General features: G+C 44.0%; 3 protein-coding genes across 4 annotated transcripts in view; all 3 read right to left on the bottom strand.

Moving 5' to 3' along the window:
- Positions 1–47,217: 47,217 nt before the first annotated feature.
- LOC112238422 (L-threonine 3-dehydrogenase, mitochondrial-like) lies at positions 47,218–63,374 on the bottom strand. Of its 2 annotated transcripts, XM_024407008.2 has the most exons (10): positions 63,211–63,374; positions 58,660–58,746; positions 56,444–56,639; positions 55,808–55,850; positions 55,429–55,499; positions 53,616–53,765; positions 53,324–53,496; positions 53,011–53,101; positions 49,614–49,883; positions 47,218–48,732 (listed from the first exon to the last, which is right to left on the bottom strand). In XM_024407008.2, the coding sequence occupies exons 2-10, from the start codon at positions 58,696–58,698 to the stop codon at positions 48,593–48,595; spliced, it is 1,173 nt and encodes a 390-aa protein (XP_024262776.2). In that variant the 5' UTR covers positions 58,699–58,746; positions 63,211–63,374; the 3' UTR covers positions 47,218–48,592. The 2 variants fall into 2 exon arrangements, with proteins under 2 accessions (XP_024262776.2, XP_042177284.1); XM_042321350.1 differs by lacking the exon at positions 58,660–58,746 and having other exon boundaries at positions 63,211–63,373.
- Positions 63,375–74,581: 11,207 nt separating this feature from the next.
- mtmr9 (myotubularin related protein 9) lies at positions 74,582–116,942 on the bottom strand. Its single transcript, XM_042321349.1, has 11 exons — positions 116,790–116,942; positions 115,487–115,671; positions 114,910–115,018; positions 114,233–114,358; positions 110,767–110,940; positions 109,971–110,188; positions 103,456–103,617; positions 103,222–103,363; positions 100,551–100,771; positions 90,205–90,356; positions 74,582–74,753 (listed from the first exon to the last, which is right to left on the bottom strand). Exons 1-11 carry the CDS (start codon positions 116,859–116,861, stop codon positions 74,587–74,589), a joined length of 1,728 nt encoding a protein of 575 aa, XP_042177283.1. The 5' UTR covers positions 116,862–116,942; the 3' UTR covers positions 74,582–74,586.
- A 25,918-nt stretch (positions 116,943–142,860) lies between these two features.
- The window catches only part of LOC112249815 (XK-related protein 6-like), a 160,063-nt gene continuing 158,744 nt past the window's right edge, over positions 142,861–144,179 (bottom strand). Inside the window, exon 3 of the mRNA XM_042321348.1 lies at positions 142,861–144,179. This exon is cut by the window's right edge and continues 1,366 nt beyond it. The gene's annotated coding sequence lies outside the window, so the exon portion shown is untranslated.

Raw genomic sequence — 144,179 nt, 5'->3', positions numbered from 1 at the left:
GATGAATGGCACGACAATGGGCCTCAGGATTTCGTCACGGTATCTCTGTGCATTCAAATTGCCATCGATACAATGCAATTGTGTTCGTTATCGGTAGTTTATGCCTGCCCATACCATAACCCCACTGCCACCATGGGGCACTCTGTTCACAACGTTGACATCAGCAAACCGTTCGTCCACACAGCACCATACACGTGGTCTGCAGTTGTGAGGCCGGTTGGACGTACTGCCAAATTCTCTAAAACAACTTTGGAGGCGGCTTATGGTGGAGAAATTAATATCAATTCTCTGGCAACAGCTTTGGTGGACATCCCTGCAGTCAGCGTGCAAATTGCACGCACCCTCAAAACTTGAGATATATGTGACATTGTGTTGTGTGACCAAACTGCACATTTTAGAGTGGCCTTTTATTGTTCCCAGCACAAAGTGCACCTGTGTAATGATCATGCTGTTTAATCAGCTTCTTGATATGCCACACCTGTCAGGTGGCGGGAGGAGAAATGCTTACTAACAGGGATGTAAACGAATGTGTGCACAAAATATGAGAGAGATAATCGTAATGTGTGTAAGGAACATTTCTGGGATCTTTTTATTTCAGATCATGAAACATGGGACCAACACTTTACATGTTGTGTTTATATCTTTGTTCAGTATGTTGTGTTAAGCAGATTTGCACTCTTTAAAAACCCGTTAATCATGTTAAACTCTATTATTGCACACAGAGTGAGTCCATGCAACTTATTAGGTGACTTGTTAGGTGACTTAAGCAATGTTTTATTTACTCCAAATCTTATTTCAGCTTGCAGTTACAAAGGGGTTGAATATTTTTTGACTCAAGACACTTCAGCTTTTCATTTTTTTATTAATTTGTCATAAAAAAAAAAGATAACTTCACATTGATATTATGGGGTATTGTGTGTAGGCCAGTGACTACACACAATTTAATCCATTTTAAAATCAGGCTGTACCACAACACATTTTGGATAAAGTTAAGGGGTGTGAATACTTTCTGTAAGTAGAATCTGACAGGGAGGCAGCAGCAACCTTTTTAACATCACAGATAAACAGCTTAACTCTACCTAATCCATAAACTAGCCTTAACATAAACATGGCTCCCAGCCACGTACAAGTTGAGGCCTCTGACACGACAGGACGCAGGGAGCATGCAGAGGCGTGGCTCGTTGGCCGATTCACAGGTTACCATGCAACTTTTGGTTGGTCTTAGTTGTCGTGGCAATCCAGACCAGACCGCATCAGACCGCTGACTAAGTGTGAATTCCAATTGGCACTCTATTCCTTATGGCCCAGGTTAAAAGCAGTGCACTATGAAGGGAACAGTGGTCTGTTTGGGACGGAGGACTGTAAGAGGGGTGATGAGGAGATAAGAAGGGGAAGGTGACAGCTGTCGTCCAGTCCCTAACACCTAGTAGTCATAACAACAGTCCAGTCCCTAACCTCTAGTAGTCAGAACAACAGTCCTGTTCCTAACCTCTAGTAGTCATAACAACAGTCCTGTCCCTAACCTCTAGTAGTCATAACAACAGTCCTGTCCCTAACACCTAGTAGTCATAACAACAGTCCAGTCCCTAACCTCTAGTAGTCAGAACAACAGTCCTGTTCCTAACCTCTAGTAGTCATAACAACAGTCCTGTCCCTAACCCCTAGTAGTCAGAACAACAGTCCGGTTCCTAACCCCTAGTAGTCATAACAACAGTCCAGTCCCTAACCCCTAGTATTCATAACAACAGTCCGGTTCCTAACCCCTAGTAGTCAGAACAACAGTCCAGTCCCTAACCCCTAGTATTCATAACAACAGTCCTGTCCCTAACCCCTAGTAGTCATAACAACAGTCCGGTCCCTAACCCCTAGTATTCATAACAACAGTCCGGTTCCTAACCCCTAGTAGTCAGAACAACAGTCCAGTCCCTAACCCCTAGTATTCATAACAACAGTCCTGTCCCTAACCCCTAGTATTCATAACAACAGTCTATAGTGAGACAGCTTGATGTACAGGACACCCCCTGGACAGGACACTAGTCTATCTCCTGTTTCTATAGTGAGGCAGCATGATGTACCAGGACACCCCTTGAACAGGACACTAGTCTATCTCCTGTTTCTATAGTGAGGCAGCTTGATGTACCAGGACACCCCTTGAACAGGACACTAGTCTATCTCCTGTTTCTGTAGTGAGGCAGCCTGATGTACCAGGACATCCCCTGAACAGGACACTAGTCTATTACAGGGCCTACCCCCTTTACAATGACTTTGATAAGCAGCCTAGTCTCTCTCTCTGTCTCTCTCTCGTGGTTGCTGCCCCACTTTCACCTCCCCACGGTGATCTGGCCTAACACTGTTGTGTCATCAGCAAACTTAATGATGGTGTTGGGGTCGTGTTTGGCCACACAGTCGTGGGTGATCAGAGAGTACAGGAGAGAACTAGGCACACACCCCTGGGGGGCCCCATTGTTGAGGATCAGCTTGGCAGATGTGTTGTTGCCTACCCTCACCACCTGGGGGCGGCCCGTCAGGAAGTCCAGGATCCAGTTGCAGAGGGAGGTGTTCAGTCCCAGGGTCCTTAGCTTAGCGATGAGCTTGGAGGGCACTATGGTGTTGAACGCTGAGCTGTAGTCAATGAGCAGCATTCTCACGTAAGTGTTCATTCTTGTCCAGGTGGCGAAGGGCCGTGTAGAGTGCGATTGAGATTGCATCGTCTGTCGATCTGTCGGGGCGGTATGTGAATTGGAATGGGTCTCGGGTTTCTGGCATGATGCGGTTGATGTGATCAACCCCAAGCAGGCAGGAACATTATGGACCTATCAAGTATCAGACATGGGTATGCTATTACGAGGAGCATGTTGTTGAACTAGTCCATCAGGCAACGAGCGACAGGAACGTCACTGAGGTGGCCATGGCAACTCACTCAGGTCAACAATCCTGCTGCTCATTCTCGCTGCTTTTATACTTAGGCTGTCCATCACAATGTGTGTGTGTGTGTGTGTGTGTGTGTGTGTGTGTGTGTGTGTGTGTGTGTGTGTGTGTGTGTGTGTGTGTGTGTGTGTGTGTGTGTGTGTGTGTGTGTGTGGCACTCAATGTATGAGCAAACTAGTAAAGGGAGTGTGGGGCAGAGTGAATCGTTACGGTTAGGTACTTAGGTAACATGGCCTCAATTCTTAATTACTTAAACAGTTCAATTAAATTACATTGTTAATGAAGTTGTTCCACACTTTGTTGTTCCACACTTTGCAAATGGCTCATCAGACAGACAGACAGACAGACAGACAGACAGACAGACAGACAGACAGACAGACAGACAGACAGACAGACAGACAGACAGACAGACAGACAGACAGAGTAATGTGAAGATAAGAAAGGTGAGGAAGAGGAGGAATAGAACATCTCTGACAGTTCATCTGGGGTCAATTAAGTTGTCCTGAGGATTGGATGGAAGGGCAACAACAAATCATGTTGTCCATTTGGAGGAGGAGGTAGAGGAGGAAGAGGGCGAGAAAAAGAGGAAGGGCAGGGAGAGGAAGTGGAGGAAGAGGGCGAGGGAGAAGAGGAAGGGGAGGGAGAGGAAGTGGAGGAAGAGGGCGAGGATGAAGAGGAAGGGGAGGGAGAGGAAGTGGAGGAAGAGGGCTAGGATGAAGAGGAAGGGGAGGGAGAGGAAGTGGAGGAAGAGGGCGAGGATGAAGAGGAAGGGGAGGGAGAGGAAGTGGAGGAAGAGTGCGAGGGAGAAGAGGAAGGGGAGGGAGAGGAAGAAGAAGGAGAGGAAGATGAGGAAGAGGGCAAGGAAGAAGAGGAATAGGAGAGAGAGAAAGAGGAAGGGGAGGGGAGGAAGATGATGAAGAGGAGGAAGAAAAGGAGGAATTCTGTGATAGTTCATCTCAGGTCTCTCCCGTGTCTGAGGGTCAATGAGATTGTTCCAAGTATCGGGGTGGTAACAACAACTAAAAGCTGTTAATAACCCACTACAGTCTGAGGGCCTGGGACTGGGTTGTTACTAAACTAACAGTCTGAGGGACTGGGACTGGGTTGTTACTAAACTAACAGTCTGAGGGCCTGGGACTGGGTTGTTACTAAACTAACAGGCTGAGGGCCTGGGACAGTCTGAGGGCCTGGGTTGTTACTAAACTAACAGTCTGAGGGACTTGGACTGGGTTGTTACTAAACTAACAGTCTGAGACCCTGGGACTGAGTTGTTACTAAACTAACAGTCTGAGGATCTTGGACTGGGTTGTTACTAAACTAACAGTCTGAGGGCCTGGGACTGGGTTGTTACTAAACTAACAGTCTGAGGACCTGAGACAGTCTGAGGGACTGGGACTGGGGTTGTTAATAAACTAACAGTCTGAGGGCCTGGGACAACAACTAATTTTAGAGCAAGATGAGCTAAACTCTAATGAGAGAACATTAGTTCTATTTGGATGTCAAATTTGCACCGATAAACGATGGGGAATATTCGCCTGGTCCTTCTGCAGCTTGCCTGCCAATGTATGCTTGTCCCAACCAAAGACATATTGTCAAGGCTGTTGAAGGATGAGGACCAAGGTGCAGCGTGGTGAGCGTACATTTTCTTTATTTTAAGCAAAATGACGCCAGACAAAACAATAAACACTGCAAAAACAAACCGTGAAGCTCACAAGCAAAGTGCTCTAAACAGAGACCACTTCCCACACACACAGGTGGGAAAAGGGCACCTAAGTATGGTTCCCAATGAGAGACAAAGATAGACAGCTGTCCCTGATTGAGAACCATACCCGGCCAAGCACAAAGAAATAGAAAACATAGAACACAAAACATAGAATTCCCACCCCAACTCACGCCCTGACCAAACCAAAACATAGAACACAAAACATAGAATTCCCACCCCAACTCACGCCCTGACCAAACCAAAACATAGAACACAAAACATAGAATTCCCACCCCAACTCACGCCCTGACCAAACCAAAACATAGAACACAAAACATAGAATTCCCACCCCAACTCACGCCCTGACCAAACCAAAACATAGAACACAAAACATAGAATTCCCATCCCAACTCACACCCTGACCAAACCAAAACATAGAACACAAAACATAGAATTCCCACCCCAACTCACACCCTGACCAAACCAAAACATAGAACACAAAACATAGAATTCCCACCCCAACTCACGCCCTGACCAAACCAAACAGAGACATAAAACATAGAATTCCCACCCCAACTCACACCCTGACCAAACCAAAACATAGAACACAAAACATAGAATTCCCACCCCAACTCACGCCCTGACCAAACCAAAACATAGAACACAAAACATAGAATTCCCACCCCAACTCACGCCCTGACCAAACCAAACAGAGACATAAAACGGATCTCTAAGGTCAGGGCGTGACACGTATATAACCATGGATTGCTGCGACTATGTATTGGCCATTGAAAGGCTTCGGAGTCTGGACAGTAACATTAGTACCCTCTAACAGTAATACTGAGGAAAATATATTTGTTAAGCTCACATAATTGAATTTAAAGGTATGCATGGTGTATGCAATGGAATATGCATGTAAATATATGCTATAGCTTCCAAAATGTTTTTTACAATTTAGAAGTAGTGCCATGATGGCTATGTGGTTGCTTCTATACAGTGCCCCCTGTCAGTCATCCAGGGTTTATATACATCCTGGAGGAGAGCCAAGATGTCTGCCTAGTGGCTTTAATGCAGTGCCCCCTGTCAGTTACCCAGGGTTCATATACATCCTGGAGGAGAGCCAAGATGTCTGCCTAGTGGCTTTAATACAGTGCCCCCTGTCAGTCATCCAGGGTTTATATACATCCTGGAGGAGAGCCAAGATGTCTGCCCAGTGGCTTTAATACAGTGCCCCCTGTCAGTCATCCAGGGTTTATATACATCCTGGAGGAGAGCCAAGATGTCTGCCCAGTGGCTTTAATGCAGTGCCCCCTGTCAGTCATCCAGCATGAATCGGTGTAGATAGCCAAAGTTAATTTACAAACACAAGAGATAAACTCAGAGAAAAAAGAAACGTCCCTTTTTCAGGACCCTGTCTTTCAAAGAGAATTAGAAAAAATCCAAATGACTTCACAGATCTTCATTGTAAAGGGTTTAAACACTGTTTTTCATGCTTGTTCAATGAACCATAAACAATTAATGAACATGCACCTGTGGAACGGTCATTAAGACACTAACAGCTTACAGACAGTAGGCAATTAAGGTCACAGTTATGAAAACCTAAGACACTAAAGAGGCCTTTCTACTGACTCTGAAAAACACTAAAAGAAAGATGCCCAGGATCCCTACTCATCTGCATGAATGTGCCTTAGGCATGCTGCAAGGAGGCATGAGGACTGCAGATGTGGCCAGGGCAATAAATTGCAATGTCCGTACTGTGAGATGCCTAAGACAGAGCTACAGGGAGACAGGACGGACAGCTGATCGTCCTCGCAGTGGCAGACCACGTGTAACAAAACCTGCACAGGATCGGTACATTCGAACATCACATCTGCGGGACAGGTACAGGATGGCAACAACAACTGCCCGAGTTACACCAGGAATGCACAATCCCTCCATCAGCGCTCAGACTGTCCACAATAGGCTGAGAGAGGCTGGACTGAGGGCTTGTAGGCCTGTTGTAAGGCAGGTCCTCACCAGACATCACTGGCAACAACTTCGCCTATGGGCATGTTCAATTTATGTCTCAGTTGTTGAATCTTGTTATGCTCATACAAATATTTACAGATGTTACATTTTCTGAAAATAAACGCAGTTGACAGTGAGAGGATGTTTTCTTTTTTTGCTGAGTTTATGGATAAAAGTCATTCAAGTTAGCTAGCTAGCTAGCAAAGTGATTACATTGCTTGCTAGCTAACCAACTGATGCCTGCATCTCTAGCTTTAGCCACCAAAAATGATATGAGGTCACTGACCTGAGATGGTTTCTGACACTGGCCACTGAAGGTGAGCATTTGCCCACTGAAGTAGGTTACGACGCCGAACTGCAGTCATATCAAGGATGACAAGCACGCAGATGAGCTTCCCTGAGACGGTTTCTGACAGTTTGTGCAGAAATTCTTCAGTTTTACAAACCCACAATTTCATCAGCTGTCCGTCCGATGGCTGGTCTCAGACGATCCCACTGGTGAAGAAGCTGGTTATGGAGGTCCTGGGCTGGCATGGTTACACGTGGTCTGAGGTTGTGAGGCCGGTTGGACGGACTGACAATTTCTCTAAAAAATGAACATTAAATTATCTGGCAAAAGCTCTGGTGGACATTGCTGCAGTCAGCATGCCAATTGCACGCTCCCTCAAAACTTAAGACATCAGTGGCATTGTGTTGTGACACAAAACAGCACATTTTAGAGTGGCCTTTTATTGTCCCCAGTACAAGGTGCACCTGTGTGATCATGCTGTTTAATCAATTTCTTGATTTGCCACACCTTTCAGGTCTTGGCAATGGAGAAATGCTCACTAACAGGGATGTTAACAAATTTGCCCACAAAAATTGAGAGAAATAAGCTTTTTATGCATGTGTAACATTTCTGGGATATTTTATTTCAGCTCATGAAATATTGGGACAACACTTTACATATTGTGTTTATATTTTTGTAGATTGTTCAAATGCAGGGAGACATTTTATAGTTACTTCGGAAAGTATTCAGACCCCTTAACATTTTGTTAAGTTACAGACTTATTCTAAAATGAATACCTTATTTACATAACTATTCAGACCCTTTGCTATGTAGCTCAGGTGCATCCTGTGTCCATTGATCATCTTTGAGATGTTTCTACAACTTGATTGGAGTCTACCTGTGTTAAATTCAAATTGAATGGACATGATCTGGAAAGGCACACACCTGTCTATATAAGATCCCACAGTTTTCGTGAGAAGACCGATTTGAAGGATATCTCCAGGCCTGGAGTCCAAATATCTGAAAAGCCTAAAGACAGCCAAGACTGGAAGGAACTCCCATCACTCAGAGTGACTGCTCTGTATGGTGGTTCCCAACCAGGGCGACTAGGATCTAACCACAGGGGGTACTTGGGAAGACTCAGGAGACCATGGGCCTACCGACAAAATGCACAAGTGGGGGTACTTCAGGGGTACTCCAGGCAAAGCAAAATTCCCTTGGTGGTACAAAAGGAGCCACTGGTCTAGAGAGGCCAGTCAACCATATGCTGGCTACTGCATGGTTCTTCATATCTCATCTCCACTGATCCTGAACTGTACCTTGTTCCCTTTTGACCAGGGCCAATACGGCACCATGTAGGGAACACATTGGGTGTTATTTGGGATGCATGTCTACTGATCCTGAACGGTACTGTGGGCAGTACCAGTCCTCCTTTCCCTCCTACTGCCAGCGTCCCATAAAGCACCCTGTTCCCTATATCGTACACTTAACGCGGGCCCTACCAAGGGAATAGGGTGCGATTGGGGAGGCACACCTGACTTTGACCTGATGGTTGCCTTGGGGCTCTCTGACTGACTGACAGACTGACTGACTGATTGGCTGGTTGGCTGGGTGACTGAGGAGTCATGGAAGTGGATGGCTGGTTTAGTAACAACCACCTCGCTCCCTCCCTCCCCTCTCTCACTCCCTCTCCATCACTCATCTCCTCTCCCTCCCTCCCTCCCTCACTCCCTCTCCATCCCTCCCCTCTCTCACTCCCTCTCCATCCCTCCCCTCTCTCACTCCCTCTCCATCCCTCACCTCCTCTCTCTCCTTACCTCCCTCCCCCTCTCTCACTCCCTCTCCATCCCTCACCTCTCTCACTCCCTCTCCATCCCTCCCCTCTCTCACTCCCTCTCCATCCCTCACCTCCTCTCTCTCCTTACCTCCCTCCCCCTCTCTCTCACTCCCTCTCCATCCCTCACCTCCTCTCTCTCTTTACCTCCCTCCCCTCTCTCACTCCCTCTCCATCCCTCACCTCCTCTCTCTCCTTACCTCCCTCCCCTCTCTCCTCAATTGCACCATCTCTTTCCTTTACCTTGTCACTCCGTCTCTCTCCCTACCTCCCTCTCTCTCTCTTTCCCCTCCCCTTCACCTCCCTTTCCCTCGCTCAGTGTCCAGCTGCTCTGGTTAAGTTGACCGGACCGATCCAACCAACCCAGCACTAGCTGATGGAGTGCTGCTCTGACCACAGTCACGTGTCTGCAGTCTAAACACAGCCAAGGTAGGGCTCAGGTCTTCTGAGCCACAGGACAGTCGACCGTAGGGCTCAGGTCTCCTGAGCCACAGGACAGTCGACCGTAGGGCTCAGGTCTCCTGAGCCACAGCACAGTCGACCGTAGGGCTCAGGTCTCCTGAGCCACAGGACAGTCGACCGTAGGGCTCAGGTCTCCTGAACCACAGGACAGTCAACCATAGGGCTCAGGTCTCATGAGCCACAGGACAGTCGGCCGTAGGGCTCAGGTCTCATGAGCCACAGGACAGTCGGCCGTAGGGCCAGGTCTCATGAGCCACAAGACAGTCGACCGTAGGGCTCAGGTCTCCTGAGTCACAGGACAGTCGACCGTAGGGCCAGGTCTCATGAGCCACAAGACAGTCGACCGTAGGGCTCAGGTCTCCTGAGTCACAGGACAGTCGACCGTAGGGCTCAAGTCAAAGGTAGTGTACTCTAAAAGGAATAGGGTCCATCTGGCAGGAAAACAATGGTGTCCGAAATGGCACCCTATTAGTTCACTGCAGGCTTGGGCGGTATCCACATTTCCATCTCATCCAGGGATTTACGGTATTTCTGGCATAACACACAACGGGGCGCTTCTGGTATTAAAGCCAATTTGGCCTCTATTACCAGAATGCTAACAAAAGTGGCACAAACGAAGAGCGAAATAACATAGACGTTGTTAGCTAAATGCTAACGAGCAAAAACTAACATAAACGAATTGCAAAGCCAGGAAATTACAGTTATACAAGTATAGCTAATTTTCAATGAGTGTGGACATTTAGAAGCAAAAGTGAATGAGAGAAAATTGTGCAAATGAAGTAAGTTGTGATGCATGCTTTTCTGAAAACTCAGAACTTCATGAACATCTTCTTGGACATCTTTGACTTCTTCTCCAGGCTGAAGGACTTCTCCTGCTGTTTCTCCACTGATGGGGCTTCCAAAACAAACACAAAAACTATCCAAACCATTATAGTAGCTTGTCGAACCAACTAGTGGAGCGACAGGTAGCCTCGTAGATAGAGCATTGGGCCAATAACTGAAAAGTTGCTAGATCGAATCCCCGAGCTGACAAGGTAAAAAATATGTTGTTCTGCCTCCAGAACAAGGTAGTTAACCCATTGTTCCCAGGCCGTCATTGTAAATAAGAATTTGTTCTTAACTGACTTGCATAGTTAAATAAAGTTTAAAAAAATAACTATACTCCTGTAAGTTGCTTTGGATAAACATGTCTGCTAAATGTGGATTACATTATTTATGTTATGACTGGTCTCAACATGTGCCAAGACATCTGAATCTCTCTTTTTCATCAAACTCTGCATAGATTGGATTTCTAATTTACTTCAATTTAAAGTGGATTGATAACCAATAACCATACTAGCTAATAACCACGTGTCACGGCCTGACCTTAGTTGCTTTTTTATGTCTCTATTTTGGTTTGGTCGGGGCGTGAGTCCATCAGCCTAAGATTCCTGCCTGTCTCAGTGGACTAATCCATTGTGGAGGCCACAGGGATGCCACAGTCCATCAGCCTAAGATTCCTGCCTGTCTCAGTGGACTAATCCATTGTGGAGGCCACAGGGATGCCACAGTCCATCAGCCTAAGATTCCCGCCTGTCTCAGTGGACTAATCCATTGTGGAGGCCACAGGGATGGCGCAGTCCATCAGCAACTTAAATCACACGTGACGTGAGAGTATGCCTAGTTAATTTAAATAAAGGTTCAATATATAAAATATACAAATAAAAAAAATGTTCCTTGGCACACCAAGCAATTAGATCCAATTGAGAAAATAAGGGGAATTACATTATTTTTCCCGAAAATGGCTACTGCTTGTAGAACCCTATCAGTCCCTAGAGCCCAGCAAAAAATCCGGCTTTTCATTTATCTGGCATGTCCAGCCATGACATTTAGCCTCACGATGAAGGGTTTTTACCATGTTCTGTTCAGGATAACCAGGACTACAGGTAGAAAACAAAACTATTTGACATAAACAGTTGCATTTAATTAGTAATTAGTTAAACAGTTGCATTTAAAAACCTGATTAAAAAAATCAATTTACAGTCATATTTATTTTAGCATTTATATAAATGCTGTAAGTACATAAATTGTTTGCACACAGGGAAATGAATATCCAACTAGTCAGTGACAACTGTGTGGAGTTTGTGACGGCAACTATGACATTATTACAGTATTATAGAGACTATGTCCTGGGATTTACTATGGTCTACTATGTAGAAGAATCCCTTACAGTATTATAGACACTATGACCTGGGATTTACTATGGTCTACTATGTAGAAGAACCCCTTACAGTATTATAGACACTATGTCCTGGGATTTACTATGGTCTACTATGTAGAAGAACCCCTTACAGTATTATAGAGACTATGTCCTGGGATTTACTATGGTCTACTATGTAGAAGAACCCCTTACAGTATTATAGACACTATGTCCTGGGATTTACTATGGTCTACTATGTAGAAGAACCCCTTACAGTATTATAGAGACTATGTCCTGGGATTTACTATGGTCTACTATGTAGAAGAATCCCTTACAGTATTATAGACACTATGACCTGGGATTTACTATGGTCTACTATGTAGAAGAACCCCTTACAGTATTATAGACACTATGTCCTGGGATTTACTATGGTCTACTATGTAGAAGAACCCCTTACAGTATTATAGACACTATGACCTGGGATTTACTATGGTCTACTATGTAGAAGAACCCCTTACAGTATTATAGACACTATGTCCTGGGATTTACTATGGTCTACTATGTAGAAGAACCCCTTACAGTATTATAGACACTATGACCTGGGATCTACTATGGTCTACTATGTAGAAGAACCCCTTACAGTATTATAGACATTATGACCTGGGATTTACTATGGTCTACTATGTAGAAGAACCCCTTACAGTATTATAGACACTATGTCCTGGGATTTACTATGATCTTCTAGATTAACCCCTTACAGTATTATAGAGTCTATGTATTAAGTATTTTATCTCCCTCACCAACTTCAAACATCTGCTGTCTGAGCAGTTAACCGATCGCTGCAGCTGTACATAGTCTATCGGTAAATAACCCACCCATTTTTACCTACCTCATCCCCATACTGTTTTTATTTATTTACTTATCTGCTCTTTTGCACACCAATATCTCTACCTGTACATGACCATCTGATCATTTATCACTCCAGTGTTATTAATCTGCAAAATTGTAATTATTTGCCTACCTCCTCATGCCTTTTGCACACAATGTCTATAGACTCCCCCTTTTTTTTCCTACTGTGTTATTGACTTGTTAATTGTTTTACTCCATGTGTAACTCTGTGTTGTCTGTTCACACTGCTATGCTTTATCTTGGCCAGGTCGCAGTTGTAAATGAGAACTTGTTCTCAACTAGCCTACCTGGTTAAATAAAGGTGAAATAAAAATTTTAATTAAAATTATAGACACTATGACCTGGGATTTACTATGGTCTTCTAGATTAACCCCTTACAGTATTATAGACACTATTTCCTGGGATTTACTATAATCTATGTAGAAGAACCCCTTACAGTATTATAGACACTATGACCTGGGATTTACTATGGTCTTCTAGGTAGAATAACCCTTACAGTATTATAGAGTCTATGTCCTGGGATTTACTATGGTCTTCTAGATTAACCCCTTACAGTATTATAGACACTATGTCCTGGGATTTACTATAATCTATGTAGAAGAACCCCTTACAGTATTATAGACACTATGTCCTGGGATTTACTATGATCTTCTATGTAGATATTCTATGATCTTCTATGTAGCTTCTAATGACTATTGTGTACCTTGTGACTATTCGGGGTCCTTGTGAGCATCATAGATCCAAAAACAGCTTTTCATAGACAGCTTTTAATAGTTTGTAGCTCAAACCATCCATCATTTGGATGATAGTCTGATAGTATTTCTGATTGTCTTAACTCACCACCACTAATGAAATGTGATATTTCTTCTATTTTTGTAAAAAATATATATATATATATATATACAAATATTGTTTTTGCTTTGGGGGAAAAAGTGATTTAATCCATTTTAGAATAAGGCTGTAACGTAAAACAAAATGTGGAAAAAGTAAATGGGTTTGAGTGCTTTCCGAATGCCCTGTATATCTGCCATGTCCATTACACATGTCATAATGCTTCATTAGTGACGTTGCTTAAACGGACCTGGGTCAATGGAAACCTTCCTATTGTTTAACAGTGGAATTTAGCCTTAACTGCCTTCCCCTGAATGTTACAATAGCACCCCCTAGTGGACCTTCCCCTGAATGTTACAATAGCACCCCCTAGTGGTGTTATACCTTCACCCTGAATGTTACAATAGCACCCCCTAGTGGACCTTCCCCTGAATGTTACAATAGCACCCCCTAGTGGTCTACTACCTTCCCTGAATGTTACAATAGCACCCCTAGTGGTCTACTACCTTCCCCTGAATGTTACAATTGCACCCCCTAGTGGTCTACTACATTCCCTGAATGTTACAATAGCACCCCTAGTGGTCTACTACCTTCCCTGAATGTTACAATAGCACCCCCTAGTGGACCTTCCCTGAATGTTACAATAGCACCCCTAGTGGTCTACTACCTTCCCCTGAATGTTACAATAGCACCCCCTAGTGGTCTACTACCTTCCCCTGAATGTTACAACAGCACCCACTATTGGTCTACTACCTTCCCTGAATGTTACAATAGCACCCCTAGTGGACCTTCCCTGAATGTTACAATAGCACCCCCTAGTGGTCTACTACCTTCCCTGAATGTTACAATAGCACCCCTAGTGGTCTACTACCTTCCCTGAATGTTACAACAGCACCCACTATTGGTCTACTACCTTCCCTGAATGTTACAATAGCACCCCTAGTGGACCTTCCCTGAATGTTACAATAGCACCCCTAGTGGTCTACTACTTTCCCCTGAATGTTACAATAGCACCCCTAGTGGTCTACTACCTTCCCCTGAATGTTACAATAGCACCCCCTAGTGGTCTACTACCTTCCCCCGAATGTTACAATAGCACTCCGTAGTGGTCTACTGCCTTCCCCTGAATGTTACAATAGCACCCCCTAGTGGTCTACTACCTTCCCCTGAATGTTACAATAGCACCCCCTAGTGGTCTACTACCTTCCCCTGAATGTTACAATAGCACCCCCTAGTGGTGTACTACCTTCCCCTGAATGTTACAATCGCACCCCCTAGTGGACCTTCCCTGAATGTTACAATAGCACCCGCTAGTGGTCTACTACCTTCCCTGAATGTTACAATAGCACCCCTAGTGGTCTACTACCTTCCCTGAATGTTACAATAGCACCCCTTAGTGGTTTACTACCTTCCCTGAATGTTACAATAGCACCCCCTAGTGGTCTACTACCTTCCCTGAATGTTACAATAGCACCCCCTAGTGGACCTTCCCCTGAATGTTACAATAGCACTCCCTAGTGGTCTACTACCTTCCCCTGAATGTTACAATAGCACCCCCTAGTGGTCTACTACCTTCCCCTGAATGTTACAATAGCACCCCCTAGTGGTCTACTACCTTCCCCTGAATGTTACAATAGCACCCCCTAGTGGTCTACTACCTTCCCCTGAATGTTACAATAGCACCCCCTAGTGGTCTACTACCTTCCCTGAATGTTACAATAGCACCCCCTAGTGGTCTACTACCTTCCCTGAATGTTACAATAGCACCCCTAGTGGACCTTCCCTGAATGTTACAATAGCACTCCCTAGAGGTCTACTACCTTCCCTGAATGTTACAATAGCACCCCTAGTGGTCTACTACCTTCCCCTGAATGTTACAATAGCACCCCTAGTGGTTTACTACCTTCCCCTGAATGTTACAATAGCACCCCCTAGTGGTCTACTACCTTCCCTGAATGTTACAATAGCACCCCCTAGTGGTGACCTTCACCCTGAATGTTACAATAGCACCCCTAGTGGTCTACTACCTTCCCTGAATGTTACAATAGCACCCCCTAGTGGTGTTATACCTTCCCCTGAATGTTACAATAGCACTCCCTAGTGGTCTACTGCCCTCCCTGAATGTTACAATAGCACCCCTAGTGGGTCAAGCGTGCATATCTGATGAGAGTGTTTATGCACAATCTATTGTGCATTGTATTTTATGCCCTCTGTGTGTGTGTGTGTGTGTGTGTGTGTGTGTGTGTGTGTGTGTGTGTGTGTGTGTGTGTGTGTGTGTGTGTGTGTGTGTGTGTTGTGTGTGTGTGTGTGTGTGTGTGTGTGTGTGTGTGTGTGTGTGTGTGTGTGTGTGTGTGTGTGTGTGTGTGTGTGTGTGTGTGTGTGTGTGTGTGTGTGTGTGTGTGTGTGTGTGTGTTTCCTGACAGAAGTGTTTTGACCATGGCAGTTATTGAGGTTATCTTGTTTGGCAATCTAGCTGCCCTGGAAACAGAACACTTGAACATCAAAACTAGGAAATAGCTTGTAAAGAAGGATAAATACCAGGCACCTCGTGATCTTATCATGATACTGAGGTAGTTGAAACAATATGTACTGTGATTCTATACTGTATGTATCACGATTCATCAGGATTCTTACTGCGATTTTATTGCAATTCAATTGTTACGTTACAGCCTTATTCTAAAATTGAATAAATAAATAACTAAAAATAATCAGCAATCTACACACAATACCTCATAAAGGCAAAGCAAAAAAATGTTTTTTTAGAGATTTTTGCAAATGTATTCAAACTAAAAAAACAGAAATAACTTATTTACATAAGTATTCAGACCCTTTGCTATGAGACTCAACATTGAGCTCACGTGCGTCCTGTTTCCATTGATCATCCATCAGAAGTTTCTACAATTTGATTGGAGTCCACCTGTGGTAAATTCAATTGATTGGACATGATTTGGAAAGGAACACATGTCTATATAAGGTCCCCCAGTCGACAGTGCATGTCAGAGCAAAAACCAAGCCATGATGAGGTCGAAGGGATTGTCTGTAGAGCTCAGAGACAGGATTGTGTCGAGGCACAGATCTGGGGAAGGGTACCAAAACAATTCTGCAGCATTGAATGTCCCCAAGAACACAGTGGCCTCCATCATTCTTAAATGGAAGATGTTTGGAACCACCAAGACCCTTCCTAGAGCTGGCGCTCCATCCAAACTGTCGGGGGAGGAAGCGACCAAGGACCTGATGGTCACTCTGACAGAGCTCTAGAGCTCCTCTGTGGAGATGGTAGAAACTTCCAGAATGACAACTATCTCTGCAGAACTGCACCAATCAGGCCTTTATGGTAGAATGGTCAGAATGACAACTATCTCTGCATAACCAATCAGGCCTTTATGATAGAGTGGCCAGAATGACAACTATCTCTGGAGAACTGCACCAATCAGGCCTTTATGGTAGAGTGGCCAGAAGGACAACTATCTCTGCAGAACTGCACCAATCAGGCCTTTATGGTAGAGTGGCCAGAAGGACAACTATCTCTGCAGAACTGCACCAATTAGGCCTTTATGGTAGAGTGGCCAGAATGACAACTATCTCTGCAGAACTGCACCAATCAGGCCTTTATGATAGAGTGGCCAGATGGAAATCACTCCTCAGTAAAAGGCACATGACAGCCCGCTTGGAGTTTGCCAAAAGGCACCCAAAGACTCTCAGATCAGGAGAAACAAAATATCTCTGGTCTGATGAAACCAAGATTGAACTATTTGACCTGGATGCCAAGCGACACGTCTGTAGGAAACCTGGCACCATCCCTACGGTGAAGCGTGGTGGTGTTAGCATCATGTTGTGGGGATGTTTTTCAGTGGCAGGGACTGAGAGACTAGTCAGGATTAAGGAAAGATTAACAGAGCAAAGTACAGAGAGATCCTGATGAAAACCTGCTCCAGTGCGCTCAGGACCTCAGTCTAGGGCGAAGGTTCACCTTCCAACAGGACAATGACTCTAAGCACACAGCCAAGACAATGCAGGATTGGCTTCTGGACAAGTCTCAGAATGTCCTTGAGTGGCCCAGCCAGAGCCTGGACTTGAACCTGATTGATCATCTCTGGAGAAACCTGAAAATAGCTGTGCAGCAACACTCCTCATCCAACCTGATAGAGCTTTGGAGGATCTGCAGAGAAGAATGGGAGAAACTCCCCAAATACAGGTGTGCCAAGCTGGTAGCGTCATACCCAAGAAGAATCGAGTCTGTAATCGCTGCCAAAGGTGCTTCAGCAAAGTACTGAGTAAAGGGTCTGACCACTTACGTGAATGTAATATTCATTTTTTCATTTCATAAATAAGCAAAAAAAATATTAATAATTGCTTTGTCATTATGGGGTATTGTGTGTAAATTGATGAGCAAATACAAATTATTTAATCAATTTTAGGTTAAGGCTGTAACGTAACAAAATGTGGAAAATGTTAAGGGGTCTGAAAACTTTCCGAAAGCCCTGTATGTTTCAGCTTCAGAGAGCCAAGAGGGAGCATGAGAATATTGGTTTTGATCAGTCATGGAAATAAAAGTGCTGAAAACATATTGGCTCACCATTTCAAAAGATGATTTGGGGGGCAGATAATGAAGAAATGGCAGAGTTTTGGCGCAGGTACAGCCGACTAGCGCTAGCTAACGTTAACTAGTACTCATACTGTAGAATCAACATAATATTGTGATAGTCACCGTAGCGATTCCATCCCTACTAGAGGAGACACTACTTGGCGAAACACTGTACGTCACACTTCCTCTAGTTCCCTGAACACCTACCTCTTCCCCTGTATACTCTGCTCTTGGGAAGAGACAGGCGGCAGATATCAGGTGATCAGATAACTGCATAATTAATACAACAGACCTTCACTGATTGACCATCAGTAATATCTAACTCACCTGGTGGCTGGCAGTGGTTACCAGCCCCAGTTGGTTGTTCTTCACTCCACTTTGATGTGTTCTGTTCTCCCTGATAGAGACAGATGAACATGTCATTCCTGCTGTCTCCAGAACAGACTGGGATAAGGTAAGATACAGGCTCTTTCCTGATTCTTCTCTCATACCTTCTTCTCTGAGGAATCACAGAAAGACTAGTTGACGTAGAGCTAGACTGTTAGTTTATCAGTGGTTTGGGCTGGCACAATTACTGTATAACCAGGTGTCATGTTAATGCAGACATGACACCTGGTTATATCAAATGCATAATAAATATCTTTTGAAAATGCTGAGCTGTTTCTAATGGTAATTTCTGTACTAATTTTGTCCTTCAGTTGCCCTCCTCCGCTCGGATGAGAAATCTTTGCTCTCACCAGACCAATCAAATTCCCGCATTTTACTAACGAGCGTTCTATCAGCAGACTGCGTTCTGATTTACGTGTAGCTACTTTTTCCGGTAGTTTCCGCTGCGTATTATTCTCCAGGACAATGAAAAATGAACTTCAAGCAAAAACATTAGGACATATAGCTGGCTACATTCTTTCTGTGTAACTCGGTGTTGTTATACTGCGCGCCTTGCACAGTCTGTTCTGGACTTGGGGACTGTGAAGAGACCTCTGGTGGCATGTCTTGTTGGGTATGTATGGGTGTCTGAGCTGTGTGCTAGTAGTTTAAACAGACAGCTCGGTGCATTCAATACCTCTCATAAATACAAGCAGTGATGAAGTCAATCTGTCCTCCACTTTCAGCCAGGAGAAATTGACATGCATATTATTAATATTACCTCTCTGTGTACATCCAAGGGCCAGCCTTGCTGCCCTGTTCTGAGCCAATTGCAGTTTTCCTAAGTTATTTTTTGTGGCACCTGACCACACGAACAGTAGTCCAGGTGCGACAAAACTAGGGCCTGAAGGACCTGCCTGTTAAGAAGGTAGAAACTAGGACCTGTAGGACCTGCCTTGTTGATAGTGCTTTTACGGAGGTAGAAACTAGGGCCTAGGGCCTGTAGGACCTGCCTTGTTGACAGTGCTGTTAAGAAGGTAGAAACTAGGGCCTGTAGGACCTGCCTTGTTGATAGTGTTGTTAAGAAGGAAGTAACTAGGGCCTGTAGGATCTGCCTTGTTGACAGTGCTGTTAAGAAGGTAGAAACTAGGGCCTGTAGGACCTGCCTTGTTGATAGTGCTGTTAGGAAGGTAGAAACTAGAGAGTGTAGGACCTGCCTTGTTGATAGTGCTTTTACGGAGGTAGAAACTAGGGCCTAGGGCCTGTGGACCTGCCTTGTTGACAGTGCTGTTAAGAAGGTAGAAACTAGGGCCTGTAGGACCTGCCTTGTTGATAGTGCTGTTAGGAAGGTAGAACCTAGGGCCTAGGGCCTGTAGGACCTGCCTTGTTGATAGTGCAGTTAAGAAGGTAGAAACTAGGGCCTGTAGGACCTGCCTTGTTGATAGTGTTCTTAAGAAGGTAGAAACTAGGGCCTGCAGGACCTGCCTTGTTGACAGTGCTGTTAAGAAGGTAGAAACTAGGGCCTGTAGGACCTGCCTTGTTGATAGTGCTGTTAGGAAGGTAGAACCTAGGGCCTAGGGCCTGCCTTGTTGATAGTGTTGATAAGAAGGTAGAAACTAGGGCCTGTAGGACCTGCCTTGTTGATAGTGCTGTTAAGAAGGTAGAAACTAGGGCGTGTAGGACCTGCCTTGTTGATAGTGCTTTTACGGAGGTAGAAACTAGGGCCTAGGGCCTGTAGGACCTGCCTTGTTGATAGTGCTGTTAAGAAGGTAGAAACTAGGGCCTAGGACCTGTAGGACCTGCCTTGTTGACAGTGCTGTTAAGAAGGTAGAAACTAGGGCCTGTAGGACCTGCCTTGTTGATAGTGCTGTTAAGAAGGAAGAAACTATGGCCTGTAGGACCTGCCTTGTTGGCAGTGCTGTTAAGAAGGTAGAAACTAGGGCCTGTAGGACCTGCCTTGTTGATAGTGCTGTTAAGAAGGTAGAAACTAGGGCCTGTAGGACCTGCCTTGTTGATAGTGTTGTTAAGAAGGTAGAAACTAGGGCCTGTAGGACCTGCCTTGTTGATAGTGCTGTTAAGAAGGTAGAAACTATGGCCTGTAGGACCTGCCTTGTTGGCAGTGCTGTTAAGAAGGTAGAAACTAGGGCCTGTAGGACCTGCCTTGTTGATAGTGCTGTTAAGAAGGTAGAAACTAGGGCCTGTAGGACCTGCCTTGTTGATAGTGTTGTTAAGAAGGTAGAAACTAGGGCCTGTAGGACCTGCCTTGTTGATAGTGCTGTTAAGAAGGTAGAAACTAGGGCCTGTAGGACCTGCCTTGTTGATAGTGCTGTGAGGAAGGTAGAACCTAGGGCCTAGGGCCTGTAGGACCTCCCTTGTTGATAGTGCTGTTAAGGTAGAAGGTAGAAACTAGGGCCTGTAGGACCTCCCTTGTTGATAGTGTTGTTAAGAAGGTAGAAACTAGGGCCTGTAGGACCTGCCTTGTTGACAGTGCGGTCTTGGAAGGTAGAGCAGCACCTTGTCATGGAGAGACTTGTCCCCATCTTAGCTACTGTTGTATCAGTATGTTTTGATCATGACAGTTTACAATTCAGGGTTACCCCAAGCAGTTTAGTCACCTCAACTTGCTCAATTATTTATTACAAGTTTTAGTTGAGGTTTAGGGTTTAGTGAGTGTTTTGTTCCAAATACAATGCTTTTAGTTTGAAATATTTAGGACTAACTTATTCCTTGCCACCCATTCTGAAACTAACTACTGGTCTTTGTTAAATGTTGCAGTCATCTGTGGCCTTCTTGGAAGGGCACTTGTAATATAACTCTATGGAAGGCCCCAAAGGGCTGACATTTTGGATGTCTACCCTTACTCAGAACTGAAGCTGAAGGTCCCCATGAGAGACAGAATACTGAGCCAATCACGGCGCAATGCTCCTATTATTTTCTGGCCCTCCCCACCACCACAGAAAGCACTGAGCACCTGCATTTTGGAGCTGCCTTACTCAAGAAAATAAAAAAAGAGACCATGTTTTTATGCAGCTTTATTAACTCAATTATATATTTATTTTTTTACATTGTTTGCAAACTGATATCTGACACGTATTAATGCCAAAATTACATGCAAGCCCCCCCCTAAGTTTTTTTTATATATATATTTTATTTTTTGCCAAAAATGTGGGTCTCAAAACTGATGTGGATACCTGCTTGTCGAACATCTCGTTCGAAAATCATGGACATTAATATGTAATTGGTTCCCCCCTTTGCTGCTTTAACAGCCTCCATGTATTCTGGGAAGGCTTTCTACTAGATGTTGGAACATTGCTGCTATAACAGCCTCCACTCTTCTGGGAAGGCTTTCCACTAGATGTTGGAACATTGCTGCTATAACAGCCTCCATGTATTCTGGGAAGGCTTTCCACTAGATGTTGGAACATTGCTGCTATAACAGCCTCCACTCTTCTGGGAAGGCTTTCCACTAGATGTAGGAACATTGCTGCTATAACAGCCTCCACTCTTCTGGGAAGGCTTTCCACTAGATGTTGGAACATTGCTGCTATAACAGCCTCCACTCTTCTGGGAAGGCTTTCCACTAGATGTTGGAACATTGCTGCTATAACAGCCTCCACTCTTCTGGGAAGGCTTTCCACTAGATGTTGGAACATTGATGCGGGGACTTGCTTCCATTCAGCCACAAGAGACTGTGTGCTCGATTTTATACACTTGTCAGCAACGGGTGTGGCTGAAATAGCCAAATCCACTCATTTGAAGTGGTGTCCACACACTTTTGGCCATGTAGCATATCACTTGCCGTGTTCATAACAACTTGGAACTGGGCACTCGGAAAACTCCGACCTCCAACTTCAGTCTATTCAAGATAACTGGGAATAACGTTTTAAACTGTCTTCCAACTTGGGAACTCGAGCCTCTTTCTAGAGCTCTGACTCTCTGACATGAAATTCACCGATGTTATGACCTCGGATATTTCTGAGTTTCCAGTTGTTTTTTGAACGAAGCAACTTTATCAGAAGTAGCCTACGTCATCAATGATTTCGACGTGATTGCGGGAGTTTTCTTCTATTCCAAGCTACTTTCAAACACTGCCATCTACTGGCCACTGTATTTATATAGTTCGGACGTTATCCTAAAAGTTTTACCTGACCGGCAGTTTAGCAGGTACTTTAGGGACGGATATAACATTCAGAGACGTGAGGGTGTGAAGTTCAAAGTAAAACTACTTTGAACATTGTTTTGTGAAACCAAACTTTCTGCACTGTTCAACTAATTCGTTTTATTTAGTGTAGTATGAGCTTCTGTCTGGTATCCTAAATAATACCATAGATTCCGTTTTTCCCCCCTAGTAAACTAGGCATAAGTGAGGCATGATGCAAGATGCGAACATTGTTGGTAATTACAACTGATTAATGGCTCAAATGATATCTTTTGTAATGACCACCCAGAAACAGTTTTGCATCTTTTTTTTTGCATTGTATTCATGTAAGGAAACTGTTGCAATACATCAGTAGATGTTTAATTGAACGCATTTATGAAGATCTTACACGATTGTGGAGAAATGTACTGCTTGAATTCTTTACCTACGATATAAGTTTAAACAATTTTATGTAATTCATTTCGTTATTCTTTTGGCCAAATTTCATATTCACAAATGTAAATTTACAAACAAAACACCACATGTCCTTACATTACAAAAAGAGATTGAACTATATTTAAAATATAATTAAATTAATTATAAATATAAATACAATTAAATCCTCTAATAACAAAAAAGCTGTTACAATTATTAAGTGTATGTATGTCCTTTAAGGTCCTTATGTAATGTGATATTGCCCCTGTCCCCCTAGCCCAATTGTCCTTTGTATATTATTCATATATACTTGTGTTCCCCCATGTACTTGATTTGTTAATTAACAACAACAACAACAAGATGAATGGCTACTTAAACCAACAATTTACCGCTGCGCACGAAAGTTTGACGAAAACAATGGAGAAAAACATCTCTACGTGATAATGACACGCTGCTGTTTCTTCTTCTCTGGTTCAGATATGATTCACGTGCGCTGTTGAACGGAAAATGAAGCTCCAATTAACCTTTTTTTTCCGGCACAATTTGGTGAAAACGCCGAAGCCTGCACTCGAGCCATTTTTTAAAGACACGAGTTAAACTAAATCGATGTTGACTTGTTCAGACAGCACGACATAACACGCACCATTATTTATGTAATGTACGAACCACAAAATATTACTAAAAACATTAGAAGAAGCCCTTTCTGCACGAACGGACATCCTTCGGTCTTTAAATACGTTGACGGAAGCCCGTGTGTGTGTGCCCTAAAAAGTGCCTGTAAAAAATGTGACTTACGTTTTGTCAATTTCGATAACTAGATGCAAAAACTCTTGATTCCTTTCATTTTAATGTAATTTAGTTATCTCCTTAACTAAAAATCGATTGTTAATTTCTCTTCTACTGACATATTTCTATGTTTCCTACCCGAGTGAAGTGTAGGTTATGTTTTTTAACACGAGGGGGTGCCAATTCACCGTCATACAAATAAAGGTAGACGTCACGTTTATCAAGACTGTCATAACGTGCTTGAGACTGGCATCATTTTCTATCTAAAATGTAACATAGACAACGGCAGCGAAAGCTACGAACAAGCGCACCGATACATACATTAAATGATACAAAATGTTCAGTAACAGCATTGAACAACTGCCACATGTACCGTGAATCATTCAAGTCTCTGAAGTTTAAAACTGCTGCAAACGTTGTAGGCTAGGAGGCCACATTCAACATGGGTTCAATGGGTTGATTCAACCCACAACAATAGTTTACAGTGACTGGTTGTAGTCTACTGTAATATATGTGCTGCAGGATTGAGCGTTTAGCTCAGTGTGCCTTATGGGAAGGAAGTGACTATTGGCTACCATGTGAATGAATATGAATGTTCCGTTATGTTAAGTGTGCCAGCAGATGTCATCAAAATACTATCACATTTACCACCAGTGCCCTTGAAGGCAGCTCAGCCAGGGGCGGGGAGTAATAGAATACATTGTAATCTCATAACAAAATAACTGTAATCACTTACATTACCAGCCAAAAAATATATATATATATATATTGTAATCAGATTAATTTCAGTTACTTTTGGATTACTATCCCTATCTAAGAAGACAACATGGAACGGTCAAAGGCATTTGGTGATTTAGTGGTCTCTGACATCATAGTGGTCTCTGACATCATAGTGGTCTCTGACATCATAGTGGTCTCTGACATCATAGCGGTGTCTGACATCATAGTGGTGTCTGACATCATAGTGGTCTTTAACATCACAGTGGTCTCTGACATCAAAGTGGTCTCTGACATCATAGTGGTCTCTGACATCATAGTGGTCAGACTCGCTCAGCTGGAACAAACTTAATCTTGTGCCTTTTTTCAATGCTGTATTGAATGTCATTGAGAAAACAGAAAGGAGTCATAATATATTTTATTTTGCAAAAATCCTTTCTGAATTTTAAAGTAACCCAATAAATTGTCATCTAGTTTTTCCAAAAAAAGATACCGATTTTGGGTAATCCAAAAGAACCGTTACTGATTACAATGTTGGACCGGTAACTAGTAACTAACGGAACACATTTAGAAATGGACCTAGCCAATCGGACCGGTAACTAGTAACTAACGGAACACATTTAGAAATGGACCTAGCCAATCGGACCGGTAACTAGTAACTAACGGAACACATTTAGAAATGGACCTAGCCAATCGGACCGGAAACTAGTAACTAACGGAACACATTTAGAAATGGACCTAGCCAATCGGACCGGTAACTAGTAACTAAAGGAACACATTTAGAAATGGACCTAGCCAATCGGACCGGTAACTAGTAACTAACGGAACACATTTAGAAATGGACCTAGCCAATCGGACCGGTAACTAGTAACTAACGGAACACATTTAGAAATGGACCTAGCCAATCGTGAGCTCTATTCAGTCTATTAGCTGAGTCCCAAATAGCACCATATATCCTATATTGTATAGTGTAGTGAGCTCTATTCAGTCTATTGACTAGTGTACAGCCCTAGTCTGTAGTGTGCAGCCCTAGTCTGTAGTGTGCAGCCCTAGTTTTGTAGTGTGTAGCCCTAGTTTTGTAGTGTGTAGCCCTAGTTTTGTAGTGTGTAGCCCTAGTTTTGTAGTGTTTAGCCCTAGTTTTGTAGTGTGTAGCCCTAGTCTGTAGTGTACAGCCCTAGTTTGTAGTGTGCAGCCCTAGTCTGTAGTGTAAAACCCTAGTTTGTAGTCTGTAGTGTGTAGCCCTAGTTTTGTAGTGTGTAGCCCTAGTTTTGTAGTGTGCAGCCCTAGTCTGTAGTGTACAGCCCTAGTGTGTAGTGTACAGCCCTAGTGTGTAGTGTACAGCCCTAGTGTGTAGTGTGCAGCCCTAGTCTATAGTGTACAGCCCTAGTCTGTAGTGTACAGCCCTAGTCTATAGTGTACAGCCCTAGTGTGTAGTGTGCAGCCCTAGTCTGTAGTGTACAGCCCTAGTTTGTAGTCTGTAGTGTGTAGCCCTAGTTTGGTAGTGTGCAGCCCTAGTCTATAGTGTACAGCCCGAGTCTATAGTGTACAGCCCTAGTCTATAGTGTACAGCACTAGTGTGTAGTGTACAGCCCTAGTCTATAGTGTACAGCCCTAGTCTATAGTGTACAGCCCGAGTCTATAGTGTACAGCCCTAGTCTATAGTGTACAGCACTAGTGTGTAGTGTACAGCCCTAGTCTATAGTGTACAGCCCGAGTCTATAGTGTACAGCCCTAGTCTATAGTGTACAGCACTAGTGTGTAGTGTACAGCCCTAGTCTATAGTGTACAGCCCTAGTCTATAGTGTACAGTCCTAGTCTGTAGTGTACAGTCCTAGTCTGTAGTGTACAGCCCTAGTCTGTAGTGTACAGTCCTAGTCTGTAGTGTACAGTCCTAGTCTGTAGTGTACAGCCCTAGTCTGTAGTGTACAGCACTAGTCTGTAGTGTACAGCACTAGTCTGTAGTGTACAGCTCCTCTCTGTCTGTGGTCCAGCAGGAAAGAGTTTATTGATGTTTCCCAGAAGCCTATTATTCAATGAATTAGCCTAATCCAGTGGTGAGTGATGGGAAAAGGTAGTGTGGAGAAAAGCTGCCAGGCAGTAGTGTGGAGAAAAGCTGCCAGGCAGTAGTGTGGAGAAAAGCTGTCAGGCAGTAGTGTGGAGAAAAGCTGTCAGGCAGTAGTGTGGAGAAAAGCTGTCAGGCAGTAGTGTGGAGAAAAGCTGTCAGGCAGTAGTGTGGAGAAAAGCTGTCAGGCAGTAGTGTGGAGAAAAGCTGTCAGGCAGTAGTGTGGAGAAAAGCTGTCAGGCAGTAGTGTGGAGAAAAGCTGTCAGGCAGTAGTGTGGAGAAAAGCTGTCAGGCAGTAGTGTGGAGAAAAGCTGTCAGGCAGTAGTGTGGAGAAAAGCTGTCAGGCAGTAGTGTGGAGAAAAGCTGTCAGGCAGTAGTGTGGAGAAAAGCTGTCAGGCAGTAGTGTGGAGAAAAGCTGTCAGGCAGTAGTGTGGAGAAAAGCTGTCAGGCAGTAGTGTGGAGAAAAGCTGTCAGGCAGTAGTGTGGAGAAAAGCTGTCAGGCAGTAGTGTGGAGAAAAGCTGTCAGGCAGTAGTGTGGAGAAAAGCTGTCAGGCAGTAGTGTGGAGAAAAGCTGTCAGGCAGCCTATGTGCTGGTTGATGCTCAGAATGCTGAACAATGAACAGTTGACCCTGGGCCAGGTAGGGTTTTATGCAAGCTTTAGGAAAAGGAAAATGTGCCTGTCAACTAGATATCTGTATCAAGACAAAATGTGCCTGTCAACTAGATATGATCTGTATTAAAACAAGGTGCCCTCTGTGTAGAAGAAAGGACTATAAACGTCTCTATCAGCTCACTAAGCGGGACGCGAATGCTTCCGGAATGGCACCCTATTGGCTCTGGTCCAAATGAGTGCACTATAGAGAGGATACCCACTGGGTACAGACGTCATTTCAACGTCTATTCCACGTTGGTTCGACGTAATTTCCTTGAAATTATATGGAAACAACATCGATTCAACCAGTGTGTGCCCAGAGGGCCGGGTTTAAAGGACCCTACCATCTCTATCACAGGGCACATTGTTCTTGATACAGTACGGACCTTACCATCTCTATCACAGGGCACATTGTTCTTGATACAGTACGGACCTTACCATCTCTATCACAGGGCACATTGTTCTTGATACAGTACGGACCTTACCATCTCTATCACAGGGCACATTGTTCTTGATACAGTACGGGCCTTACCATCTCTATCACAGGGCACATTGTTCTTGATACAGTACGGGCCTTACCATCTCTATCACAAGGCACATTGTTTTTGATAGAGTACGGACCTTACCATCTCTATCACAGGGCACATTGTTCTTGATACAGTACGGGCCTTACCATCTCTATCACAGGGCACATTGTTCTTGATACAGTACGGACCTTACCATCTCTATCACAGGGCACATTGTTCTTGATACAGTACGGGCCTTACCATCTCTATCACAGGGCACATTGTTCTTGATACAGTACGGACCTTACCATCTCTATCACAGGGCACATTGTTCTTGATACAGTACGGACCTTACCATCTCTATCACAGGGCACATTGTTTTTGATAGAGTACGGACCTTACCATCTCTATCACAGGGCACATTGTTCTTGATACAGTACGGACCTTACCATCTCTATCACAGGGCACATTGTTTTTGATAGAGTACGGACCTTACCATCTCTATCACAGGGCACATTGTTTTTGATACAGTACGGACCTTACCATCTCTATCACAGGGCACATTGTTTTTGATAGAGTACGGACCTTACCATCTCTATCACAGGGCACATTGTTTTTGATACAGTACGGACCTTACCATCTCTATCACAGGGCACATTGTTCTTGATACAGTACGGACCTTATCTATCTCACACTCACTGTTTACACTTCTCTCTCCACCATGTGTGTTAAAGGAGCAGGTATTTGCTTGCCTGGCCTGTCTGATTACTAGTTATCTAGAGGCTGGAGCTCTTGAAAGGTTTGGGTCTTTATTAAACAAATCTGTCCCCTGGTCTGGCATGGTTGGTTGGTTGGGTAAGAAAACATGTGCCTCAGTCTCCCAAGTGTATTGTGTTTTAATCTCAGAGAGAGTAATCTTCTTGGGGAAATGCAGCCTGACTCGGTGTAACCTTGAAGAGTGCTACGTAATGTACACACTGTGGTTCACCTTCTAACGAGCTGCCTCTTGTCTGCCAGGGGTTCTGTGTTAGAGGGAAATGTTTGGAGTGTTTCCGGGAGCATTCTAATTCTCTATAGAGTACAATACTTTGGATCAGGGCTCTGGTAGTGCACTATGGGTAATATGTTGGACATGTTTCTGTTTCCAGATTCCAGTTCCCATAATGACAAAGCAAAAACAGATTTTTATTATTTTTTACAAATGTATTAAATGTATTAAAACGTAAAACAGAAATACCTTATTTACATAAGCATTCAAATAATTTGTTATGAGACTCGAAATTGAGCTCAGGTGCATCCTGTTTCCATTGATCATCCTTGAGATGTTTCCAAAACTTGATTTGAGTCCACCTGTGGTAAATTATTTTGATTGGACATACCTGTCTATATAAGGTCCCACAGTTGACAGTGCATGTCAGAGCAAAAACCAAGCCATGAGGTGGAAGGAATTGTCTGTAGAACTCAGAGACAGGATTGTGTCAAGGAACAGATCTAGGGAAAGGTACCAAAACATTTCTCCAGCCTTGAAGGTCCCCAAGAACACAGTGGCCTCCATCATTCTAAAATGGAAGAAGTTTAGAACCACAAACTCTTCCTAGAGCTGGCCGCCCGGCGAAACTGAGCAATCTGGGGAGAAGGGCCTTGGTCAGGGAGGTGAACAAGAATTCGATGGTCACTCTGACAGAGCTCTAAAGTTCATCTGTGGTGATGGGAAAACCTTCCAGAAGGACAAGCATCTCTGCAGCATTCTACCAATCAGGCCTTTATGGTAGAGTGGCAAGACCGAAGCCTCTTCAGTAAAAGGCACATGATGGGCCGCTTGGACTCTCAGACCATGAGAAACAAGATTCTCTGGTCTGATGAAACCAATATTGAACTCTTTGGCCTGAATGCCAAGCGTCATGTCTGGGGGAAACCTGGCACCATCCGTAAAATGAAGTATGGGGGTGACAGCATCATTCTGTGGGGATTCTTTTCAGCAGCAAGGACTGGGAGACTAGTCATGATTGAGGAAAAGATGAACGAAGCAAAGTGAAGAGAGATCCTTGATGAATACCTGCTTCAGTGCACTCAGGACCTCAGACTGTGGCGAATGTTTACCTTCCAACATGACAATGACTCTAAGCACACAGCCAAGACAATGCAGGAGTGGCTTTCGAGACAAGTCTCTGAATGTCCTTGAGTGGCCCAGCCAGAGACCAGACTTGAACCCGATCTCACAACTCTGGAGAGACCTGAAAATAGCTGTGCAGCGACGCTCCCCATCCAACCTGACAGAGCTTGATAGGATCTGCAGAGAAGAATGGGAGAAACTCCCCAAATACAGGTGTGCCAAACTTATAGCTGTCACGCCCCGACCTTAGAGAGCCTTTAATTCTCTAATTTGGTTAGGTCGGGGTGTGACTAGGGTGGGTACTCTAGTTTTTGTATTTCTATGTTGGCCTGGTTTGGTTCCCAATCAGAGGCAGCTGTTTATCGTTGTCTCTAATTGGGGATCATATTTAGGCCGCCTTTTTTCCACTGGGTTTTTGTGGGATTTTGTTTGTGTATAGTTGCCTTGAGCACTGCATAGCTTCACGTTCATTTTGCTACTCTTTAGTGTTTTTGTTTTAATAAACATGAGGAACTCTACGTACGCTGCACCTTATTAATTCTACAAACAATCGTGACAATAGTATCATACTCATAATCTATTTAAAACATGTTAGAAAAATACTGTAACGTAACAAAATGTGGAAAAAGTCAAGGGGACTGACTACTTTCCGAATACACCGTATCCCCATCTTCATAATAACTTTGTCAATGTGATTTTACAAGACTGACCACCCAATGTTATACCTAGGAGTTTAGCTTCATCAACATTCTCATTGGTCACACACTTTACACACAACTCCAGTTGAGGTTTAGGTCTTAGAGAACGTTTTGAACGAAAATATAATGTTTTAGATGTATTTAGGACCCGTTTATGAATCACCTATTCAGGTACTGATTGGAACTCGCTATTTAGAATTTCCGTGAGTTCACTGGCAGTAGTGTGTAAGGATGTATAGGTCTAATTGCCTTGTTTAGAGTTTGTAATGTTTCATGGTTCTATTTCCATATATCTCTTTCCTCCGAGAAAATACACATCCTGTTTTCTCGGTACCCACGGTGATCCGGAGTGCGTTGCCGTGACAAGAGACAAAGAGAACCTCTTTGCCCTGTTATCTTTTGGCTTTGTTCTTGCCAGACATCCCTGTGGTCCTTCACCCATCTCTGAGTCAGTAGTTGCCTTGACGACAGCTTTGAACACTCTCTGCATTCTCTCAACCAGCTTCATGAGAATGCATTTCAATTGGCCTTGTTAAAAGTTCATTTGTGGAATTTCTTTCTTAAAAATATTTTAAATATAAACACAACATGTAAAGTTTTAGTCCCATGTTTCATGAGCTGAAATAGAATATCCCAGAAATGTTCCATTTGCACAAAAAGCTTATTTCTCAAATTTTGTGCACACATTTGTTACATCCCTGTTAGTGAGCATTTCTCTTTTGCCAAAATAATCCATCCACCTGGCAGGTGTGGCATATCAAGAAGCTGATTAAACGGCATGATCATTACACAGGTGGACCTTGTGCTGGGGACAATAAAAGGCTACCCTAAAATATGCAGTTTTGTCACACAACACAATGCCACAGATGTCACAAGTTCTCATAGAAATGAATGTTAATTTCTGTACCATAAGTCGCCCTCTAACGTAGTTTTAGAGAAGTTGGCAGTACGTCCAACTGGCCTCACAACTGTAGACCAAGTGTAACCATACCGGTCCAGGACCTCCACATCCAGCTTCTTCACCTGCGGGATCGTCTGAGGGGGGGGGCTCTTTTGTGGGAAAACAATATTTCTGATTGGCTGGGCCTGGCTCCCCAATGTGTGGACCTGGCTCCCAATTGGGTGGGCCTATGCCATCCCATGCCAGGCTGCGCCCCTGCCCAGTCCATAGTGAAATCCTAATTAATGTATTTCTATGGACTGATTTCCATATATGAACTATAACTCAGTAAAATCTTAGATATTGTTGCATCTTGCGTTTATATTTTTGTTCAGTGTATATTTAGATGATTTCAATAGGTTTCCTATTGGAGGATTGACAGCGTAATTTAAAACAACAGATTTTCCCATTCAAGGCAACATTCTCAAATATAAGGACCTCCAACCATCTTTGTGGTACCATTTGAAAGTATACATTTCTATTTTATTCACATTTTACTACATTTATCAGCCAAAACATGACACCTTGTATTAAAGAGTTTATGGATTTTTAGATAATTGACAACCAAAACAATGCATATAGTATATTAAATTGTTTGTAAGCTTTTAAATGATATCAAGCTCAAGCGTTTCTATTTCCCAGTGAATGAAGACATGGATGTCTCATGGTAGGGTGGGGGTGTGCAATATTGGTCAACTCTGAGCACCTTTATCTCCTGAAATGTTTCGACATTCAGATCCAAAAAGAAGTCACTTTCTGACCACTTCATCCATGGGAAAACATGTCTGGAAAATGTTGTTCGAATCAAAAGGAGTCAAAAAGTGATCAAAAAATCTGACCCTCAAGTAAGTCTGTATAAGTCTGAACTGGAGAACTGGGCCAGAGGAAAACGGGACAGTCACGAGGCAATGAGCTGCCTAAATTCTTTTTAAAAATAGCAATGAACACAGCCGTTCAGATGAATGATTTTTGATTGACTGCCAGCCTTTGAGAGAGAGAGAGAGAGAGAGAGAGAGAGAGAGAGAGAGAGAGAGAGAGAGAGAGAGAGAGAGAGAGAGAGAGAGAGAGAGAGAGAGAGAGAGAGAGAGAGAGAGAGAGAGAGAGAGAGAGAGAGAGAGAGAGAGAGAGAGAGAGAGAGAGAGAGAGAGAGAGAGAGAGAGAGAGAGAGAGAGAGAGAGAGAGAGAGAGAGAGAGAGAGAGAGAGAGAGAGAGAGAGAGAGAGAGAGAGAGAGAGAGAATCACTGTAGCATAATAGCAAAGGCCTGTAAGGACACTCCTAACGTGTAAAACTATGCTAACCCTAACGTAGCAGGCATAAAAGAAATGCCTGAGTGCTTTCTGGTCCTGATGAAAAAAGGAGGTTCTCTTCTGCACTGTTGAAGCAGTCCAGTCAATGTGGAGTAGGAGTTAAGATGGAGGGCTCTATTTGAACTCATTGGTAGATGTAAGTGCAGGCGGTAGCGTTCAGGGGTGTGTCAGAAATATTTTTGCTGTTTTCACTGTCACAATTATTAGCGCACTTGCTGTCGTTAGCGCGAAAGGGATGGTTTCTATGAAAATAAATGAGTTGTGGGCGTGTCGAAGGCTTGGCCCCTCACTGGCCAATCAGAACGTGCTCCATGGTTAAATATGTGGTTGCTTCAAGTTGTGTATTTAGAGTCTTTACAGTGTATTTACAGGAAAGCATTTGAAAGAGGACATTGTCAGATACTGGAGAAAGAAGTATTTTGGGAGGTTAAAATCCTATATTTAAATAGTGTAGGCTGAATCAAACAGAAGGGAAAGGTTAAAGGTTACATTATTGTTAATCCTTTCTGAAATTAAATATAGTTTTGTGGATCAGTGGAAGAATTCAGTTTGAGTCGTCAGGCAACGCCCTCGTACCCCCTCCTTGACATCCATCTTGTTACCGGAAGAGAAGAAGGAACAAAAACAAGTTCCAGGGCTCTCAGGCCCTCCCATTGGCTCAGGCCCTCACAATGGCTCAGGCCCTCCCAATGGATCAGGCCCTCCCAATGGATCAGGCCTTCCCATTGGTTCAGCCCAGTGTGCATGTGCATGTGAACGTGCACACTGAGAGACATTACAAAACCAAGCTCTGCTATCCAGGAAGACTAACAGTGAGAGACATTACAAAACCAAAACCTCCAATCCTCCTTTACCCCCACCCCCCCTCTTTCAAGGCTTTGGTTCTAAGAAAAGAGAACCAACCGGCTCTAATTTCTACGCCACAGTAACACCAGCCACATACAGACGTGACAGTAATTTGACACCCCCCCCCCAGAATTCTTAGAACCAGTAGAGGTGTTCTATGAATGTGATGGAACCTGCTTCTATCTGCCTCTAGATGTAATCAGTACACATTTAGCTGACAACCACAATGTGTTGGTCTAACATCACAAGACATGAAGATCCCTCCATTAGGAGTTGTGTGGAGGCATTTGGAATACGTTGTTAAGGTTGTCATTTGTTATGGAGATGTTAAAAATAGGATGCATGTGTTGAATCTTTATGTGACGTGTGAGTGGGAAATGATGTAAAATATATCACTAGCCACTTTAAACAATGCTACCTAATATAATGTTTACATACCCTACATTATTCATCTCATATGCATACGTATATACTGTACTCTATATCATCTACTGCATCCTTATGTAATACATGTATCACTAGCCACTTTAAACAATGCTACCTAATATAATGTTACATACCCTACATTATTCATCTCATATGCATACGTATATACTGTACTCTATATCATCTACTGCATCCTTATGTAATACATGTATCACTAGCCACTTTAAACAATGCTACCTTATATAATGTTACTTACCCTACATTATTCATCTCATATGCATACGTTGATACTGTACTCTATATCATCTACTGCATCCTTATGTAATACATGTATCACTAGCCACTTTAACTATGCCACTTTGTTTACATACTCATCTCATATGTATATACTGCACTCAATACCATCTACTGTATCTTGCCTATGCCGCTCTGTACCATCACTCATTCATATATCTTTATGTACATATTCTTTATCCCCTTACACTGTGTATAAGACAGTAGTTTTGGAATTGTTAGTTAGATTACTTGTTGGTTATTACTGCATTGTCGGAACTAGAGGCACAAGCATTTCGCTACACTCACATTAACATCTGCTAACCATGTGTATGTGACCAATAAAATTTGATTTGATTTGATTTGATTTGAGTGATGTTGACTATTCTGCTTACATCCTCAGATGTACAGAACAGTGTTCAGCAACATTGTTATAACACAGTTATATGTTGTTCGTTGGGAAAACAAATCATTTAAACCAGTTACCTGAAAAGGAGTACATCGCACCTTTATGACTTAAAGCTGGGAACCTCACTAAAGTTAGAGATTGCAAGGAATGCAGAGGAGCTTCTTCAAACCCATGTATCGTAAAAAAAAATCCTCATTCCAGGTGTCAAACATTTCAACAAGATGCAATCTTAACGTTTTAGAAAGGAAGGACAAGGGAGAGAATATCTATGGGAACTGAAACCGCTGCAGAGAGGAGAGAGAGAGGAGAGAGAGGAGAGAAAGAGGAGAGAGAGGGGAGAGGAGAGAGAGCGAGAGAGAGAGCGAGGAGAGAGAGCAAGGATAGAGAGAGAGAGAGAGAGAGAGGAGAAAGTGAGAGAGAGAGGAGAGGGAGAGATTAGAGAGACAGGAGAGGGAGAGAGAGAGAGAGAGAGGAGAGGGAGAGATTAGAGAGACAGGAGAGAGAGAGAGAGAGGGGAGAGAGAGAGAGCAGAAAGAGAGGAGAGAGAGTAGAAAGAGAGGAGAAAGAGAGGAGAGAGAGGAGAGAAAGAGGAGAGAGAGGGGAGAGGAGAGAGAGAAGAGAGCGAAAGAGAGAGAGAGCGAGGAGAGAGAGCAAGGAGAGAGAGCGAGGAGAGAGAGAGAGAGAGAGAGGAGAAAGTGAGAGAGAGGAGAGGGAGAGATTAGAGAGAGGAGAGGGAGAGAGAGAGGAGAGAGAGAGGAGAGAGAGAGAGCAGAAAGAGAGGAGAGAGAGTAGAAAGAGAGGAGAAAGTGAGGAGAGAGAGGAGAGAGAGAGGATAGTGACCAGTGATTATGCAGAGCAGGTTTCACTGCTATCACCCAAACATCACTCCCCCTCTCCCTCCCTCTCTCCCCTGTCCTCCCCGTCCTCCTCCTCCGTCCCTCCCTCCCCCTCTGTCTCCCTCCTCTCATCCACTCCCTCCCTTCTGGGCCTCACCCTCTCCATCCTTGACCTCTGTCTCCCCCTCTGTCTCCCTCCCTCTCTCACCCCTCCCTCCCGGTCCTCTCCCCTCTCCCTCCCTCCCGGCCCTCCCCCTCCCCTCTCCCCTACTCTGTCCTGCTCCTCTTCCTCCTTTGCAGCAGAACAAAACCCTCCAAGGTCACTCAAGCCAGAAGACCATTATTACTGACGTGCTGAAATTGAAGAAAGGTGCCAGCATGTGGAGACAGAACTGCTACTCTCCGGTTTGTTGTACAGTGTCAGTCAATCACTCAGAGAGAGAGAGAGAGACACACACACAACCACACACACACACACACACACACATACACAACCACATACACACACACACACACAACCACATACACACACACACACACACACATACACACAACCACATACACACACACACACACACAACCACATACACACACAAAACATACACACACACACACACAACCACATACACACACAAAACATACACACACACACACACACACAACCACACACACACAAAACACAGAGCCACAAACACACAAAACACAGAGCCACAAACACTAGGAGACTCAGACAGATGCTCGTCCCATTATTTGCTCTATATTGTTGTTGCGTCCTATTCATCCCCTGAGCTAACAGTAGAATGCTATTGGTTTAATATTCTTCCCCTGAGCTAACAGTAGAATGCTATTGGTTTAATATTCTTCCCCTGAGCTAACAGTAGAATGCTATTGGTTTCCTATTCATCCCCTGAGCTAACAGTAGAATGCTATTGGTTTCCTATTCATCCCCTGAGCTAACAGTAGCATGCTATTGGTTTATATTCATCCCCTGAGCTAACAGTAGAATGCTATTGGTTTAATATTCTTCCCCTGAGCTAACAGTAGAATGCTATTGGTTTCCTATTCATCCCCTGAGCTAACAGTAGAATGCTATTGGTTTCCTATTCATCCCCTGAGCTAACAGTAGCATGCTATTGGTTTAATATTCATCCCCTGAGCTAACAGTAGAATGCTATTGGTTTAATATTCTTCCCCTGAGCTAACAGTAGCATGCTATTGGTTTAATATTCATCCCCTGAGCTAACAGTAGAATGCTATTGGTTTCCTATTCATCCCCTGAGCTAACAGTAGCATGCTATTGGTTTAATATTCATCCCCTGAGCTAACAGTAGAATGCTATTGGTTTCCTATTCATCCCCTGAGCTAACAGTAGAATGCTATTGGTTTCCTATTCATCCCCTGAGCTAACAGTAGCATGCTATTGGTTTAATATTCATCCCCTGAGCTAACAGTAGAATGCTATTGGTTTCCTATTCATCCCCTGAGCTAACAGTAGAATGCTATTGGTTTCCTATTCATCCCCTGAGCTAACAGTAGAATGCTATTGGTTTAATATTCTTCCCCTGAGCTAACAGTAGAATGCTATTGGCCAAGACATGCATGTCACACTGAAATGGCACCCTATTCCCTGTTGGACCTTGGTCAAAATAAGTGGACTATATAGGGAATAGGTTTCCATTTGGGATGCCGCTGAGCAGCTGTCTGGGTCTACCGTGTAAAAGGTTGTGGCAGGATGCGTTTGGCCCAGTGGCCCCATAGTTTTATGTAACTCCACATACCTCAGGAAGGTTATATGAGGTGGCTGATATTAATCTGGCTCTGAGAATTGAGACCTTCATACTGTAAGAACATATATTAATTAATGGTATCTAACTTCTTGACCAGTGTGTTTGTGTCACTGTTCACTTTAGTTCACACATGACATCCAGACATCCTCAACATGCCATGTGACGTGTGATATGGTTCACTGATAGGCTGATAGAGACTGATGTTTGTGCAATGGTTCACTGATAGGCTGATAGAGACTGATGTTTGTGCTATGGTTCACTGTTCACGGGGCGGCAGGGTAGCCTAGTGGTTAGAGTGTTGGACTAGCAACCAGAAGGTTGCAAGTTCAAACCCCCGAGCTGACAAGGTACAAATCTGTCGTTCTGCCCCTGAACAGGCAGTTAACCCACTGTTCCTAGGCCGTCATTGAAAATAAGAATTTGTTCTTAACTGACTTGCCTGGTTAAATAAAGGTAAATTTAAATAGGCTGATAGAGACTGATGTTTGTGCTATGGTTCACTGATAGGCTGATAGAGACTGATGTTTGTGCTATGGTTCACTGATAGGCTGATAGAGACTCATGTTTGTGATATGGTTCACTGATAGGCTGATAGACATGAATCATACCCTGGAGGCAGCTCTGCAGAGTGGTCACTAGCTGGCACAGCCACAAAGACAAAAAAAACAGATTTGAAACCCAAATCTTAACCGTAACCGATTTGTTTTTCACTATAGTCAATTTTAACTTTGCAGCTGGTCTATCTAAGGGGAAATCTCTCAGTTCTGTCTCCATGACAAGAACCATGACAATAAACGTCAACCTGCTCAATATGTAGGGAATACGGTGCCAGGGGACCCAATTGAAGACTGGCTGATTTGGTTCTGGGTTTCGAGATTAGACGGTGATAGTACTTTGAAATGCACACGACCAAGTAAACAAACTGTCCCACCCTGTTCTGCTTCACCTGTCCACTTATCCCCTGGGTATTTATCCCTGTGTTTCCTGTCTCTCTGTCCCAGTGTATTTATCCCTGTGTTTCCTGTCTCTCTGTCCCAGTGTATTTATCCCTGTGTTTCCTGTCTCTCTGTACCAGTGTATTTATCCCTGTGTTTCCTGTCTCTCTATACCAGTGTATTTATCCCTGTGTTTCCTGTCTCTCTGTACCAGTGTATTTAAACCTGTGTTTCCTGTCTCTCTGTACCAGTGTATTTATCCCTGTGTTTCCTGTCTCTCTGTCCCAGTGTATTTATCCCTGTGTTTCCTGTCTCTCTGTACCAGTGTATTTATCCCTGTGTTTCCTGTCTCTCTGTACCAGTGTATTTATCCCTGTGTTTCCTGTCTCTCTGTACCAGTGTATTTATCCCTGTGTTTCCTGTCTCTCTGTACCAGTGTATTTATCCCTGTGTTTCCTGTCTCTCTGTCCCAGTGTATTTATCCCTGTGTTTCCTGTCTCTCTGTACCAGTGTATTTATCCCTGTGTTTCCTGTCTCTCTATACCAGTGTATTTAAACCTGTGTTTCCTGTCTCTCTGTACCAGTGTATTTATCCCTGTGTTTCCTGTCTCTCTGTACCAGTGTATTTATCCCTGTGTTTCCTGTCTCTCTGTACCAGTGTATTTATCCCTGTGTTTCCTGTCTCTCTGTACCAGTGTATTTATCCCTGTGTTTCCTGTCTCTCTGTCCCAGTGTATTTATCCCTGTGTTTCCTGTCTCTCTGTGCCAGTGTATTTATCCCTGTGTTTCCTGTCTCTCTGTGTCAGTGTATTTATCCCTGTGTTTCCTGTCTCTCTGTGTCAGTGTATTTATCCCTGTGTTTCCTGTCTCTCTGTACCAGTGTATTTATCCCTGTGTTTCCTGTCTCTCTGTGTCAGTGTATTTATCCCTGTGTTTCCTGTCTCTCTGTGTCAGTGTATTTATCCCTGTGTTTCCTGTCTCTCTGTCTCAGTGTATTTATCCCTGTGTTTCCTGTCTCTCTGTCCCAGTGTATTTATCCCTGTGTTTCCTGTCTCTCTGTGTCAGTGTATTTATCCCTGTGTTTCCTGTCTCTCTGTACCAGTGTATTTATCCCTGTGTTTCCTGTCTCTCTGTCTCAGTGTATTTATCCCTGTGTTTCCTGTCTCTCTGTGTCAGTGTATTTATCCCTGTGTTTCCTGTCTCTCTGTGTCAGTGTATTTATCCCTGTGTTTCCTGTCTCTCTGTATCAGTGTATTTATCCCTGTGTTTCCTGTCTCTCTGTACCAGTGTATTTATCCCTGTGTTTCCTGTCTCTCTGTCTCAGTGTATTTATCCCTGTGTTTCCTGTCTCTCTGTGTCAGTTCTTCTTGTATGTTCCAAGTCAACCAGCGTGTTTCTCCCGTTCTCCTGCCTTTTCTATTCTCTTTTTGCTAGTTCTCCTGCCTTTTCTATTCTCTTTTTGCTAGTTCTCCTGCCTTTTCTATTCTCTTTTTGCTAGTTCTCCTGGTTTTGACCCTTGCCTGTTTCTGGACTCTGTACCCGCCTGCCTGACTTTTCTGCCTGCCCTGACCACAAGCCTGCCTGACCATTCTGCCTGCCCTGACCACAAGCCTGCCTGACCATTCTGCCTGCCTTGACCACGAGTTTGTACCTCCTGTCTGCCACTCTGTACCCCCTGGACTCTGATCTGGTTTTGACTTTTTACCTGTCCACCACCGTTCTCTTGCCTCCCCATTTTGGATTATTAATAAATATCAAAGACTCAAACCATCTGCCTCCCGTGTCTGCATCTGAGTCTCGCCTTGTGTCGTTATACAAACTATATAGGGCCTATATGATCATTGGCAGTTGGGATTCAACCAAATATTTACGGTAGAGGTGTGGTTTAAAACATCTGGGATGCACTCTTTTCATGCTATACGCGAGGTCAACTGCCAATGATCATAGAATTACAGTAAACTTCAAATATTATCAAATCATTAAATTACAGTTGATAATGGTTTTATACACATTTTCTCTTTAAATATCCTCTAAAATATATGTAAACAGACCATAAATGTCTGAGATCTTGGAATCTTGGAAAGATGTGATTCCTATTATAAGATACAGTATCAGTACTTGTTACACTTTACAACTTGTCTAAGTCGTACTGTCACTGATTTCCGCATTACTGTGGATTGACGCATTGCTTGAATGGAATGTTAACCTATCGGGAAAGAGAGGAGAACCAAAAAGCAGCGTGGTTGAAATTCATGTTTGTTTTTAATAAGAAGACTATACATGAATAAACTACAAAAACAACAAACATGAATAAACTACAAAAACAACAAACATGTAAACGCAAAAACAGTCCCGTGTGGCACAAACACTGACACAGGAGACAATCACCCACAAAACCCAACACCAAACAGGCTACCTAAATATGGTTCCCAATCAGAGACAATGACTAACACCTGCCTCTGATTGAGAACCATATCAGGCCAAAAAACAGAAACAGACAAACTAGACACACAACATAGAATGCCCACTCAGATCACACCCTGACCAAACAAAACATAGAAACATACAAAGCAAACTATGGTCAGGGTGTGACAGATCGTTTGAAAAATTGATTCCTCTAAACCTGTCTGACTACACAGCTAACAAATATGCAGTGCAGATAAACTGTTCACATTCATTGTTTAACACTATCTTTGTTTTTCGATGTGGGACACGCATATATATATATATATGCGTGTCCCACATCGAAAAACAAAGATAGTGTTAAACAATGAATGTGAACAGTTTATCTGTCCTGTTGTAAAACAAATGATAGTTCCACTAAGTGCAAACCAGATTGGTTGGCGTATCGCTGCAGAATGCTGGGGTAGCCATGCTGGTTAAGTGTGCCTTGAATTCTAAATAAATCACAGACAGTGTCACCAGCAAAGCATATCCACACCATTACACCTCCTCCACCATGCTTCACGGTGGGAACCACACATGCGGTGATAATCCATTCACCTACTCTTTATCTCACAATGACACGGCGGTTGGAACCAAAAATCTCACATTTGGATTTAGCAGACCAAAGGACAGATTTCCACTGGTCTAATGTCCTTTGTTTCTTGGCCCAATCAAGTCTCTTCTTCTTATTGCTGTCCTTTAGTAGTGTTTTTTTGCAGCAATTTGACCTTGAATGCCTGATTCACGCAGTGTCCTCTGAACAGTTGATGTTGAGACGTGTCTGTTACTTGAACTCTGTGAAGCATTTATTTTGGGCTGCAATCTGAGGCTGGAAACTCTAATAAATGTATCCTCTGCAGCAGAGGAAACTCTGGTTCTTCCTTTCCTGTGGCGGTCCTCATGAGAGACAGTTTCATCATAGCACTTGATTGTTTGATTGTTTTTGCGACTGCACTTGAAGACTTGAAGTCTTTGACCATTTCCAGATTGACTGACCTTCATGTCTAAACGTAATGATGGACTGTCACTTCTCTTCGCTTATTTGAGCTGATCTGTATCTTGCCATAATATGGACTTGGTCTTTTACCAAACAGGGCTATCTTCTGTATACCACCCCTACCTTGTCACAACATAACTGATTGGCTCAAATGCATTAAGAAGAAAATTAATTCCACAAATGAACTTTTAACAAGTCACAACTATTAAAACTTGTTATGGCTGCAATCCCACTAGCAGGATCGATATGACAACTACCAGTGAAAATAGAGGGCGCCAAATTCAAACCACAGACATCTCATAATTACAATTCCTAAAACATACATGTGTCTTATATCATTTTAAAGGTAATCTTGTTGTTAATCCCACCAAAGTGTCCAATTTTTCAAATAGGCTTTTCAGCGAAAGCACTACAAACGTTATGTTAGGTCTCCACCAAACCACAATAAGCACATCCATTTTCCAGCTAAATATAGCATTCACAAAAAGCAGAAATAAAGATACAATTCATCACTAACCTTGAATTATCTTCATCAAATGACACTCATAGGACTTCATGTTACACAATACATGCATGTTTTGTTTGATAAAGTTCATATTTATATAAAACAATCTGAGTTTACATTGATTTATTAGATTCACTAGTTCCAAAAACATCAAGTGATTTTGCATAGCCACATCGTTTCAACAGAAATACTCATCATAAATGTAGATGATAATACAAGTTATGCACATCGAATTATAGATATACCTCTCCTTAATGCAACCGCTGTGTCAGATTTCAAAAAAAGTTTACGGAAAAAGCAACACATGCAATAATCTGAGACGGCGCTCAGAACAGTAGCCAAATTAGCAGCCATGATGGAGTCAACAGAAACCAGAAAATACATGATAAATGTTTCCTTACCTTTGATGAACTTCATCAGAATGCACTCCTAGGAATCCCAGGTCCACAATAAATGCTTGATTTGTTCGAAAATGTCCGTTATTTATGTCCAATTAGCTACTTTGGTTAGTGCGTTTGGTAAACAATTCCAAAGTCACAAAGCCCGTCCACTATAACGTGACGAAATGTCCAAAGGTTCCGTAGCAGTCAGTAGAAACATGTCAAACGATGTACTGAATCATTCTTTAGAATGTTGTTTGGATATATCTTGAATAACATTCCAACCGGAGAATTAGAATGACTTCAGATGACCGGTGGAATGTAGGTCCTTCCCCTGTGAGCGCGCATAGTGAATGCATGGTCAACTCGTGGCAGTGTCATTCCTGTGTCATTCGACCCCCCTTCACATTAGAGTCATCAGACAAAGTTCTATTGACTGTTGACATCTAGTGGAAGGCGTAGGAAGTGAAAACTCCTGCATATCCCACTGTAATTTCAATGAGAGCTTGGTTGAAAATCTGCCACCCCCACAAAAAAAAACAGGAAGTGGAATTTCTCAGGTTTTTGCCTGCTATATGAGTTCTGTTATACTCACAGACATAATTCAAACAGTTTTAGAAACTTCAGTTTTTTCTATCCAATACTGATAATAATATGCAAATATTAGTAACTATGACTGAGGAGCAGGCCGTTGAATATGGGCACCTCTGTGCACCTTTCATCCAAGCTACTCAATACTGCTCCTGCAGCCAAAAGAAGTTAATTGAAATGCATTCCAGGTGACTACCTCATGAATCTGGTTGAGGGAATGCCATGAGATTGCAAAGCTGTTATCAAGGAAAAAAGGATGGCTAGTTTGAATCATATCAAATATTAAATATATTTAGATTTGTTTAACACTCTTTGGTTACTACACGATTCCATATGTGTTATTTCATAGTTTTTATTCTACAAGAAATTTGTAAAAATAAAAACAAACCCTGGAATGAGTGGGTGTGTCCAAACTTTTGACTGGTACTGCATATATGCTGTTATCCATTCGGATAAACACTCAGGAGTTGTTTTGTGTCATTACATACAGAACTATTAGATATTAGAGCGTCGGTAACTCACCAGAACTTCCTGAATTACGACCAGGATTATGACTTCTCTGGAATGGATCATTTGTTTGCTCTCTCCCCAGAGCAATTTAATTTATTCCAGAAGCTGACCCAAAACAATGCCGGCGAAGGAGAGGTACTCGAGGGAATCTTCTGGTCCGACTTAGGAAGCTTGCAAACCACCCACCGCTCCCGAGTATTTTACTCGCTAATGTCCAAACTCTGGATAATAAAATTGATGAGCTCAAGGCGAGAGTTGCTTTTCAGAAAGACACCAGGGATTGTAACATACTATGTTTCACAGAAACATGGCTCTCTTGAGATATACTGTCTGACTCTCTAAAGCCAGGTGGGTTCTCAGTACATCTCTCTCAGTACAGGAACAAACATCTCTCCGGGAAGCAGAAGCGTGGAGGTTGTTTTATGTTTTATGATTAACGACTTATGGTGGTGTAACTGTGATAACATACAGGAACTCAAGTCCTTCTGTTCACCCAACCTAGAATATCTCACAATCAGATGCAGAGAGAGAATATTCGTCAATAATAGCCACAGTGGTCTATATCCCTCCAAGCGGATACCACGATGGCCCTCAAAGAACTTCCCTGGACTTTATGCAAACTGGAAACCAGATATCCTGAGGCTGCATTTATTGTAGCTGGGGATTTTAACAAGGCAAATTTGAGGAAAGGGCTCCTGAAATTCTATCAACATATTGATTGTTGTACTAGCGCTGCTAAAACCCTCAACCATTGCTATACTACCTTCCAGAATGCATATAAGGCCCTCCCCCGCTCTCCATTTGGGAAAACGGACCACGATTCCATCTTGCTCCTCCCTTCCTATAGGCTGAAACCTATAGGAAGCAACAGTGGTGAGGACTATTCAACGCTGGTCTGACCAATCGGAATCCGCACTTCAAGATTGTTTTGATCACGCAGATCAGGGATATGTTCAGAGTAGCTTCAGAAAATAATATCAACACATAAACCGATACGGTGAATGAGTTTATCAGGAAGTGCATAGGAGATGTTGTACCCACTGTACAATTATTAAAAGTATTAAAACCTACCCCAACCAGAAAACGTGGATAGATGAGAGAATTTGCACAAAACTGAAAGCGCGAACCACCGCATTTAACCAGGGCAAGAAGACTGGGAAAATACAAACAGTGTAGTTATTCCCTCCACAAAGCAATCAAGCAGGCTAAACGTCGGTATAGGGACAAAGTTGAGTCCCGGGTCAACGGCTTAGACATTAGACGTATGTGGCAGGGTCTACAGACAATCATGGATTATAAAAGGAAAACCAGCCACGTCTTGGACATCGCGTCTTGCTTTTGGACAAGCTAACACCTTCTTTTCCCACTTTGAGTATAACACAGTGCCACCGACGCGGCCCATTCCCAAGGACTGTGGGCTCTCCTTCTCCATGGCTGACGTGACATTTAAGCGTGTTAACCCTCACAAGGCTGCCGGCCCAGACGGCATCCCTAGCCACATCCTCAGAGCATGCGCAGACCTGGTGTGTTAACAGATATATTCAATCTCTCCAAATCCCCATATGCTTTTTTATTTTTTTATTTTACCTTTATTTAAGATAATCATAATAATATTTATGCAAAAGCTCATTCTCACTCAGAAAATCAAATATTATGGTAAATGCTCAAGAGACCACAGGTGGCTGCTGAATGGAGGACGATAGGATGGTCAGTTTTACGAGGGTCTGTTTGGCAGCATGAGTGAAGGAGGCTTTGTTGCGAAATAGGAAGCCGATTCTAGGTTTAATTTGGATTGGAGATGATTGATATGAGTCTGAAAGGAGAGTTTACATTCTAACCAGCCACCTAGGTATTTGTAGTTGTCCACATATTCAGAACCGTCCAGAGTAGTGATGCTAGTCGTGCGGTCGGGTGCAGGCAACAATCGGTTGAAGAGCATGCACTTAGTTTTACTAGCATTTAAAAGCAGTTGGAGGCCACGGAAGGAGTGTTGTAAGGCATTGAAGCTTGTTAGGAGGTTTGTTAACACAGTGTCCAAAGAAGGGCCAGAAGTATACAGAATAGTGTCGTCTGCATAGAGGTGGATCAGAGATTCACTAGCTGCAAGAGCAACATCATTGATGTATACAGAGAAGAGAGTCGGCCCGCGAATTGAACCCTGTGGCATCCCCATAGAGACTGCCAGAGGTCCGGACAACATGCCCTCCACACTGAACTCTATCTGAGAAGATGTTCGTGAACCAGGCGAGGCAGTCATTTGAGAAACCAAGGCTATTGATTCTGCCGATAAGAATGCAGTGATTGACAGAGTCGAAAGCCTTGGCCAGGTTGATGTAGACGGTTGCACAGTACTATCTTCTATCGATGGTGGTTATGATATCATTTAGGACCTTGAGCTTGGCAGAGGTGCACCCATGACCAGCTCGGAAACCAGATTGCACAGTGGAGAAGGTACGTTGGGATTCGAAAATGGTTGGTGATCTGTTTGTTAACTTGGCTTTCAAAGATTTTAGAAAAGACAGGGCAGGATGCATATAGATATCTATAGCAGTTTGGGTCTAGAGTGTCTCCACCTTTGAAGAGGGGGATGACTGTGGCAGCTTTCCAATCTTTGGGGATCTCAGACGATATGAAAGAGAGGTTGAACAGGCTAGTAATAGGGATAAAACAAGATAATTTTAGATAGAGATCCAGATTGTTTAGCCCAGCTGATTTGTAGTGATCCAGATTTTGCATCTCTTTCAGATCATCAGCTGTCTGGATTTGGGTGAAGGAGAAGCGGGGGGGCTTGGGCAAGTTGCTGCAGCGGGTGCTGAGATGTTGGCCGGGGTAGGGGATGCCAGGTGGAAAGCATGGCCAGCTGTAGAAAAATGCTTATTGAAATGATAGATTATCGTAGATTTATCGGTGGTAATTGTATTTCCTAGACTCAGTGCAGTGGGAAGTTGGGAGGAGGTGCTCTTATTCTCCATAGACTTTACAGTGTCCCAAAGCTTTTTGGAATTAGTGCTACAGGATGCAAACTTCTGTTAGAAAAATTATTGCCTTAGCTTTCCTAACTGACTGTGTATATTGGTTCATGACTTCCCTGAAAAGTTGCATATCGCGGGAGCTATTCGATGCTGATGCAGAACGCCACGGGATGTTTTGTGCTGGTCAATGGGAGTCAAGTCTGGGGTGAATCAAGGGCTATATCTGTTCTTAGTTCTACATTTTTTGAATGGGGCATGCTTATTTAAGATGGCAAGGAAAGCACTTTTAAAGAACAACCAGGCATCATCTACTGACAGGATGAGGTCAATATCCTTCCAGGATACCCTGGCCAGGTCGATTAGAAAGGCCTGCTCGCTGAAGTGTTTTAGGGAGCGTTTGACAGTGATGAGGGGTGGTCGTTTGACCCTGGACCCATTACGCACGCAGGCAATGAGGCAATGATCGCTGAGATCCTGGTTGAAGACAGCAGAGGTGTATATAGAGGGCAAGTTGGTCAGGATGATATCTAAGAGGGTGCCCATGGTTACAGATTTATGTTTGTACTTGGTAGGTTCCTTTATAATTTGTGTGAGATTGAGGGCATCTAGCTTAGATTTTAGGACAGTAAGGGTGTTAAGCATATCCCAGTTTAGGTCACAATAACAGTACTAACTCTGAAGATAGATGGGGGGCAATCAGTTCACATATGGTGTCCAGGGCACAGCTGGGGGCTGAAGGGGGTCTATAACAAGCGGAAACATTGAGAGACTTGTTTCTGGAAAGGTGGATTTTTAAAAAGTAGAAGCTCAAACTGGTGAGGCAGTGAAAAGGAAGAGTCTGTTTACATTGTAACAGTGAGGAGGAAAACAGTGCGTTATACTGTAGGATTGTATTGATGTTTTAATGTTGACTGTTTTCTGCCCAGGGACTACAGATGAAAATGAACTATCTATATAAAGATGGTGCAATGGCATGTTGAACACGGTCCCTGACAAATACATGTCATATTAAGAGGATACAGAAAAGAGATACTGTAATGCAAAGCAGATTTGTGATTGAAAGAACACACATTTGTTTCCAGACTTACACACAGAAAGCATTGAATTCATTTACAACGATAGCGTCCGAAAAGAAAAACATACAACCACCACATGGACCCCTTTTGACAAACAGACGGAGTGAAAACGGACATCCCTGACAGGTCACTTACGAACTAACAGAAACAGTCAAATAGGATGCATCCCAAATGGGAAATCCCTTTTATAGTGTATAGGGAATATTTAAGGAATATGGTGGACACTATCCAGGGAGTCGTTTGAGAGTCATTTGTGGAACATTCACACTTTACATACAAGCAGTGCAAGGAGCACATTGATTCAACATCATTCCCAGTCAGTTATCACCAGCAGACAGAATACATACAAGAATGAAATCAGTGGGAGAAAAAAAAACCAGCTGAAAGAACATAAAATAATAGAAAAATGTGAGCTGGTGCTTCCACACATTGATATTAAAACACACACGCAGAATTATAACTGTTCAATGATAAAAAAAATAATACAAGATTTAAAAGGGTTGCAATCATTCTCTCTTTACTCTAAACTGCATCAAATTACAATGCTTATATGCTAGTAAAACTTAATGTGATTATGGCCATACATTTAGGCCCTCTGATACCTGAATTCTCTTATCAAAAACATTTATACAATCGTTAACCCCTTTACAATAGCCTTACATAGCTCACCACAGAGAGAAGAAGTGTTCAAGCACTTAAGACCAATGCTACATTCTTTGATTGTTTGCCTTGAAAATGTCACAATGGTACAATAGAGTGAACAATTCATAGCCGTGCAAGTCAACCTCTCTGAGATGTTTCATCTAAACATGTTCTCACAGACCCTCTGTTCTAACCTCTTTTCCCAGAAGGGGAAAGTCAAACGTCTATTTCTCAAGCGACCAACCTTTACATTGTAGTAGCTTGTTCTGCCACACAGACTGAGACAGACGGAAACAGACAGAGAAAGACAGAGAAAGACAAAGAGAGGAGAGAGAGAAAACAGTGACTATTTCCAGACCACGTTTCTCCCTCCTCTATAACAACAGTCTTTTTTTCGACCACGTGTCTCCCTCCTCTCTAACAAATCTTCATAGACCACGTGTCTCCCTCCTCTATAACAAAGTTTTTTTACAGTATGTACAAAGAAACAACACTAATCCAGCATGACACCGAGAAGCACGTCACCGCTGGCCCCTCAGTTGGTCTGTGCGATGCGCGAGTCTGAGCCGATGTAGTTGAGCATGGTCTGGACGAGCTCCGGGAGGTCGTAGTCGTGTTTCCAGCCCCAGTCGTTCCGCGCGTTAGAGTCGTCAAAGTTCATTGGCCAGCTGTCAGCTGAAAAGGGAGAGAAGAGAAGAGGATTTGTTTTGTTGGGGGCATGTTCATAATGTTGGGGGCGTGCCCATAATGTTGGGGGCGTGTTCATATTGTTGGGGGCATGTTCATAATGTTGGGGGCGTGTTCATAATGTTGGGGGCGTGTTCATAATGTTGGGGGCGTGTTCATAATGTTGGGGGCGTGTTCATAATGTGAATGTCTTATTACTGGCACTGACTTCGCTGACAGCTAGTTATTGAGGAAACATTTGCTTACTATATGTGGTTGTCCGTCTAACTTAGCTTCCTTAAGAATGCACTGACTGTAAGTCTCTCTGTGTAAGAGCTTCTGCTAAATGACTCACTGACTGTAAGTCTCTCTGGATAACAGTGTCTGCTAAATGACTCACTGACTAAGTCTCTCTGGGTAAGAGCGTCTGCTAGTCTCTCTGGGTAAGAGCGTCTGCTAGTCTCTCTGGGTAAGAGCGTCTGCTAGTCTCTCTGGGTAAGAGCGTCTGCTAGTCTCTCTGGGTAAGAGCGTCTGCTAGTCTCTCTGGGTAAGAGCGTCTGCTAAAAGTAGTTAGTAAAATTGTCACATGAGACTTTTGTTGCTAGTTTCTACATTTAACTCAAATATAAATGCTTGGAAGTTCAAGAGAATCTCGAAAGACCCTTCAGTGGCGCATTTAGACAAGGCTCCCTCGTTCATCGATCTTCGATCTCAATGGTATCACCCACCAGTATCAGGATAACTTTTCCCAAAATTCCCAGAAATCCCCAGTTGGATGATTGCCAGAATCAGGAAGGAATCCCCCCACTAGGTTTTCAGGAAATAGGAATTTTGCAACCCACCCAACCAACCAGTCTGAATAAAGGATCAATTAAATGTATTGATCTTACCGATGGCCTGTCTGACTTGATCAATGTCGTAGGTGACCTCCAGGTCCGGCAGCTGTTTCTGGACCTCCTGAGCCAGCTCTTCAGGGGTAAAGCTCATGGCGTTGATGTTATAGGTCCTCATGGAGAGGGTGTCTGCGGGCGCTTCCATCATCTCCACGGTGGCACGCAGACAGTCTTCGATGTACATCATGGGCAGCCGCGTGTCTGGCTTCAGGTTGCACTCAAACTTCCCCGTTTTGACAGCATCATGGAATATGGCTACCGCGTAGTCTGAAGAAAGGGAGGAGGGGAGGAGAGGTTTAGATAGGTTTGGTCTGATCATAGTAATTGATGACTTTCAATCTATTTAGAGTATACACACTAAGATAGGGCTGTTGACCACCACAGTCACAAGTCAAATTCCACGTGACTGTAGAGTCAAGGTAACTAGGTGTCTCCAAAACTCTATGGTACTCAGGGCTCTATTGTCCATCCATCAGGTCACTAATGGCCTGGTACTCAGGGCTCTATTGTCCATCCATCAGGTCACCAATGGCCTGGTACTCAGGGCTCTATTGTCCATCCATCAGGTCACCAATGGCCTGGTACTCAGGGCTCTATTGTCCATCCATCAGGTCACCAATGGCCTGGTACTCAGGGCTCTATTGTCCATCCATCAGGTCACCAATGGCCTGGTACTCAGGGCTCTATTGTCCCTCCATCAGGTCACCAATGGCCTGGTACTCAGGGCTCTATTGTTCCTCTAACCACTCTGACATCAATGCAAATGTGATGGAAAATCAAATCGAACACATTCATAAGAGCCAGTGAATAGTATCAGCTGATGTGCAGTGAGATTCGGCTCCTCGTAGCTGGTTGATGCAGGGGAATGATATAACTGCTCCTATTAGTCATGTTGCGCAACACTTCAATAGGTTACGCAATTACGAGAGCAAACAGAGGAGGGTCCCATCGGCTTTCTCTAGGCTAGGCCTACTATATTTATTTCTCAACTTTACTAATAGTAAGCACATTGCTTCTCTTTACAACAGGAGTATAGCCTACCTGGCTGGCATGAAAATGAACCAGGGGGAAAAGTGTCCTCCGTTTGCTATTCAAGTGCTTATGGTTGACGTGTATTTTCTTTGCCTTGGCCCTGTTCTGACAGATGCATAATGGTCCAATCTAAATCAAAACTAATTTCACACATTATTTATTACATGTAAAGACCAGATTAAATTGAGAATAGTCAGTCTGATGCGTGACAATATTATCACTTGTGAATGATGTGTGCAGTCTGAGGCAGTCAACTTTTTCAAATCATAGTTGCATGCATCATGTAGCCTCGCCCATAGACAATCAATTCATAACTCAAATTAATGTTGATGCCCAGTGTTTGAAGTCTATATGTTTTGATAAGGTTGGTATCACAGCATCATGTAGCCTCGCCCATAGACCAATATGTTTCGATAAGGTTGGTATCACAGCATCATGTAGTCTAGTCTATAGACATATATGTTTTGATAAGGTTGCCAAATAACTCCAAACGTTGCCAATAGGCCTCGGACCCCTGGAACTTCACAATTGCTCCTGGTGTTCCCCCTACGATCTGGAACGACACCATGTCTTCCCCCTACAAGAAGGAGGAGATCCTTCTGACTTAGATAACTAACATCCAATTTCCAAACAATCTCGATTATTCAAAGTTTTAGACTCTCTGGCCAATCAAAGAACATGTTTAAATTCTCACTCTATTATACATTTGGACCAATCAGGTTTTAGACCAGGACAAAGCACGGTTTCAGCTGCTACTCTTGTTCTAGATGATGTGTTAATTAAGCTGCATAGATTATACAAATAATTGTGCAGCCTTATTTATAGACCAAGGCCTTTGATACTGTTGACCATCACACTCTGATTCAAAGGTTGAAATAGGCCTGGATCAGGTATCTTGCAAGTGGTTTGCAAATTATTTCTCAGACAGGATTCAATAGGTAGCTGGTGGCAGATAGCCTAGTGGTTAGAGCGTTGGGCCAGTAACCAAAAGGTTGCTGGATCAAATCCCCGAGCTGACAAGGTAAAAAAAAAAATCTGTTGTTTTGCCCCTTGAACAAGGCAGTTAACTCACTGTTTCTCGGTAGGCCGTCATTGTAAGTAAGAATTTGTTCATAACCGATTTAAATAACGGTAAACAAATGTTTTAAAAAGTGTGATCTTCGATGGTGTTATGTCTAGTTTTCCGGATATTACAAATAGCGTACCATAAAGGTCTAGATAATCCACCAGGTCTAGATAATCTACCAGGTCTAGATAATCCACCAGGTCTAGATAATCCACCAGGTCTAGATAATCCACCAGGTCTAGATAATCCTAGGTTCTCTTGACTACTTCTATAAATAATATTGGTCTTTCTGTTAACTTGTAACAGTCATCTGTTTGCAGATGCTGTTATGTATTCCCATTGTCCCAACTGTTCACATGGCTAAATTAGAGCTGCAATCTGACCTTGTTACCTTACAGAAAGCGTACAATGTGTTACACATTTGTGAAACGCATGATATGTTACGTAATCTAGCTAGGTGGCTAATGTTAGCTAGGTGGCTAATGTCAGCTAGGTGGCTAATGTTAGCTAGGTGGCTAATGTTAGCTAGGTGGCTAATGTTAGCTAGGTGGCTAATGTTAGCTAGGTGGCTAATGTTAGCTAGCTGGCTAATGTTAGCTAGCTGGCTAATGTTAGCTAGGCTAGGGGTTTGTGTTAAGGTTAGGTTTAGGTTAAAGGGTTAGGGTTAGCTAGAAGGGTTAAATTTAGGAGTTACGTTAAAGGGATAAGGTTAGGGATAGGGGAAGAGTTAGCTAACATGCTAAGTAGTTGCAAAGTAGAAAGTAGGTGAAAAAATGCTAATTAGCTAAAATTGTCTGATGAGATTTGAACTTGCAACCTTCGGGTTGCTAAACGATCGCATTATACGCCCACCCATACCAACCACCCTACTTTCGTTTTTGCAACAACCACAACCCCGTCCCAAAGTGAGGTTACCAGGCATGGTGGGAGGGGTGTGTCGAGGAGGGCAGGGGTTGAGACATGGGTTACATACTGCATCACGTTCTCACATCATCACCCTGGCTAAAATTGCTGAAGGCCATAACCATAATGTTCTAGAACATGTCCCCATTACATAAACCCCAAAGACACGTTGAAGTCAGGAGGCAGACGTTCTATAACATGTCCCTGTTAGATAACCCCCAACGACACGTTGAAGTCAGGAGGCAGACGTTCTACAACATGTCCCTGTTAGATAACCCCCAACGACACATTGAAGTTGGGAGGGGTGGACTCAAATAGAGTTATGACAGTGAGGAGCCTGGTGTTCCGCTTTGGTGTGTGTGTGGGGAGGGGGTGTGTGTCTCTCTAACTCACCTGTCGTTCCTCCTCCAGGCTGTGAGTCAGCAGATATGATTCCTGGGTAGCGCAGACAGCGGAAGTCAAGGCCGTAGCGGTGGTGGTAGTACTGTTGGAGGGATGACAGGCAATAAGAGTTAGGATGTTTCACTTATAGTGACATTACAGACCAATGATTTAAGATGATTTGAAGGGGTCAAATTCACCAGGTCAAATTCTTGGTACATGTAAATGGGGAATTAAGGTGATTCTGGTTCTGGACTGAGGTTGAATGGCTTGAGGCTGAATGCTGATTGGTAATTTCTTCTGTATTCATGTGTTTTTATCTCACCTCTCCCATGAGCTCTGCGTGAACCTTGGAGACTCCATAGATGGTCCTGGGTCTCTGGACACAGAGGTCAGGGGTCGGGTTCCGGGGTGAGGTGGGCCCAAAGGCTCCGATGGTGCTGGGGACGAACAGACGCAGGCCGTGCTCCGCTGCAATGTCCAGGATGTTGTGGAGCCCTGAGGAACAGGAAGTTCACAGTTACTCTCTTTGGGCACCTCCCAGGCCAGGTTAAAAGGAAGCTTTGGTGTGGCAAGGATCTAGGCTGAGCCAAGATGACAGTTTCTCCATTGCTCACCAGTGATGTTGACGTCGCGAGCCAGAGATACGTTGGCCTCTCCCACGGCGCTGAGCAGGGCACTGTAATGGACCAACCACGTGATGCGGTTGTTCACCACAATCTCACGCAGGTTCTTATAGTCCAGGATGTCAGAGTAGATGAAGGGGCCTGAGGAGAAACAGGAAGCACCATAGAAACAACAAGCATCAATATAAAACAGTGGTCTCACTTAAAGCCCCAAGTATAATTGTAATGTCTTCTGGATTTTGGATGAGAATTACTAATAGTACTCATGATAACGGTTGGTTAAGCAGTGCCCTGGACAATTCCTATAGACTTACTTAGTAGTAGCTGGCCCTGCATCAGTCAATGTAGCAGACAGTTCATTACAGGTTATTGACTAACCAATCACCATTCATCAAGCATTGTAGTAGACAGTTTTGACCAATCAATCACCATTCATCAACTGTTCAAAACACATTCACTTCCTGGTGACGTTCTGTACAAGAAGCTTTTCACAAGGATCAATATCACAACTAACCAAATCATTCCCTAATTTAACTACGGAACCCTCCAGATGTCTTTTCAATTTACATTTCAGAAATGTTAAAGCAAACTACGGACAAGTTTACATTCTCCTGAATTAATGAATTAATAAATGTAACGTTAGCCAAACGGGAATCAGGTTAATGCTTCCTTCCTGGTTGTAACGACTAGGGCTGTGGCGGTCACAAAATTTATTCAGCCGGTGATTGTCAAGCAAATATAACTAATCGGTCTCACAGTAGTTGACCGTTAATTAACATAAACACACTTAGCATCTCCTGGCTTCCACGCACAGCCTACAAGCCACTGATGCAGACCTTTGGAACATCTACATTTTAAAAAGTCTAATAAATCCATGTAATATAATCTACCTACACCATCACAATAAATCCATGTAATATAGTCTACACCAACACAATACATCCATTATTTATTTTAGTCAGGTCTAATTAAGCATGATGTAACATGTAACATTAATTAATGTAACATTAATATCAGGAAAGTTGAGAAATACATAATAATATAGGCCTAGCCTATAGAAAGCTGATGGGATCCTCCTCTTTTTAATAGAGGCCATCATACTATTTTATCACGCAATTGCATAGCCTATTGAAATCTTAGCCAACATGAGCTCATGGGCTCATTTTCAAATTCATTTCCATTGATGTCAGAGTGATTAGAGGGACAATAGAGTGGTGAGCACCAGGCAATTAGCAAGTTTAGTAGGCTACTAATGACCATCAGCAGCATCAGAGCTTGGAGAAGCCTAATTATTGAATAAATGGTCACGTGGAATTTGACTGCCTTTATGACTCGTGACCGCCTGTGTGGTGGAAATACGGTCACCGAAACAGCCCTAGTAACGCCGTAATTTAGCCCGTTAGCTGGTGAGCTGATCAGACACCAACAGAATATTTACACAGTCTGGTGAATGAACAACCTAGTCTGACGTCAACCCAGTGTGATGCAAATACAGCCAGACCGGTAGATAGACAGACCGGTCGACTTCAGTAGCACAGTAAATCACCATCCAACCACCATGCCATTGTGTGCCTGTAGTCTCACCTCACAGACGTCACGCTGTATTCACAACAGACCAATTGAGTAATACTCTTAAGTGTCTCAGAGTAGGAGTGCTGATCTAGGATCAGGTCCCCTCTGTCCATGAAATCTTGGTTATTCACTGTGATCTAAAGGGCAAAACTGATCCTAGATCAGCAGATGCTTGAAACTGTGTATAACGTCTGAGAGGTTATATTGTGTTGACATGTTGTGTATCACTCACCGCTGTAGAAAACGTGGCTTGGAGGCTTCCTGATATCTGACAGGATTACATTCTTGTTTCCAAACCGCTTCCTGTGAAACAGGAAGTTACATTTAAAAACACAAGAAGAAGAAGAACTAAAACATTCCCTCCTAAAGACTACGTTCAGTGGTTGGTTCTTGATCACTGGGTTACCACAGTGCTTTGAAAGCTTTATGTATGCTATACAAAGGCTTTATAAATTGTAGTTTGTTTTAAGTGGGACCTAGACTAAGTACTAATAATAAGCATCCAAATATGACCCTAAATTAATGTATACCATATGTATATACTGTTAATAAACAGCAACACTTGTAGAAGGGCAAGCATACGCTATTACAGAACACTGTAATGGTCTTACCTCAACCTTTTAGCCAGCCCTACCCCCAACTGTCCAAGGCCGCCTGAGGGAGGGAGGGAGGGAGGGAGATATAGACAGAGACAAAAGACAAAACATATTACTATTAGAGGAAATTAGAGACCTTATCGTTACAGATCAGCAACATGACGACAGGGTTGCCGTGGAGATCAGGATACGTCAGGTTAAGTTAAGTTAGGCGTAGAGAATCTACATCGGAGAAGGAGAGGCCCTAGCTTCACACCTACAGCTGTTCAGTTCACACAACAAACAGCTATCTGTTGCTTGGGAGTCTCGTTTAGGTTAAGTTAGACAACGTGTCTTTACTTAGATAAACCATAGATAGAGGTCCTATTGTGTTAGGTTGTAAGGTTGTGTAATTAAGGTTCGCTTCCCACAAATAGAGCTAAGCCTGTCTGTTGCTTGAGAATCCTTGTTAATGTTCAGTTAGATGAAGCTCATCTTATTCAGAGAGAAATTGTGTTATTGAGGTTCGTCCCACAGACTACAGCTAGCTTGAGAGTCGTTAGAGGAAGATGCTTCTTCAAATCATTAATAAGAGATTCTATTGTGTTATGTTTCTTCCTTTAGGTCATCTCTAGGGGGGTCTTAACTGAGTGATTCATTGATTGGTCTTACCTGTGATGAGCACCTTGGGGTGGTCCGTCTCGGAGAAGGACACGGAATGGAAGCTGGCGTCCGAGGTGACCTGGCGGGGCGAGAAGCTGATGGTCCGTACGGCCACTGTGATTGGCTGACAGCCACATCCTGGGTTCAGGAGGGCCTGCTTAGCCACCTTGCTGAGAGTTCTAATAACAGGCATCTTGACAGTCACCTAAAGGAGGAGGATGGGGGGGCATTGTAAGGACCCCACTCACCTGAATACTTTACAAATAGGTAGAATGCTTTTATTGTCAAGGACTCAAACTCATGGTTCAGAATACATTACCTATAATAAATGTTTTTATTTGCTAGCTACAGATACAATTAAAACATATTGGATCATCAATCAGATGCATTGATCCACCATCAATCTTTTGCTAATTTGCAGCATCAGACCTTAGATGGGCATTGGGCTGAATAAATAAAAGTTAAATTAAAAAATATAAACAGAAGGGGGGGCAGAAAGAAGAAATCTGAATACTTTACACTAGAGGAATGTCTGTCATAAAATCCTACAGCAAAACAATTGACATGTGTGTGTTCCTGAGAGTCTCACCTTTGCACATATTAAGATGTTGGGACAGAAGTTGTCAGATCGGCTGTACCGACTTCAGATGCTTGTGGGGGTCTTAGAGCAAAATAAGGAATCGTGTTTGTGAGAGTCTCATCTTTCCATAGATGAGACCCTGTAGGCCAAACCGTTCGAATGCCACAGACGATTTTGTGAGAAGGCAAATTTTCGGAGTGTCTCAAGGTCTGACCAACACTGCTCTAGCTTTGTCACAGCAGATGCGGAAGTGCAACAAAGGCTTGTGGTGGATTGAGACGCAAAAAAAAACAGATATCTAGCTTAAACTGATGGATTTTGCTGGGGATATTATTTATTTATTTATTTGCGGACATCGACCTTAGGGGGTTAACTTATTGTCCTGCTGAAAGGTGAATTCATCTCCCAGTGTCTGGTGGAAAGCAGACTGAACCAGGTTTTCCTCTAGGACTTTGCATGTTTCTGTTTCTTTTTTTGTCCTGAAAAACTCCCCAGTCCTTAACAATCACAAGCATACCCATGACATGATGCAGCCACAACTGTGCTTGAATATACAGAGAGTGCTACTCAGTAATGTGTTTTATTGGATTTGACCCAAACATAACACTTTTAATTCAGGACAAAAAGTTAATTGCCTCACCATATTTTGAGATGCATTTTCTGTACAGGCCTCATTCTTTTCACTTTGTCAATTAGAGTACTGTAACTACAATATTGTTGATCCGTCCTCAGTTTTCTCCTATCAGCGTCAGATCGTTTAATAGTCACATGTACAGGGTTGCAGGTGAGATTACAGGGTACAGTGAAATCTCAGCCTCCCCCACTCCAACATGCAGGATTAGTGAAATAATACAATGAAAATGGTAATAAAACAATATAAATAGAATCACAAACATTAAACTCTAACTGTTTTTTAGTCACCATTGACAACATGGGGAAATCCCTGAGTGGTGTCCTTCTTCTCCGGCTACTGAGTTAGGAAGGATGCCTGTATCTTTGTAGTGTCTGGGTCTATTGATACACCGATAACATATTGCAGCCTGAATTTAAATACATTTAGTTAATTACATGCCTCAAATGGTGATGTTCACTGACCATTCAATATCTTTTTTCCAGGCTCAGTGTTTTCACATGCCTACAATCATAAGGGCAAATAATAGTAGCAGGCGTGCAAAACCACTCAAGGTGCAAATATGGTGCAGCTATGACTCGCTCTCGTCCCGCTATGACTCGCTCTCGTCCCGCTATGACTCGCTCTCGTCCCGCTATGACTCGCTCTCGTCCCGCTATGACTCGCTCTCGTCCCCCTATGACTCGCTCTCGTCCCGCTATGACTCGCTCTCGTCCCGCTATGACTCGCTCTCGTCCCGCTATGACTCGCTCTCGTCCCCCTATGACTCGCTCTCGTCCCCCTATGACTCGCTCTCGTCCCCCTATGACTCGCTCTCGTCCCTCTATGACTCGTAATGTATCTAACTCTAGCCTAGTCTAATTTGTCTCATTCAATAAACACTGTTCATTTGGTCTGCGTCTGTCAAGAACATTCAAACATATAGTGTAGTGTAGCCATGTAGTGATTGGCCTCATTTTCCCCACAGTTGCAAGTGCAACATAATAAATTGTCCTTGATACTCATTTTACTCACTGAATGAATTCCTCTTTCAAGGTAAATTAGCGCCCTCATGCATCTCCATCTGTTGAGCCAAGCCTAGCACATTGAGCCAATGAGAACCTGTAGCAACCCAAAAGGTTGTGTGTTCAAAGCTCATCACGGACAACTTCAGCATTTTAGATATTTAACTACTTACCATGTTGGCTTCCCCTAACCTAAACCCTAACATTAACCCCTAATGCTAGCTAACGTTAGCTTAAGTCATCTAACATTAGCCAGAACAAATTGGATTTCATAACATATTATACGTTTTGCAATTCGTACCATTTGTACATTGAGAAAATTCGTAAACATACTGTACAAATTGCAATTTGTAACATATCATACGGAAAGGATGACAGACATTCACTAATTAATACAAAGCCTACCATACAAAATGTAATGTATACTAAAGATATACGTACAGAATAATACGAAATGCCCTGAGAACACGATGAGCCAAGGATTGGCTATGTAAACGCATCATTCCTATAGCCTAAGGCTTTAGTTAAAGTCGAAAGTTTACATACACTTAGGTTGGAGTCATTAAAACTTGTTTTTCAACCACTCCACAAATTTCTTGTTAACAATCTAGTTTTGGCAAGTCGGTTAGGACATCTACTTTGTGCATGACACAAGTACTTTTTCCAACAATTGTTTACAAACAGATTATTTCCCTTAAAATGCACTGTATTCCAGTGGGTCAGAAGTTCACATACACTAAGTTGACTGTGCCTTCAAACAGATTGGAAAATTCCAGAAAATGATGTCATGGCTTTAGAAGCTACTTATAGGCTAATTGACATAATTTGAGTCAATTGGAGGTGTACCTGTGGATGTATTTCAAGGCCTACCTTCAAACTCAGTGCCTCTTTGCGTGACATCATGGGAAAATCAAAGGAAATCAGCCAAGACCTCAGAAAACATTGTAGACCTCCACAAGTCTGGTTCATCCTTGGGAGCAATTTCCAAACGCCTGAAAGTACCATATTCATCTGGACAAGGACTAGCACGCAAGTATAAACACCATGGGACCACACAGCTGTCATACCGCTCAGGAAGGAGATGCGTTCTGTCTCCTAGAAATGAAGGTACTTTGGTGCGAAAAGTGCAAATCAATCCCAGAACAACAGCAAAGGACCTTGTGAAGATGCTGGAGGAAACAGGTACAAAAGTATCTATATCCACAGTAAAACGAGTCCTACATAACCTGAAAGGCCACTCAGCAAGGAAGAAGCCACTGCTCCAAAACCCTCGTAAAAAAGCCAGACTATGGCTTGCAAACTGCACATGGGGACAAAGATCATAGCTTTTGGGGAAATGTCCTCTGGTCTGATGAAACAAAAATAGAACTGTTTAGCCATAATGACAATCGTTATGTTTGGAGGAAAAAGGGGGAGGCTTGCAAGCCAAAGAACACCATCCCAAGCGTGAAGCACGGGGGTGGCAGCATCATGTTGTGGGGGTGCTTTGCTGCAGGAGGGACTGGTGCACTTCACAAAATAGATGGAATCATGAGGAGGAGAATTATTTGGATATACTGAAGCAACATCTCAAGACATCAGCCAGGAAGTAAAAGCTTGGTCGCAAATGGGTCTTCCAAATGGACAATGACCCCAAGCATACTTCCAAAGATGTGGCAAACTGGCTTAAGGACGATAAAGTCAAGGTATTGGAGTGGCCATCACAAAGCCCTGATCTCAATCCTATAGAAAATTTGGGGCACAACTGAAAAAGAGGGGAGAGGCCTACAAACCTGACTCAGTTACACCAGCTCTGTCAGGAGGAATAGGCCAAAATTCATCCAACTTATTGTGGGTATCTTGTGGAAGGCTACCCGAAACATTTGACCCAAGTTAAACAATTTAAAGGCAATGCTACCAAATACTAATTGAGTGTATGTAAACTTCTGACCCACTGGGAATGTGATGAAAGAAATAAAAGCTGAAATAATTCATTCTCTCTACTATTATTCTGACATTTCACATTCTTAAAATAAAGTGGTGATTTTAACTGATCTAAAGACAGGGAATTTGTACGAGGATTAAATGTCAGGAATTGTGAAGAACTGAAAAACTTTAAATGTATTTGGCTAAGGTGTATATAGAATTCCGACTTCAACTGTATTTAAACACAGCATACCTGTAGGCTAAGGCTCAGCCCCGCCAATGTTTTTGTTGTTGTTCAGAATCACTATGACGTAGGCTATAGCTTCTAGAACACAGACGGATGTGTTTAATTTCTGTCTCTTACTTAACCAAGGTTGCACCGGGCCCTGAGTGCCGTTACGTTTCCATAGATCGTGAGTTTCAAATAAATGTTTATTTGTCACATGCTTCGTAAACAACAGGTGTAGACTAACAGTGTAATGCTGACTTACGGGCCCTTCCCAACAACGCAGAGAGAAAGAAAATAGAGAAATAATAGAAAAGGAATAACACGTAATAATAAATACACAATGTGTAACGATAACTTGGCTATAGACACTGGGTACCTGTAATAATAAATACACAATGAGTAACGATAACTTGGCTATAGACACTGGGTACCTGTAATAATAAATACACAATGAGTAACGATAACTTGGCTATAGACACTGGGTACCTGTAATAATAAATACACAATGAGTAACGATAACTTGGCTATAGACACTGGGTACCTGTAATAATAAATACACAATGAGTAACGATAACTTGGCTATAGACACTGGGTACCTGTAATAATAAATACACAATGTGTAACGATAACTTGGCTATAGACACTGGGTACCTGTAATAATAAATACACAATGTGTAATAATAAATACACAATGAGTGATAACGATTGGCTATAGACACTGGGTACCTGTAATAATAAATACACAATGTGTAACGATAACTTGGCTATAGACACTGGGTACCTGTAATAATAAATACACAATGAGTAACGATAACTTGGCTATAGACACTGGGTACCTGTAATAATAAATACACAATGAGTAACGATAACTTGGCTATAGACACTGGGTACCTGTAATAATAAATACACAATGAGTAACGATAACTTGGCTATAGACACTGGGTACCTGTAATAATAAATACACAATGAGTAACGATAACTTGGCTATAGACACTGGGTACCTGTAATAATAAATACACAATGAGTAACGATAACTTGGCTATAGACACTGGGTACCTGTAATAATAAATACACAATGAGTAACGATAACTTGGCTATAGACACTGGGTACCTGTAATAATAAATACACAATGAGTAACGATAACTTGGCTATAGACACTGGGTACCTGTAATAATAAATACACAATGAGTAACGATAACTTGGCTATAGACACTGGGTACCTGTAATAATAAATACACAATGAGTAACGATAACTTGGCTATAGACACTGGGTACCTGTAATAATAAATACACAATGAGTAACGATAACTTGGCTATAGACACTGGGTACCTGTAATAATAAATACACAATGAGTAACGATAACTTGGCTATAGACACTGGGTACCTGTAATAATAAATACACAATGATTAACGATAACTTGGCTATAGACACTGGGTACCTGTAATAATAAATACACAATGTGTAACGATAACTTGGCTATAGACACTGGGTACCTGTATTGAGGGGATGTGCAGGAGTACGAGGTCGTTGAGGTAGATATGTACACGTAACATATTGATATGCACTATTGAGTCGTTTCATCTTACTGTGCAAAGGGAATGCATGCAGGCGGCTATACAAGCTGCAAATGCGTCAATTTCCTCTTTTACTCTATTTAATAGAGAGAAGGCAACAACAACAAAAAACAGGGAAAATGTGTACTTTGTACATGAAACACCATTTACCACCACCATGCTAGAGTAGGTAATGCTAGTCCCGGTTGTTGCATGTCACTTTCAGCCAATCAATTATTTTTCCCGCCTTCTCACCATTAAATTGAGTTGAGGAAATTGATGCCTTTGCAGTTGAATGGAGAATGTGTAATGTAAGGAATTGGTCCACGGGGAATAAATTAATACATTCCCTTTGGAAGGTAAGATGAAACTGCTCAATATCGCCATCTACCGGGCTTTGGTCCAACTCCTCATACTGGTTCATATGAACGGTGTCCAGGGATTGATTGAAAAAGCCTACACCGAACAAAGGCCGGGTATCGGCCACGTAACGGAAATGCTATAAACCACATTGGCAGGTTTTAATTTCAAGTGTTAGTGTTATATCTTCTTCTCTATGTCGTCTTATTAGCTTAGGATACTTTTTTTTGGAGCGAAGGTTAGATGTGCCAACAGTTGAATCGATCGAGTTGTTTTAATTCTACTAGATTGCTGATTTCAAGATATATTAACAATAAGCGACAGTCTCTATAAAAATAGTTATTTATATTACGTCCTTAAAATAAAAGTTCTAATTTGCGCAAGCATAAAAAAACTCAATGTTGTCCCATATAATTGTCCATTTTGCTTCAAGAAATTTGAATAAAACCCCAATTCAGTTTACACAACATATCTGCTTTAACTTAATACGTTAAAATGAATAATTACTCACCAAATAAATAGTCTGGATATTTATGCAATTCGAAGAGTGTTCCTTGTTTCTTTGCGCCTTGGTTAGGTATGCTTCTCCCCAAGTTTGTCTGGTCCGTCCTATTCGCTGTCAGCTAGACAAGCTATACGACGCTCGTAAGTTTTCATAACTTATGTCTCAGCACCAGGCGTTATATATCAGCAGAAGCCATCTGGGTTCAAGAGAAGCCGGTTTCCCCTCGGATTGGCGGAGCCTCGGAGGTGCGGTCCCACTGCCGCGTCGAGTCCACACCCACATGACGTCAATGAGTGGAGTGTTCTGTCAGGATATTGACTGAGCCTGCACACCAACTCAACGACTATATGTGAAAATCTGAGGCCCCACTCAAACCTAACCCGTAAATATAGAAAATGCACTATAGGCTACAGTCAAATACGGCAGAACGATTTTTTGACAGGGGGTGCAGGATTTTTTGTTGTTGCCTGATTTAGTTTCTGCTGATAATTTCCGTCATTTTGTAAGGCTTTTTGTTAGTCAACTTGTCTATAATTGGATACATACAGCTTATCCTTTGTCATTATATTTTGCCCTAGAAGACTAAATCAACCATTGTTCAACAGAATAATGTAATAGATCGATAGAATAAATGCTTAAATCTAGTTGACATCGGTAAAGTTCTCGGTCATCTTTCGCGGTGCAAATACGTTTAGGGGAGGAAAATACAATAACGCAAAAAAAATAAACGGGAAAGATTATATATATATTTTTTAAGTACTATCTGCTTTTATGATGAAGACGGCACCTCTACAGATTCTAACTAACTGACTATTGCGTTCTCTCACGATGAAGAAATAAATTCAGCATATTTTTCCGCTCCTGTTCCCAGGTCCAAATTTAGCCTACATTTGGAGTATCATTTTACTGCAAGAAACGTTTAATTCTGCAGAAGTTATTAAGGTCATGTGAGAAGTTCTAGACCTACAGTCAGTGTCCAGATTTCAGTTTCCATTTAAACCCATCTAAACAGCAGGCTACAGTTCCCTTGACGTGCCACAAGGCCTATTTTGAAATCCCATCTTGTGACTGTTGAATTTGTATAGCGCCTCACAATAACCACACAACACAGCCGGCACTCACAATCACCACACAACACAGCCGGCACTGCTGATCCCAAAAGCATCATTTAGCGATTGGCTGTGTTGGCTATTTGGCGCGAGTACAGTTAAACCCTAACATTTAGGTTTATGCACTAAGATCGAAAAACCCTCAATGTAGCCTATAGATATAAATTGCACAATAATTCTACATTTATAAGACATGTTAAGGTATTGTTTCTCTTTATTCAACCCACCCGCCCTTCAGCCAGGCAATATTGAATGACCCTTAACCCGTCCGGACTGCGGGTTATGAGTCAAGCCGTTCATCACTATTGTGTGTAAAGGGACATGAGGGAGAGGTGACGAAACTGAAAAAAATGCCACTAAAAAACCTCCTCCTCTAATGTCTGGAAGTCAAATTTCTTGCACAGTCTATTTGCATATTTTTTTTTACAAAAATGATACTGAGTCAACCAGTGATTTCTGTAATTGTGGTAAGAAACGTTATTCCGGTATACTGTGTAATGTATTACCTCAGAGCTGGTATTTGGCAACTGACCTCAAGTGGGAGTATGGAGCAGCATTATGATAAAATACTACAGCATATGACACTAAGGTGCTGTAAAACTGTTACCAGAGAAATGTTCTGGCAAGTATCTTAAATTATATATATATATATTTTTGACAATCCCATAACATTGTAACAAAGCAACAGTTCACTGAAAATACATTTGTGTTGCTGTCAATTGGTACAAAATATAGACGTAGCATTCTTTTCTTTTTTTCATGTTTATTATGATTTAGTCAATTATACATAGGAAATGTCCCAAGGGGAAAACTGTCTTAAACACAGGTACTGCTGTATAGAAAATAGACCCTGTACATTACACACTCAGCATCAATACATACAATACACCCTTATTATCATACACTTCTCATATAGCCACTTACATAATACTTACGAAGAGCACCATCGAATGCGTGACGCTATTGTGAGAAGACTGATTTTGGGGATGTCACCTGGTCTGACAAACACCACTGTAGCTCTGCCACTTCCCACCACAGACAGGGGGTCTGCATTCCAAACACGTCAAAGACATATGCTTGTCCACTTACCCTCACCATATGCCCTTGGGGGGATCCCAGTGGCCATCTTTGCTGTCGGTCCAAACAATTAGCCATGCAAGGAAAGTTGGCAACCTAAGTCCCTTAGCCTTCGTTTGTGGTCCAAGTGTGAGTGATTGAATTCTGTTCACTCCAGGGCCTGAAACATCCCATAATTTAATTCTGGATGATTGTACATCTCAATGAAAATTTGACCAAAACTTAAAACTAACATCCATATGGAGTCAACTTACAAGTATAAGTAAAAATGAATGTAAATAAGTTAGAAATTGTGCTACTAATGCACATAATGGCACAAACACGTCTCTCTTTTGGAAACGATAGCCAGCGCATAACTTTCCCTGACATCACATTATAATTTCAATTTACCTGATATCGTCAGATGGCTAGTATTCGATGTCCGCGGATGCATTGTCTTTTGGCCAAGATATGAAATGAAATCATAATTGACTGTAGCGCATATAAAGCACACACAACAGACACCGGTGGTTCCGTGATGACTGAAAACACTACGTTGGGACAAACTAATGACGAATTTCCATGCAAAGGCGATTCATTTAAAATTAATTCATTCCTCCCTCGCCCTGCAAGTGTTAACTCATGATAGATCATCAGAGGTGTCCACTTAATTTGAGGGCTGAGGGGAGAGTGTGTCTTTTACATTTACGTTTGGAATGCAGCCATAGACGGATGTGGCGGACTGAGACACAGCCCATACAAAAAAAAATATATCTTTAGTTTAAATAGACAGATTCTGATGGGGATTTTATATTATGTTAATACTCTAGGGGATTAGGCCTACAGATCATGTGACTAGGACTACAGATCATGTGATTAAGGCCTACAGATCACGTGATTAAGGCCTACAGATCATGTGACTCGACCTACAGATCATGTGATTAAGGACTACAGATCACGTGATTAAGGCCTAAAGATCATGTGACTCGACCTACAGTGTGAACATGTTGGTTTTTCCACACCCTTCGTTTGACTTTGAGGTTTGTTTGTATCTAAGGAGAGGCAGGGCAGGGCCGACCACAGACTGACCCGAGTAACCAGAGAGCAGGCTCATAACTCAGATGACTTGTGATTGGTCGATAGGTGCACACCCCCTTTCCGTCATCAGGGGTATGGGAATTAGGAAACAAGACACTAAGTGCGTCCCAAATAGCCCCCTAATATAGTGCACTACTGTTGACCAGAGCCCTATTCCCTATATAGTGCACTACTTTAGACCAGGGCCCTATTCCCTATATAGTGCATTATGTTAGACCAGAGCCCTATGGCACCTTATTCCCTACATAGTGCACTACTTTAGGCCCCTGACTCCAAAGCAACAGGTTAATCAGTGATTTAGAGCGACACACTTTTTAAAGTACACAAAGTTCAGTGACCTCAAGGAAATTACTCTGGGTTATGTCCCAAATCTAGCCACCTGGACCCTGATACCTGGAATTGAACAGGTATTTTTGATTACAAACTAGTTGGATGAGCTGTATTAACTAGTTGGATAAGCTGTATTAAACTAGTTGGATGAGCTGTGTTAAACTAGTTGGATAAGCTGTATTAAACTAGTTGGATTAGCTGTATTAAACTAGTTGGATTAGCTGTATTAAACTAGTTGGATAAGCTGTATTAAACTAGTTGGATGAGCTGTATTAACTAGTTGGATTAGCTGTGTTAAACTAGTTGGATGAGCTGTATTAAACGGAGCCCCAGATCATCAGCTAGGACAGCAGGGCTTCTAAAGAGTGTAGGGCACCTGCTGTGTACTGCTAAGGTATATATATATAGAAATATATATAGATAGAGATATATAGAGATAGAGATATATATAGAGATATAGAGATAGAAATATATATAGATAGAGATATATATAGAGATAGAGATATATATAGAGATATAGAGATAGAGATATATATAGAGATAGAGAGATATATAGAGATAGAGATATATAGAGATAGAGAGAGAGAGAGAGAGAAGGACCTCAACATGACAGCAGGATATATGCCCATGCCGTGAGTAGAGCAGCAGGCCCAACCCCCACTATTACAGCCGAGCCACATCCTGCGACCTAAGAGGTATGTATATCAGATGTTCAACATGCTCTGCTCACACCTACTGTGATGGCCCGGGCCTAAATCACACGAAAAACAACACTTGACACTATGGAACACAACAAAGCTTTTACTATCTCATCCAGGAATATACAAGGAGATGGACCCACTGGTAGCCCTCTAGGTTACAGAGAGCTGGTAGTCCCATCAACCAAACTACCAGGTGGGTGGTATAGAGGAGATGGGCCCACTGGTTGCCCTCTAGGTTACAGAGTGCTGGTAGTCCCATCAACCAAACTACCAGGTGGGTGGTATAGAGGAGATGGGCCCACTGGTTGTCCTCTAGGTTACAGAGAGCTGGTAGTCACATCAACCACACTACCAGGTGGGTGGTATAGAGGAGATGGACCCACTGGTAGCCCTCTAGGTTACAGAGAGCTGGTAGTCCCATCAACCAAACTACCAGGTGGGTGGTATAGAGGAGATGGGCCCACTGGTTGCCCTCTAGGTTACAGAGAGCTGGTAGTCCCATCAACCAAACTACCAGGTGTGAAACAGGGTATAGAGGAGATGGGCCCACTGGTTGCCCTCTAGGTTACAGAGTGCTGGTAGTCCCATCAACCAAACTACCAGGTGGGTGGTATAGAGGAGATGGGCCCACTGGTTGCCCTCTAGGTTACAGAGAGCTGGTAGTCCCATCAACCAAACTACCAGGTGTGAAACAGGGTATAGAGGAGATGGGCCCACTGGTTGCCCTCTAGGTTACAGAGAGCTGGAAGTCCCATCCACCACACTACCAGGTGTGAAACAGGGTATAGAGGAGATGGGCCCACTGGTTGTCCTCTAGGTTACAGAGAGCTGGTAGTCCCATCAACCACACTACCAGGTGGGTGGTATAGAGGAGACAGACCCACTGGTTGCCCTCTAGGTTACAGAGAGCTGGTAGACCCATAGACTCCGGTTATATGCTAATTTGGTATAGAGCAGACCTAACCCACTCTATTAAATTAGTTAAAACAGGAACATTCTACATCTGGCTAGAAATTGATAAGGAAATATCTCAACAGAGAAAAATGTCCTCCTGTGTGCTACCTATATCACCCCTAATAGAATTCCCATACTTCAACGATGACAGCTTCTCCATCCTACAGGGGCAGATCAACCATTTAAAGGCCTAGGGACATGTACAAGTATGTGGCGACCTAAATGCCAGAACTGGACAAGAACCTGACACCCTCAGCACACAGGGGGACAAACACCTACCTGGAGGTGACAGCATTCCCTCCCCCATATGCCCCCCTAGGCACAACTACGACAATGTAACCAACAAAACCGGGTCACAACTCTTGCAGCTCTGTCAGACGCTGGGTTTGTACATAGTCAATGGTAGGCTCTGATGGGAATCCTATGGTAGGTACACCTATAGCTCATCTCTTGACGGTAGCATTGTAGACTACTCTATCACTGACCTCAACCCAGAAACTCCCAGAGCGTTCACAGTCAGCACACTGACACCCCTATCAGACCACAGCAAAATCACACTTTACTTGAACAGAGCTATGATCAATCATGAGGCATCAAAGCCAAAGGAACTGAGTAATATTAAGAAATGCTATAGATGGAAGGGAAGTAGTGTGGATATTTACCATAAAACAATTAGGCAACAACACATGCAATCCCTTCTAGACAAAAGATTTCACTGTAATAGTGAAGGTGTAAACTTCGCAGTAGAAAACCTAAACAGTATATTTGACCTCTTAGCTTCCCTATCAAATCAAAAAATGCCAAGCAGACAACCTAAGAAACTGAACAGCAATGACAAATTGTTTGATGAAGAATGCAAAACCTCAGAAAGAAATTGAGAAACCTCTCCAATGAAAAACATAGACCCAGAAAACCCGAGTCTACGCCTTCACTATGGCGATTTACTAAAACAATACAGAAATACACTACGGAAAAACAAGGAACAGCACGTCAGAAATCAGCTCAATGTAATTGAAGAATCCATTAACTAACCACTTCTGGAAAAATTGGAAAACTTTAAACAAACAGCAACACGAAGAGTTATCTAAAAACAGAGATACAGGGTGGGCTAATTGACATAATTTGAGTAAATTGGAGGTGTACCTGTGGATACATTTCAAAGCCTACCTTCAAACTCAGTGCCTCTTTGCTTGACATCATGGGGAAATCAAAAGAAATCAGCCAAACATTGGAGACCTCCACAAGTCTGGTTCATACTTGGGAGCAGTTTCCAAATGCCTGAAGGTACCACATTCATATGTATAAACAATAGTACGCAAGTATAAACACCATGGGACCACGCAGCCGTCATACTGCTCAGGAAGGAGATGCGTTCTGTCTCCTAGAGATGAACGTACTTTGGTGTGAAATGTGCAAATCAATCCCAGAACAGCAAAGGACCTTGTGAAGATGCTGGAGGAAACAGGTACAAAAGTATCTATATCCACAGTAAAACGAGTCCTATATCAACATAACCTGAAAGGCCGCTCAGCAAGGAAGAAGCCACTGCTCTAAACTGCCATAAAAAAGCCAGACTACGGTTTGCAACTGCACATGGGGACAAAGATTGTACTTTTTGGAGAAATGAATTTTGAGAATTCACAAAATGGGATAAACACTAAATTGAGACTATGCATGCAGAATTCTGCAAAAATATCCTCCATGTACAACGTAAAACAGCAAAAAATGCAGAGCAGAATTAGGCCAATACCAAATAATTATCCAAATATAGAAAAGAGACGTTAAATTCTACCACATAAAAGGAAGCAATTCTGGGCCTCCCGAGTGGCACAATGCACTGCATTGCAGTACTAGCTGTGCCACTAGAGATCCTGGTTCGAGTCCAGGCTCTGTCACAGCTGGGTGCGACTGGGAGACCCATGGGGCAGTGCACAATTGGCCCAGCGTCGTCCGAGATAGGGGAGGGATTGACCGACAGGAATATTCTTGTCCCATCGCGCATTAGCGACTCCTGTGGCGAGCTGGGTGCAATGCACGCTGACATGGTCACCAGATGTACGATGTTTCCTCCGACACATTGGTGTGGTTGGCTTCCAGGTTAAGCGGGAGGTGTTATTAGAGAGATATTTCTCCCTGAATCACGCTGTGTACAGAGTCAATAAAAACATGAATTGAAACAGACTGCAGAGCCAGGGCTAATCGCCCAACATCAGTGCCCGACCTCACCAACGCTCGTGGCTGAATGAAAACAAGCAGTGTTCCAACATCTAGTGGAAAGCCTTCCCAGAAGAGTGGAGGCTGTTATAGCAGCAGTGTTCCAACATCTAGTGGAAAGCCTTCCCAGAAGAGTGGAGGCTGTTATAGCAGCAATGTTCCAACATCTAGTGGAAAGCCTTCCCAGAAGAGTAGAGGCTGTTATAGCAGCAGTGTTCCAACATCTAGTGGAAAGCCTTCCCAGAAGAGTGGAGGCTGTTATAGCAGCAATGTTCCAACATCTAGTGGAAAGCCTTCCCAGAAGAGTAGAGGCTGTTATAGCAGCAGTGTTCCAACATCTAGTGGAAAGCCTTCCCAGAAGAGTGGAGGCTGTTATAGCAGCAATGTTCCTACATCTAGTGGAAAGCCTTCCCAGAAGAGTGGAGGCTGTTATAGCAGCAACGGGGGGACCAAACTCCATATTAAACGCCCATGATTTTAGAATGAGATGTTGGATGAGCAGGTCATGTAGTGTATGCCTGTCCGGTGTGAAGCTGAAACACAACCAGTCTGAAATAAGTCTTGAGACAGGGACACAGGCACAATAAACACACGTCAATGCCTTCAGCACAATCCTCTTTTAATGCCCTCGAAAACATATTTAATTTAAATCACTCAATAAAAAGGTTTATTTCATAAAGACAGAAGAAATCAAAAATGGGAGACGAGAGAAAAAAACTAAAATATTTAACTTAGATTATACAGAATATATATATATATTTTTCCCCCCAGAAGGAATTGCACTGATCAGAGGTGTGAATGTCAATCAGAACGTGAGAAGGCTAAAACAGAACAACTTGTGTCAGCGATAACAGCAATGTATTAGTATAGATAGCATAGCATGAGCCTAATTATAACCCACGTGATAACAGTGGACACCGATATAAGGCTAATATGTACAGCTCTTTCCTGTCATTCTGAAGCTGTAACTAGTTTGACATCTAAAAGCCATTCATACACGCAAATCATGATGTGGTTTACAAGATAAGTATAGGTATTTAAAACATCGAACATGAAACCCTTTTCAGAAACTCTTTCAATATACAGATCCAAATAGTCGCCTCGGTCTCTTAAGTCGCTCAGCTTTTCACCCAAATGACAGTGTAATTTTCAGAGGCCAACTCTTGTAAAGTTGTTGGCTAGCCAACCCTGCAACATGACTTAGCAGAAAGCAGGCAGCCCCCCTACAAGTAGACAGTCAGTCCCATTATTAAGACAGAGTATTCATAGATTTAAGGACTTCCTGTGTTCTAAATAGTCCACTACATTAAGCTAGGGGGACTAGGTATCGCCCTTTGACCTCTACATTAGGCTAAGGGGACTAGGTATCGCCCTTTGACCTCTACATTAGGCTAGGGGGACTAGGTATCGCCCTTTGACCTCTACATTAGGCTAAGGGGACTAGGTATCGCCCTTTGACCTCTACATTAGGCTAAGGGGACTAGGTATCGCCCTTTGACCTCTACATTAGGCTAAGGGGACTAGGTATCGCCCTTTCAGGATGCAGGCGTGGAGAGCGCTTGGAAGGTTGCTATAGGCAACACCGCCACCACATCGCACCCGATAGAAACATGTACGACACAGGACAAGAGAGTCATAAAAAGAGGTTTCCGAACGTTTAATGCCGCTTTGCGTCACGTCATAAGATGAAGCAAGATGACTTGATCGCTCAACCCTCAGCGTCAGTAGCTTTTTGCCGAGTGTCTTCTTCTAACCGAAACACAGCAGGAAGAGAAAACCTTTAAAAGCAGCAGGACAGTGGAGTCGACGACGTGTAGAATCATCAGGAAACTATCAGAAAATGACGGTCGATGTTCTGGTCTGAGGCGATAAGACGGCCCACCGAGGTTTCGGGGGCAATTTCCGTTCCCAATTCTCTGCAACGTATTTTAACTAGGAACATTTTCTAAATTTGGTTAACTTTCTGAATCGGAATGGACCCGAACCCCGATGAACACCCTATACTGTTATCTTAAGACATTTTGACCAATGAAGACAGCAAGTCAATGAAACGCAGAAAACAGGTTCATCGTAGTGTTAAACATACAACATAATCACATTTCCATCTACTGCAGTTAGCTAGTATAATGACAATATTACACATGAAATACCTCTCCCAAAAAGCTATTTTAGAGCAGAACAGCAATGGCAGTAGTAACGTCTGCCAAGACAATGGTTAAACTAATTTTTTTTCAATTTATTTAAACGTTTTCATTTTGGATATATTGGGTTTTATTTCGACAGCGATGATCTTGTTTAATTCTTTCAACATTTGCTTTTCAATCATTGTGATTTTTTTGGGTCTGTGTGCCCTAAAGTAGCCCGTGTGTGTGTGGGTCTGTGTGCCCTAAAGTAGCCAGTGTGTGTGTGGGTCTGTGTGCCCTAAAGTAGCCAGTGTGTGTGTGGGTCTGTGTGCCCTAAAGTAGCCAGTGTGTGTGTGGGTCTGTGTGTTCTAAAGTAGCCCGTGTGTGTGTGGGTCTGTGTGCCCTAAAGTAGCCCGTGTGTGTGTGGGTCTGTGTGCCCTAAAGTAGCCAGTGTGTGTGTGGGTCTGTGTGCCCTAAAGTAGCCAGTGTGTGTGGGTCTGTGTGCCCTAAAGTAGCCCGTGTGTGTGTGGGTCTGTGTGTTCTAAAGTAGCCCGTGTGTGTGTGGTTCTGTGTGTTCTAAAGTAGCCAGTGTGTGTGTGGTTCTGTGTGTTCTAAAGTAGCCCGTGTGTGTGTGGTTCTGTGTGTTCTAAAGTAGCCAGTGTGTATGTGGTTCTGTGTGTTCTAAAGTAGCCAGTGTGTATGTGGTTCTGTGTGTTCTAAAGTAGCCAGTGTGTATGTGGTTCTGTGTGTTCTAAAGTAGCCAGTGTGTGTACACAGTGCAGCTACTGGCACGTGTTGCCGTGGTTACTCAGAGTAGTGCTTCAAAGTCTCCTCATATCCAGCAATAAGAGCCCCTTTCATAATCTGGACGAGGTGCCTGGGTGTGTGGATCTATTTATGTAGAACGTGAGCTGGTGGGGGGTTACTAAAGTCAGGCAGCTGCTGGCTGGTGACCAGGGGTAGCATGAAGAACATATCTATACATGTCTGTAATATAGATAGATATATTATAGATATATATATATATATATATACACACACACACTTGGGCTTTAGTGCTGCTCTAGAGAACTCTCTCACCTTTCCAGCAGTCACTGACCGAACACCAGCAGATTGGTGTAAAGGAATCTACCGCATTACTTAAAGACGAGGAAGCATTTTTAAAGTACTCAAAAATCTCTCGTCCCCGTCCCTCCGTCCCCGTCCCAGTCCCTCCTTCCCAGTCCCTTCGTCCCAGTCCCTTCGTCCCAGTCCCTTCGTCCCAGTCCCTTCGTCCCCGTCCCTCTGTCCCCGTCCCTCCGTCCCAGTCCCTCCGTCCCAGTCCCTCCGTCCCCGTCCCTCTGTCCCAGTCCCTCCGTCCCCGTCCCTCCGTCCCCGTCCCCTCCGTCCCAGTCCCTCCGTCCCCGTCCCTCTGTCCCAGTCCCTCCGTCCCCGTCCCTCCGTCCCAGTCCCTCCGTCCCCGTCCCTCCGTCCCCGTCCCAGTTCATATCGTACTCTTCTTTTGGGACCGTATGCGTCAAGCAGTTCAGAGTAGGAGCATCAATAAGGCCTTTTATATAATAATGCTGAATAACATTAGATGGAGTAGGAGTGCTGATCTAGGATCAGGTCAATCCTGTCCAAGATGTTTAATACATACAGCCTCAGGTTGCTTGAGTAGTAACCTACAGTGTTGTTATCTCTCCTTTAATCTTCCTCCTCTCTCTCCCTGCTCGCTTTCCTCCTTCACGTCTCCTTCTCCCACTCCTCTTCTCCACCACCTCTCCTCCCTCCCTCCCTCCCTCCCTCCCTCCTCCTCTATGGTGTTTGCAGCAGAGGCTCCTCAGTCTCCAGTTGGGCCAGCTGTCTCCTGAGGTTGTTGACTTTATTCTGCAGTTCTTTGTTGTTGTACTGTATGATATGAACCATCTCGTCGTACGCCTCATCCAGACACCTGGAGCTGCGCTTCCAACGCAGGAACACACCTTGGGGGGGGAGGGAAAGAGAGAGGGAGAGAGAGAAAATGAGTGAGAGAGAGAGACATTGATCTGGTACTCCCTGTATATAGCTCCACATTGATCTGGTAATGGTACTTCCTCTATATAGCTCCACATTGATCTAGTACTTCCTGTATATAGCTCCACATTGATCTGGTACTTCCTGTATGTAGCTCCAGATTGATCTAGTACTTCCTGTATATAGCTCCAGATTGATCTGGTACTTCCTGTATGTAGCTCCAGATTGATCTGGTACTTCCTGTATGTAGCTCCAGATTGATCTGGTACTTCCTGTATGTAGCTCCAGATTGATCTGGTACTTCCTGTATGTAGCTCCAGATTGATCTGGTACTTCCTGTATGTAGCTCCAGATTGATCTGGTACTTCCTGTATGTAGCTCCAGATTGATCTGGTACTTCCTGTATTTAGCTCCAGATTGATCTGGTACTTCCTGTATGTAGCGCCACATTGATCTGGTACTTCCTGTATGTAGCTCCAGATTGATATGGTACTTCCTGTATGTAGCTCCACATTGATCTGGTACTTCCTGTATGTAGCGCCACATTGATCTGGTACTTCCTGTATGTAGCTCCACATTGATCTGGTACTTCCTGTATGTAGCTCCAGATTGATCTGGTACTTCCTGTATGTAGCTCCAGATTGATCTGGTACTTCCTGTATGTAGCTCCAGATTGATCTGGTACTTCCTGTATGTAGCTCCAGATTGATCTGGTACTTCCTGTATGTAGCTCCAGATTGATCTGGTACTTCCTGTATGTAGCTCCAGATTGATCTGGTACTTCCTGTATGTAGCTCCAGATTGATCTGGTACTTCCTGTATGTAGCTCCAGATTGATCTGGTACTTCCTGTATGTAGCTTCATATTTTATTCCTTGTGTTACTATAATTTTTTTTTTTTAAAACATGTTTTAATCGTTGGGAAAGCATTTCACTGTAAAGTCTGTACAGCGAATGTGACATTTTATTCTCTCTGAACTGCCAGAGTGAATTTATGAACACATCCTTAGTCATGCATAGGAGTCAATGGGAGTGAAAGTGGTGTAAACCGGGAAAGGTTATGATTCAACCTTTAGAGTTAGAGGTCAGGGAACTTAAGTGGCATCCGACCCGTCTTGTATGAATCTAAAACGGCATCAGAATAACTAGGGACTAATGCCTCATGGCCACCAGATGAGTCAAACTCCGGAGGAAGTCATTGATTGAGCAGTCCAGGAAAAATACATTGGGGATGTCACACAAGGCTGCGGTGCGTTCTGGGTACCGCATATGCGTTCAACCGTGCTGTGGTAAAAACAGAAGTTCATAACCAGACTCCAAATAGCTTGCTTTTAGATTTTAGCTATTTGAAAAAGCGAAGCACTTGGGCGTCAAGTACGTTAAAACGCGGGCTAGACATCCGGGCAAAACAAAACGCATCTGCTGGACATCGGGCATAAGGGTAGCGTCTGCTCGCGGCTGGCTTGTCCATCGATGTTCATGTAATAGTAATTAGCATGCAAGCATCCCGTCCGGCCTTTGACCTTCTGTGGAGGCGTCACTGCTACTCAAGTGACCCTAAAGTCAGTAAGGACGCCCTATAATAAGCAGACCACGCAGGGCACTTTGGAGGGGGCAGAGAGAGTCAGTCCACGTGCCACAGATAGCAAACCATTCCCAGCGAGGGAGAGAATGCCAGGGTGGAATTCAGTGACGTCTGGTAACCCACATGAAGCATTGGAAGACAGTCATATGATCATGTGAGCTTCGTAAGCCAGTCATGAGTTCGTAAGGCTGTCCAGGAATTGACATTATAGTCTGAAAGGCACTTGCCTATTAGGCAAGTTAGGTGTATTTTTGGTTTGCCTCCTGGTTCAGTGGTTGAAAAACACCAAGCAGCATACTGCCCCCTCCTGGTTCAGTAGTTTTAAAACACCAAGCAGCATACTGCCCCCTCCTGGTTCAGTAGTGTTAAAACACCAAGCAGCATACTGCCCCCTCCTGGTTCAGTAGTGTTAAAACACCAAGCAGCATACTGCCCCCTCCTGGTTCAGTAGTGTTAAAACACCAAGCAGCATACTGCCCCCTCCTGGTTCAGTAGTGTTAAAACACCAAGCAGCATACTGCCCCCTCCTGGTTCATTGGTGTTAAAACGATAACATACGCACTACACACAGACACACACACTACACACAGACACACACGATAACATACGCACTACACACAGACACATGATAACATATGAACTACACACAGACACACACAATAACATATGCACTATACACAGACAATACAGTAGGGGGAGGTGTAGCGTGAGGTAATACAGTAGGGGGAGTGCTGAGGTAATACAGTAGAGGGAGTGGGAGGTAATACAGTAGGGGGAGTGCTGCTCAGTGTGAGGTAATACAGTAGGGGAGTGCTGCTCAGTGTGAGGTAATACAGTAGAGGGAGTGCTGCTCAGTGTGAGGTAATACAGTAGGGGAGTGCTGCTCAGCGTGAGGTAATACAGTAGGGGAGTGCTGCTCAGTGTGAGGTAATACAGTAGAGGGAGTGCTGCTCAGTGTGAGGTAATACAGTAGGGGAGTGCTGCTCAGCGTGAGGTAATACAGTAGGGGAGTGCTGCTCAGCGTGAGGTAATACAGTAGGGGAGTGCTGCTCAGCGTGAGGTAATACAGTAGGGGAGTGATGCTCAGTGTGAGGTAATACAGTAGGGGAGTGCTGCTCAGCGTGAGGTAATACAGTAGGGGGAGTGTGAGGTAATACAGTAGGGGAGTGCTGCTCAGCGTGAGGTAATACAGTAGGGGAGTGCTGCTCAGCGTGAGGTAATACAGTAGAGGGAGTGCTGCTCAGTGTGAGGTAATACAGTAGGGGAGTGCTGCTCAGTGTGAGGTAATACAGTAGGGGAGTGCTGCTCAGTGTGAGGTAATACAGTAGGGGAGTGCTGCTCAGTGTGAGGTAATACAGTAGGGGGAGTGCTGCTCAGTGTGAGGTAATACAGTAGAGGGAGTGCTGCTCAGTGTGAGGTAATACAGTAGAGGGAGTGCTGCTCAGCGTGAGGTAATACAGTAGGGGGAGTGCTGCTCAGTGTGAGGTAATACAGTAGGGGAGTGCTGCTCAGTGTGAGGTAATACAGTAGAGGGAGTGCTGCTCAGCGTGAGGTAATACAGTAGGGGAGTGCTGCTCAGTGTGAGGTAATACAGTAGGGGAGTGCTGCTCAGTGTGAGGTAATACAGTAGGGGAGTGCTGAGGTAATACAGTAGAGGGAGTGCTGCTCAGTGTGAGGTAATACAGTAGGGGGAGTGCTGAGGTAATACAGTAGAGGAGTGCTGCTCAGTGTGAGGTAATACAGTAGGGAGTGCTGAGGTAATACAGTAGAGGGAGTGCTGCTCAGTGTGAGGTAATACAGTAGGGGAGTGCTGAGGTAATACAGTAGAGGGAGTGCTGCTCAGTGTGAGGTAATACAGTAGGGGTGCTGCTGCTGAGGTAATACAGTAGAGGGAGTGCTGCTCAGTGTGAGGTAATACAGTAGGGGGAGTGCTGAGGTAATACAGTAGAGGGAGTGCTGCTCAGTGTGAGGTAATACAGTAGGGGAGTGCTGAGGTAATACAGTAGGGAGTGCTGCTCAGTGTGAGGTAATACAGTAGGGGAGTGCTGAGGTAATACAGTAGAGGGAGTGCTGCTCAGTGTGAGGTAATACAGTAGGGGGAGTGCTGAGGTAATACAGTAGAGGGAGTGCTGCTCAGTGTGAGGTAATACAGTAGGGGAGTGCTGAGGTAATACAGTAGAGGGAGTGCTGCTCAGTGTGAGGTAATACAGTAGGGGGAGTGCTGCTCAGTGTGAGGTAATACAGTAGGGGAGTGCTGCTCAGTGTGAGGTAATACAGTAGGGGAGTGCTGCTCAGCGTGAGGTAATACAGTAGGGGAGTGCTGCTCAGCGTGAGGTAATACAGTAGAGGGAGTGCTGCTCAGTGTGAGGTAATACAGTAGTAATACAGGGGAGTGCTGCTCAGTGTGAGGTAATACAGTAGGGGAGTGCTGCTCAGTGTGAGGTAATACAGTAGGGGAGTGCTGAGGTAATACAGTAGGGGAGTGCTGCTCAGCGTGAGGTAATACAGTAGGGGAGTGCTGCTCAGCGTGAGGTAATACAGTAGAGGGAGTGCTGCTCAGTGTGAGGTAATACAGTAGAGGGAGTGCTGAGGTAATACAGTAGGGGAGTGCTGCTCAGTGTGAGGTAATACAGTAGAGGGAGTGCTGCTCAGCGTGAGGTAATACAGTAGAGGGAGTGCTGCTCAGCGTGAGGTAATACAGTAGAGGGAGTGCTGCTCAGCGTGAGGTAATACAGTAGAGGGAGTGCTGCTCAGCGTGAGGTAATACAGTAGGGGAGTGCTGAGGTAATACAGTAGAGGGAGTGCTGCTCAGCGTGAGGTAATACAGTAGGGGAGTGCTGAGGTAATACAGTAGAGGGAGTGCTGCTCAGTGTGAGGTAATACAGTAGGGGAGTGCTGAGGTAATACAGTAGAGGGAGTGCTGCTCAGTGTGAGGTAATACAGTAGGGGGAGTGCTGAGGTAATACAGTAGAGGGAGTGCTGCTCAGTGTGAGGTAATACAGTAGAGGGAGTGCTGCTCAGTGTGAGGTAATACAGTAGGGGAGTGCTGAGGTAATACAGTAGAGGAGTGCTGCTCAGTGTGAGGTAATACAGTAGGGGAGTGCTGAGGTAATACAGTAGAGGGAGTGCTGCTCAGTGTGAGGTAATACAGTAGGGGAGTGCTGAGGTAATACAGTAGAGGGAGTGCTGCTCAGTGTGAGGTAATACAGTAGGGGAGTGCTGAGGTAATACAGTAGAGGAGTGCTGCTCAGTGTGAGGTAATACAGTAGGGGAGTGCTGAGGTAATACAGTAGAGGAGTGCTGCTCAGTGTGAGGTAATACAGTAGGGGAGTGCTGCTCAGTGTGAGGTAATACAGTAGGGGAGTGCTGCTCAGTGTGAGGTAATACAGTAGGGGGAGTGCTGCTCAGCGTGAGGTAATACAGTAGGGGAGTGCTGCTCAGCGTGAGGTAATACAGTAGAGGGAGTGCTGCTCAGTGTGAGGTAATACAGTAGGGGAGTGCTGCTCAGTGTGAGGTAATACAGTAGGGGGAGTGCTGCTCAGTGTGAGGTAATACAGTAGGGGAGTGCTGAGGTAATACAGTAGGGGAGTGCTGCTCAGCGTGAGGTAATACAGTAGGGGAGTGCTGCTCAGCGTGAGGTAATACAGTAGGGGAGTGCTGCTCAGTGTGAGGTAATACAGTAGAGGGAGTGCTGAGGTAATACAGTAGGGGAGTGCTGCTCAGCGTGAGGTAATACAGTAGAGGAGTGCTGCTCAGCGTGAGGTAATACAGTAGGGGAGTGCTGCTCAGTGTGAGGTAATACAGTAGAGGGAGTGCTGCTCAGCGTGAGGTAATACAGTAGAGGGAGTGCTGCTCAGCGTGAGGTAATACAGTAGAGGGAGTGCTGCTCAGCGTGAGGTAATACAGTAGAGGAGTGCTGCTCAGCGTGAGGTAATACAGTAGGGGAGTGCTGCTCAGTGTGAGGTAATACAGTAGGGGAGTGCTGCTCAGCGTGAGGTAATACAGTAGGGGAGTGCTGGAGGTAATACAGTAGGGGAGTGCTGCTCAGCGTGAGGTAATACAGTAGGGGAGTGGGAGGTAATACAGTAGGGGAGTGGGAGGTAATACAGTAGGGGGAGTGCTGCTCAGCGTGAGGTAATACAGTAGGGGAGTGGGAGGTAATACAGTAGGGGAGTGGGAGGTAATACAGTAGGGGAGTGCTGCTCAGCGTGAGGTAATACAGTAGGGGAGTGGGAGGTAATACAGTAGGAGTGTGGGAGGTAATACAGTAGGGGAGTGCTGCTCAGCGTGAGGTAATACAGTAGGGGCTGTGGGAGGTAATACAGTAGGGGAGTACTGCTCAGTGTGAGGTAATACAGTAGGGGGAGTGCTGCTCAGCGTGAGGTAATACAGTAGGGGGAGTGCTGCTCAGCGTGAGGTAATACAGTAGGGGAGTGCTGCTCAGCGTGAGGTAATACAGTAGGGGAGTGCTGCTCAGCGTGAGGTAATACAGTAGGGGAGTGCTGCTCAGCGTGAGGTAATACAGTAGGGGAGTGCTGCTCAGCGTGAGGTAATACAGTAGGGGAGTGCTGCTCAGCGTGAGGTAATACAGTAGGGGAGTGCTGCTCAGCGTGAGGTAATACAGTAGAGGGAGTGCTGAGGTAATACAGTAGGGGGAGTGCTGCTCAGCGTGAGGTAATACAGTAGGGGAGTGCTGCTCAGTGTGAGGTAATACAGTAGGGGAGTGCTGCTCAGCGTGAGGTAATACAGTAGGGGAGTGCTGCTCAGCGTGAGGTAATACAGTAGGGGAGTGCTGCTCAGCGTGAGGTAATACAGTAGGGGAGTGCTGCTCAGCGTGAGGTAATACAGTAGGGGGAGTGCTGCTCAGCGTGAGGTAATACAGTAGGGGAGTGCTGCTCAGCGTGAGGTAATACAGTAGGGGAGTGCTGCTCAGCGTGAGGTAATACAGTAGGGGAGTGCTGCTCAGCGTGAGGTAATACAGTAGAGGGAGTGCTGAGGTAATACAGTAGGGGGAGTGCTGCTCAGCGTGAGGTAATACAGTAGGGGGAGTGCTGCTCAGCGTGAGGTAATACAGTAGGGGGAGTGCTGCTCAGCGTGAGGTAATACAGTAGGGGAGTGCTGCTCAGCGTGAGGTAATACAGTAGGGGAGTGCTGCTCAGCGTGAGGTAATACAGTACAGGGGAGTGCTGCTCAGCGTGAGGTAATACAGTAGAGGGAGTGCTGCTCAGCGTGAGGTAATACAGTAGGGGAGTGCTGCTCAGTGTGAGGTAATACAGTAGGGGAGTGCTGCTCAGCGTGAGGTAATACAGTAGGGGGAGTGGGAGGTAATACAGTAGGGGAGTGCTGCTCAGCGTGAGGTAATACAGTAGGGGAGTGGGAGGTAATACAGTAGGGGAGTGGGAGGTAATACAGTAGGGGGGGAGTGCTGCTCAGCGTGAGGTAATACAGTAGGGGGAGTGGGAGGTAATACAGTAGGGGAGTGGGAGGTAATACAGTAGGGGGGAGTGCTGCTCAGCGTGAGGTAATACAGTAGGAAGGGGAGTGGGAGGTAATACAGTAGGGGAGTGGGAGGTAATACAGTAGGGGAGTGCTGCTCAGCGTGAGGTAATACAGTAGGGGGAGTGGGAGGTAATACAGTAGGGGAGTACTGCTCAGTGTGAGGTAATACAGTAGGGGGGGAGTGCTGCTCAGCGTGAGGTAATACAGTAGGGGAGTGCTGCTCAGCGTGAGGTAATACAGTAGGGGAGTGCTGCTCAGCGTGAGGTAATACAGTAGGGGAGTGCTGCTCAGCGTGAGGTAATACAGTAGGGGGAGTGCTGCTCAGCGTGAGGTAACACAGGGGAGTGCTGCTCAGCGTGAGGTAATACAGTAGGGGAGTGCTGCTCAGCGTGAGGTAATACAGTAGGGGAGTGCTGCTCAGCGTGAGGTAATACAGTAGGGGGAGTGCTGCTCAGCGTGAGGTAATACAGTAGAGGGAGTGCTGAGGTAATACAGTAGGGGAGTGCTGCTCAGCGTGAGGTAATACAGTAGGGGAGTGCTGCTCAGCGTGAGGTAATACAGTAGGGGAGTGCTGCTCAGCGTGAGGTAATACAGTAGGGGGAGTGCTGCTCAGCGTGAGGTAATACAGTAGGGGAGTGCTGCTCAGCGTGAGGTAATACAGTAGGGGAGTGCTGCTCAGCGTGAGGTAATACAGTAGGGGAGTGCTGCTCAGCGTGAGGTAATACAGTAGGGGAGTGCTGCTCAGCGTGAGGTAATACAGTAGGGGAGTGCTGCTCAGCGTGAGGTAATACAGTAGGGGAGTGCTGCTCAGCGTGAGGTAATACAGTAGAGGGAGTGCTGAGGTAATACAGTAGGGGAGTGCTGCTCAGCGTGAGGTAATACAGTAGGGGAGTGCTGCTCAGCGTGAGGTAATACAGTAGGGGAGTGCTGCTCAGCGTGAGGTAATACAGTAGGGGAGTGCTGCTCAGCGTGAGGTAATACAGTAGGGGAGTGCTGCTCAGCGTGAGGTAATACAGTAGGGGAGTGCTGCTCAGCGTGAGGTAATACAGTAGGGGAGTGCTGCTCAGCGTGAGGTAATACAGTAGGGGAGTGCTGAGGTAATACAGTAGGGGAGTGCTGCTCAGCGTGAGGTAATACAGTAGGGGAGTGCTGCTCAGTGTGAGGTAATACAGTAGGGGAGTGCTGAGGTAATACAGTAGGGGAGTGCTGCTCAGCGTGAGGTAATACAGTAGGGGAGTGCTGCTCAGTGTGAGGTAATACAGTAGGGGAGTGCTGGGAGGTAATACAGTAGGGGAGTGCTGCTCAGCGTGAGGTAATACAGTAGGGGAGTGCTGCTCAGCGTGAGGTAATACAGTAGGGGAGTGCTGCTCAGCGTGAGGTAATACAGTAGAGGGAGTGCTGCTCAGCGTGAGGTAATACAGTAGGGGAGTGCTGCTCAGTGTGAGGTAATACAGTAGAGGGAGTGCTGCTCAGCGTGAGGTAATACAGTAGAGGGAGTGCTGCTCAGCGTGAGGTAATACAGTAGGGGAGTGCTGCTCAGCGTGAGGTAATACAGTAGGGGAGTGCTGCTCAGTGTGAGGTAATACAGTAGGGGAGTGCTGCTCAGCGTGAGGTAATACAGTAGGGGAGTGGGAGGTAATACAGTAGGGGAGTGCTGCTCAGCGTGAGGTAATACAGTAGGGGGAGTGCTGCTCAGCGTGAGGTAATACAGTAGGGGAGTGCTGCTCAGCGTGAGGTAATACAGTAGGGGAGTGCTGCTCAGCGTGAGGTAATACAGTAGGGGAGTGCTGCTCAGCGTGAGGTAATACAGTAGGGGAGTGCTGCTCAGCGTGAGGTAATACAGTAGGGGAGTGCTGCTCAGCGTGAGGTAATACAGTAGGGGAGTGCTGCTCAGCGTGAGGTAATACAGTAGGGGAGTGCTGCTCAGCGTGAGGTAATACAGTAGGGGAGTGCTGCTCAGCGTGAGGTAATACAGTAGAGGAGTGCTGAGGTAATACAGTAGGGGAGTGCTGCTCAGCGTGAGGTAATACAGTAGGGGAGTGCTGCTCAGTGTGAGGTAATACAGTAGGGGAGTGCTGAGGTAATACAGTAGGGGGAGTGCTGCTCAGCGTGAGGTAATACAGTAGGGGAGTGCTGCTCAGTGTGAGGTAATACAGTAGGGGGAGTGGGAGGTAATACAGCAGGGGTGCTGCTCAGCGTGAGGTAATACAGTAGGGGAGTGCTGCTCAGCGTGAGGTAATACAGTAGGGGAGTGCTGCTCAGCGTGAGGTAATACAGTAGGGGAGTGCTGCTCAGCGTGAGGTAATACAGTAGGGGGAGTGCTGAGGTAATACAGTAGGGGAGGTAATACAGTAGGGGGAGTGCTGCTCAGCGTGAGGTAATACAGTAGGGGGAGTGCTGAGGTAATACAGTAGGGGGAGTGCTGCTCAGCGTGAGGTAATACAGTAGGGGAGTGCTGCTCAGTGTGAGGTAATACAGTAGGGGAGTGCTGAGGTAATACAGTAGGGGAGTGCTGCTCAGCGTGAGGTAATACAGTAGGGGAGTGCTGCTCAGTGTGAGGTAATACAGTAGGGGAGTGCTGAGGTAATACAGTAGGGGAGTGCTGCTCAGCGTGAGGTAATACAGTAGGGGGAGTGCTGCTCAGTGTGAGGTAATACAGTAGGGGAGTGGGAGGTAATACAGTAGGGGAGTGCTGCTCAGCGTGAGGTAATACAGTAGAGGGAGTGATGCTCAGTGTGAGGTAATACAGTAGGGGAGTGCTGCTCAGCATGAAGCAATACAGTAGGGGGAGTGGTGAGGTAATACAGTAGGGGGAGTGCTGAGGTAATACAGTAGGGGGAGTGATGCTCAGTGTGAGGTAATACAGTAGGGGAGTGCTGCTCAGCATGAAGCAATACAGTAGGGGAGTGCTGAGGTAATACAGTAGAGGGAGTGCTGCTCAGTGTGAGGTAATACAGTAGAGGGGAGTGATGCTCAGTGTGAGGTAATACAGTAGGGGAGTGGGAGGTAATACAGTAGGGGAGTGCTGCTCAGTGTGAGGTAATACAGTAGGGGGAGTGCTGCTCAGCGTGAGGTAATACAGTAGGGGGAGTGCTGCTCAGTGTGAGGTAATACAGTAGAGGGGAGTGATGCTCAAATGGAATATTCTATGTGTTCTCCACTCTCGTCCTCACAAGAACTCAAGAGAACATTGTTGGAGAATGCACTCGGAGCATGAGACTGTGGAGCACGGTAGCATGCATATTGAGAAACACCCATGGATTTTGTGTTGTGGATATGTGGTGGTAGAGTAGTGTCCTGGGGGAATGGTAGGTAGCCTAGTGGTTAGAGCGTTGGACTAGTAACCGGAAGGTTTCGAGATCGAATCCCCGAGCTGACAAGGTACAAATGTGTCGTTCTGCCCCTGAACAAGGCAGTTAACCCACTGTAGGCTGTCATTGTCATTTGTTCTTAACTGACTTGCCTAGTTAAATAATGTGAAATATAATAATAAACCCCAGGAAGAGTAGCTGCTTCCTTGGCAGGAACTAATGGGGTTCCATAATAAACCCCAGGAAGAGTAGCTGCTTCCTTGGCAGGAACTAATGGGGTTCCATAATAAACCCCAGGAAGAGTAGCTGCTGCCTTGGCAGGAACTAATGGGGATCCATAATAAACCCCAGGAAGAGTAGCTGCTGCCTTGACAGGAACTAATGGGGATCCATAATAAACCCAAGGAAGAGTAGCTGCTGCCTTGGCAGGAACTAATGGGGATCCATAATAAACCCCAGGAAGAGTAGCTGCTGCCTTGGCAGGAACTAATGGGGATCCATAATAAACCCCAGGAAGAGTAGCTGCTGCCTTGGCAGGAACTAATGGGGATCCATAATAAACCCCAGGAAGAGTAGCTGCTGCCTTGGCAGGAACTAATGGGGATCCATAATAAACCCCAGGAAGAGTAGCTGCTGCCTTGGCAGGAACTAATGGGGATCCATAATAAACCCCAGGAAGAGTAGCTGCTGCCTTGGCAGGAACTAATGGGGATCCATAATAAACCCCAGGAAGAATAGCTGCTGCCTTGGCAGGAACTAATGGGGATCATAATAAACCCCAGGAAGAGTAGCTGCTGCCTTGGCAGGAACTAATGGGGATCCATAATAAACCCCAGGAAGAGTAGCTGCTGCCTTGGCAGGAACTAATGGGGATCCATAATAAACCCCAGGAAGAGTAGCTGCTGCAGCCGAAGTGAGTAAGACATTTAAACGTGTTAACCCTCGCAAGGCTGCAGGCCCAGACGGCATCCCCAGCCGCGCCCTCAGAGCATGCGCAGACCAGCTGGCCGGTGTGTTTACGGACATATTCAATCAATCCCTATACCAGTCTGCTGTTCCCACATGCTTCAAGAGGGCCACCATTGTTCCTGTTCCCAAGAAAGCTAAGGTAACTGAGCTAAACGACTACCGCCCGTAGCACTCACATCCGTCATCATGAAGTGCTTTGAGAGACTAGTCAAGGACCATATCACCTCCACCCTACCTGACACCCTTGACCCACTCCAATTTGCTTACCGCCCAAATAGGTCCACAGACGATGCAATCTCAACCACACTGCCCTAACCAATCTGGACAAGAGGAATACCTATGTGAGAATGCTGTTCATCGACTACAGCTCGGCATTCAACACCATAGTACCCTCCAAGCTCGTCATCAAGCTCGAGACCCTGGGTCTCGACCCCGCCCTGTGCAACTGGGTACTGGACTTCCTGACGGGCCGCCCCCAGGTGGTGAGGGTAGGCAACAACATCTCCTCCCCGCTGATCCTCAACACTGGGGCCCCACAAGGGTGCGTTCTGAGCCCTCTCCTGTACTCCCTGTTCACCCACGACTGCGTGGCCATGCACGCCTCCAACTCAATCATCAAGTTTGCGGACGACACAACAGTGGTAGGCTTGATTACCAACAACGACGAGACGGCCTACAGGGAGGAGGTGAGGGCCCTCGGAGTGTGGTGTCAGGAAAATAACCTCACACTCAACGTCAACAAAACTAAGGAGATGATTGTGGACTTCAGGAAACAGCAGAGGGAACACCCCCATCCACATCGATGGAACAGTAGTGGAGAGGGTAGCAAGTTAAGTTCCTCGGCATACACATCACAGACAAACTGAATTGGTCCACTCACACAGACAGCATCGTGAGGAAGGCGCAGCAGCGCCTCTTCAACCTCAGGAGGCTGAAGAAATTTGGCATTGTCACCAAAAGCACTCACAAACTTCTACAGATGCACAATCGAGAGCATTCTGGCGGGCTGTATCACCGCCTGGTATGGCAACTGCACCGCCCTCAACCGTAAGGCTCTCCAGAGGGTAGTGAGGTCTGCACAACGCATCACCGGGGGCAAACTACCTGCCCTCCAGGACACCTACACCACCCGATGCTACAGGAAGGCCATAAAGATCATCAAGGACATCAACCACCCGAGCCACTGCCTGTTCACCCCGCTGTCATCCAGAAGGCGAGGTCAGTACAGGTGCATCAAAGCTGGGACCGAGAGACTGAAAAACAGCTTCTATCTCAAGGCCATCAGACTGTTAAACAGCCACCACTAACATTGAGTGGCTACTGCCAACACACTGTCAATGACACTACTCCAGCCACTTTAATCATGGGAATTGATGGGAAATGATGTAAATATATCACTAGCCACTTTAAACAATGCTACCTTATATAATGTTACTTACCCTACATTGTTCATCTCATATGCATACGTTGATACTGTACTCTATATCATCGACTGCATCCTTATGTAATACATGTATCACTAGCCACTTTAACTATGCCACTTGGTTTACATACTTATCTCATATGTATATACTGTACTCGATATCATCTACTGTATCTTGCCTATGCTGCTCTGTACCATCACTCATTCATATATCCTTATGTACATATTATTTATCCCCTTACACTGTGTATAAGACAGTAGTTTTTTTGGAATTGTTAGTTAGATCACTTGTTCGTTATTACTGCATTGTCGGAACTAGAAGCACAAGCATTTCGCTACACTCGCATTAACATCTGCTAACCATGTGTATGTGACAAATAAAATTTGATTTGATTTGGGGATCCATAATAAACCCCAGGAAGAGTAGCTGCTGCCTTGGCAGGAACTAATGGGGATCCATAATAAACCCCAGGAAGAGTAGCTTCTGCCTTGGCAGGAACTAATGGGGATCCATAATAAACCCCAGGAAGAGTAGCTGCAGGAACTAATGGGGATCCATAATAAACCCCAGGAAGAGTAGCTGCAGGAACTAATGGGGATCCATAATAAACCCCAGGAAGAGTAGCTGCAGGAACTAATGGGGATCCATAATAAACCCCAGGAAGAGTAGCTGCAGGAACTAATGGGGATCCATAATAAACCCCAGGAAGAGTAGCTGCAGCCTTGGCAGGAACTAATGGGGATCCATAATAAACCCCAGGAAGAGTAGCTGCAGGAACTAATGGGGATCCATAATAAACCCCAGGAAGAGTAGCTGCAGGAACTAATGGGGATCCATAATAAACCCCAGGAAGAGTAGCTGCAGGAACTAATGGGGATCCATAATAAACCCCAGGAAGAGTAGCTGCAGGAACTAATGGGGATCCATAATAAACCCCAGGAAGAGTAGCTGCAGGAACTAATGGGGATCCATAATAAACCCCAGGAAGAGTAGCTGCAGGAACTAATGGGGATCCATAATAAACCCCAGGAAGAGTAGCTGCAGGAACTAATGGGGATCCATAATAAACCCCAGGAAGAGTAGCTGCAGGAACTAATGGGGATCCATAATAAACCCCAGGAAGAGTAGCTGCAGGAACTAATGGGGATCCATAATAAACCCCAGGAAGAGTAGCTGCAGGAACTAATGGGGATCCATAATAAACCCCAGGAAGAGTAGCTGCAGGAACTAATGGGGATCCATAATAAACCCCAGGAAGAGTAGCTGCAGGAACTAATGGGGATCCATAATAAACCCCAGGAAGAGTAGCTGCAGGAACTAATGGGGATCCATAATAAACCCCAGGAAGAGTAGCTGCTGCCTTGGCAGGAACTAATGGGGATCCATAATAAACCCCAGGAAGAGTAGCTGCAGGAACTAATGGGGATCCATAATAAACCCCAGGAAGAGTAGCTGCAGGAACTAATGGGGATCCATAATAAACCCCAGGAAGAGTAGCTGCTGCCTTGGCAGGAACTAATGGGGATCCATAATAAACCCCAGGAAGAGTAGCTGCAGGAACTAATGGGGATCCATAATAAACCCCAGGAAGAGTAGCTGCAGGAACTAATGGGGATCCATAATAAACCCCAGGAAGAGTAGCTGCAGGAACTAATGGGGATCCATAATAAACCCCAGGAAGAGTAGCTGCAGGAACTAATGGGGATCCATAATAAACCCCAGGAAGAGTAGCTGCAGGAACTAATGGGGATCCATAATAAACCCCAGGAAGAGTAGCTGCAGGAACTAATGGGGATCCATAATAAACCCCAGGAAGAGTAGCTGCAGGAACTAATGGGGATCCATAATAAACCCCAGGAAGAGTAGCTGCAGGAACTAATGGGGATCCATAATAAACCCCAGGAAGAGTAGCTGCAGGAACTAATGGGGATCCATAATAAACCCCAGGAAGAGTAGCTGCAGGAACTAATGGGGATCCATAATAAACCCCAGGAAGAGTAGCTGCAGGAACTAATGGGGATCCATAATAAACCCCAGGAAGAGTAGCTGCTGGAACTAATGGGGATCCATAATAAACCCCAGGAAGAGTAGCTGCTGGAACTAATGGGGATCCATAATAAACCCCAGGAAGAGTAGCTGCAGGAACTAATGGGGATCCATAATAAACCCCAGGAAGAGTAGCTGCTGGATAATAATAATAAATAATAATAATAATAATAAATAATAATAAATAATAAAATAAATAATAAAAACACTAAGAGAAAGAAAAAGGAAGAGCAGAAGACAGAGGAAGAGGAAGAGGAAGAGGAAGAGGAAGAGGAAGAGGTCATACTGGGAGGTGAACAAGAAACTAAGAAAAGGGAGGGAAGCTGGAATAGACAAACACACACTTTTTGTTTTGAAAGTCCTATTTTTTTTGTGAAAATAAATAAATAAATAAAAGTGTAAAAATGAACAGCTCTCACACAAAAATTTTGTTTGGAATATTAGATGTTGCTAGTCGTGCGCCCGAGTAAGTCAGTGTCCAGCTCCCCTAAACCCATTCTACTCGTGAACCATCCAAAACAGAACACCGACCTGGGAGTAGGCAGAACATTTGGGGTCAGGGGTTAGGAATGGAGCCAGGTTCTTACCTTCCCATAGTAGCAGGCTCTGAGGGGCTACGGAAGGCCATATAACCAGACAGTTGGCCTCGTAGAGCGGGTTAGACAGCCTCTCCACCTCCTGGGGCCGGTTCACCCACGACCACAGAGAGACTGTCTTCTGTGACAGGTTCAACTTAGACCTGGGGGGGAATAGGAGAGATTCAAAATAAAATTATCTCAACAGAAAAAAATGTCCTCCTGTGTGCTACCTATATCCCCCCACTAGAATCCCCATACTTTAATGAAGACAGCTTCTCCATCCTGGAGGGGGAAATCAATAATTTCCAGGCCCAGGGACATGTACTAGTCTGTGGCGACCTAAATGCCAGAACTGGACAAGAACCTGACACCCTCAGCACACAGGGGGACAAACACCTACCTGCAGGTGACAGCATCCCCTCTCCCATTGGTACAACTACAACGTACCCAACAAAAACGGGTCATAACTCCTGCAGCTCTGTCAGACGCTGGGTATGTACATAGTCAATGGTAGGCTTCGAGGAGACTCCTATGGTAGGTACACCTATAGCTCATCTCTTGGCAATAGCACAGTAGACTACTTTATCACTGACCTCAACCCAGAGTCTCTCAGAGCGTTCATAGTCACAGTCAGCACACTGACAGCCTTATCAGATCACAGCAAACTCACAGTCTACTTGAACAGAGATCTACTCAAAAAAGAAGAAGAAGCAGAAGAAGCATCTCATTATAATTGAAGAATCCACAGACTAATCATTTGGAAAATTCTAAACAAACAACATGAAGAGTTATCTGTCCAAAACGGAGATGTATGGATAAACCACTTCTCCAATCTGATTGGCTCTTTAACAAAGAACAGCAAAACCATATACATGATCAAATACAAATGTTAGAGTCAACTATTAAAGACGACCAGAACGCACTGGATTCTCCAATTACATTGAATAAACTGCAGGACAAAATACAAACCCTCCAACCCAAAAAGGACTGTGGTGTTGATGGTATGTAAAATTATAAAATATATCAAATACAAATTCCAATTGGCAATACTTAAACTCTAACATCATCCTTAGGTTTGGTATTTTCCTGAATATTTAGAACCAAGGACTGATCACTCCAATCCACAAAAGACTAAATAAATTTGACCCAAAAAACTACCATGGGATATGCGTTAACAGCAACCTTGGGAAAATCCTCTGCACTATCATTAACTGCAGACTCGTACATTTCCTCGGTGGAAAAAAAAAATGTACTGAACAAATGCCAAATTGGCTTCATACCAAATTACCATCCGACAGACCACATATTCACCCTGCACACTCTAATTGACAAACAAAAACAAAACAAAGTCTTCTAATGTCTTGTTGATTTCAAAAAAGCTTTTGACTTTGGCATGAGGGTCTGTTATACAAATTGGTGGAAAGTGGTGCTGGGGGAAAAACATACACCATTATAAAATCCATGTACACAAACATCCATTTCTTTCCACAGGGCCGGGGCGTGAGACAGGGATGCAGCTTAAGCCCCACCCTCTTCAACATATATATCAACGAATTGGCGCGGGCACTAGAACAGTCTGTAGCACCTGGCCTGACCCTACTAATGTTTGCTGATGATCTGGTGCTTCTGTCCCAAACCAAGGAGGGCCTACAGCAAGCAGCACCTAGATCTTCTACTACACAGATTGTAAATCTCAGTAAGACCAAAATAATGGTGTTCCAAAAAAAAAAAGAAGGTCCAGTTACCAGGACAACAAAGCACCAGAGAGCACACAAACAACTATACATATCTTGGCCTAAACAACAACACCACAGGTAACTTCCACAAAGCTATGAACGATCTGAGAGACAAGGCAAGAAGGGCCTTCTACGCAATCAAAAGGAACATAAAAGTTGACATACCAATTAGGATCTGGCTAAAAATACTTGAATCATTTATAGAACAAATTGCCTTTTATGGTTGTGAGGTCTGGGATCTGCTCACCAACCAAGAACTCACAAAATGGGACAAACACCAAATTGAAACTCTGCATGCAGAATTCTGCACAAATATCCTCTGTGTACAACGCAAAACACCAAATAATGCATCCAGATACCTGCTAATTATCAAAATACAGAAAGAAGCCGTTAAATTCAACAAAGCAAAATAACAAAGCCATCACCTACAGAGAGATGAACCTGGAGAAGAGTCCCGAGCAAGCTGGTCCTGGGACTCTGTTCACAGACACAAACAGATCCCACAGAGCCCCAGAACAGCAGCACAATAAGATCCAACCAAATCATGAGAAAACAAAAATATAATTACTTGACACATTGGAAAGAATTAACAAAAAAACAGAGCAAACTAGAATGCTATTTGGCCGTAAACAGAGAGTACACAGTGGCAGAATACCTGACCACTGTGACTGACCCAAACTTAAGGAAAGCTTTGACTATGTATAGCCTTGCTATTGAGAAAGGCCACCGTAAGCAGACATGGCTCTCAAGAGAAGACAGGCTATGTGCACATTGCCCACAAAATGAGGTGGAAACTGAGCTGCACTTCCTAACCTCCTGCCCAATGTATGACCATTATAGAGAGACATTTTTCTCTCAGATTACAGAGACCCACAAAGATTTAGAAAACAAATCAAATGTTGATAAAACTCCCATATCTACTGGGTGAAATACCACAGTGTGCCATCACAGCAGCAAGATTTGTGACCTGTTGCCACGAGAAAAGGTCAACCAGTGAAGAACAAACACCATTGTAAATACAACCCATATTTATGTTTATTTAACTTCCTTTTTATCCTTTGCCTATTTGCACATCGTTACAACACTGTATATATATATATATGTATACAGACATATGACATTTGAAATGTCTTTTCGATTCTTATGGAACTCTTGTGAGTGTAATGTTTTACTTGTTTTGTGTGTTTATTCTACTATTGTTGATCTATTTCACTTGCTTTGGCAATGTTAACATATACGTTTCCCTAAAGCCCTGTGCTTGATTATGAACCAATCCTCCCGCAGAGGCTAGAACCTCGCAAAACACACGTGAACACGTACTTAGCAACGTCTTAGCCAACTAGGTTACCAAAAAGCTAGGCGTTTCAATAGTACGGGTGGAGACTTTTCAAGCTGGGAAGTGAGGTCACGAATCTGACTCTGTTACATCTGACATGATAGATCAGACGCAGGGTATATTGAGGAGAGAGATCTGTAGAAAGAATGTGCTGGATGGACGGGAGGAGAGCACTGTGTTGACATAGGGGAGACAGATGGACATCTGTGGATTAGGTGAAGGAGGGGTTGAGGTCAGGAGGTCAGGTCAGATCCCCTGAAGGGAGTAATAAGGGTTTAGTATCCTGTTACTCTTTTCCTGTAGAACATAAGATGAACGGATTGGAGAGGAGTGTCTTCAGTGGGATATATATACACTGCTCAAAGAAATAAAGGGAACACTTAAACAACACAATGTAACTCCAAGTCAATCACACTTCTGTGAAATCAAACTGTCCACTTAGGAAGCAACACTGATTGACAATAAATTTCACATGCTGTTGTGCAAATGGAATAGACAACAGGTGGAAATTATAGGCAATTAGCAAGACACCCCCAATAAAGGAGTGGTTCTGCAGGTGGTGGCCACAGCCCACTTCTCAGTTCCTATGCTTCCTGGCTGATGTTTTGGTCACTTTTGAATGCTGGCGGTGCTTTCACTCTAGTGGTAGCATGAGACGGAGTCTACAACCTACACAAGTGGCTCAGGTAGTGCAGCTCATCCAGGATGGCACATCAATGCGAGCTATGGCAAGAAGGTTTGCTGTGTCTGTCAGCGTAGTGTCCAGAGCATGGAGGCGCTACCAGGAGACAGGCCAGTACATCAGGAGACGTGGAGGAGGCCGTAGGAGGGCAACAACCCAGCAGCAGGACCCCTACCTCCGCCTTTGTGCAAGGAGGAGCAGGAGGAGCACTGCCAAAGCCCTGCAAAATGATCTCCAGCAGGCCACAAATCTGCATGTGTCTGCTCAAACGGTCAGAAACAGACTCCATGAGGGTGGTATGAGGGCCTGACGTCCACAGGTGGGGGTTGTGCTTACGGCCCGACACTGTGCAGGACGTTTGGCATTTGCCAGAGAACACCAAGATTGGCAAATTCGCCATTGGCGCCCTGTGCTCTTCACAGATGAAAGCAGGTTCACACTGAGCACATGTGACAGATGTGACAGTCTGGAGACGCCGTGGAGAACGTTCTGCTGCCTGCAACATCCTCCAGCATGACCGGTTTGGCGGTGGGTCAGTCATGGTGTGGGGTGGCATTTCTTTGGGGGGGCCGCACAGCCCTCCATGTGCTCGCCAGTGGTAGCCTGACTGCCATTAGGTACCGAGATGAGATCCTCAGACCCCTTGTGAGACCAAATGCTGGTGCGGTTGGCCCTGGGTTCCTCCTAATGCAAGACAATGCTAGACCTCATGTGGCTGGAGTATGTCAGCAGTTGGCATTGATGCTATGGACTGGCCAGCCCGTTCCCCAGACTTGAATCCAATTGAGCACATCTGGGACATCATGTCTCGCTCCATCCACCAACGCCACATTGCACCACAGACTGTCCAGGAGTTGGCAGATGCTTTAGTCCAGGTCTGGGAGGAGATCTCTCAGGAGACCATCCGCCACCTCATCAGGAGCATGCCAAAGGCATTGTAGGGAGGTCATACAGGCATGTGGAGGTCACACACACTACTGAGCCTCATTTTGACTTGTTTTAAGGACATTTCATCAGTTGGATCAGCCTGTAGTGTGGTTTTCCACTTTAATTTTGAGTGTGACTCCAAATCCAGACCTCCATGGGTTGATAAATTTGATTTCCATTGATAATTTTTGTGTGATTTTGTTGTCAGCACATTCAACTATGTAAAGAAAAAAATATTTAATAAGAATATTTCATTCATTCAGATCTAGGATGTGTTATTTTAGTGTTCCCTTTTTTTGAGCAGTATATATATATATATATATATATATATATATATATATATATATATATCTGTGATGGGAGAAATGTTGAGTTGTCTGAATTACAGCTTTACAGAACCTTTGGGCAGAATTAAACTTCGTTAAAGCTTCTCTAGTGTCCATGAGTTATTTACTCTGAAAAATAAGAAACAAACAGCAGTGATGAAGTCCATCTCTCCTCCACTTTCAGCCAGGAGAGATTGACATGCATATTATTAATATTAGCTCTCTGTGTACATCCAAGGGCCAGCCTTGCTGCCCTGTTCTGAGGGCCAGCCTTGCTGCCCTGTTCTGAGCCAATTGCAATTTTCCTTTGTTGTGGCACCGGACCAAACGACTGACCAGTAGTCCAGATCAGACAAAACTAGGTAGAAGAAGGTGGAAACTAGGACCTGCCATGTTGATAGTGCTGTTAAGAAGGTAGAAACTAGGGCCTGTAGGACCTGCCCTGTTGACAGTGCTGTTAAGAAGGTAGAAACTAGGGCCTGTAGGACCTGCCTTGTTGATAGTGTTGTTAAGAAGGTAGAAACTAGGGCCTGTAGGACCTGCTTTGTTGATAGTGTTGTTAAGAAGGTAGAAACTAGGGCCTGTAGGACCTGCCTTGTTGATAGTGTTGTTAAGAAGGTAGTAACTAGGTCCTGTAGGACCTGCCTTGTTGATAGTGCTGTTAAGAAGGTAGTAACTAGGTCCTGTAGGACCTGCCTTGTTGATAGTGTTGTTAAGAAGGTAGAAACTAGGGCCTGCCTTGTTGATAGTGTTGTTAAGAAGGTAGAAACTAGGGCCTGTAGGACCTGCCTTGTTGATAGTGTTGTTAAGAAGGCAGAGCAGTACTTTATTATGGACAGATTTCTCCCCATCTTAGCTACTGTTGAATCAACATGTTTTGACCACGACAGCTCAAAATCTAGTGTTACTCCAAGCAGTTTAGTCATCTCAACTTGCTCAAATTCCACATTATTCATTACGCATTTTAGTTGAGATTTAATATGAGACCAGCTACGAGCCATCTGTCCCAAATGTAATCCATCCCGGCTTACAAAAGTACACACACATAAGAACCAAGTAACTAAGAGTGGTAAGTGGGCCTTGTTTGCTGGAGAGGCCTGACTGACAAGTCTACATCCCAAATGGCACTCTATTCCTTATATAGTACACTACTTTAGACCAGAACCCTATGGAACCCTATTCCCTACATAGTACACTACTTTAGACCAGAGCCCTATGGAACCCTATTCCCTATATAGTACACTACTTTAGACCAGAGCCCTATGGAACCCTATTCCCTATATAGTGCACTACTTTAGACCAGAGCCCTATGGAACCCTATTCCCTACATAGTACACTACTTTTGACCAGAGACCTATGGAACCCTATTCCCTACATAGTACACTACTTTAGACCATAACCCTATGGAACCCTATTCCCTACATAGTGCACTACTTTAGACCAGGACATGTGCACTATAAAGGGAATAGTGTTCCATTTAGGATGCACACTACCTTAGAGGGACTGCCTTTAAAAAGCAACAAACCTTTGAAAATGGCCTATGTGGCATTGATATGAGTCAGGAAAGTTATTCTAGCGTCAAAATTGACTACAAGGTGTAAATAGAATACATTTGTTTTTGATTTGCCGATGTACATTTGCTGCACCAAAACACCTTAGTACGATGTTTTAGTTGGGCAATTTGACATATTTGGGGAAAAAAATATCAACATTAATTATCTTAGATTCATTCTTGGGATTTTGAGGATGTGAAATACGCAGTGCTTCATGGGGGGACAAACATCATTAACCGGATACACACCTACAACACTGAAATCTTTATTTTTATGAGCAACGTGCCAAATCGGCATGTTTAGCAGCTCTTTAAGGCCCTATTAGTGTCTGCCTTAGTGGCTCTTTAAGGCCCTATTAGTGTCTGCCTTAGTGACTCTCTAAGGCTTAGTGTCTGACTTAGTGACTCTTTAAGGCCCTATTAGTGTCTGACTTAGTGGGGTAACTTGAGCAGTGACTTCTGTACCCCCCCCCCCCAGTCCCTTGCAGTGAACAGAGATTCTCCCCTGTAGAACACACACTCTCTCTGGCTGTCCAGGTCTGAGGTAACGCTGACCTGCGTGTGATTGGCCCAGGTCTGAGGTAACGCTGACCTGCGTGTGATTGGCCCAGGTCTGAGGTAACGCTGACCTGCGTGTGATTGGCCCAGGTCTGAGGTAACGCTGACCTGCGTGTGATTGGCCCAGGTCTGAGGTAACGCTGACCTGCGTGTGATTGGCCCAGGTCTGAGGTAACGCTGACCTGCGTGTGATTGGCTGACCAGGTCTGAGGTAACGCTGACCTGCGTGTGATTGGCTGACCAGGTCTGAGATAACGCTGACCTGCGTGTGATTGGCTGACCAGAGTCTGACCTGCGTGTGATTGGCTGACCAGTTCTGAGCTAACGCTGACCTGCGTGTGATTGGCTGACCAGGTCTGAGATAACGCTGACCTGCGTGCGATTGGCTGACCAGGTCTGAGACCAGGTCTGGCTGACCAGGTCTGATAACGCTGACCTGCGTGTGATTGGCTGACCTGCGTGTGATTGGCTGACCAGGTCTGAGCTAACCCTGACCTGCGTGTGATTGGCTGACCAGGTCTGAGATAACGCTGACCTGCGTGCGATTGGCTGACCAGGTCTGAGATAAACCTGCGTGCGATTGGCTGACCAGGTCTGAGGTAACGCTGACCTGCGTGCGATTGGCTGACCAGGTCTGAGGTAACGCTGACCTGCGTGCGATTGGCTGACCAGGTCTGAGGTAACGCTGACCTGCGTGTGATTGGCTGACCAGGTCACAGCTTAAAAAAGTCAAGGGAAACAGCAGAACTGGCCATGTACTGTACGGGCCCTGGTCCAAAGTTCAGCACTATAGAGGGAACATCATGGACGACATGTAGAGATACAGGGTCTTCAGAAAGTATTCAGACCCTTTGACTTATTCCACATGTTGTTGTGTTACAGCCTGAATATAAAATGGATTACAATTTTGATTTTTTTTTGTGTCAGTGGCCTACACACACACACACACACACACACACACACACACACACACACACACACACACACACACACACACACACACACACACACACACACACACACACACACACACACACACACACACACACACACACAATACCCTATAATGTCAAAGTGGAATTATGTTTTAGAAAAAAAAATCATTAAAAAAATGATAAGCTGAAATGTCTTGAGTCGATAAGTATTCAACCACTATGTCATGTCAAACGGAAACACGTTCAGGGGTAAACATGTGCTTTAACAAGTCACATAATAAGTTGCATGGACTCATTCTGTGTGCAAGAATAGTGTTTAACATGATTTTTGAATGACTCTCTCATCTCTGTACCCCTACCACATACAGATAACCGTAAGGTCACTCAGTCGAGCCGTGAATTTCCAACACAGATTCAACCACAAAGACCAGGGAGGTTTTCCACTGCCTCAGAAAGGACACCTATTGGTAGATGGGTACACATAAGAAGCAGACATTGAATATCCCTTGGTGAAGTTATTCATTTCACTTTAGATGGTGTATCAGTCACTACAAACATACAGGCCTCCTTCCTAACTCAGTTGCCAGAGAGGAAGGAAACCACTCAGGGATTTCACCATGAGGCCAGTGGTGACTTTAAAACAGTTACAGAGTTGAAAGTCTGTGATAGGAGAAAACTGAAAATGGATCCACAATATTGTAGTTACTCCACAATACTATCCTAAATGACAGAGTGAAAGAAGGAAGTCTGTACAGAATAAAAATATTCCAAAACAACAAGGCACTAAAGTAAATCTGCAAAAAAATGCACCTTTATGTCCTGAATACAAAGCGATATATTTGGGGCAAATCCAACACATCACTGAGTATCACTCTTCATATTTTCAACCATGGTGGTGGCTGCATCATGTTATGGGTATGCTTGTCAAAGAAACTGAATAGAGCTGAGCACAGGCAAAATCCTAGAGGAAAATCTGGTTCAGTCTGTTTTCCAACAGACACTAGGAGACAAATTGACCTTTCAGCAAGACAATAACCCTAAACTCATGACAAAATCTACACTGTAGTTGCTTACCAAGACTACACTGAACGTTCCTAAGTGGCCGTGTTACAGTTTTGACTTAAATTGGCTTGAAAATCTATGGCAAGATTTGAAAATGGCTGTCTAGCAATGATCAACAACCAACTTGATAGAGCTTGAAGAATTCTTTAAAGAATAATGTGCAAATACTGTACAATCCAGGCGTGCAAAGCTCTTAGAGACTTAGCCAGAAAGACAGCTGTAATATCTGCTAAAGGGGATTCTAACATGTATTGACTCAGGGGTGTGAATACTTATGTAAATTCAATATTTCTGCATTTAATTTTCAATACATTTGCAAACATTTCTAAAAACATGTTTTCACTTTGTCATTATGGGGTATTGTGATGTCATTATGGGGTATTGTGATGTCATTATGGGGTATTGTAATGTCATTATGGGGTATTGTAATGTCATTATGGGGTATTGTAATGTCATTATGGGGTATTGTGATGTTATTATGCGGTTTTGTGATGTCATTTTGGGGTATTGTGATGTCATTATGGGCTATTGTAATGTCATTATGGGGTATTGTAATGTCATTATGGGGTATTGTGATGTCATTATGGGGTATTGTAATGTCATTATGGGGTATTGTAATGTCATTATGGGGTATTGTAATGTCATTGTGGGGTATTGCAATGTCATTATGGGGTATTGTAATGTCATTATGGGGTATTGTAATGTCATTATGGGGTATTGTAATGTCATTATGGGGTATTGTAATGTCATTATGGGGTATTGTAATGTCATTATGGGGTATTGTGATGTCATTATGGGGTATTGTGATGTCATTATGGGGTATTGTAATGTCATTATGGGGTATTGTAATGTCATTATGGGGTAGTGTGATGTTATTGTGGGGTATTGTAATGTCATTATGGGGTATTGTAATGTCATTATGGGGTATTGTAATGTCATTATGGGGTATTGTAATGTCATTATGGGGTATTGTAATGTCATTATGGGGTATTGTAATGTCATTATGGGGTATTGTAATGTCATTATGGGGTATTGTAATGTCATTATGGGGTATTGTAATGTCATTATGGGGTATTGTGTGTTGGTGGGTGAGAAACAAAATATATTTAATCAATTTTGAATTCAGGTTGTAGCAAGACAAAATGTGGAATAAGTCAAGGTGTATGAATACTTTCTGAAGGCACTGTATATCCATAACTAAACATAACGTATGACTCTCAGGGTGTAATTCTCTGACAGACCTCTCAGAGGCGCTGTTGCCCATGAAGGTCCCGAACTGCGAGGCGTAGGTGTGTTCGAAGAGCAGAACCAGGAAGTGTTGCGAGAACTGGAAGGAGCAGGGGAACTGGCGGAGGATCTGCCACACACAGTCTAGGAAGAGCAGGAACACCGGGGCTTCACAACGAGGCTTACTGTTACTGTAGGCTGACTGGGAACAACGCTGCTGGAACGGATGGCCCGCCTAGAGGGAGGAGGGAGATATAACCAATAAACACATTACTAAACTTAGAATCAGCTATTAGAGAGAGTACCAGAACCCACTGGATTCTCTAAATCAGCTATTAGAGAGAGTTCCAGAACCCACTGGATTCTCTAACTCAGCTATTAGAGAGAGTTCCAGAACCCACTGGATTCTCTAACTCAGCTATTAGAGAGAGTTCCAGAACCCACTGGATTCTCTAACTCAGCTATTAGAGAGAGTTCCAGAACCCACTGGATTCTCTAACTCAGCTATTAGAGAGAGTTCCAGAACCCACTGGATTCTCTAACTCAGCTATTAGAGAGAGTACCAGAACCCACTGGATTCTCTAACTCAGCTATTAGAGAGAGTACCAGAACCCACTGGATTCTCTAACTCAGCTATTAGAGAGAGTTCCAGAACCCACTGGATTCTCTAACTCAGCTATTAGAGAGAGTACCAGAACCCACTGGATTCTCTAACTCAGCTATTAGAGAGAGTACCAGAACCCACTGGATTCTCTAACTCAGCTATTAGAGAGAGTTCCAGAACCCACTGGATTCTCTAACTCAGCTATTAGAGAGTACCAGAACCCACTGGATTCTCTAACTAAGCTATTAGATGTGTTTCCACAAGGCCGTGGGGTGAGACAGGGATGCAGCACAAGCCCCACCCTCTTCAACATAAATACAGTGAATTAGGAAAGTATTCAGACCTTGACTTTTTCCACATTTTCTTACGTTACAGCCTTATTCTAAAATAGATTCGTTTTTTTCCTCAATCGACAAACAATAACCCATAATGAAAGCGAAAACAGGTTTTCAGAAATGTATAAAAAAGTTAAACTGACATATCACATTTAAATAAGTATTCAGAACCTTTACTCCGTACTTTGTTGAAGCACCTTTGGCAGTGATTACAGCCTGGAGTCTTCTTGGGTTTGACGCTACCAGCTTGGCACACCTGTACTTTGGCAGTTTCTCCCATTCTTCTCTGCAGATCCTCTCAACCTCTGTCAGGTTGGATGGGGAGAGTTGCTGCACAGTTATTTTCAGGTCTCTCCAGAGATGTTTGATCGGGTTCAAGTCCAGGCTCTGGCCGGGCCACTCAAGGACATTCGGAGACTTGTCCCGAAGCCACTCCTGTGTTGGAAGTATTTTTTTTTGTTTTCATATAAATTCTAAAGTTCTAAAAACCTGTTTTCGCTTTGACTTTATGGGGTTTTGTGTGTAGATTGATGAGGATTATTTTTCTTCACCCATTTAAGAATAAGGCTGAATTGGCAAGGGCACTAGAACAGTCAGCAGCACCTGGCCTCACCCTACTAGCAGCACCTGGCCTCACCCTACTAGCAGCACCTGGCCTCACCCTACTATAATCTGAAGTCAAATGTCTCCTGTTTGCAGATTAATCTGGTGCTTCTGTCCCCAACCAAAGAGGGTCTACAGCAGCACCTAGATATTTTGCACATATTCTGACAGACCTGGGCCCAGACAGACCTGGGCCCAGACAGACCTGGGCCCAGACAGATCTGGGCCCAGACAGACCTGGGCCCTGACAGACCAGACCTGGGCCCTGACAGACCAGACCTGGGCCCTGACAGACCAGACCTGGGCCCAGACAGACCTGGGCCCAGACAGACCTGGGCCCAGACAGACCTGGGCCCAGACAGACCTGGGCCCAGACAGACCAGACCTGGGCCCTGACAGACCAGACCTGGGCCCCGACAGACCAGACCTGGGCCCCGACAGACCAGACCTGGGCCCCGACAGACCAGACCTGGGCCCCGACAGACCAGACCTGGGCCCCGACAGACCAGACCTGGGCCCCCAGACCAGACCTGGGCCCTGACAGACCTGGGCCCTGACAGACCTGGGCCCTGACAGACCTGGGCCCTGACAGACCTGGGCCCTGACAGTAAATCTCAGTAAGACAAAAATAATGGAGTTCCAAAAAAAAAAAAAAAAAAAGTCCAGTTGCCAGGACAACACACATACACATTCTATCGCGACACCGTTGCCCCAGAGCACACAAACAACTATATATACCTCGGCCTAAACGTCAACACCACAGGTAACTTCCACAAGGCTGTGAGCGATCTAAGAGACAAGGCTAGAAGGGCCTTTATGAAAGTCGCCATCCCAATTGATTTGTTTGTGTTTGTTTGTCTTCCCCTATTATTCACACTACAACTACATTGCTAAAACACTATACACAGCTGATCATTTTACACTTGAAACATCTATTGTTTTGAAACCTTGATGAGTGTAATGTTTACTGTTCATTTCAACAACAAAACATTAAGTGTTGTTTTTGTTTATTTCACTGGTTTGGCAATGTCAACATATGTTTCCCATGCCAATAAATCATCATTGAATTTTCAGAAAGAGAAGGCTTGCTATTAGGGGGGGGGGGAAGAGATAGTTCAGGCTCAGGGTGTGTGTGTGTGTTACCTGCAGCCACTCTCTCTCCACTAAAGCTTGGAATCCTTGAATGGTCCTGCAGGCTGGGTCCAGGATGATCTGAGCCAGAGATGTCACCTGTAGGGTCGAGTCTGTCCCCTCTGTCCCGTGCACAAGTACTGACGCACCCTCCCTGAGACAGACAGACGCGAGAAGGATAAAAGTTTGAGTTTAACTTAAAGAGAGACAGAGATAGATAGAGAGATAGCTATAGAGGTTACCTACCTGTCGATGCACTGAGCAGCCAGACAGGCAGTAGTGAGGATCTCCTTGACGTGAGTCTGCCAATTAGAAGCCTCTAGTTTACTGAGCCAGCGGTCCATACTGTGGCTCTGGTCATTACAGGCTTCAACCAGCTTTATCAGGCTCTCCTGGAGGATACTGGACCTGGGGGGGGAAAAGAGGTTATAGGAGACTTCTACCAACTTTATCAGGCTCTCCACTTTACATAATTTAAAATGACAATGATTGTCTTTCATAATTTAGTCAGATATACTTGGATGTGTAGTTTCAGCGTTTGTCGCTGGCATGTCATGCCTACATTTGCTAATCTTGCCAATGAGAAAAATAATTAGGGTAGTTTGCAATATCAGTGGGCTTTGTGATGAATGAGCCATCTGATTCAATAGATGATGGAGCTGAGTTTGCCTTTTTGCCCAAAACTTTACTTAAGGTGCTCCACAGGTTTTTACTATCATTCTTCTTTGTTTCCTAGTGTAGTTTCTTCTTCTTCCGTTTAGTCACATGATTTCTCAATTTGCAGTATGTTTTGCCCATCGGTTGTGCAGTCAGACTTATTTGTTTACTATATAGACATATTATTTTGCCTCATCCCTCTCAACCGTACAATTTTTTTAATTCCTCATCAATCCCTGGTAGGTTGACTGATAACCTGAGCCATCATAAGTTATCTAACTGAGTTTCAGAGACCGTCGGAATATGAATGTCATCTGTTACTAGCAAATTATTGATTTCATGTATTCTTGTTTCTTAACTTCTTTGGGACAGGGGGCAGTATTTTCACGTCCGGATGAAATGCGTGTGCAAAGTAAACGGCCTGCTACTCAGACCCAGAATTTAAGATATATATATATATATATATATATAATATGCATATTGTCAGTAGATGTGGATAGGAAACACTCTGAAATTTCTAAAACTGTTTGAATCATGTCTGTGAGTATAACAGAACTTATTTGGCAGGCGAAACCCAGAAGACAAACGGTTCAGATTATTTATTTTTTTGAGGTCACTTTCTTTTCAAATGAATTTTCATTGGGATTCCAGATTTCTAATCGACTTTCCTGCAGTTCCTATCGCTTCCACTGGATGTCAGCAGTCTTTAGAAATTGATTGAGGTTTTTCCTTTGAGAAATGAAGAAGTAACACTGTTCAGAACGAGGCTCCAGTCTAGTCAAAGCACGCTCCACTTTGTTTTCCTCCGGTATTGAACACAGATCATCCAGTCTTCAATTTGATTGATTATTTACGTAAAAAAATACCTAAAGTTGTATTAGGAAAGTAATTTGACATGTTTGGACAAAGCTTACAGGCAACTTATGAGACATTTTGTAGTCATGTTGCACGACTTGGAACCAGTGTTTTTGCTGGAGGTAAGGCATGAATTATATTTGTATTTCTGCATTTTGTGTCGCGCCTGCAGGGTTGAAATATGCTTTTCCCTCTGTTTACTGGGGTGCTATCCTCAGATAATAGCATTGCTTGCTTTCGCCGAAAAGCCTTTTGAAATCTGACATGTTGGCTGGATTCACAACAAGTGTAGCTTTAATTTGGTATCTTACGTGTGTGATTTCATGAAATTTGGATTTTTTATAGTAATTTATTTGAATTTGGCGCTCTACATTTTCACTGGCTTTTGGCCAGGTGGACGCCAACATATCCAAGAGAGGTTAAGCTACATTTGTTAACGTGGGCAGTTTTTAACACTTTTCGGGGGATGCTTGATTCTTTTCATTGCTTTACTGGAAAGCTTAGAATAAGTAGACATGCTCATGTTATTTATGTTAGTGCAGGGTGAGCTGCACACAGTAGACTGTCTACTAGGGCACACCGCCTCAGTTCTGACAGTATACATCTGGTTCATAGGTACATGATTACTGCTGTGGGATCAGCAAAGGCATTCAGGGCAATAAGAGGGACATAAATTAGGTTACTTACATTGTGTCTTCCAACACCCCTGGGATAATGTACATTTGCTGAAGCATTATGACAACTCAGAGACACAATGGTAGAGATTAACTGAGCTGGACTTGGGTCACTGATAAGTTATTGTCTCAACGCAGCCTTATAACGCTGTGAAAGGATCCAGGAACCCAAATGATTTGGGTGGATCACTTCTTCCTTATAAAACAAGCTTTGTTTCCAGAAGGTATCAACATTGAATCCCACATGAACTATGATAGACTAAATTTTCCTGATGCAGGTTTATAATGTTTGGGAACAGATTATTGATGTCCTGATGCAGGTTTATAATGTCTGGGAACAGATTATTGATGTTCTGATGCAGGTTATTGATGTCCTGATGCAGGTTTATAATGTTTGGTAGCAGCTTATTGATGTCCTGATGCAGGTTTAAAATGTCTGGGAGCAGTTTATTGATGTTCTGATGCAGGTTTATAATGTTTGGTAGCAGCTTATTGATGTCCTGATGCAGGTTTATAATGTTTGGGAGCAGTTTATTGATGTTCTGATGCAGGTTTATAATGTTTGGTAGCAGCTTATTGATGTTCTGATGCAGGTTTATAATGTTAGGGAGCAGATTGTTATCCTCCCTCACCATCACCTCTCCCTGACCATCTCATTCACCTCGCCCTCCCCATCACCATCACCTCTCCCTCCCCATCACCTCTCCCTCCCCTCTCCCTCTCCCTCTCCCTCACCTCTCCCTCCCCATCACCTCTCCCTGACCATCACCTCTCCCTGACCATCACCTCGTCCTCCCCATCACCTCTCCCTCCCCATCACCTCTCCCTGACCATCACCTCTCCCTGACCATCACCTCGTCCTCCCCATCACCTCTCCCTGACATCACCTCTCCCTGACATCACCTCCCTCCCTCCCCATCCTCTCCATCACCTCCCTCCCCATCACCTCTCCCTCCCCATCACCTCCCCTCCCCATCACCTCCCCTGACCATCACCTTGTCCTCCCCATCACCTTGTCCTCCCCATCACCTCTCCCTCACCTCTCCCTCCCCATCACCTCTCCCTGACCATCACCTCTCCCTGACCATCACCTCGTCCTCCCCATCACCTCGTCCTCCCCATCACCTCGTCCTCCCCTCCCCATCACCTCATCCTCCCCTCCCCATCACCTCGTCCTCCCCTCCCCATCACCTCGTCCTCCCCTCCCCATCACCTCGTCCTCCCTCCCCATCACCTCCTCCCCTCCCCATCACCTCTCCCTGACCATCACCTCTCCTCCCCATCACCTCTCCTCCCCATCACCTCTCCCTCCCCATCACCTCTCCCTGACATCACCTCTCCCTCTCCATCCCATCACCTCTCCCTCTCCATCCCCTCTCCTGACATCACCTCTCCCTCTCCATCCCATCACCTCTCCCTCCCCATCCCCCCTCTCCCTCCCCATCCAAATCAAATCAACCTCTCCCTCCCCATCCCATCACCTCTCCCCTCCCCATCCCATCACCTCTCCCTCCCCATCCCATCACCTCTCCCTCCCCATCACAAATCAAATCAACCTCTCCCTCCCATCACCTCTCCATCACCCATCCCTCTCCTCCCCATCCCATCACCTCTCCCTCACCATCACCTCCCTCCCCATCCCATCACCTCTCCCTCCCCATCCCTCTCCCTGACCATCACCCCTCCCCATCACCATCACCTCCCCTCACCATCACCTCACCATCACCTCTCCCTGACCATCACCTCTCCCTCCCCATCACCTCGTCCTCCCCATCACCTCGTCCTCCCCATCACCTCGTCCTCCCCATCACCTCGTCCTCCCCCCCTCCCCATCACCTCCCCCTCCCCATCACCTCCCCCTCACCATCACCTCTCCCTCACCATCACCTCTCCCTGACCATCACCTCTCCCTCCCCATCACCTCGTCCTCCCCATCACCTCGTCCTCCCCATCACCTCGTCCTCCCCTCACCTCCCCTCCCCATCACCTCGTCCTCACCTCCCCCTCCCCATCACCTCGTCCTCACCTCCCCCTCCCCATCACCTCTCCCTCCCCATCACCTCGTCCTCCCCATCACCTCGTCCTCCCCATCACCTCGACATCCCCATCACCTCTCCATCCCATCACCTCGTCCTCCCCATCCCATCCTCCCCATCCCTCCCCTCCCCATCACCTCTCCCTCCCCATCACCTCTCCCTGACATCACCTCTCCCTCTCCATCCCATCACCTCTCCCTCCCCATCCCATCACCTCTCCCTCCCTCCCCATCCCATCACCTCTCCCTCCCCCCATCACAAATCAAATCAACCTCTCCCTCCCCATCCCTCTCACCTCTCCCTCCCCATCCCATCACCCTCTCCTCCCCATCCCATCACCCTCCTCCCCATCCCATCACCTCTCCATCACCTCTCCCTCCCCATCCCATCACCTCTCCCTGACCATCACCTCTCCCTGACCATCCCATCTGACCATCTCCCTGACCATCACCTCTCCCTGACCATCACCTCTCCCTGACCATCACCTCTCCCTGACCATCACCTCTCCCTGACCATCACCTCTCCCTGACCATCACCTCTCCCTGACCATCACCTCTCCCTGACCATCACCTCTCCCTGACCATCACCTCTCCCTGACCATCACCTCTCCCTGACCATCACCTCTCCCTGACCATCTCATTCACCTCGTCCTCCCCATCAACTCGCCATCACCATGATCTCACCCCTCTCCATCAGGGTGGTGTGGTCTGCACAACACATCACTGGGTGCAATTACCTGCCCTCCAGGACACCTACATCACCTGTCACAGGAAGGCCAAAAATATCATCCAGAAGGCGAGGTCAGTACAGGTGCATCAAAGCTGGGACAGAGACACTGGTAAACAGCTTCTATCTAGAGGCCATCAGACTGTTAAACAGCTTCTGTCTCAAGGCCATCAGACTGGTAAACAGCTTCTGTCTAGAGGCCCTCAGACTGGTAAACAGCTTCTGTCTCAAGGCCATCAGACTGGTAAACAGCTTCTGTCTCAAGGCCATCAGACTGGTAAACAGCCACCACTAACACATGTAGGCAGCAGCATTTCTACTAGTCACTTTAAAAACGTTTATATAACTTGTATTACTCATCTCATATGTATAACACTGTACTCTATACCATCTATTGTATCTTACCTATGCCGCTCGGCCATCACTCATCCATATACTTATATGTACATATTCTTATTCCATCCATTTACTTAGATGTGTGTGTATTGGGTCGTTGTTGTGGAAATTGTTAGATTACTTGTTAGATATTACTGCATGGTCGGAACTAGAAGCACAAGCATTTCGCTACACTCACATTAACATCTGCTAACCATGTGTATGTGACCATTAACATCTGCTAACCATGTGTATGTGACCATTAACATCTGCTAACCACGTGACCAATACCATCTGCTAACCATGTGACCAATAACATCTGCTAATCATGTGACCAATAACATCTGCTAACCATGTGACCAATAACATCTGCTAACCATGTGACCAATAACATCTGCTAACCATGTGACCAATAACATCTGCTAACCATGTGTATGTGACCAATAACATCTGCTAACCATGTGACCAATAACATCTGCTAACCATGTGACCAATAACATCTGCTAACCATGTGACCAATAACATCTGCTAACCATGTGACCAATAACATCTGCTAAACGTGACCAATAACATCTGCTAACCACGTGACCAATAACATCTGCTAACCATGTGACCAATAACATCTGCTAACCATGTGTATGTGACCATTAACATCTGCTAACCATGTGTATGTGACCATTAACATCTGCTAACCATGTGACCATTAACATCTGCTAACCATGTGACCATTAACATCTGCTAACCATGTGACCAATAACATCTGCTAACCATGTGTATGTGACCAATAACATCTGCTAACCATGTGACTAATAACATCTGCTAACCATGTGAACAATAACATCTGCTAACCAAGTGACCAATAACATCTGCTAAACATGTGACCAATAACATCTGCTAACCATGTGACCAATAACATCTGCTAACCATGTGACCAATAACATCTGCTAACCATGTGTATGTGACCAATAACATCTGCTAACCATGTGTAACATCTGCTAACCACGTGACCAATAACATCTGCTAACCACGTGACCAATAACATCTGCTAACCATGTGACCAATAACATCTGCTAACCATGTGACATCTGCTAAATGTGACCATTAACATCTGCTAACCATGTGACCATTAACATCTGCTAACCATATGACCATTAACATCTGCTAACCATGTCACCAATAACATCTGCTAACCATGTGACCATTAACATCTGCTAACCATGTGACCAATAACATCTGCTAACCATGTGTATGTGACCAATAACACCTGCTAACCATGTGTAACTGACCAATAACATCTGCTAACCATGTGACCAATAACATCTGCTAACCATGTGTATGTGACCAATAACATCTGCTAACCATGTGTATGTGACCAATAACATCTGCTAACCATGTGTATGTGAAAAATGTGATTTGATCACTATCACCCTTCCATCACCTCTCTATAGCCTTGTGAATCCTCCTCCACTGTGGATAGTTGGCCTCTGATTCGAACCCTCCTCCCCGTGCCTTGGCCTGCTGCGCCACGCTGACGGTACGCGTGTCGATGATGTAGCCCCGTTTCCCCGCCCGCAACGTGGCGTTGATCAACTTCTCGTCTTCCTTACAGCGACGCCCGTTGGTGCCGGTCAGCGGCTGGCCTGAACGCATCATCACCTGGTGACAGAGAGCGAATCAGGGATTTAGAGCTCAGGGGTCAAGAAGCAGACACCACAGAGGAAGACAGAAATTGAGCATTTTGATTGGTTAATTAGGTTGCTAAGTGACTAAAATGTAAATGTATTTATGTTATACGTGGGCCTACTGAACATAGAGACAGATTAGACTTTTACTACCTCTAAAAGGCTTGAAGGAAAACGCCAGCCAAAAACAATCCCACCGGCTGTATTCCTGTGTTATGAAAGAGTATACCAGTGTCTTTCACTCTTCCTATTCAAGGCCTATTCTCTATCATTTATTTAATATCTCAATGTTCAAAGTTTAGCCGATTTTTTTTTTGCAACAATGGACTAAAAAAACAAATACCAAAATAACGTTTTTGGGTGGATTTTCCCTTTAAGATCAGACTCAAATAGACCAATTCAGTTGGGGTTTAATACCTTGAAAAGCCCTCAAAAGACCTCAAGTCTTTTTCTGCCACATAAATTATGAACATGGTAGACGAGAACACTTCTCTATGGTGAACTACATTGACTATAAACTCAATTTCCCATGGTGCCGTGCACTCCTCTCACCATGCCGTTCTTCTTGTGATAGTAGCTGAGTACGGGGAAGCGTCCACCGTGGCGGAAGGCGGCAGCCTTCCTTAGGGTGTCGTCATCCACATCTTTAGGTACGGCCACCAGAGGAGGGTAGGAGGAACACACACTGTAGTCCTTATTCACATCACTCAGACGCCACTCTTCAGTCTAGGAGAGATGGATGGAGGGAGGGATGGAGGAGGGGGTGGATGGAGAGGAGTGAGGGATGGATGGAGAGGAGGGATGGATGGAGAGGAGGGATGGAGGTAGAGGAGGGATGGAGGTAGAGGAGGGATGGAGGGGGATGGGAGGAGGAGGGATGGATGGAGAGGAGCGAGGGATGGATGGGAGGATGGAGGGGATGGAGGAGGGATAGAGGAGGGAGGTAGAGGAGGGATGGAGGATGGAGAGGAGGGATGGAGGAGAGGAGAGGATGGATGGAGGGATGGAGGGAGGGGGGATGGGAGAGGGGATGGGAGGGAGAGGAGGGATGGAGGAGGGATGGATGGAGAGGAGGGATGGATGGAGAGGAGGGATGGATGGAGGAGGGAGGGATGGAGGGGGGTGGATGGAGAGGAGGAGGGATGGATGGAGAGGAGGGATGATGGATGGAGAGGAGGGATGGGATGGGGGGGGATGGATGGAGGAGGGATGATGGATGGAGAGGAGGGATGGAGGGGGGATGGAGAGGAGGGATGATGGATGGAGAGGAGGGATGGAGGGGGATGGAGAGGAGGGATGATGGATGGAGAGGAGGAGGGATGGATGAGAGGGGATGGAGAGGAGGGGATGGATGGATGGAGGATGGATGGATGGAGATGGGAGGATGGATAGATGGATGGAGAGGAGATGGATGGATGGAGAGGGATGGATGAGAGGAGAAGATGGGGATGGGATGGATGGAGAGGAGGGATGGATGGATGGAGAGGAGGGAGGTGTGGATGGAGGTGGGAGGGATGGATGGATGGATGGAGAGGGAGGATGAATGGATGGATGGATGGAGGGGAGGGATGGATGGATGGAGAGGAGGGAGGTGTGGATGGATGGAGATGGAGGAGGGGAGGGATGGATGGAGGGATGAATGGATGGAGAGGGATGGATGGAGGGAGGGATGGATGGATGGAGGAGGGATGGATGGATGGAGAGGAGGGAGGTGTGGATGGATGGATGGAGAGGAGGGATGGATGGAGGGAGAGGAGGGAGGTGTGGATGGATGGAGAGGAGGGATGGATGGAGATGAGGGAGGTAGGGTAGTGAGGAGGGGAGATTGGATCATTAAAATACTTAAGGAAAGCTGGGTTTTTATGGGTTGTTTTTATGTCACTTTGTGACATCTGCTGATGTAAAAAGGGCATTAGAAAAACATTTGATTTGACAGAACATTATTGAAAATTAACATAATGAAAGAACCATTTGCCTTATTTGACAAATAAACCTTGAAACATCCAGATCTAAAAGAAACAGCCATACAGGGGTAATTAGAAACAGCCATACAACACCCATGGGTAATTAGAAACAGCCATACAGGGGTAATTAGAAACAGCCATACAGGGGTAATTAGAAACAGCCATACAGGGGTAATTAGAAACAGCCGTAATTAGAAACAGCCGTAATTAGAAACAGCCATACAGGGGTAATTAGAAACAGCCATACAGGGGTAATTAGAAACAGCCGTAATTAGAAACAAGGGTAATTAGAAACAGCCATACAGGGGTAATTAGAAACAGCCATACAGGGGTAATTAGAAACAGCCGTAATTAGAAACAGCCATACAGGGTAATTAGAAACAGACATACAGGGGTAATTAGAAACAGCCGTAATTAGAAACAGCCATACAGGGGTAATTAGAAACAGCCGTAATTAGAAACAGCCATACAGGGGTAATTAGAAACAGACATACAGGGGTAATTAGAAACAGCCAGGGGTAATTAGAAACAGCCATACAGGGGTAATTAGAAACAGCCATACAGGGGTAATTAGAAACAGCCATACAGGGGTAATTAGAAACAGCCATACAGGGGTAATTAGAAACAGCCATACAAACCCAGGGTAATTAGAAACAGCCATACAGGGGTAATTAGAAACAGCCATACAGGGGTAATTAGAAACAGCCATACAGGGGTAATTAGAAACAGCCATACAGGGGTAATTAGAAACAGCCATACAGGGGTAATTAGAAACAGCCATACAGGGGTAATTAGAAACAGCCATACAACACCCAGGGGTAATTAGAAACAGCCATACAGGGGTAATTAGAAACAGCCGTAATTAGAAACAGCCATACAGGGGTAATTAGAAACAGCCATACAACACCCAGGGGTAATTAGAAACAGACATACAGGGGTAATTAGAAACAGCCATACAGGGGTAATTAGAAACAGCCGTAATTAGAAACAGACATACAGGGGTAATTAGAAACAGACATACAGGGGTAATTAGAAACAGCCATACAGGGGTAATTAGAAACAGACGTACAGGGGTAATTAGAAACAGACGTACAGGGGTAATTAGAAACAGACGTACAGGGGTAATTAGAAACAGACGTACAGGGGTAATTAGAAACAGACGTACAGGGGTAATTAGAAACAGACGTACAGGGGTAATTAGAAACAGACGTACAGGGGTAATTAGAAACAGACGTACAGGGGTAATTAGAAACAGACGATACAGGGGTAATTAGAAACAGACGTACAGGGGTAATTAGAAACAGACATACAGGGGTAATTAGAAACAGACATACAGGGGTAATTAGAAACAGACATACAGGGGTAATTAGAAACAGACGTACAGCGGTAATTAGAAACAGACATACAGCGGTAATTAGAAACAGACGTACAGGGGTAATTAGAAACAGACATACAGGGGTAATTAGAAACAGACATACAGGGGTAATTAGAAACAGACATACAGCGGTAAAGAACAGCTGCTCTTTCCATGACACAGACTGACCAGGTGAATCCAGGTGAAAGCTATGATCCCTTATTGATGTCACTTGTTAAATCCACTTCAATCAGTGTAGATGAATGGTAGGAGACGGGTTAAAGAAGGATTTTTAAGTCTTGAGACATGGATTGCATACCTCTGCCATTCAGAGGGTAAATGGACAAGCCATAATATTTAAGTGCCTTTGAATGGGGTATGGTGGTAATAACCAGGTGTACCGGTTTGTGTCAAAAACTAACACTGCTGGGTTTTTCACACAACAGTTTCCTGTGTGTATCCAGAATGGTCCACCACCCAAAGGACATACAGCCAACTTGACATCCATGTGAATCAACGAGGGCCAGCATCCCTGTGGAACGCTTTCGACACCTTGTAGACTCCACGACCTGACGAACTGAGGCTGTTCCGAGGGCAAAAAGAGGGTGCAACTCAATATTAGGAAGGTGTTCTTAATGTTTTGTAGACTCCTCGTATTATCTCAGCAGGTTCCAGGGTGAGCAGAGCAGCCCTACATTACCATGGACTCCAGGTCTTTGAAAGCATCCTCTGGAAGGAAAGACTTCCATCCGTCCTCGATGACCTGAAACATGGGCCGGTAGAAGAACGGGTACATCAAAGAGACAGAGTCCAGAGTGGACAGAACCTAGAGGAAGAGAGCAGATGTTACGTTGCTGGTGCACTCTGTAGTGAACGAGTGCACACTTCATAGAGAATGAGACCACAGCCTGAGAACCATAGCTAGTAACCTCCTTCCCGGGTTATTGTGTACAACACATACAAGCCTGGGATAGCAACCACTCAGAGTTGACCTTAGTGGGAGTGACCATAGAATTCTGAGGGACCTACTGACTAAAGTATTTGTCATCATTTCATTTTAGTGAATCACATGACTGATGTGTGAATCTGCTTTGCTAGTGTAAAGGGGAGAGTTAGAGGGAAGGTGTTGTCGGAGAGGATTGCTGGGTAGATTAAGACAATTTATTTGGAGGCGGGGGGCGGGGGGGGTGTCTATGAATGAGATTAGAACCACAGAGAAACTCCTCTAGAGGTCTATCTCCATGCTGGGATTGATACCATTGTTTATCTCCACGGTGGGATTGATACCATAGGCTAGTTTACTGGTCAACCTGCATTGTTCCTATTCATTCCATTGATGTTTATATATAAAACATGGAGACTATAGTCCCTCCTCACCTCGATAGAGCTGGCGATGTTGAGGCACTCCTCCATGCCAGGGATATCCAGCTGAATCACCCTGAGGTCTTTACACTTGACTATAATGGTGCCAAGAGACCCCACAAACCTGCAGACAGGGGGAGGAGAAGGTTAACACTGACCCTAAGCTTGATCATAACCCCTCACCCCTGATCCTAACCCCTCCTTACCTTCACCCTGATCCTAACCCCTCCTTACCCTCACCCTGATCCTAACCCCTCAACCCATCCTCAACCTGATCCTAACCCCATCCTCAACCCTGACACTCAGGTCTTTATACCTACTAGCAAGTCCCTAACCCCAAATATCCCCCTACAACCCCATTGTGTTTGTCCTGTACACACACACCCACCTCTTCTCTATGGGGTCGATGTTAGCATGCAGCAGCCTGACGCTGAGCCTGAGCTACCGACCACCCACCTCTTCTCTATGGGGTCGATGTTAGCATGCAGCAGCCTGACGCTGAGCCTGAGCTACCGACCACCCACCTCTTCTCTATGGGGTCGATGTTAGCATGCAGCAGCCTGACGCTGAGCCTGAGCTACCGACCACCCACCTCTTCTCTATGGCGTCGATGTTAGCATGCAGCAGCCAGAGTTCCTCTGTGTTGTCCTGTCTGGAGCTCAGTATGAGGTGATGTCCTGTCAGACAGAGAGTTCCCTCCACTGTGGGAAGGAAGGGTCTCCTCAACACCACCCCATCCACTCTGGGGGTCTTAATCAGCTCAGCAAACTCCATTTCCTAAAACAGAGACACAGACAGCCTACCATAAGGCGAGATAGTTGCACTCTGTATGTTTATTTATTTATTTTCTCAACCAAGAGGTGCAGTTTCTTTTTCACAACAAGAAATTATAATTTAATGTTTGATAGACATCAGATACTTGCAATACTAGCTTTGGCCACCTAGCTAGTTAACATGCTCCTGGTGCAAACTTCCTGGCAATCAAATTGTGCTTTCAAGACAACTGGGAACTCGAAGAAAATATATATAGAGTTCCCATGTAGATTGAACGTTCAGGAATCGGCGATTTCCGAGTTCGCAGTTGTATTGAACGCGGCATTAGTTGTATTGAAAGCACCATAAGATAAGATAACTAACCAACTCGGAGGTAGGAGTGACAGCCCTCATGCCGCGTTCAAAACAACTACGAACTCGGAAAAATACGAGGTCAAATCAAGACATCGGTGATCTTCGGGTCGGAGTTCAAGAAAGTTAATATACAAAAGTGAAATTATCTACCTCACTTGCTTTGGCAATGTTAACACATGTATCCCATGCCAATAAAGACCCTTGAATTGAATTGATATTGTTTTAATGACATTTGTGATCCTCTTTATTTTGGAACTTCTATGCAGTGTAATGTTTACTGTATATTTGTGTTTATTTCACTTCTGTATATTTAACATATACCAATAAAGCCAATAATTGAATTGATTTCCCGAGTACCCAGTTGTTTAGAAAGCCACATCTCTTAGCTAGCTCCACTAACATTAGCTACCGGCTAGGCATCTAGCTAGCTAACTAACGACGTACGCAAGCTAAGTAGGCTGATATTAGATCATTTTAAGTTCATACAAAACATGTATCTTTGGTTCCTGACAGACGGCTTTATACAGGTAACGGAATAAAGTAGCGAGAGGTGGAGACCATAGTTGAGTTTTATCAACGAATGACAGATTTAACTAGAGAGTTATAACTTCCTAGCTAAGGTTAACTAGCTAACTGCGTAGACACTGCAGCCTGAAAGTGTAGCAAAGCTGCTAATGATATCTTTATCCGATACATTGGTTAATCAACACGTCCAACAACAACAATTTAGATTTTAAATGTAACTGGTGTAAACACTAGCATCCTACCTGACACCTCTGCTGATGTTTGACCAAAAATGTTACTGGTTGAGTGAGAATGAAGTGGGAACACAAAAACATGCCGACTGGAACAAGAGGACATCTGACATTAGGGTTCCGATGCCAATCAATGGAAAACTATTTATAATTCACAACGACACTATAGATGCTACATATACAGTACCAGTCAACAGTTCAGACACACCTACTCATTAAAGGGTTTTTTGTTATTTTTTACTATTTTATACATTGTAGAATAATAGTGAAGACATCAACACGATCAAATAACACATATGGAATTATGTAGTAACCAAAAAAAAGTGTATCAAAATATATTTGAGATTTGAGATTCTTTAAAAGCAGCCACCCTTTGCCTTGATGACAGCTTTGCACATTCTTGGCATTCTCTCAACCAGCTTCATGAGGAATGCTTTTTCTACAGTCTGAAAGGAGTTCCCACATATTGGCTGCTTTTCCTTCACTCTGTGGTCCAACTCATCCCAAACCATCTCAATTAGGTTGAGGTCGGGTGATTGTGGAGGCCAGGTCATCTGATGCAGCACTCCATCACTCTCCTTCTTGGTCAAATAGCCCTTACACAGCCTGGAGGCGTTTTGGGTCATTGTCCTGTTGAAAAACAAATTATATTCCAGATGGAAACCAGATGCAAACCAGATGGGATGGCATATCGCTGCACAATGCTGTTGTAGCCATGCTGGTTAAGTGTACCTTGAATTCTAAATAAATCACAGACAGTGTCACCAGGAAATAACCCCCACACCATCACACCTCCTCCATGCTTCACGGTGGAAACCACACATGCGGAGATCATCCATTCACCTACTCTGCGTCTCACAAAGACACGGTGGTTGGAACCAAACATCTCAGATTTAGACTCATCAGACCAAAGGACAGATTTCCAGTGGTCTAATGTCCAATGCTCGTGTTTCCTGGCCCAAGCATGTCTCTTCTTCTAATTGGTGTCCTTTAGTAGTGTTTTTTTTTTGTAGAAATTCGACCATGAAGGCCTGACTTACACAGTTTTCCTCTGAACAGTTGATGTTGAGATGTGTCTGTTACTTGAACTCTGTGAAGCATTTATTTGGGCTGCAATCTGAGATGAAGTTAACTCTGATTAACATATTGTAATGAAACAGGCAGGGAGCAGGCCTCAAACCCTCAACCTTCTAGCCCAAAGTCCAGCGCGCTATTGACTGTGCCGCAAAAGCTCGAGCAGCAGAGTCGATATCCACGCCTATAAACCCATTACAGTATCATCTGCAGGAGAGGTAACTCTGGGACATGATATCCTGTGATATCCTGTGTCCTCATGAAAGACAGTTTCATCACTTGATGGTTTTTGCGACTGCAATTAAAGAAACTTTCAACGTTATTTTCCGGATTGACATTAAAGGGTTTTGACCTTCATGTCTTAAAGGGATGATGGAATGTCTTTTCTCTTTGAGTAGTTGAGCTGTAATGGACTTGGTATTTTACCAAAGAGGGCTGTCTTCTGTATACCACCCCCTACCTTGTCACAACACCACTGATTGGCTATCTTCTGTATACCACCCCTACCTTGTCACAACACAACTGATTGGCTATCTTCTGTATACCAACCCCTACCTTGTCACAACACCACTGATTGGCTGTCTTCTGTATACCACCCCTACCTTGTCACAACACCACACCCCTACCTTGTCACAACACAACTGATTGGCTATCTTCTGTATACCACCCCTACCTTGTCACAACACAACTGATTGGTTATCTTCTGTATACCACCCCTACCTTGTCACAACACAACTGATTGGTTATCTTCTGTATACCACCCCTACCTTGTCACAACACAACTGATTGGCTGTCTTCTGTATACCAACCCCTACCTTGTCACAACACAACTGATTGGTTATCTTCTGTATACCACCCCTACCTTGTCACAACACAACTGATTGGTTATCTTCTGTATACAACCCCTACCTTGTCACAACACAACTGATTGGCTGTCTTCTGTATACCACCCCCTACCTTGTCACAACACAACTGATTGGTTATCTTCTGTATACCACCCCTACCTTGTCACAACACCACTGATTGGTTATCTTCTGTATACCACCCCTACCTTGTCACAACACCACTGATTGGTTATCTTCTGTATACCAACCCCTACCTTGTCACAACACATGATTGGTTATCTTCTGTATACAACCCCTACCTTGTCACAACACAACTGATTGGTTATCTTCTGTATACCACCCCTACCTTGTCACAACACAACTGATTGGTTATCTTCTGTATACCAATCCCTACCTTGTCACAACACAACTGATTGGCTATCTTCTGTATACCAACCCCTACCTTGTCACAACACAACTGATTGGTTATCTTCTGTATACAACCCCTACCTTGTCACAACACAACTGATTGGCTATCTTCTGTATACCACCCCTACCTTGTCACAACACAACTGATTGGCTATCTTCTGTATACCACCCCCTACCTTGTCACAACACAACTGATTGGTTATCTTCTGTATACAACCCCTACCTTGTCACAACACAACTGATTGGCTATCTTCTGTATACCAACCCCTACCTTGTCACAACACAACTGATTGGCTATCTTCTGTATACCACCCCCTACCTTGTCACAACACAACTGATTGGCTATCTTCTGTATACCACCCCTACCTTGTCACAACACAACTGATTGGTTATCTTCTGTATACCACCCCTACCTTGTCACAACACAACTGATTGGCTATCTTCTGTATACCAACCCCTACCTTGTCACAACACAACTGATTGGCTATCTTCTGTATACCACCCCCTACCTTGTCACAACACAACTGATTGGTTATCTTCTGTATACCACCCCCTACCTTGTCACAACACAACTGATTGGCTATCTTCTGTATACCACCCCTACCTTGTCACAACACAACTGATTGGCTATCTTCTGTATACCACCCCTACCTTGTCACAACACAACTGATTGGTTATCTTCTGTATACCACCCCTACCTTGTCACAACACAACTGATTGGCTATCTTCTGTATACCAACCCCTACCTTGTCACAACACAACTGATTGGTTATCTTCTGTATACCACCCCTACCTTGTCACAACACAACTGATTGGCTATCTTCTGTATACCACCCCTACCTTGTCACAACACAACTGATTGGTTATCTTCTGTATACCACCCCCTACCTTGTCACAACACAACTGATTGGTTATCTTCTGTATACCAACCCTACCTTGTCACAACACAACTGATTGGCTCAAACGCATAAAGAAGAAAATAAATTCCACAAATGAACTTTTAACAAGGTACACCTTTTAATTGAAACGCATTCCAGGTGACTCTCATGAAGCTGGTTGAGAGAATGTCAAGAGTGTGCAAAGCTGTCATCAAGGCAAAGGGTGGCTACTTTTGAAGAATCTCAAATATAAAATATATCTTGATTTTTTTTTAACACTTTTTTGGTTACTACATGATTCCATATGTATTATTTGATAGTTTTCATGTCTTCACTATTATTCTACAATGTAAAAAATAGCAAAAAATAAAGAAAAAACCCTTGAATGAGTAGGCGTGTCCAAACATTCGACTGGTACTATGTGTATCTAATTTAACTACACTGCTCAAAAAAATAAAGGGAACACTTAAACGACACAATGTAACTCCATTCAGATCTAGGATGTGTTATTTTCGAGTTCCCTTTATTCTTTTGAGCAGTGTATTTGAATTAAAGAGCTTTCATATCCTTTAAACTGAAGTTTGAGAAACCAGCAGGTGGCGCCAGTGAGACTTTGCCATGGATGCAGCATCAAACTAAAATATAAAAACAACACGCAACAATTTCAACGATTTTACTGAGTTACAGTTCATAAGGAAATCGGTCAACTGAAATTAATTCATTAGTATCTAATCTATGGATTTCACATGATTGGCAAGGTGCGCAGCCATGGGTGGGACTGGGAGAGCATAGACCCACCCACTTGGGAGCCAGGCCCAGCCAATCAGAATAAGTTTTTCCCCACAAACGGGCTTTATTATCGACATAAATACTCCTCAGTTTCATCAGCTGTCTGGGTGGCTGGTCTCAGACGATCCCGAAAGTGAAGAAGACGGATGTTGAGGTTCTTTGCTGGCGTGGCTTCATGTGATCTGAGGTTGAGAGGCTGGTTGGGTGTAGTGCCAAATTCTCTAAAATTACGTTGGAGGCGACTTATGGGAAATTAACATTTAATTGGACATTCCTGCAGTCAGCATGCCAATTGCACGTTCCCTCAAAACTTGAGACATCTGTGGCATTGTGTTGTGTGACAAAACTGCACATTTTAGAATGGCCTTTTATTGTCCCCGGCACAAAGTGCACCTGTGTAATGATCATGCTGTTTATTCAGCTTCTTGATATGGCACACCAGTCAGGGGGATGGATTATCTTGGCAAAGGAGAAATGCTCACTAACAGGGATGTAAACACAATTGTGCACAAAAATTGTGAGAAATAAGCTTTATGGTGCATGTGGAACATTTCAGGGATCTTTTTATTTCAGCTCATGAAACATGGGACTAAAACTTTACATGTTGCGTTAAAAAAATCGAATTCGCACAATAACAAATCCCATTCAAAATCTGTCTATTTAAGCTAGACACGGGACGTAGTGATATGGAGGCCCCAGGCAGAGGCCCACACCCTCCCCCCACTGGTTTTAATGGGTTTTACAGTAAAGGTGTAATTTAACTGTAAAAAAGTGATTACCTTTAAATGTTTATTATCTTTATTTTACTAGGCATGTCAGTTAAGAACAAATTCTTATTTTCAATGATGGCCTCGGAACTGTGGGTTAACTGCCTGTTCGGGGGCAGAACGACAGTTTTGTACCTAGTCAGCTCGGGGGTTTGAACTTGCAATCTTCCGGTTACTAGTCCAACACTCTAACCACTAGGCTACCCTGCCACCCCACCACTCTAACTACTAGGCTACCCTGCCGCCCCTCCACTCTAACTACTAGGCTACCCTGCCGCCCCTCCACTCTAACCACTAGGCTACCCTGCCACCCCATTGCATTCATGTGCCATGAATACAAGGATGTTTTTCATCTGATTGTCAAACCACCTTCAAAAAGTAGGCTACCTTCACACTAAAAATAATTCCAGCAACCAAACACTAGCTGTCCTTCAAGTCTCAATAAGTGTCTGAAATTACTTATCTCACTGATGAAAGCATCCCAATGCCATATATACACCAGATACGTTTTGCCATATTTTGTTTTCGTCAAACCTTTCCCTGTACTTGACACCCATGTGCTTCGGCAAGGCTGCAGACAGGTTTGCAGCGTGGATGAAACGGTAATTTTCGCTGACTCTGGGTTCCCTCCCATTTTTGACCAAAGCGACAATTGCTTCTGGGAACCACGTGCAAAGAAATGCTGCATGGAGACACATTGCAAATTGGATTGGATTACCTGGTCAGTTAAATGTGAAATAATTAGCTGGGAAGTGGAAGCTTGGTGCAGGCAATTTCTTAGCTAAGCTATCTAGCAAAGTGGTTAGTTTGTAGTTAGCTAGCGAACTGGCTTTGACCTCTTTATGATGGGGGGTTGACCAATTCCAGGTTTATTAACTAAACTCAATACAGGCTACTGGTTGGCAGTAACCCACGCCCAATAAACCAAGGTTAACAGTATACAAAAACCGTGATCATATCTTGTTAAGATAAAACGTAAGAGAGAGAACAATGGCTACAAATGGCATTATATTTGTGGAGCAGTAGTGGTAGTTTCACTTTACCTTTACTGGGTGTCTTCACTAGACAGACACACTGACAGACAGAAAGAGACAGGAAGAGAGAGAGAGAGGTGGGAAGAGAGAGAAACAGAGAGAGATAGGTGGGAAGAGGGAGAGAGAGAAACAGACAGACAGAGAGAGACAGGATGAGAGAGAGAGAAACAGAGAAAGACAGGATGAAAGAGAGAGAAACAGAGAAAGACAGGATGAAAGAGAGAGGTGGGAAGAGGGAGAGAGAGAAACAGACAGACAGAGAGAGACAGGATGAGAGAGAGAGAAACAGAGAGAGACAGGATGAGAGAGAGAGAAACAGACAGACAGAGAGAGACAGGATGAGAGAGAGAGGTGGGAAGAGAGAGAAACAGAGAGAGGTGGGAAGAGAGAGAAACAGAGAAAGACAGGATGAAAGAGAGAGGTGGGAAGAGAGAGAAACAGAGAAAGACAGGATGAAAGAGAGAGGTGGGAAGAGAGAGAAACAGAGAAAGACAGGATGAAAGAGAGAGGTGGGAAGAGAGAGAAACAGAGAAAGACAGGATGAAAGAGAGAGGTGGGAAGAGAGAGAAACAGAGAGAGACAGGATGAAAGAGAGAGAAACAGAGAAAGACAGGATGAGAGAGAGAGAAACAGAGAAAGACAGGATGAAAGAGAGAGAAACAGAGAAAGACAGGATGAGAGAGAGAAACAGAGAAAGACAGGATGAGAGAGAGAAACAGAGAAAGACAGGATGAAAGAGAGAGGTGGGAAGAGAGAGAAACAGAGAAAGACAGGATGAAAGAGAGAGGTGGGAAGAGAGAGAAACAGAGAAAGACAGGATGAAAGAGAGAGGTGGGAAGAGAGAGAAACAGAGAAAGACAGGATGAAAGAGAGAGGTGGGAAGAGGGAGAAACAGAGAAAGACAGGATGAAAGAGAGAGGTGGGAAGAGAGAGAAACAGAGAGAGACAGGATGAAAGAGAGAGAAACAGAGAAAGACAGGATGAGAGAGAGAGAAACAGAGAAAGACAGGATGAAAGAGAGAGAAACAGAGAAAGACAGGATGAGAGAGAGAGAAACAGAGAAAGACAGGATGAGAGAGAGAGAAACAGAGAAAGACAGGATGAGAGAGAGAGAAACAGAGAAAGACAGGATGAAAGAGAGAGAAACAGAGAAAGACAGGATGAGAGAGAGAGAAACAGAGAAAGACAGGATGAAAGAGAGAGGTGGGAAGAGAGAGAAACAGAGAAAGACAGGATGAAAGAGAGAGGTGGGAAGAGAGAGAAACAGAGAAAGACAGGATGAGAGAGAGAGAAACAGAGAAAGACAGGATGAAAAGAGAGGTGGGAAGAGAGAGAAACAGAGAAAGACAGGATGAAAGAGAGAGAAACAGAGAAAGACAGGATGAGAGAGAGAGAAACAGAGAAAGACAGGATGAAAGAGAGAGAAACAGAGAAAGACAGGATGAGAGAGAGAGAAACAGAGAAAGACAGGATGAGAGAGAGAGAAACAGAGAAAGACAGGATGAAAGAGAGAGAAACAGAGAAAGACAGGATGAGAGAGAGAGAAACAGAGAGAGACAGGATGAAAGAGAGAGAAACAGAGAAAGACAGGATGAGAGAGAGAGAAACAGAGAAAGACAGGATGAGAGAGAGAGAAACAGAGAGAGACAGGATGAAAGAGAGAGAAACAGAGAAAGACAGGATGAGAGAGAGAGAAACAGAGAGAGACAGGATGAAAGAGAGAGAAACAGAGAAAGACAGGATGAGAGAGAGAGAAACAGAGAAAGACAGGATGAAAGAGAGAGAAACAGAGAAAGACAGGATGAGAGAGAGAGAAACAGAGAAAGACAGGATGAAAGAGAGAGAAACAGAGAAAGACAGGATGAGAGAGAGAGAAACAGAGAAAGACAGGATGAGAGAGAGAGAAACAGAGAAAGACAGGATGAGAGAGAGAGAAACAGAGAAAGACAGGATGAGAGAGAGAAACAGAGAAAGACAGGATGAAAGAGAGAGGTGGGAAGAGAGAGAAACAGAGAAAGACAGGATGAAAGAGAGAGGTGGGAAGAGAGAGAAACAGAGAAAGACAGGATGAGAGAGAGAGAAACAGAGAAAGACAGGATGAGAGAGAGGTGGGGAGAGAGAGAAACAGAGAAAGACAGGATGAGAGAGAGAGAAACAGAGAAAGACAGGATGAGAGAGAGAGAAACAGAGAAAGACAGGATGAGAGAGAGAGAAACAGAGAAAGACAGGATGAAAGAGAGAGGTGGGAAGAGAGAGAAACAGAGAAAGACAGGATGAAAGAGAGAGGTGGGAAGAGAGAGAAACAGAGAAAGACAGGATGAAAGAGAGAGAAACAGAGAAAGACAGGATGAGAGAGAGAGAAACAGAGAAAGACAGGATGAAAGAGAGAGGTGGGAAGAGAGAGAAACAGAGAAAGACAGGATGAAAGAGAGAGAAACAGAGAAAGACAGGATGAGAGAGAGAGAAACAGAGAAAGACAGGATGAGAGAGAGAGAAACAGAGAAAGACAGGATGAAAGAGAGAGAAACAGAGAAAGACAGGATGAGAGAGAGAGAAACAGAGAGAGACAGGATGAAAGAGAGAGAAACAGAGAAAGACAGGATGAGAGAGAGAGAAACAGAGAAAGACAGGATGAGAGAGAGAGAAACAGAGAGAGACAGGATGAAAGAGAGAGAAACAGAGAAAGACAGGATGAGAGAGAGAGAAACAGAGAGAGACAGGATGAAAGAGAGAGAAACAGAGAAAGACAGGATGAGAGAGAGAGAAACAGAGAAAGACAGGATGAAAGAGAGAGAAACAGAGAAAGACAGGATGAGAGAGAGAGAAACAGAGAAAGACAGGATGAAAGAGAGAGAAACAGAGAAAGACAGGATGAGAGAGAGAGAAACAGAGAAAGACAGGATGAGAGAGAGAGAAACAGAGAAAGACAGGATGAAAGAGAGAGAAACAGAGAAAGACAGGATGAGAGAGAGAGAAACAGAGAAAGACAGGATGAAAGAGAGAGGTGGGAAGAGAGAGAAACAGAGAAAGACAGGATGAAAGAGAGAGGTGGGAAGAGAGAGAAACAGAGAAAGACAGGATGAAAGAGAGAGAAACAGAGAAAGACAGGATGAAAGAGAGAGAAACAGAGAAAGACAGGATGAGAGAGAGAGAAACAGACAGACAGAGAGAGACAGGATGAGAGAGAAACAGACAGACAGAGAGAGACAGGAAGAGAGAGAAACAGAGAGAGACAGGATGAGAGAGAGAGAAACAGACAGACAGAGAGAGACAGGACGAGAGAGAGAGGTGGGAAGAGAGAGAAACAGAGAGAGACAGCAGTGTCAATGCACTTAGACAAGAGTATTTCAACAACTCTTGTCCTCCAACTTGTTAACCAATCCTATCTACCTATGGGGGAAGGATGGCCAGCCACACAGCAGGGTGATTTTCACTGAGGAGGAGGAGGCGGAGGAGGCCATGCTGACCGAGATGCATGCTGGCCATTTCAGGAGTGAAGAGCATGATTGCCAAAATCAACCTACACTTCTTCTGGCGTGGAATTGTGGGATGAGGACAGCTGGGGCAAGTGAAATAACCTTTTTGTTTATCAATAACATTCTATTATATCTGAAATTATTATGATTTCAATGAATGTCATATCAGAGAGCACACAATGTTTCAATGTGTCACTTTGTGCTTATAGGTCAGTACCTGTCTAGTCTGCCAGACGTTTGAGAGGGTGAAGACTGGTGGTGGAGTTGAAGCCCATCGGTTGTTTCACCATGGCACATGATCGGTAAATTGCCACAAATTCACATTTTGCCCTGATAAGATGCTTTATTTGACCACAGTAGAGTTCAACATTATTGAATGTGTGTGTGTGTGTGTGTGTGTGTGTGTGTGTGTGTGTGTGTGTGTCAGTATCCTTACAAATATTAAAATCTGTATACTGTATGACACAGACACGGGTAAGAATAAAGTAATCTTCTAATCTCACTTTAAATGTTAGTGGTGGAACTCATCGGACTCTTCACTATACTCCAGGAATGGCAACAGCTGATTGGTCTGATGACGACCAATCGCTTTACCAAGTGGGTGGAGCCAATACCCATTAAAGTCAGTAAAGGAAGAGATTGTGCTTAACTCTAAATCCCCTTGTGGAAACCCATTAAAAAGGGTGGTTGGAACCAAAAATGTCTTTTTTTATTTTGTATGATACCCATCAAGGACAAGACTGGCAAGGCCACCTCCAAGGCAATATTGGACATCTTCAATACCTACGGTTCTGCTGAGGTCGTTTTGAGTGACCGAGGTCATGAACTTCGGAACAAGATAAGGATATTATAGGTTGTGACCAAGGTTTTGATTTTTTATTGACAAGTCGTTGTTATTGTTTTTCTATGGTACAAAATCAGACATTTTTCTATTTCTTCCATTGATATCCCTTTCCTACCCCCTCCTCCAGGTTTGGATGAACGAATCAACCAGAACCTCAAGACGGCCATGGTCCAAGTCTCTTGATTGGTACCAGGAATGGTGGGACAACAACCTGAAGGTGATTCTCTTTGCACACAACAACAACATCCAGGCCTCCACTGAGTACGGACGGGAGCCGCAACTGTTCACTGTTCACTGTATTCTTTCAAATGTGTGGATGACTTGGTGTTTGTCTATTAGTGTTGTTCATCTATTTGTGTTGTTGTTTGTCTATTAGTGTTGTTGTTTGTCTATTAGTGTTGTTGTTTGTCTATTAGTGTTGTTGTTTGTCTATTAGTGTTGTTGTTTGTCTATTAGTGTTGTTGTTTGTCTATTAGTGTTGTTGTTTGTCTATTAGTGTTGTTGTTGTTTGTCTATTAGTGTTGTTGTTTGTCTATTAGTGTTGTTGTTTGTCTATTAGTGTTGTTGTTGTTTGTCTATTAGTGTTGTTGTTGTTGTTTGTCTATTAATGTTGTTGTTTGTCTATTAGTGTTGTTGTTGTCTATTAGTGTTGTTGTTGTTTGTCTATTAGTGTTGCTGTTGTTGTGTTTGTCTATTAGTGTTGTTGTTTGTATATTAGTGTTGCTGTTGTTGTTTGTCTATTTTGTTGTTTGTATATTTGTTTGTCTATCTGTGTTGTTTGTCTATTTGTGTCTATCTTGTTGTTTGTCTATCTGTGTTGTTTGTCTATCTGTGTTGTTTGTCTATCTGTGTTGTTTGTCTATCTGTGTTGTTTGTCTATTTGTGTTGTTTGTCTATCTGTGTTGTTTGTCTATTTGTGTTGTTTGTCTATCTGTGTTGTTTGTCTATCTGTGTTGTTTGTCTATCTGTGTTGTTTGTCTATCTGTGTTGTTTGTCTATCTGTGTTGTTTGTCTATCTGTGTTGTTTGTCTATCTGTGTTTTTTGTCTATTTGTGTTGTTTGTCTATTTGAGTTGTTTGACTATTTGTGTTGTTTGTCTATTTGCTATTTTTGAATAACGTACTTTCAGATCACCGAAACCCCAGCTGATGTGGAAGTTATCGAACCAGATCCAGAACGCCTCAGAGGACCACCTTCAGGCACAGACTGAGAAGGATACGGAGGTTTTTGAACCAGGTAAAAATGATTGTCCGCTGTTCATTTATATTCTGGCCCTCCAAGAGATATCTAAGAAATGTATTTGTAATATGAACAAAATAAATTGCATTTATTCCTTTTATCAATCAAGGTGAGACTGGACATTGACAAGGAGCAGAAGAAACAGAAGGAGCAGAATCATGAAAGGGGACCATGTATTACGACATCCGGGCGAATTACTTGGTTTGGAAGATTGACAAAAGGCAGGTGAGACCTGGGAAACCTTGATGCTCTTTCGCTCCTAGCTGGGGTCACCATCCATTAAGATGCAAATAAAACACCACAATAAATAACCTGAAGCTAGTTTTTAGTTTTCCCTAACACTGACATGTTTCTCTTTCTCTTCCTAGGGTTACCTCGGTGGAAGACAACAACCTTCTCCAGTTGGACGGTCGACCACTGAAAGCTCTGACGCCTTACACTGTGAAGCCCAATAGACAAATCAAGAAATGGTTGTTATGCAGAGTTTATAAAAATGTACCTCTCCAGATGACCTTTAGGACCATTGACTGTCTCGGGAGGTATCCCGTCCACCAGAACCAGTGAGTTCGGATCAGAATGAGGGGGACCAGCTTGAGGTAGGCTATACCTTCCAAAACTGTTGAAAAGTACATATCTCCCATTTATAACATTGGACTAATCCATCACATTTTCTTGTTTGCTTGTTTATGTCTCTGTCTCCTACCCTGTTCCCTGTAACTGTGCTCCTGTTCTCCAGGACCTAGGGGTTTCTGCACAACACCCAGACCTGGATCCTCCTAATGTCCTCCATTACCAGCCATCCTCCGACTTTTCATTACATCATCTACAGCTACTGTTGTTGTTATGTTGTCATTATCTGCTGAGAAAAGTGGTCTTGCTCTATCATACTGGGCACATAGATGAACTAAAAACACTAGCACTGCAAACACTCAGAACAAAGAGATCAGCAGTGCCTGGACTTTGCCGTCTCCCTCTTCAAGTCCCCCTTCTGAGACTGACTTCCTGTTGAGAACAAGGTGAGACTGACTTCCTGTTGAGAACAAGGTGAGACTGACTTCCTGTTGAGAACAAGGTGAGTTGATAACAAGGTGAGACTGACTTCCTGTTGAGAACAAGGTGAGACTGACTTCCTGTTGAGAACAAGGTGAGACTGACTTCCTGTTGAGAACAAGGTGAGACTGACTTCCTGTTGAGAACAAGGTGAGACTGACTTCCTGTTGAGAACAAGGAATAGGCAGAACTTCCCACCCACACAGCAACCACCTCTCTCTATATTCCACACACCAGGATCCAGTATTTATGTCTATGATTACCATGTAAGTGTAAAAAATAAATACATCTGTGAAAAGGAATTCATGACACAACTGTACCACAAGACCATCACACTTTATGTATTACAACCTTAAATATTACCAGGTTGGTTTTCACAGCTGTTTCACAAGGTGTTCATTGTTGTAAGGTATCCCTTGATGCTCTCTGTTAGTTCAACATAACTCCTTGTTGTATCTTAGGACCTACAATAGATAGATACAGTGGTAATCGGAAGTTTACATACACTTTAGCCAAATACATTTCAACTCAGTTTTTCACAATTCCTGATATTTAATCCTAGTAAACATTCCCTGTCTTGGGTCAGTTAGGATCACCACTTTATTTTAAAGAATGTGAAATGTCAGAATAATGGTAGAGAGAATGATTTATTTCAGCTTTTATTTCTTTCATCACATTCTTTCATCACATTCCCAGTGGGTCAAAAGTTTACATACACTCAATTACTATTTGGTAGCATTGCCTTTAAATTGTTTAACTTGGGTCAAACATTTTACTTAGCCCTCCACAAGCTTCCCACAATAAGTTGGGTGAATGTTGGCCCATTCCTCCTGACAGAGCTGGTGTAACTGAGTCAGGTTTGTAGGCCTCCTTGCTCACACACGCTTTTTCAGTTCTGCCCAAAATTTCTATAGGATTGAGGTCAGGGCTTTGTGATGGCCACTCCAATACCTTGACTTTGTTGTCCTTATGCCATTTTGCCACAACTTTGGAAGTATGATTGGGGTCATTGACCATTTGGAAGACCCATTTGCTATCAAGCTTTAACTGATGTGTTGAGATGTTGCTTCAAGATATCAATATCATTTTCCATACTCATGATGCCATCTATTTTGTGAAGTGCACCAGTCCCTCTTACAGTAAAGCACCCCCACAACATGATAGTGCCACCCCTGTGCTTCACGGTTGGGATGGTGTTCTTCGGCTTGCAAGCCTCCCCCTTTTTCCTCCAAACATAACGATGATTATTATGGCCAAACAGTTCTATTTTTGTTTCATCAGACCAGAGGACATTTCTCCAAAAAGTACAATCTTTGTCCCCATGCGCAATTGCAAGCCGTAGTCTGGCTTTTTTATGGCGGTTTTGGAGCAGTGGCTTCTTCCTTACTGAGCGGCCTTTCAGGTTATGTTGATATAGTACTCGTTTTACTGTGGATATAGATACTTTTGTACCTGCTTCCTCCAGCATCTTCACAAGATCCTTTGCTGTTGTTCTGGGATTGATTTGCACTTTTCGCACCAAAGTACGTTCATCTCTAGGAGACAGAACACGTCTCCTTCCTGAGCAGCGTGACGGCTGCGTGGTCCCATGGTGTTTATACTTGCATACTATTGTTTGTACAGATGAACGTGGTACCTTCAGGGGTTTGGAAATTGCTCCCAAGGATGAACCAGACTTGTGGGGGTCTACAATGTTTTGGCTGATTTCTTCTGATTTTCCCATGATGTCAAACAAAGAGGCACTGAGTTTGAAGGTAGGCCTTGGAACACATCCACAGGTACACCTCCAATTGACTCAAATGATGTCAATTAGCCTATCAGAAACTTCTAAAGCCATGACATCATTTTCTGGAATTTTCCAAGCTGTTTAAATTCATAGTCAACTTACTGTACGTAAACTTCTGACCCACTGGAATTGTGATACAGTGAATTATAAGTTAAATAATCTGTCTGTAAACAATTGTTGGAAAAATGACTTGTGTCATGCACAAAGTAGATGTCCTAACCGACTTGCCAAAACTACACTTTGTAAACAAGACATTTGTGGAGTGGTTGAAAAATGAGTTATAATGACTCCAACCTAAGTGTCTGTAAACTTCCGACTTCAACTGTATATATTCAACCACAAGGGTGTACTAATTCGCTATGAGAGATATATCTCCCAAGTGGCACAGCAGTCTAAGGCACTGCATCTCAGTGTCATCTGGCTGTGATTGGGAGTCCCATAGGGCGGCGTGCAATTGGGCCAGTGTCGTCTGGGTTTGGCCTGGGTAGACTGTCATTGTAAATAAAAACGTGTTCTGACTTGCCTTGTTAAATTTGAAGAAATATATCATTTTAAAATCATAATAGAGAACTACTGGAAGGGCAGGTTCAAATAGAATGTCCGAATCAAACGGATTCATCAGTGTCCGAATCAAACGGATTCGCCAGTGTCCGAATCAAACGCGTATGGAATGAATGGAGTGGAAATTAGTTGACTTCGTGATCTGTAAAGTAAGTCATTTTAATTTGTCAAGTAGATTACATGTCTTTTGAACGTAGCAACGTTTACGACATGGATTTCATGTTGTAATGTTAACAAGGTACCCCTAAGTGTGTGTATGGGTAGGGGGGGCACTATTTGGCATGACAGGCCCCTCGTTGATGTGAGGCTTCACAATTGCTGCTTCTGTTTAATGTTACATTTCGTCAGCGGGATACCAGTTTCTTGCATGGTGGTTAGATGGCAGAGCTACAGCTGTGTTTGTCAGACCAGGAGACATCCCGAAAAATCGATATTCTCATGAAAACATCTGAACGGTTTGACCCACAAGTGTCACGGGACTCGACTGAAGTGAATAGTGTGATGATGTAATCTTTATAGTTATGCAGTCAAACAACTCTGCCTCCTAATAGCCAATTTTTGCACGTAAAATTGCTTTTGACTGCCAGTCTGTCTGTCTTCCTAACTGTCTTCCTGCCCTGCATGCCTGTCTGTCTTCCTGCTTGTCTGTTTGTCTGTTTGTCTGTCTGTCTGTCTGTCTGTCTGTCTGTCTGTCTGTCTGTCTGTCTGTCTGTCTGTCTGTCTGTCTGTCTGTCTGTGCCTGCCTGCCTGTCTGTCTGTCTGCCTGTCTGTCTGTCTGTCTGTCTGTCTGTCTGTCTGTCTGTCTGTCTGTCTGTCTGTCTGTCTGTCTGTCTGTCTTGCCTGTTTGATATGCTGCATACGTATAGCTTGTTTAAAGTCGATGTCCACGCCCCCACGTCGATGTCCACGCCCCCACGTCGATGTCCACGCCCCCACGTCGATGTCTACGCCCCCACGTCGATGTCCACGCCCCCACGTCAATGTCCACGCCCCCACGTCGATGTCCACACCCCCACCGATGTCTAATTAGCATAATACAACAATCTGTCAATTTAAGAGATAACAGTGTTTTTTTTGTTGCATTGGATACGTCTCAATCTGTATCTGGGTCTGTGTGTTTGTTCGTGTGTGTTAGTGTGTGTTAGTGTGTGCTAGTGTGTGTTAGTGTGTGTTTGTTCGTGTGTGTGTGTGTTAGTGTGTGTTAGTGTGTGTTAGTTTGTGTTTGTTTGTGTGTGTGTGTGTGTTAGTGTGTGTGTTAGCGTGTGTTAGTATGTGTGTGTTAGCGTAGGCGTGTTAGTGTGTGTTTGTTCGTGTGTGTGTTAGTGTGTGTGTGTGTGTGTTAGTGTTTGTGTTAGTGTGTGTGTGTGTTAGTGTGTGTGTGTTAGTGTGTGTGTTTGTGTGTTAGTGTGTGTGTGGGTGTTAGTGTGTGTGTGTTAGTGTGTTTGTGTGTGTGTTAGTGTGTGTGTGTATGTGTGTGTGTGTGTGTGTGTGTGTTAGTGTGTTTGTGTGTGTGTTAGTGTGTGTGAGTTAGTGTGTGTGTGTTAGTGTGTGTGTTTGTGTGTGTGTGTTAGTATGTGTGTGTGTATGTGTGTGTGGATGTTAGTGTGTGTGTGTTAGTGTGTGTGTGTGTGTTAGTGTGTGTGTGTGTGTGTGTGTGTTGGGTGTGTGTGTGTGTGTTAGTGTGTGTGTGTGTGTGTGTGTGTTAGTGTGTGTGTGTTGTGTGTGTGTGTGTGGTGTTAGTGTGTGTGTGTGTAGTGTGTCTGTGTGGGTGTTGTGTGTGTGTGTTAGTGTGTGTGTGTGTGTGTTAGTGTGTGTGTGTGTGTGTGTGTGTGTGTGTGTGTGTGTGTGTGTGTGTGTGTGTTAGTGTGTGTGTGTGTGTGTGTGTGTGTGTGTGTGTGTGTGTGTGTGTGTGTGTGTGTGTGTGTGTGTGTGTGTGTGTGTGTGTGTGTGTGTGTGTGTGTGTGTGTGTGTGTGTGTTAGTGTGGTATCCTAACCAGCTCTCACAGTCTAATGTCAGAATTAGACGTTCATCCATGTTTCTCAAACATCAAATTTCAAATTGTTTAGGAATGAACATTTTTAAAGGTTCGGGTTAAGTTTAGGCATTAACTCTGACTTTTTAAAGGTTAGGGTTAAGTTTAGGCATTAACTAACTGAATGTAAGCTAACTCCCTGAAAAAAAAAAAACATGAAATCGCTAGACGGTGGTGTCGTAATTACACAGTTGCAAAATATTACATTTACAACAGACAAAGACGTTCGTCGGTGCTCAGTCACTGAGTGAGTGAGCATTGCACAGCAGCTGAAAGGATTTGGAAGGGGGAAGCGGATCCTACACATAACACATAAATCTCCATATCAATAGCATCAAGACATGTGGGTTACAGAATATCCGGAACCTCAGCCACTCCATAATAAGTGTTAGTGAGAGTAATTTAGTAATAACTCTTTAATAAACAGGAACCTCAGCCACTCCATAATAAGTGTTAGTGAGAGTAATTTAGTAATAACTCTTTAATAAACAGGAACCTCAGACTTTTTAAAAGTGTTAGTGAGAGTAATTTAGCATAAACAGGAACCTCAATCCATAATAAGTGTTAGTGAGAGTAATTTAGTAATAACTCTTTAATAAACAGGAAAAAGTAATTTAGTAATAACTCTTTAATAAACAGGAACCTCAGCCACTCCATAATAAGTGTTAGTGAGAGTAATTTAGTAATAACTCTTTAATAAACAGGAACCTCAGCCACTCCATAATAAGTGTTAGTGAGAGTAATTTAGTAATAACTCTTTAATAAACAGGAACCTCAGCCACTCCATAATAAGTGTTAGTGAGAGTAATTTAGTAATAACTCTTTAATAAACAGGAACCTCAGCCACTCCATAATAAGTGTTAGTGAGAGTAATTTAGCTTTAATGAAAGCCACTCCATAATAAGTGTTAGTGAGAGTAATTTAGTAATAACTCTTTAATAAACAGGAACCTCAGCCACTCCATAATAAGTGTTAGTGAGAGTAATTTAGTAATAACTCTTTAATAAACAGGAACCTCAGCCACTCCATAATAAGTGTTAGTGAGAGTAATTTAGTAATAACTCTTTAATAAACAGGAACCTCAGCCACTCCATAATAAGTGTTAGTGAGAGTAATTTAGTAATAACTCTTTAATAAACAGGAACCTCAGCCACTCCATAATAAGTGTTAGTGAGAGTAATTTAGTAATAACTCTTTAATAAACAGGAACCTCAGCCACTCCATAATAAGTGTTAGTGAGAGTAATTTAGTAATAACTCTTTAATAAACAGGAACCTCAGCCACTCCATAATAAGTGTTAGTGAGAGTAATTTAGTAATAACTCTTTAATAAACAGGAACCTCAGCCACTCCATAATAAGTGTTAGTGAGAGTAATTTAGTAATAACTCTTTAATAAACAGGAACCTCAGCCACTCCATAATAAGTGTTAGTGAGAGTAATTTAGTAATAACTCTTTAATAAACAGGAACCTCAGCCACTCCATAATAAGTGTTAGTGAGAGTAATTTAGTAATAACTCTTTAATAAACAGGGGAAGACAAAAAGGAAAAAAAACTATCATTACTGTTTTATATCATACATCACACACATGAGTACATATACATGTTTGATCTGTCAAAAAGGTGAATACAGTATACAATATCATCTGGTATATTTTTTGTTTTCACTTTGAAAGACTATATGTATTTTCTCTTCTGGGATGATGAACAGTCTGATATAGCAATCTACAGTAAGGCTTTCACATGACATTTCTCAGCAAAATATTTATTAATAAATAAAATAAAATAAATAAATGAATATAATTTTTTACATTTTTTTAAATATTTTTTTTTCATCTAAAACCCAGAACCCACCAATAGAACTTTAGCACCATGTGTTTCAGAATGTTTGTATTATTATTATATTTATATATTATTATATTATTATTATTTTGTATTATTTTCAGACATTAATAAGAGTTCAGAGGACATCAGTTTCTGTTAAAAAAAATAAAAATAATTAAGAACGGGGAATTCCAGGAAACTATTTTACTGTTTTATATGTGTTTTATATGTCATAAATCATTTTTCATAATAAATCACTTTGTCTCAGCAGTTGTTTTGAGTATTTCATTTTCATTAAAAAAATACTTGCGGCTTGCAGCAATGAGTTTACTAACTGACATTGTGCCATACCTTGATGAAGACCTACAGACAAACTATATATGAGTTTCCTAGTAGAATTGTGAAATACAATAACAATCTAATACAATCTAAAAAAAAATATTAAAAAATATATAATGAATATTTAAAACAACCAATATTCCCAAACAGCATCAATAACAATTGAATAAAATCAGCAGAAATTCATACCTTAATTGATAACATTAGTCGCCTTGATTGGAATATTAAAATCCATCTTTTTAACAAAATATTACAGCCAATTCTACAGTAACAACAGAAATATATACGTACAGGTTTAGGACACAGAGATGACAGGAGCAATACAACACAGCAAACCACCTTGTATATACGTTTACCCACATTCCTTTGATCAGAAGAGCTTTATACTTTTGGCCTGAGTGTGGGGCCAAACTTATGAATATTCTTTATTTGTTTTGTTTATTTTTTTCCTCTTGAAAAAAAAAGAAAAGAAAAAAAGCTTAAAAACATGATGATAATAAAACATCACATTAACATGGGACAGCTCTTTGTTGTTGTATTTGTGTGCAGATTCATTGAGAATCCTAAAGTGGTGGCACCTTGTTTTTTTTGTTGTTGTTTTAAGAGTTGTGTTTCGCTGTAAACTGTGAGGGGTTGAGGTGCCTGCTTGTTCTCCCCGAGCATTGAGTGTCTGCAAGTGTTTTTATTTTTTGAGGCAGGCAGGCAGGTCCCTCAGATGGCAGAGGGCAAGGCCATGCTCTGATCGAACGAGAGAGAGAGTGCCCCGCGGGCAGGGGGGCGGGGGGAGAGGCAGCGAGAGACTCAGCAGTCTCTGTGGTGGTAGCACCTTAAGATCAGCGTTCAGCACCAGGTTCATTCATTAATGAACAAACTAAAATGCCATTTTTTTTTGTCATCCAAGCATTTTAAATCAGAACTAATAAAGGCCATGATACAAAGAACCGAACCAAATACTGCAACGGCCTGCTACGCATCAATGCATTCAAAGAATTCAGAAAAAGAGAGAGAGAGTAGGACATTGTACAGAAGAGAGAGACAGTAGGACATTGTACAGAAGAGAGAGAGAGAGACAGCCCTAACATGCGTATATCTTTTCGGGCCACCTCACGATGAACTCCAGGCATGCTGTGAAAAAAACAGGAAATTAGGTGTTGGGAGAGTAAGTCTGTGTTTACGCCTTTTCGTACAGCTGTTTCGGAATCTCTTATGATGTCATCGTACAATGGTGGAGATATGTGGTACTATTCAACCCAATCATGAAACACTTTGTCAACGTTTACTGTCTTTCCCATGTCTTTTTGTTGTAGCAGGCATTTTTCTATTTGGCTAGACATTTTGATCACAAGACTAACGACAGACAAGAAAAATGTGACATGTTGGCACAACAAATCATTAATCTCGCAAGACAGAAGAAGAAGGCACCAGCTCCATAGTTGCTGTGCTGTCATTTGTCCAGCTTCCTGTCCAACACACCTGGACGTGTCCTGTGCTGTCATCTGTCCTGCTTCCTGTCCAACACACCTGGACGTGTCCTGTGCTGTCATCTGTCCAGCTTCCTGTCCAACACACCTGGACGTGTCCTGTGCTGTCATTTGTCCAGCTTCCTGTCCAACACACCTGGACGTGTCCTGTGCTGTCATTTGTCCAGCTTCCTGTCCAACACACCTGGACGTGTCCTGTGCTGTCATCTGTCCAGCTTCCTGTCCAACACACCTGGACGTGTCCTGTGCTGTCATCTGTCCAGCTTCCTGTCCAACACACATATACGAGTCCCAAATGCCATCCTATTCCCTGCATAGTGCACTACTATAGGGTGCCATTTGGGAGGTAGTATCTATTCTCTCTTGATCAGATTCCAAACCAACCGGTTGGCTGGCTGAATTAACTTGGATTTTTTTAAAAATCCAGTTTGGTTCAGACAAAGAAGAAGGGTGAACCAACCCACCCAACCCAGGCTCAGGTATAGCCCAGGCTCAGGTACAGGCCAGGCTCAGGTACAGCCCAGGCTCAGGTACAGGCCAGGCTCAGGTACAGGCCAGGCTCAGGTACAGCTAATGTTCACATATTGCCTTGCTTTGAATTTCTCTGTTGTCTGTCCTTCTCAGAACGAGAGATTGAGTTTCACAGACATAGGACCCAATCTCTGGTTCTGATATGGAATCAGCTTCATCGGCACAGTAACCCCATTATTAATATTCTAATTATCATTATTAATATCATAATTATTATTATTAATATTATAATCTTATACCAGCTTTCCTCTTTATGTTGTTATTGACCTATGTCACATAGGTTGTTTGGTGTGTCCACATCTGTCCCAAATGTCTGTCACATAGATTGTTTGGTGTGTCTGCATCTGTCCCAAATGTCTCCCTATTCCATATATAATGTGTTAGTGTCTGGGCCCTGGGCGAAGCACTTCACTACATATGGAATAGGATGTTATTTGTGACGCACATGATACACAGGTAAAGAAAGCCACTGGTGTAGACGTTGTTGTTAGTGGAGCTGGCTGCCGTGGCTTGGACAAAAGCACCCGGAGGAACAAGGCACTACAACAAGGAGAAGCTATCCAACCCGACCGCTGCTGTTTCGTCCTCTATGTCACCCTATGTGTGCGTAGTGACTGTGGGGCGTCTCGACTGTTTTCTCTTCACTTGGGTTGACGATAGTAGCGCCCATTTTCTGTGTATACAATGACCACCCAAGTCCTACTGAGATAAAGCCTTGAGAAGATTTATCTGGAGAGCTGAATGCGTTAAATTAAGGATTCAAATATACTGGTTCAGTGTGAGGGTATGAGGTACCATAGAGTGAAGAGAAAGACAGCCATCTAGCGTTGCGACAAGGCTATGATGATGACGCACGGAGGGAATCACAGTGTATCTGCTCTCTGCACCTGACTTTGATGTATATCCCTAGTTTATATAATATACCTAAAGATAACATATCACGTATCCATATATACCTCAACATATACCTCAATTTATACCTCAATTTATACCTCAGTATATACTTCAATATATACCTCAGCATATACCTCAATATATACTTCAATATATACCTCAGTATATACCTCAGGCAATATATACCTCGATATATATCTCAGTATATACCTTAACATATACTTCAATTTATACCTCAATACATACCTCAATATATATGTCAATATATACGTCAATATATACTTCAATATATACCTCAGTATATACCTCAGTATATATATCTTCTATATACATCAATATATACTTCAATATATACATCAATATATAGCTCAATATGTACATCAGTATATACCTCAATATATAGCTTATCTATAGGTAATGGTAGAGCGTCTATGTTGTTTTAGAGGGGAATGATGCACCATAGAATCAATGCCTACCAGGCAGCCAACTCACACAAAACACACCTGCCCACCGAAACACTGTAGAACAGACCTGTAACCTCACACGTGTGAGGGAAAAAATGAAATCAAAACAGAAACACTTGGCGGTATCCCAGAATGCATTGCAGTCTGAGGATGGACGGAGACCTGTGAGGACATGCCGTGGCTGCCTCTCAAATGGCACCATATTCCCTACGTAGGGCACTACTTTTGACCCCTTTGACTACAGCCCTATGGGCCCTGGTCAAAAGTAGTGCACTACTTTTGACCCCTTTGACTAGAGCCCTATGGGGCCTGGTCAAAAGTAGGGCACTTTATAGCCCATGACTGCGTCGAGAGACCCCTGAGTCAGCTAGTTCAGTGGCCATGATCCTATTGGTCCTGAGGAACCAATCCCTGGTTTGGCCTGTTTATTTATTTATTTGTGTTTATTTTACTGTGGTATATTATTGTTCATTTGATTTATTCAGACAAAACAAAAAACTAAAAGGATCACTGACTGTGTCAGAAAACATAGAAGATAAAGTTGCATACTGACAGGAAGGACTTATTCTACAGATAATTACTGAGTCTGACGTTCCACTGGAGCTGACCCAGTCACTCACAGTATTCAGGGCTGAATGCTTCCAGTCTTAGCCCACACAAGAAGATGATGAATAGAAGTAGTCTCAGCCCACCTTGATGGGCTAAACATGGCTAGACTAAATGGTTGTAGTCTTATAGCCTACACCCAGAGGTTTCAGCACCTCGTCATGGCAGTGCACCTCATTGCATGTCCTCACTTCAGTATCTCCAGTCATTCAGCCCCCCCCACCCCTTAGTAACCAGGAAGTGAAGGTTGGCATAGCAACCCCTCTGTTCTGCACCCAGGAACAGGAATTGAAGGTTGTCATGGGAACAGCACCATGGGATGGGTGAGAGGGCAGAGCAGCAACCAGGGATGGAGCCAATCTGTTGGCATGACAACAGGGCTGTGGCACAGACACCTTTCCCTGTTTCACACAGTCTGTCCTCGTACTGTTTTCCACCCCTGGCAAGACCCTCTCGCCCGTCAGTCTCTCTCTCTCTCTCTCTCTCTCTCTCTCTCTCCCTCTCCCTCTCCCTCTCCCTCTCTCTCTCTCTCTCTCCCTCTCCCTCTCCCCTCTCCCTCTCCCCTCTCTCTCTCTCTCCAACCACCTGACCCCTGACCCCAAACTAACCTCTGAGGGGTCAGAGAGAACCCAGATCTTCACCATGCTGTGCAGTTCTCCCAGGTAGGTAATCCCCCCCATGTCTAAGTCAGTACAGTACTAATGCTTAGTTAAAACTATTATCATGCCACACTGACACACAATGTCTGAACACACACTATATTCAGAAAACGGGTTAAGTAAATGGACTAACTTGCATATGAAATGCATTCATTCACCTATTCCCATTAGTCGGTTTTGTGCACTAGCCCTCTCTGGAAATGACTGTTGACCTCCTAAAGAAGACCATAGTTGACCTCCTATAGAAGACCATAGAAGACCTTGTAAAGAAGACCATAGAAGACCACCTATAGAAGACCAGCCCCTCTAGACTCAGGAGTAGCTAGCCCCTCTAGACTCAGGAGTAGCTAGCCCCAGTGGACTCAGGAGTAGCTAGCCCCTCTAGACTCAGGAGTAGCTAGCCCCAGTGGACTCAGGAGTAGCTAGCCCCTTTAGACTCAGGAGTAGCTAGCCCCTGTAGACTCAGGAGGGAACATGGCACATCTGTGTGTATTGTCTAGATTTGGAGGTCAATGGGCTAGAGGCTAGGGCATAGGGGCTAGGGCATAGGGCCTAGGGCATAGGGGCTAGGGCTTAGGGGCTAGGGCATAGGGGCTAGGGCATAGGGGCTGGAGTAGACAGTACAGCTCTATATGACTTGGCTTTGTTTTGAACTGCCTTAGCAGTAGCCAGCACAGTTGACCTGTACTCCTTATAGAGCAGTTGAGGCTTCTCAGGGGAGGACGCCTCATAATAATGTCTGGAACGAAGAGAATGGAATGCCTTCAAACAAATGGAGGAATGTGTTTGATGTATTTGATACCATTCCACTAAATCCACAAATGCCATTACCACGAGCCGTCCTCCGTAATTAAGGTGCCACCAACCTCCTGTGCTATACAGTGTTCTCTTTCAGAGCACACTGTGAAAACCAGTATACCTTTTAAAATGCAACATGTTGAGTAAAAAAACAACACAAATACAGGTACACTCATCATCATCATCATCACCATCATCATCATCATCATTTAAACAGTAGAAAAGAACAGGGCACAACAATAAGACTGAAGTATAATACAATATGACATATCAACACATACTGGTCAAGGTTTCTGTTCTAAGAACCTGCAACAAGTATTTGCACCCGATTTGCAGACCTTGTGGTAAAGTTGAAAACAGGAGGGGAAAGAAAGACATGCAGGTGGATGAGAAGGGGGGAGAAACAAAGAGGAGGAGGAGGAGGAGGAGGAGGAGGAGGGAGAGGGAGAAACAAAGAAGAGGAGGAGGAGGAAGAAACAAAGAGAAGAGAGGAAGGAAGGAGAGGAGGGAGAAACAAAGAGGAGGGGAGGAGAGAGAAACAAGGAGGAGGAGGAGGAGGAGGAGGAGGAGGAGGAGGAGGAGGAGGAGGAGGAGGAGGAGGGAGAAACAAAGAGGAGGAGGAGGAGGGAGAAACAAAGAGGAGGAGGAGGGAGAAACAAAGAGGATGAGGAGGAAGGAGAGGAGGGAGAAACAAAGAGGAGGGGGAGGAGGGAGAAACAAAGAGGAGGAGGAGGAGGAGGAGGAGGAGGAGGAGGAGGAGGAGGAGGAGGAGGAGGAGGAGGAGGGAGAAACAAAGAGGAGGAGGAGGAGGGAGAAACAAAGAGGAGGAGGAGGGAGAAACAAGAGGGGGAGGAGGAGTGAGAAACAAAGAGGATGAGGAGGAGGAGGGAGAAACAAAGAAGAGGAGGGAGAAACAAAGAGGAGGAGGAGGAGGGAGAAACAAAGAGGAGGAGGAGGAGGTGGAGGGAGAAATAAAGAGGAGGAGGAAGAGAGGAGGAGGAGAGGGAACAAAGAGGAGGAGGAGGAGGGAGGGAGAAACAAAGAGGAGGAGGAGGGAGAAACAAAAAGGATGAGGAGGGAGAAACAAAGAGGAGGGGGAGGAGGGAGAAACAAAGAGGAGGAGAAGGAGGGAGAAACAATGAGGAGGAGGAGGGGAGGGAGAAACAAAGAGAATGAGGAGGGAGAAACAAAGAGGAGGAGGAGGGAGGAGGAGGAGGAGGAGGGAGAAACAAAGAGGATGAGGAGGAGGAAGAAACAAAGAGGATGAGGAAGAGGAGGAGGAGAAAAAAAGAGGAGGAGGCAGAGGAGAAGGAGGAGGAGAGAGAAACTAAGAGGAGGAGGAGGGAGAAACAAAGAGGATGAGGAGGAGGAGGGAGAAACAAAGAGGAGGAGGAGGAGGAGGAGGGAGAAACAAAGAGGGGTGAGGAGGGAGAAACAAAGAAGAGGAGGAGGGAGAAACAAAGAGGAGGAGGAGGAGGAGAGAAACAAAGGAGGGAGAAACAAAGAGGAGGAGAAGGAGGGAGAAACAATGAGGAGGAGGAGGAGGAGGAGGGGGAGAAACAAAGAGGATGAGGAGGGAGAAACAAAGAGGATGAGGAGGAATAAACAAAGAGGATGAGGAGAAGGAGGAGGAGCGAGAAACAAAGAGGAGGAGGAGGGAGAAACAAAGAGGAGGAGGAGGAGGAAGAAACAGAGGATGTGGAGGAGGAGGAGGAGTGAGAAACAAAGAGGAGGAGGAGGGAGAAACAAAGAAGAGGAGGAGGAACAGTGAAGCAGCAGGGAATACTGGAGGAACAGTGAAGCAGCAGGGAATACTGGAGGAACAGTGAAGCAGCAGGGAATGCTGGAGGAACAGTGAAGCAGCAGGGAATGCTGGAGGAACAGTGAAACAGCAGGGAATGCTGGAGGAACAGTGAAGCAGCAGGGAATGCTGGAGGAACAGTGAAGCAGCAGGGAATGCTGGAGGAACAGTGAAGCAGCAGGGAATGCTGGAGGAGCAGTGAAGCAGCAGGGAATACTGGAGGAACAGTGAAACAGCAGGGAATGCTGGAGGAACAGTGAAAGTCATTGCATTGTTCTGTTCTGTACATCGTTATGTCTCATGTGCTTTTTGATGGTTGCTTTTCAACAGCCACCATTGTGACCTCCAAACTTATTGGATTTATTTAGATATTTGACTATATTTCAAAATTTGAGTTGTTCGTTTCAATAACAAAACATAGTTCTTTGGAATGTCGGATAAACTCTTTTCACCCTACAACCGTTGCGTAGAAACACCTCTAAACATTCATCCTCTTTGCTATAGAGAAATGCCTTGAGCATTTTATTACTGGTGAAAGCCATGTCAGAGGAAAGGAGAGTTGTGTCTAAACTAACGCTTGTCTCATGTGTCCCCAGTATAAATTTCCACTGGGATTTATTGCCACTGGGATATATTGTCAACCATCCATAGAAATAACCACATCGAGCATGCTGTTACAGACTGCTACCAGCAGAGGCCACTGTTTGTTACGCTATGGGTGGAATTTGTGCCAATAAACTCTGATTTGGTTGATTTCTCTTCAAACAGTTGAAATTAGGGTTGAGAGTTGATCCAAGACCCGTGTTTAGGGATAACCTCTGCAGAAAGTGTGAAATGATTACAACACACATCCAGGGCTGGGAGAGAAGGTGATCGACATTCATGGAATAGGCACATGTTGTGCAGACATTTTAAAATGTCTAAATGTGCCTGATGTGTTCCTTTGTAATCTGATACCTGTGTGCTTCTCAACTGTAGGTCTGATTATTTGAGGCTGACGGGCTGTCGTTTGTGTTCAGCCATTTAAAGAATTCAATTCCGTAGAGATATGGAAGTTAGATTGGTGTCTTTGCGTGCAAAGATCTGCCACAGTGTCAACCCCTCCTCCATCATTCTCATCACTGCACCAGTCACATGACAGGAACAACACATCCACTGCAAATATCATCATCATCATCACCTTCGTCATCACCCAACGCAGTATATATGAACACACATCATA

Source organism: Oncorhynchus tshawytscha, linkage group LG05 (assembly GCF_018296145.1).
Source record: "Oncorhynchus tshawytscha isolate Ot180627B linkage group LG05, Otsh_v2.0, whole genome shotgun sequence".
Lineage (NCBI taxonomy): Eukaryota > Metazoa > Chordata > Actinopteri > Salmoniformes > Salmonidae > Oncorhynchus > Oncorhynchus tshawytscha.
Note: the sequence above shows the minus strand (reverse complement) of the source record. Positions and strands in the feature narration are given on the sequence as shown.

Coding starts and splice junctions, on each gene's coding strand:
- LOC112238422 (XM_024407008.2), bottom strand. CDS start 58,698: ATGAGGGCGCTAATTTACCTTGAAAGAGGAATTCATTCA. Junction 53,766..55,428: donor AAGCCACGTTTTCTACAGCG/GTGAGTGATACA, acceptor GTTTCTCCTCAG/GCCCCTTCATCTACTCTGAC. Junction 53,497..53,615: donor TCGCGACGTCAACATCACTG/GTGAGCAATGGA, acceptor CCTGTTCCTCAG/GGCTCCACAACATCCTGGAC.
- mtmr9 (XM_042321349.1), bottom strand. CDS start 116,861: ATGTTTTTGTGTTCCCACTTCATTCTCACTCAACCAGTAACATTTTTG. Junction 103,364..103,455: donor GCTGCTCAGTGCATCGACAG/GTAGGTAACCTC, acceptor TGTCTGTCTCAG/GGAGGGTGCGTCAGTACTTG. Junction 100,772..103,221: donor TGGAGAGAGAGTGGCTGCAG/GTAACACACACA, acceptor TCCTCCCTCTAG/GCGGGCCATCCGTTCCAGCA.